Source organism: Choloepus didactylus, chromosome 17, assembly GCF_015220235.1.
Source record: "Choloepus didactylus isolate mChoDid1 chromosome 17, mChoDid1.pri, whole genome shotgun sequence".
NCBI classification, from domain to species: Eukaryota; Metazoa; Chordata; class Mammalia; order Pilosa; family Megalonychidae; genus Choloepus; species Choloepus didactylus.
Genome location: NC_051323.1, coordinates 67,695,502 through 67,817,397, shown reverse-complemented (window position 1 = coordinate 67,817,397; position 121,896 = coordinate 67,695,502). Strand labels below are relative to the sequence as shown.

At 42.3% G+C, this 121,896-nt stretch overlaps 1 protein-coding gene across 16 annotated transcripts; it reads right to left on the bottom strand.

The window, feature by feature from the left end:
- Nucleotides 1-617: 617 nt before the first annotated feature.
- IL1R1 (interleukin 1 receptor type 1) lies at nucleotides 618-65,038 on the bottom strand. 16 transcript variants are annotated; one of them, XM_037807779.1, is made up of 14 exons: nucleotides 35,368-38,232; nucleotides 27,054-27,220; nucleotides 26,797-26,897; nucleotides 25,412-25,488; nucleotides 21,857-21,923; nucleotides 15,630-15,864; nucleotides 15,326-15,515; nucleotides 14,333-14,498; nucleotides 12,180-12,245; nucleotides 8,511-8,628; nucleotides 7,614-7,765; nucleotides 5,177-5,323; nucleotides 4,253-4,420; nucleotides 618-3,779 (listed from the first exon to the last, which is right to left on the bottom strand). In XM_037807779.1, the coding sequence occupies exons 5-14, from the start codon at nucleotides 21,915-21,917 to the stop codon at nucleotides 3,364-3,366; spliced, it is 1,719 nt and encodes a 572-aa protein (XP_037663707.1). In that variant the 5' UTR covers nucleotides 21,918-21,923; nucleotides 25,412-25,488; nucleotides 26,797-26,897; nucleotides 27,054-27,220; nucleotides 35,368-38,232; the 3' UTR covers nucleotides 618-3,363. The 16 variants fall into 16 exon arrangements, 15 of the variants coding, with proteins under 15 accessions (XP_037663707.1, XP_037663712.1, XP_037663703.1 ...); XM_037807784.1 differs by lacking the exons at nucleotides 26,797-26,897; nucleotides 27,054-27,220; nucleotides 35,368-38,232 and adding exons at nucleotides 25,012-25,131; nucleotides 64,438-65,038; XM_037807775.1 differs by lacking the exons at nucleotides 26,797-26,897; nucleotides 27,054-27,220; nucleotides 35,368-38,232 and adding exons at nucleotides 45,700-45,833; nucleotides 64,438-65,037.
- Between the last annotated feature and the right edge of the window lie 56,858 nt (nucleotides 65,039-121,896).

Here is a 121,896-nt window from a genome sequence, read left to right as displayed (position 1 = left end):
TTTTATAGATGAACAAACTGGGGCTCAAAGAGTTTGTCCAAGGTATCACACCTAGTAGAAGGTAGAGGTAGGATTTAGGGTTTCTCCAGATTAAGAGTCCCTCCAATTCTAAACCAAACCCCCATCCATCCCCTTCCCCCCAGTTACTGACTGAGCAGCCAGCCTGTTAGAAGAGAAACAATGCAAGAATAAAGGGGGGCCAACTGGGCTGGCCCTAAGGGCTTTCGGATAATTAGAGTTTATGATCTTTAAAGCATGCATTTTGGACACCTAATTTGCCAATTTTGTTGACTTCCTGGGTCAGAGGACAAAATAAATGGAAGTCTTTCGTAAAATGTGAATGTCCACACAAATGTTGCCCTTAGACGATATTTTGCATAGGTAAGGTTAATAATAAGTGCCACATTTTAATCCATTTTAGAAACAAGCAGACTAAGATGCAGCTCAGTTGAGGCTACGTAAGGCAAGTTACGAGTGATTGGCTAATGATTTCTGCACCCCCCAACAGAAACCCTCCCTGCAGAAGCATGCTCTCGCACCATGTGGCCTGGAAGCCTGCAAGAAAGCTGTGGAGAAAGGAGAGCAAAGCAGCAGATTTTAAATGATAATAGCCAATACCAGGTTTTAACAATTTTATTAGAAAACAAGTGCAGTACACTGATCAGTGAGGCATACTGTACGAGAATCTGGTGTTTCTAGATAGAAAAATATTTGGCATCTGCTGCAGAATTATACAAACTAGTTTTAAAAAATACCTTCATCATTAACCAGTACAAACATAATTTATCAAAAACGGCTCAAAACCTTTCCGTTTTATTGCAAATAAAATTAAATAGAACGGGAAGAAAGGGAAATTACAAATTCTGCTAAACCCGTTTTAACAAGCGGTAATTAAATACTTCGTTGTATTTGCAGACTTTTATTTTAAACACTTAAGCTGACTGAAAAAAAAATCATCAGAAAATGCAGTAAAATCTAATTAATGGGGAAGAGGTGAAAGGAAGAGCTTAAAAGAGGTTTTGGTGAAAACAATAAGTCAAAGGAAGTGCACACGAATTAGAAATGTTGTTTCTTCCTCTGGAATCCTGAGCTGGGGAGTGACATTTCACTTTCCTGTTTGGGACCCTCCTCCATCCACATTTATCAGGGGATTTCTGTCTCTCCCTAAAGTCTAGATGCAATACCACTTGGAATTCTTGGTTGTTTTTCCCCTTCTCAGTTCCTGACCAATTTTGCCTCTAATGATAAGATTCAGAACTGGCTTTCTTGGTATTATACATGCAAATCTACTGTATAGATGATACACTAACAAGCATCTGCAAAATTATACTTTTAAAGCATTTAATAGGCATCTTTTGGGATGTGACACTGCCTCAGTTGGACTTGGGCTGCGGTCTGCGTGTCTTGCCAAATGAAAATAAAGTACTTCCTTTAAATCGGTCTTTCCAAAACACGACTATTACTAAAATCGGAGCAGGGAGAAGCCAGCTAGAGGGAAGAGTCAAAACATTAAACACTGTGTTCTTGTCTAGCTCTGACTACTCCGGGAAAAGAAATAATTGTTCCAAAAGAAAGTTTGTGTTCACCCACCCATAATATTATATATGAAAAATATAAACAGAAGGTCTGTCCTTCATATACTTCAATAATTGGCACATAAACATGGCTTTGGGGTTTCCCAGGGAATCTCAAATAATCCTGAGGACTGTCTTCAAATTTTTAAAAAATACTTATTTCTATACTAGAAACCCCAATTTGGTTTCATTTTTATTTAATAAGAAATATTTACCTTTAGGGAAAGAACTTACAAAAGCAGAAAAGCTTTTCCATAAAAGCTAAACATAAGTTTTGAAAATTAGGAATTTGGTTTCTCAAATAAAAGCATTCCTAGACTTAGCCCCCATCCCACCATTTCTTCCCACAGAAGGGCTGGGGTTGGGGGGTGGGGTGGTTTGGGGGGCGGCTCGTTTATTGCCCTGAATCAAGTTTTCCAACCTGGACTGGGAGCCAGAGACGGAGGTTCACGCCCTAGGTCCAAACAGTGCTAAGAGTGGAATATTTAAAAACCAGGAAACTCATTCTCCTTAAAATAAGCGTAAGTGTGAAAATTAAATACAATGATCTGAGAAAACTTGCTCAACAATAAAGCAGTAAATAAATATGTGCTGCATGTGCAAATTACTTGTGGAAGGCACCAAGGATGAACAGTGAAACACACAAAGCTTCTGGCTGGAGGCAGCACACACAATCCCGTGACGCGATAACCAACAGTAAATGCTGCCAGTAGAGAGGAAGGAGAGAGCGCTGTCAAGTAGTCTCTTGGTGAAAATGGAATTGAAATCAATTTTGAAAGTTCTGGTAGGCCGAGAAAATGGGAGAGGGCCGTCCAGGCAGGGGGCGAGGCTGGCGAGGCAGGGTGGCGGCAGAGGGGCTCGGGGCAGGTGCCAAGGGAGAGCCGACCTGAGAATCTACCTTGCCAGACAGAGGAGGTGGCGGCCGTGAGGACAGGTGCAGCCAGGCTGGGGAGGGGACACGGAGCTGCTAAGGAGGGACCTGAGCTTCAGCTCATGAGCAGGAGAGGAGAAGCCCAGTGGAGGTTCGTTCCCAAGGGCAGGACGCGATAAATGGCGTCCCACGAGGGGCAGTGTGGGTGACAGGTGAAGGGACGAGCGCACTGCAAGCTGTTCTTTCAGAGAAGTGATGAGCCAAGTAAAATACAAAGAAAAGGAAGAACAGAATGGTCATGCCAGGGAGAAAAGAACAAAGAGGAGAAACAATGCCCTATTACTGCTGCTTTGAACACAAAGGCTATTTCAAAACCTTGGAATCCTGAGGAATCCCTTCATGTCTTGAAATAATTGTAAAGGTCTATAAAATAAAGTTGAATTTCTAGAAACTGACTGCTGGCAAATGTGAAGTTCTCCAAGAATCATTTCACCGTCCTCTGTGAAGCATCAGCCTTCCTCTGCCTGCAGGGTCCATGACAGCCTCTCTGGGATAGTGACCCTGCAGGGGTCCCCTGGGGCCCCATCAACCTAAAGCCAACTCTAGATGGCGAACATGGAGTGCACATTCTTTTCTCTCATTTACCATCCCAGTGCCTTTTCTCAGCAGCTCAAACGTTGAGAGGGAGCATCTGTGGCCTTGTTGAAAGGCCTTCCCAAACCCTCTGATTGGATTTGCCCTAGCCTGCTATTGCCACCACATCCTACTCCTTTAACAGTCCAGTGCCAGGGGACCTCAGAGATAAAGGGCTATACACGTGCTTTCTATGACTGCACAAGTCAGCAGGAGGCACAGCCCGGCCTGGAGGGCCATGAGACAGGAGTCACCCAATGGGCTCTTCGCCCAAGCTCTTCTGTGCTACCCAAGGGGTATGTGGATTTCTTGCAGTCTGTCCTTGGAGTCCGGCCCCGGGGCTGGAGACAGCAACTTGTGCTTGGATGAAAGTGGATGCTGCCGAGCTGGCATGTGGTACCTTACGTTTTTCCAGAACCTTGTCTTTGCAGACTGAAATTCCTTAGTAAAGTTCCCTGACCATCGTATGACCCCGTGCTTCTGCTTAATGAATTTAATGGACTCTGGCATTTTCTCGTAGTCTTGGATTTTCTCCAGCTCAAGTAGGACAACTTTAATTCCATCTTGAACGAGGGCATTATATATAGCTATTTGCTCCTCAGATGAACTCCCTAGACTTCTGAATCCCAACATTTCTCTGACTAAAATGATCATCAGTCTTCTGCTTTTCTTTACATTTTCATCAGTGACCAGGACAATGTCTGAAAAACATGAAGCACAAAGTAGTAATTAAATTTCAACTTATAATCATTCTTTCCAGGACCAAAACCCTGATGATCTTTTCTTCTGCCTGCTAAAGGCTTAAGGGGCTTCCCCTTTTATAGACCAGCACAAAAACCCATCCACATAGAGGAGCACTTCATTTGGGATACAGAAAAATATTCAGGAGAAATTTTTTAATGTCCTTGTTAATTTTCTTTCTCTATACAACTGTAATGTGACTATCAGATGTAGCTAGTTGTTGAGTGTTTCAAAATTAAATGTAAAATAAGTAATTATTGCTCCAGCAATCTATGAGAGAAGTGAAAATTTTGCATTTAATAAATGTGAAAGTCAAATCATGAGATACGTGCACCCATGCCACACAGTCTTCTAGAAAGATGAAACCCAACTTTAGTGATTAAATTAGTTTTATAACAATAAACCTTTTACCTCTTTTCCATGGCATACATACCTTCCCCAACATAATCATCCCTTCCAAGAATGAACAGCTTATATCCACACTGTTTTTCCAAGACCTCAGGCAAGACTTCAAACACAAAAATATCTGAGTTGGAGGTGGCCTCCTCCCCAAGGATCTTGGGATACAGTATGTAGGCATCATAGGTCTTTCCATCTGGAACTAAAGGGAAATGCAATGTGTTTGGAATGAAAGGGAAGAATTAAATATTTGGTAAAGTCAATATCACAAACATGCGCTTCAGAATTAAATATGGATTTTGTGGGCCGTGGTATGAATGAAGCAGCAAGACTGAAAGGGGTTTTTTTTAAATTATCTTTTAACTACAAAGCTGTTCTTATATTGTGGTTGATGGCCACCTCACAGAGATTCTTCACCTCTCAGTATGGAACTTCCTTATCTTCCTGCAGTTATCTCTTTCCTCAAATGTCTTGGTCCCAAACTCGATTATTTTGGTGTTACATTTTTGAAAGGTTTAAACAAAAGGGAAAGAGAGCACTTCCCTGATGCATGAAAATCTAGTCATTCTTTCATTTGAAGGTAGATCATGGGGTTATCTATGTCCTGCCCAGAACCTAACAGGCTGCGAAAAACGGCTTCTGAATAACAGAATTTGTGAACAGATGCTCTGAACACTTGTTTATCCCATCAATATGAACACTAAAGCAATAACTTGGAAAACAATGATATTCAGTCTAAGTTTTCAAAATTTTTACCAGAAAACACTCCATGAATCACTATTTGTACAACTTCAAAAACCACAGCTTTATACTAATTATGAAGCTGTGATTATGTACAAAAAAAACTACTGTTCTTGTACATGCAGTGGTTCATTTTAATACTTAAGGAAAGGCCTTTTTAATCATCTTCTATATCTCTTAACTCCCCCCTCTCCAACAAGAAAACATAAAACTCTACCTTTTGGGGGGAGAAAATCATAGAAGAAATCCCTGTACCAAAGCACAATGTCAACCTTGAAGATTTTGTAGATGAAAACAGAGCATGTAATCGCTACCGTAAACATGACGAATACACCAATTACATGCTTCTGGAAATCACGTGCAGCTGAAAAGAGAGAAAAAAAATATTGGAACGAAAAATAACTTAAATTTTGAACACAGAAAATTAAATATTTCATAAGAAACTATATTTGGGATTGGCCTATGTTCAGACACTATTTACCTGTTTGGATACTAATATGCAAAGCAATCAATCACGGATACTATAAAAAACTAAGGTACATTCTATTAAATTTCCACTTCAATAGGATAATACACAATAACAAAGGAAAAACACAGAACACCATAGGATACACCACTTCATAATAAATGGACAAAAGTCAAATACATTCAAAAGTCTACAAAAATTTCCTGAGGTAGGAGAGTCTGGCGGGGAAAGCTAAAGGCTGGGGGAAGGTAAGAAGGGAGTTCTAGCAAAGCCATACGGAATGTTTCACATCTCCACTTTCTTCTGACCTCTCTCAAAATATTCATCTGATGATTATGGAGAAGAAGGGGGAGGGGGTGAAAGGGGTAGAAGAGCAAGAAGAAAAGAAAAAAGAAAATGCCTTCTAAAGGTCAGGAACTATGTATGCATAAAGAAAAGGGCTTTATTATATCAAGCTTCTTTATAATTTAGATCTTTGATCCATCTGGAACTGATTTTGGTATGAAGTAGAAATCCAGATATACCATTTTCTGTATCAATACCCAATTGACCAAATTGATAGTGAACATTTATTTATAGTCTTGGAACTTTATGCAAGATCAGGCTCTCTGGTAGTGCAAATTCCCCAGATTTATTGTTCTAATTCAAGACAACTTTTACATTTCCATGACTTCTAGAATAAACTCATCAATTTACACATGTGCCCACAACACAAACACATACAAACACATACCCACATGTGCACAAATCCTGCTGAGATTTTGACTGGAATTATTTTGAATTTATAGATTCATATAGAGACAACTGACATCTATATAATATTGTGTCTTCCAGTCCACGAAAATTGTAGATACCCTCTATCTTTTTAGGTCTTCTCTAATTTACCTCAATAATAATTTTAGTTTGTATTTTGGAGGTCCTGAACAGCTTTTGTTAGATTTATTCCTAAGTATTTGATGGTTTTTGATGCTATTGTAAATGTTATCCTCAAGATTTACCTTCTATTTGTTACTGGTGTTTAGATATACATATAAACACTTTATACATATATATACACACACATATATATGTATGTATCTATAAATACAATATTGACTCCAGTGATCTCGCTAAATTCATTTACCACTTCTAACAGTTTGAAGATTCGTTTAGATTTTCTTGCATGTGCACATTCATAAACACCCTATTTTTAATTCAACCACAGATTATCTTCAAATGTTTCACAAATACTTTCAATACTGTGTTTGATTATGCCAATATAATTTCTGACACCGTTTAGAAGATTGATACTTAAGCTTCTCTTATGCATAAATCAAATCATTTATGTAGTCATTTACCTAAAAACATTTATTAGGTCCTGTGGTGGCTTAAAGTTTTGTACCCCAGAAAAACGTGTGTGTGAATCCATTCCTGTGGGTATGAACCCACCACACACAGGACCTTCAGATGAGGTTATTTCAGCTAAGGTGTGGCCCAATGAATGGGTCTTAATCCTAACACCGGATCCCTTTATAAGCAGAATGAAATTCAGACATCAAGAGGCAAAAAGCCACGGGAGAAGCCAACGGAACCCAGAGAAGGCAGGAGAGGCCACCATGTGCATTGCCATTTGACAGAAAAGCCAAGGACCAAGAATTGCTGGCAGCCAGTCCCAAAACGTCACAGTCTGCTGGGAGAAAGCATTGCTTTGATGGCAGGTTTATTTTGGACTTCTCCTAGCATCAAAACTGTGAGTCAATATATTCCCATGGTCTAAGCCATCCCAGAGTATGGTATCTGCTTTAGCAGCAGGAACCAAAACAGGCACCTCCAGAGTGTCAGACCTAAGTTACTAATAGGTCTTGAAACAGAATTATTATAAAATAAATGTTCTGCACCATTACAGAATTCACAGTCCTAAAGAAAACTAAGTATGACAGATGCTGGGAGCAGGACATACGGTGCTCTGGAAGTACACAACAGAGCCTCCTCTGCTTGGGCAGTGAGCTGTGTTAAGTGTGGGCATCAGGTCAGAAAAATGTCCTAGAAGAAGAAATAGTTCAGCTGAGAAGTGAAAGAGGAATTGAAGTTACCCAGGTTAAGAGGAAGCAAATCGTGTTCCAGACAGAGGAAAGAGCATTACAAATCTCAAGGTCATGGAATCTTACAGAGTAAAACAAAACTGCAATTCAAATAGTTTGTTGTTTACCTGGATGTATTAATTGGATATATGCTGCATTTTCACCAGCTATATTCATGGCTAAACAGGTAAATGGATATAGATAAAACCTACTTTCTACTTCTGAAATATTAAGCATTAAGATTATTGTTTTCCGTTTTTTGGTTGAAGGAATGTCCATTCTGTACAAAAGAAAGATAATAAAGTTGTTGAATAAAATTGCATCAACCACAAGTAAGACGTGTATACCCGGTTTATCTCTTTATTTGTAATAGAAATTGCAGCAGAAATAATCACCAACCCTAATCACAGGCACAAAAATCAGGCATTGGCAATGCTGATCGGAGATTTCATAGGCCCAAGCCCATTGTTGGCAACAGATTCAGTAGCAGAGATTTCAAATTAAAATGATCAACTTTCAAGAAGAATAATATGGAATATGCATCCTTGTCCCCATGGGACACAGGGAAAAATATATTAAAAAGAGAAGACTGGGCAAATGACAAAGAGCTTGGCAGGTGATGCTAAGGATTCTAGAGTTTATCCTATAAGGAGGTAGTAGGAAGCCACACCCATTTATTGAGTTTTTCTGATCAACTTAAAAAAGGAAAAAGGAATGATGTGAAAAGTAATTCAGGGTAATTGTTTAACTGGATTGTAGCAACATATATAACAGAATTTAAGAGAAACGCTTTCTACTGGTCTGAAATCTGCACCACCATGACATACAATTTTACCTTTGATAAACACAATTTTATAAATTCGGTTTAGCTGAGCAAGATTGGAAATGGCAGCAAAAAGTGAGGACCAATCAATGGCCAACTAACCCTTGCTCTTAGATTAAAACATAACAAGGTTATATAAAGCATGACATGGAATTCAATACCAAAATTTCTCTATAGTATAATTGGCTCTTGGCATACGTACGTTTTAAAGTCTTCCACCAGCAATGGATCATCTTCATCAATATCTGACCCATTCCACTTCCAGTAGACGGCGTCACTCACTAGGCCAGTGACATTGCATATCAATTGTGCCTGGGAACCTGTAAAACAATGTATTTTTAATACTAGCATTAACTGATTTTTATTCTGTTCTACCTATCTAGATTAATAAATGGCTATTGAATAAGAACTTTAAATTACAGTAAAGCACAAAGGAAAAAGGAAATCACTCTTAAATCCATCACCAAGAGATAACCATTACTAGTAACATTATGCATTTCATTCCACATCTCCATGTACATACGTAATCTTTTTTATTGGTGTCTGATTGTATCTACTATTTTGTCAATACTGTGCTTTGGGAATTTTGGCCCACATGACTAGACTTCCAAAATAGGTGGTTTAATGGATGCTTATTATTCAATAATACAGATTTACTACGATCAACTGTTTTCCTATTGCTAAACAAAATCTGCTTCTAACTTTTCATTATTATGATTAATATTCCAACAAACATCCCCATATTGTCTGTGCATATCCTTAAGTATTACTTTGAATAAAAATCTGGAAGTAGAATTGAATTGAACTGAGTAAATTTAGTTAAAGGACATATTTTAAAAGTCAGTCCTCCTCTTCTAAGCTGGGCAGTACCAGCCTACACTCTCACTAGTGGGGCATGCAAATGACATTTTCCCCAAACCAACCAGATAGCAAGTATTTGGAGATAATCATTGCCAACTGAGAGAGGAAAACAATCCCATTTAAATTTTCATCTGCATTCGCTGAATTTTGTGATAAACTGCCATGTTATTCATAAACTTAATATTCACTTGTCTTTCTTTTAAGAACTGCTGTCATGCCTACTGTCCATTGTTTAACTCATCCACATCTTAATCTCACCCATGTGAAGATCTTCCTTCATAGAGAATATTAACCCTTTATCATACATGACAAATATTTCAAAAAAAATCCTTAGAATGTGTTGCTTTCATTTTATTTTGGTTTATGGAGATTCTTTGGTATAGACCTCTTTATTTTCCATTTGATCAAATTTATAAATTTTTTCTTTTCACTATTTTTCTTTTAAAAGCCCTTTCTATCACCAAATCAGAAAAATATCCACCTACATTTTCTTTTAGAGGTACACTGTTTTATCATTTTATCTTTAGTTCTTTAATCTATCTAGACTTAATTGGGTATGTTACAAGGGGGGCTTTCACATCACGTTTTTTTTCCAGCCAGTTAATCATTCCAGAACCACTTATTGAATCGTACTTCTCTTCTTTCCTAAGAATTCTCTTCCTTACTAATTTGTAATGCCACATTTATCATTTTGGACTTTCTCAGTTGATCTGAATGTGTTTACTGATGCCAAGGAGACCACACTCTTGTAATTACTGCTGATTTAGAGTAGATATAAATATGGTTTACAGTTTTTCTTCTCAATATTATTTTAGAATATTTCATCTTTTTATTCTCCCAGGTGAATTTAAGAATCACTTGCCAATTTTTAAGTCCATTCAAAATCATATTGCAATTCCAATAAATCTATAAATTAATTTTGAGAGTCAATATCTCTGTGATTTCCAGTTTTTCAGACACTAAAAGAATGACAATTTTCCTTAAATTGGTGTTTCTCAAGCTTTCTTTCATTGTCACCCCTTCGGAACAATTTTGTTCCTAAGTCTCCCCCCCCATGAAATTTTAATACTACAGATGTACTTTATATCTGTTAACATAGATTTTTTTCCAGCCCCCAAGAACCAATTTTCTCCCCCTTGGAAACAGTATTGTTCATCACCCCACCCCTTCTGAGAATGCATGCTTTCAGTCTCTCAGAAACAAAAGTTTTCTACTTCAGGGTTGTTTTTTTTAAACTTCCTTATAAACTCATACTTTAAAAATGTTATATAATATTTTATAGACATTACTGAGACATTTACTGTTGCAGATGTGATCTATTTTTTCTCATTATGATTTCCAGCTGGTTATTGCCAAATAAGTCTAATATTTTAGAATGTTAACTTTATAGCCGGCCAATTAGTAAATTAAAATTTATTATAATTTAATAAAATTTATCCTAATTTTCTTCAGGAACACTCAAGATTTCTAGGTATATAATTATATGATCTACAAATAAGAAAGTTGTTTGCTCCCTTACAGTGAGTAGACCTAGGTTCTTTTTACTTTCATTACATTAGTGGGCACTTCTAGAGCATGTTCACAAATATGTGGGCATCTTTGTCTTGACCTTGACTTCAACGAGAAGATCTCTAGAGTTTCTTTCACCATTAAGAATGGTGGTGACTGTTTCAGACTGACATTATCTATTAAATTAAGGAAGTATCCCTCCATGCCTATTATTTTATTAGGAAATGGTAATGAATTTTATCAAATGCCTATCTGAAATCATTCAAGATAACCATATAATACAGCGGTGGGTGCTTCTGTGCTACTGTCTAATATTAAAATAATCATTTCCTAATATGGAGCTATTTTTAGACTTTGAAGATCAATGCATTTAGGGCTCAAATTGCATACCTCTAAGGCATGCATTCCCAGTGGGGACCATGGCCAAGGGCGCAAAAAGTGGTTTTTGGAAGAGGGAAAAATAAATCTGTATTTATTACAATGTTGCATCAACAGATATACAGTATATCTGTGCCATTAAAAATCTGTGGAGGAGTAGAGGATTAGGGGAAAAAAAATGTCTAAAAGGCTCCAAAGAGGAGAAGACATGAAAGGAAGAAAAAAAAATGTTAAGAAACTCTGTTCTGGACTCTATTTGCCTATATTTGATTCTGAGTTTTGGCATCTTTCTTTATATGTAAGAATGTCTATTACCCTCCACCATAAATAACACTTGGCCAAATGTAGAATTCTTAGGTCACAAACTTTTACCTCCAAATCTCTATACAACTGTTCACTGTCTTCACACAGTTACTGCTGGAAAAAAGAATTCCAAAGCAAGCCTGATTTTTGATCTTCAGATGCAAGAATTTGTTTTTACGGCTGGACCAGTGGTTTCCAATAGGTCTTTCTGCCATGATGGAAACGTACTGCATCTGTGCTGTCACTGGTCACAGGTGGATGTTAAGTCCTTGACATTTGGCTCGTGTGACTGAGGAAATCATTTTTTAAATTTAATTAAATTAAGCTTATAGGTACATAGCCACACGTGGTTTTTGGCTACTGTATTGGGACAGCACAGCTCTGGATTTTTTAAGATTTTTTTCTTTATTGTTGAACTAAAAATTTGGAAAAACTATTTTTCTAGAATGACTGTCATTTTTTTTGGCCTCTAGCCTTACTGATCTGCCTAAAAGCTCAGCTCTGGGCATAAAAAAATCCATTCTGTGCCTGCCAGATAAATTACATTTCTCATTCCTAGGCCTGCTGAACTTTGCCTTTTAGCTGGTGTTTTCCAGGGTAATAGCCAAGCATAGGTGAGCAGGCAAATCAGACATGGCTGGGTTTTTGCCATAAGAGGTTAAAAATCCCAAGAAACATTTTAAGAAGTAATTTGCACCAATTTACTTCTAACTACAGATCTATTCAGAAAAGAACTTGGTTATGCATATAAAGGTACATTTTATCTCAATCCTGAGTCCAAAATAACGATCCCAACATATCCTGTTGGGAGACCACTTACCCAACTCCACTTCCATTGTCTCATTAACTGGTCTCACAATCACAGGCCTAACGGACTTGTTTTCCTCTGAAAGAAAAAAAACCACAGGAATTTCTCAGCCTCTTACAAATAAACATCACAAATAATGACAACACTTAGCAAAATATACTAAATGGCATCTGGCCAGATATTCTCTCTAGTGCCCAAAGCAGAAATGACAGAAGACAGGAGGAAAGAGGTGAAGGAAAGAAGCCACTGCAGCAGCCACAGCAAACTATAAACACCTGCCACGAAGGTGAATCCATGACAGTTCGTGCTGCAGAAAAATACATTCATCAGGGTTTTGTCTCAACCACAGCCCAGGGCCCCAGATCTCCAGACAAGTGCCTCTTAGAGCAAATCAGGAAAAGCCAATGTCGTGGCTGAACACAGCATTCTTAACCAGAAGGGCCAGCCAGTGACAGGCCTGCTTGTATTTAACAGTTTTAGTGACCATCCAATAGCGAAAGCCACACGCTTCTTGAAAAATGATAAGCAATTTGGCATGGAGGAATTCCAATCTGCTAAAATAGGCAGAAAACTATTAAGAACCCCGGATATTAATCTGACTTTTATTTACAAGAAGACTGAGAGCTGATTTCTGGCCTGAGAAACTATGAAAGCGAATGCCCAGTATCCCACCATAGTTAAAACAAACAAACAAACAAAGCCAGCACTAAATGTAAGCTGCATCAGGGCAGGATTTTGTCTCTTTCGTTCCATAATATATGACTAGAACACTGCCTGGGAAACAGCAGGTGCTCAACAAGTATTTCTGAACCCAGGAATAAACCAAGCACTAGGCATCATTAGGGAGGAGCTTGGAAAGAAAACAAGATATTACCTCACCGCTGATTCAAGTATATTGTTTCTTCATATGGGATCAGAAAAAAAGACAGAAGTGTTTTAAAAACATACTTGGGCTATTTTAAAAGTTTCCCAGTGCTCTGTTCTCTCTGGTTGCTGTAGCTCAAGAAAGACAAACGAGAGCTATACATGACTAGAGAGGCTGCTAAAAACACAAAGACATGGTTATGATACAAAGATTGTTAAAAATGAAGATTTCCTTATGCTTCTGGAATGAAGTCTGGGGATTAAGTTTTATTTGATGAAATTAATCTTTGAAAAAAATTAATTAGTACAGCATTGGGGAAATGTAGCTCCATCTAGAGTAATCATATGTATGATTTTCCTGGGACAGTCCCAATTTATGCCTGTTGTCTAAGCATAATTATAAAGACCCCTTAAGGTTTATTGTAGCCAGGACTTTTTTTTTTAAGTTAAAGCTTACAATATCTAAAGGTTTTAAAGTCCTGACATTTAGAGAAAAGTTAAGCATCCTGCCCATTCCCGTGTAATTTGTAGCAGCCCATGTCTGTTTTATTTTGTCATTTTCCGTTTAGTTCAAAAGTCTTTAGCATGAAAATGGTAAATGGTTTCGGATAACTGAAAGCCTCAGGAAAATTAACAAGAACAACCACCGGACACTGTGTATCAAGCACCTGCTTTACACCCAGCATGCGATCACCAGCCTGAATGCCATCCTGCCTAAGAGCTGCAAGAGAGCCCAGCATCTGCTCACAGATGAGGAAAGGATCAGAGAGGTTATGTCACGTGCCCACGGTCACAGAGCTAACAGAGCCGAACAAAACATCAGCACCCACTCCGTCAGGCCAGTGACGCCTGTTGCTGAAGGCTCAGACTCCCCAAGCAAAGCTTCCAGAGCTGTTTCCATACAGCAGCCAGCAGGAGCCCCAGAGCTTGCCGGAAGAACCAGCCTCCTAGCTCAGGTGGAAAACACAGTTCAAGACGTCTCTGTTTAATAAGCAATGCATCTAAAGCAAGAATGAAGAATATTTACATAGCAACTAATAATATATTGTAATAAAATATGTAACACTACATATTTTATATAGAAGATAAGCAATATATTACATAAATATGTTTTTACAACATTTAATAAAATATAAATAATAAAATATTTACCTAGCAACCAAAGAAAAGCCACATAAGCTTCAGCAGGCTACTGAGCTGCTCTTAGGTTTAGTTCCTCCGCTGACAATAAAGGTACAATTAGAATCATGGTGTCTGGGCCTTCCCAGATCTAAACTCCTGGGGTCGGAGTGATGACTCACCCATGGTAGTAAGTTCTATCACCCGGGTGACGTGATATTGCTTTCCCAAGTGTGTGTAGGATGCATGACAAGTATAGTTCCCTTTAGACTCTTCGGTCACGTTCCTCACGATGAGTTTATTTTCTACTCCAATAAAGTTTATATTGCCAAGTAAAGGTTTGCAATCCTAGACAAAGGGAGCAGGAGGGATCACTGAAAAACAATTAATAACTTTCCCCAGATGACCAATAAAAGGAACTCCATTATTTCACATTAGTAAAATAAAGTGACTAGAAAGGATCCTGGAATGCAATACATGTTTAATAGTTGTATTTCTTTTCTCTTTTATTTTTTTTGATAAAAGTTGATTATATTCCCAGGATATTAAATTTTTATGCCTATGAAACTTGTGCTATGAAGGCAAGTGAATGCAAATTTATTTGGCATGAAAAACATATTTGAGGAAAGAATGTTAATACTATAGTTTCTTAGCAATACAGTACTTCTTTCTTTACCTTTGTTTATTTCTTATTTCTTAACTTCTACCAGATGATGCCCTGTCTAAACTCCAGCAGACCAGGCGGAGCAAAGAGACTAAAACATTACAGTGTGTTCCATGGAGTCCACCCACTATCGAGGTACTTACAGAAACCACTAGATTTTTGGAGAGCTACTCAATACAGTTAATTAGCCACAAAATAAATATTTATCTCCTAAATTTATTAGCCTTAATTTTATTGTCAGCCTTCTCTTTAAATGTCTTTTATTTCTAGTATTACTTTTCTCAATTGTATCTTATACTAAATTAAATTAAACCAAGATAAGATTTTAGTCAAACTTCAAATGAAATGTATGCAATCTTATAATTCTTTTTAAATTTCCTTATAAGTTCACCACTCAAAAGGAAAAAACATGCACAATGAAAAGACATTTTGCAGATTCATCCTATTGTAAATGAGGGAAAACAATTTTATTTGCTGGAAAAATAAAATACCATATTTAAATTAAAATTACCTTATACCAATGTATGTGGGGGAACTCATTATTTTCATCTTTAAAAAAATTCATAAAAGGGCACACAATTCTTCCATCTTCTGAAATAGGTAGCTTCTGTGGAAATGTAGCTTGTGCACTGTAACACAAGTTAGGCTCATTCTCCACAACTTTTGCAGTTATTTTAATTCTGAGGCAGTAAGTTGAATTTCTGAAATAAAACAAAATAGGTGAATTAAGCACTACTAAAAGATATTCATAGTTGTCCTTTACCACTGTGGGCCCCCAGAACGCACGTTTGTAACATGTTCATTCCCTTCCTTACCTTACCACACAATAGTAATGTCCTGAATCCTCCACCTTAGCAGGAACAAACCAAATTTTATCTTTGTGCTGATGAATCCTGCTGTCTTGTTTCATAGAAATAAGTGTCCTGCTGTCGTTTTTATACCAAATTATAGTGACTTTGTCGTTATCCACGTTAGGAAGACACGGACGAACATCAATTTTATTTGCAGAGAAAACTGAAATTACTTGTTCTTCATGTTCCTTGCATTCATCTTTAAAAGGGAGAAAGGGGAAGATATTTCCATAAGAATTTTGTCAATGTTTCTTAATCTAATATCATATATAAATACCTCAGTTATAAATACAACAATTAATATTATATATGAAGGCTTTAAAGCCTCACAATGAAGCACATTCTCTTTGGAGTCTGAAAAATTTATATTCAAGGCCAGTTGCCTCACCTATTACCTATGGGCCCTCAGGCAAGTAATTTAACCTTTCTCACTCTGTCCTTACTCATCTAAAAAATAGTGATAATGTAAGAGGAGAGATTTCCCTTTGGTACAAGTCAGTGTAACAGGGATTTACCCTGCCACCTGAAATAGAAAAAAAAAAAAAAAAAAAGGACAAAGCAGATGAAGCAAGGATGTTTAAGACATTGAACTTCAGGGAACAAAGGTTAGAAATCCTAGCAGGACAGGGAATAAAGGTGTAAGCCCTATAGCTGTCTCAATCTACTGCCCTCAAACTGATGCTAGGCTGTGACACGACAAAGAGGACTCACAGGCAAAGCCCAAGGTTCTCTCTGAGTTGGCAAGATAGAGATGGGAATCTGGGTAGAAAAAGAGCTTGCAGGGCAGACTACCAAATTGGTGAGAAACGCACAGAAGAGAACTCGGGAAATCTAAAGAGAGTCATCCTGGAGTCTTCAGCTGAGTACTGAGCAGTGTAAGCATGGAAGGAAACTTCCCAAGGGCGGGGTGATAACCACCTGACGGGATTAGAGGGAATAGTGCATGGAGCATGTGCAATGCTGCAAAGCTGGGATAGTGGCTGTTCCCAAGAGCCAGAAACAAAAACCTCATACATCACAGCATATCAAGTAGAGGACTCAGAAGGGTTTTGCCTCAGTTGTTGGAAAAATGAGGCCTAGACTAAACTTTGTTCTGATCCTGTTTAATAAAGCTTAAAAACAAAGCCCTGAAAGGATCAAACTCTTTCCAAAATAACAACCATGTGGCAGAACAAAGCTCAAGAACATTTTTAGAAATACAAAAATATCCAGCATACAACATAGTTAAAGCTATTATTTCTAGCATCCAATAAAAATTACCAGGCATACAAAGAAGCAGGAAAATACAAGCAATCAAGGAAAAAAAAAACAATCAATCAAAACTGGCCAGGAAATGGCAAACATTACAGAATTAATAGACAAGCAAACAAAAAGCTATTACTGCTGTGTTCCATTTATTCAAAATGGTAGAGGAAAGGTCAAACATGTTAAATAGAAACATGAAAGAGATTTTTATAAAGACCCAAACCAAACTTCTAGAGATAAAAACTAAAGTATCTGAGTTTAAAAATACATTTTATGGGATTTATGGTAAATTCAGCATTGCAGAAGAAAAGATTAGTGAACTTGAAGACAAGGTATTTGAAACTATCAAAAATTAAACCCAGAGAGAAAAATGGAACGAAATGAACGGGGCATGTTAGCTGTGGGACAACATTAATGCATACCCTATGAATCCCTGAAAAAGAGGATAGGTAGGGGGAAACAGGGAAAATAGTTCAAGAAATATTGACTGAAATTTTTCAAAATTTGGTGAAAATTATATACCCTTAGATCCCAAAATCACAATGAACACCAACCAAAGGAAACATGAAGAAGATTACACCAAACATATTATCAACATACACACACAAAAGGACAAAGTACATGAAGCAAGGATGTTTAAGACATTGAGCATCAGGGAACAAAGGTTAAAGATCCTAGCTGGACAGGAAATATGTAAGCCTTATAGCTGTCTCAACCTACCACTTGGAAAGAGATTCTAAGCCATGACATGACAAAGAGGAAATACAGGCAAAGCCCAAGGTCTTTCTGAATTGGCAAGATATACCACCCTATTATTACCACCTTATAATGGTGTCATACATTTGTTATAATTCATGAAAGAACATTCTTATATTTATACTATTAACCACAGTCCATTGTTCACAATAGGTTTCACTGTGTTACATAAAGTTCCATGTTTTGCCTTCTAACTTTCCTTTTAGTAACATACACAACCCAAAACCTCCCCTTTCATCCACATTCACAACCATACTGCACCGTTGTAATTACCTTCACAATAATGTGCTACCATCACCACTATTCATTTCCAAAACATTTACAATCAACCTAAATCAAAATTCTGGACACAATTGATATTTATAAAACATTTTTCCCAATGATGACAGAAAACACATTCACTTTAAATGCATATAAAATGCTTACTAAAATATACCGTACTCTTGCCCATAACCCAGGATGCAAAAGGACTCAGACAAAGTACGTCCTCTGATGATAATGTAATGAAATTAAAAATCAATAACAGAAAGGTATCTAGGAAATCCCCATATATTTGAAACTAAACAGCACTTTTAAATAACCTATATAGCAAGGAAAATATCAAAAATGAGGGTTTAGAAAGTATCTGACCTGAATGATGAAGAAAACAGAGTATATAAAAACTTGTGGAATGCAACTAAAGAACTATATAAAAAGAAATACAAAATGTCTATATAAGAAAAGGAGATCTCAAATCAATAACTTTAGCTTCCACCTAAAGAAACTAGAAAGAGAAGAATAAATTACATGCAAAGAAGATAGGAAATAATATAAATCAGAGCAGAAATGAATGAAATAGAAAACAGAAAACAATAGATAAGAGCAATAAAATTGACAAATCTCTAGTCAGACTGGTCAGGCAAAAATAAAGGTAGTATCTCTTATTAAAAAGATATTTAAAAGATAGTAATGGAATATTATCAACAATTTTTGCAAATAAACTCAACAACTTAGATGAAATGGGCAAATTTCTTGAAAGACACAAACTATTAAAACTGTCTCAAGAAGAAACAGATAACCTGAATAGCCCTATACCTATTAAAGAAACTGAATTTGCAGTTAAAAACCTTCCCACAAAGAAAATTTCAGGCTAGATTGCTTCACTGGTATATTCCATCAAACAGTCATGGAAGAAACAATGCCAGTTCTACATCTGTGGAAAACAAGAGCCTAGCCAAAAATGTGAGAGGAAGATCTGAGAAGCTAAATGGCCACAAGAGGCTTTGTAAAGCTCTTACATATTCCTGGGGTATCTTGAAGGCTACACATGTGTGCATGACCATGCATGTGCCTAGGAAAGACCTGAGAAGGCACCAGGCTCTCACACCTGGGTGATCTTAAAGCCATTCACATGCAGAAAGTGAAGGCCACGGCAGAGCCGTACACAGCATAGGGCCTAAAGACTTCTTGGTTCAGGTATTTGAGGAAATCTCTAGCCCATCATTAGCTGATCACTATGTTAACTGAGCAGAGACTTTAGTGGCTGCAAACCACAGAAAATACAGATGTTACAGAATTAGCCCAGGTCAGTCATTAAACAAACTAACAACAGCAGCAACAATACAACAACAACAACAACAACCTTGGGGGTGGATATCTGATTTCCAGAGTTGCCGCATTATACTATCTAAAATGGCCCAGTTTTCAACAACAAAAAGTTACTTAACTTACAAAGAAACAGGAAAATATGGCCTATAGACAGGGAACAAAGCAATGGAAACTGTCCCAGAAGAGCCCCTGATCTTAGTCTCATTAGAAAAAGACTTTAAATCAACTATATTAAAAATATGTTCAAAGAGCTAAAGAAAGCTATGTCTGAAGAATTAAAGAAAATATGACACCAGTGTCTCACCAAATAGAGAATATAATACAGAAATAGAAATTAGCAAACACAACCTGATAGAATTTCTGGAAACTACAATTACTGAAATGAAAAATTCACCAGAGGGGTTCAAAAGCAGATTTGAACCAGCAGAAAAAGAGTCCACAGAACTTCAAAATAGTTCAACTGAGATTATTCAGTCTGAGGAACAGAAAGGAAAAAGAATCAAGAAAATTAACACAGCCTCAGAGACCTGTGGGACATCATTAAGATGACCAAAATACACATATAATGGGAGTGCCAAAAGGAGAGGAGGGGGAAATTATCAGAAAAAAATATTTGAAGAAATAATAGCCATAATTTCCCAGGTTTGATGAAAAACATTAATCTACCCATCTAAGAACTCCAAGTAGGATGAGATCCACACCCACACAACACAGAGTATTTAGCTACTAGGTGTAGCAGGAGCAATAACAACAGTAGTGATAAAAATAGTAAACCTTAAGCATGTCCTCTGCTAGACATACTCTCCTATTTATCAGAGTTTTGCCCCACCACTCAACCAACATTGTTCTGGTAAAGGTCACCCATGATTTTTAAATTACTAAATCAAATAGGCAACTCTCAGACATCATCTTCCTTGATTTGCTTTGACACGCGGTATCACTCGCTCATCCTTAACACTTTCTTCACTCGGCTTTCAGGACACTTGTCTGGTTCTCCTCCTACATTTCAGGCCAGTCTTTCACTGCTTCTCTGATCAGTGATGCCTGATCACCAATCCTTGCAGGGTGGCAGAGCTCAGTCCTTGAAGTTCTTTCCTTTTCCAACCATGCTTGCTCCCCTGGAGACCCTGGTCTCATGGCTCTAATACCAGCTACTTGCTGATGGCTTCAATTTTATACCTCCAGATGAGACCTCCCCTTGGGCTCCAGACTGCCTCGTCAATATCACCACCTAAGACATCTAACGGACAACTAAACTTAACATATTCAATCTGAACTCCTGATCTTCCCCCATCCTATCAGGCAAAAACCCTTCAAATCATCCACGAGTATTATCTTTCCCTCACTCCAACATCCAATCCATCTGTAAATACTGTTGCCTCTATCCCCAAAATATATCCAAAATTTGGCTGCTTTTCACTTCTCCCTGCCACCCTCATATAAGCCACTATGATTTCCTGCCTGCAACAAGCCACCATCCTGGTTTGCTTGGGTTATTGCAACAGCCTCTTAACTGGCCTGTTTCTGCCTTTATCTTCCCGTAATCTATTCTCAACAGGAATTTGAATGAGCCTGCTAAAATGTAAGCCAGATAATCATTAGTTTTGAACAAAGAACCCTGCAGTTGTCCCATTTCACACAGCGTAAGCAAGTCAAGAACCTTACAAAGACATATGGGGCTCTACCCAATCAATCCTCCACCACCCTCTACTACCCAAATGACCTCATCTCTCAACACTTGCCCCCTCTTTCACTCTGATCTGAACATGCCTTGTAGTCTCTGGCCCCAGGGACTTTGCATGTGCTGCATGGACTGTTACCCACCCTCAAATGGTACTTGTATAGCTCCCTCCTTCCCCTTTCAGGTTTAACTCAAATGTCAACTAGTGAAGACTTTTCTGGCCACACCATCAAAAATTTAACCTTTGGCCTAACTCAATCCCAAAATGTTATGCCCCCCTTTCCTTTTATTTCTCCCTACTCTTATCACTATATTACATAATCATTTATATTTATTTATCTAATGAATTGTCTCTCTCTCCTACAAGAATATAAACTCCATGCAGGCAGGCAGGTATTTTTGTCTGTATTATACACTGCTGTATCCCCAGCACCTAGTGCCCGGCACATGGTAAAGGCTCAGTAAATTTGTAGGAAGGTAGGGGAAGGGGGAAGCAAGAAAGAAGAAACCAAAAAAGAAAACAAAGAACTGTCTCTCCATGGTTTCTAGCTGTAGGTTCGTAAAGAATACGTTTAACACCTTTTCCAAATAAAAGCCAGAATTTCCCATATCACACTCTTCATTTGGCAAAAGAGCAGAAAGACACTTGGAGAACGAGATTTTAGCTCTTGATCTGTAACTAGCCATTAAAGCTTGAGCTCTTAACCTTACTAAGCCTCAGTTTCCTAATATGTAAAATGAGAGAATGAGAGCTGAAGATGCTGAAAGGAACTTCCCGCAGGGCAGCTCTGACTATGAGACTCTGTGTCCTGGAATTCAATAGCAGCAGGTAATAAAAATGACTGTGTTAGATATGTTACTTCATATCTTCTAAATAATAGATTATTTAGCAGACAAGAATACAAGGAAATGCTTAACTTACCAGCCTTGTGATAAGAAATGAGTAGAGCTATGAAACAAACAATTCTGAGTAGCACTGTCATATTCTCCTGGGGAAATGAATAAATGGAAGAAAGACAAAAGTAAAAAATGTTACTATTCCAGAAAATTTCTAGAACTATAAACACAGACAATCACCTGTCCCCACCCTCACCCCCAATCACACAGATGGCTTCATCCTCCCACATCAGTAATGTCATCATGTACAGCTATGGGTAGAAAATTAGCAGAGGGTTGGGGGGCAGGGTGGGATGATGATTTTTAACAGAAGTGGGAACAAATATTACAACCTAGGGTTTTAAAAATCTCCATAATCTGTCTCAATACATTTCTAGTTTAAATCCCTCTTAAATTTCTCCTAAAATCCATGTGACATTCAAAGTAGCCTATTCATTAGCTCCTAAGCCAGCTTGCCTCTGCTTCCATGAATTTGTTCCCCATATGAAATGTACCCTGCCACCAGGGTCTACTCAAAAAAGTCTACACACTTCTAGGTCTAACTCAGAGGCCACCTGTTCCCTGTATAATGCAAGACACTAAAGTGTTTGTACAATATGATATAGCTCCACAGAAATGTACAGGAAAAAGCTAAAAGAAATTATAACAATATATAAAATTGGGTTTTAATATAATGCAAAGCATGGACTACAGTTAACAGTACAATTACAAAAGGGTTCTTTCATCAATTGTAACAAATGTACCATATCAATGCAACATTTCATAATAGGGAGGTATACAGGAACTCTGTATTTTATGAATAATTTTTCTTGTGGTTGGGTGGTTTCTCTCCCTTCTCTGGAACTTTCTGTACTTTCTAAAATTTCTACAGTGGCATGTATTAATTTTATCACAAAGAAAAAAAACCTCAAACTCCACAGCTACTCCAACACAGCATTACCTACAACAGGTATTGGTCAGCTATAGGGCTACATATTAAAGTGGAGTCTAATAACTTATTCCTCTAATTACATAAAGCTCTGTCCACATATACTTGGGAGGGGGGATCAGATTAGGCACTTGCTCAGTACTGCAAGGAGAACCTATTCATCACCTTATCTACAAAACAAAGTCACCAAAATAATATGAAATTTCAGTGAATGTGAAAAAAAAACTCAATTTTTCCCTACCTTTCTAAACATCCAAAGCCCAAATGAAGTTCATGTTCCATAGAACCTCTTCCCTTTCTAAATGTACCTGTCATCATCTGACCCTGAATGGGGAGCTGTGCAGCTATGTTCAATAAGTCCCAGACTCATACACACAGCCAGCTTTTGTACCAATCCAGTCACTGGCTCACAAGCACCTCAAACTCAACAGGGCCAAGACCAAACTCATTTTCTCTGCCAGCAGACTTGCATCACTCCCTGTTCCCTGCCACAGTGACAGGCACGGCACTGCCATGCATCTACCATGCACTCGCCCAGCAAGAGACCTGGTATCAACTATCCTGTCACCACCACCCCCCAGAGCTACCTCTCACCATCACCTTGAGAGCATCCAGCCAACCCATTTCACTCAAGCCCCACTGGTGGTGTGCCTTTAGCTCAAGCCGTCCCCATATCTTTCCTGGATTAATTATGGCAGCAGGCTCCTTGTGGGTCTCCCTGCCTATAGACTTCTTCCAATCCATGCAACATGAACCTCCAAATTATGAGTCCGTCAAATGATCTGTCAAAACACCTTCCCTGGCTCCCCAGCGCACCCAAATCCTCAGGAAAGCCTACAGGCTCTCTGAGCTTAGTCTCTGGCTTAGCTCTCTAGACTCATCCTCCCCAGCCCACCTCTCCGCACACTCCACATGTCGGCCAGGGCCTGGCCAGTTCTCTGGCCTCTGAGCCTTTGCCTCTGCTATTCCCTCTGCTTTCCCCCAGCCAGCTCCCACATTCATCAAGTCTCAGCCCCAGGTCACCAAACCGCACAAACCCCTGCCCAGGAAGCTCCCTCTCTGGGTCTCCAAGGCAACCCGTGCTGCGCCCCATCCGAGCATTTAGCACACTCTCCTGCAGTCATCCAAAGGCAGGGAGCCTAGAGAGGGCAGGAACAGCATCCGGCACTGTGCCTGGGATTTGTGCAATAAATGATGGAAAATGGACAAAAGAAGAAGCTAGCCCCTCCATCCAGCTTCAGAGCCACGCCCACAGTAGACCACATGACTTCACGGTTTGGGAAAAACGCACATTTTAATTTTTCACAGGTCATTAAATTTGCCTCAGTTCTTATCTATAAAGACAAAATATTTTAATGAAGACATCCCTAATTCAGACTCTACTAGTGACATGCAATCATTTGGATATTAGCTGGGAAATGTTCTGTTTAAGAAGTTGTATTAAAAGGTATAAAATATGTTACAATATGCTTTTTAAATAAATGCCCCAAAAAATGACTTTTTAAGCATGCCAGACACAGCCATTTTTATGCACTTATTCATTTATTCACCTCTGTGCACTCACTGCCAGCATCAGGATGATGATTCTGAAGCCTGGTTCTAGCCTTAAAGCCTGAGAGTAGTAAAATTGCTTTCCTTAAATATCCTGTAATACTGACATTTTATTAATGTAAACTGGCCTTCTCCCAAATTAGGCTAGTTTAATGGAATTAGCATATTTACCTTTCAATGATATTCAGATTATAAAATAAGATAGAAGGTTTTAAGCACTGAACTCTCTCTGTAAATATGTGGGAATGTATTGTGAGTCTTTATAACAAAGAGAAAGGAAAGAAATGTTTCCCAATTACCAGTTCCAGGCCAACTGATTGCTCACATCAGTGTACCAAAAACAAAACAGAGGCAATTATGAAATCAACTGAAAGTCTGCCAGTTGTTATTTCATTCAGCTACGAGACGTGGCTTGTTCGAGTATTAGGTAGGGGAGGAAAAATGGAAAGGAGCCAGACTTAATCAAATGGAAAGTTTGAGATATTAATCCAAGTTAACTGTGGACAAAGCTCAACTCCTTTTTTGCCCAAGGCTGGTGTGGCCTGATACTGCAGGGTAGTGTGATCTTGAACATGACACTTCCTGGGCCTCAGTTTCCTCACCTGTCCAAGGTGAATGATGAACCCAGTCATGTCAGATCCCTTCCCACTCCAACCTCCCATAAAATAGAGATGGCCAAACCCCATGGACCCAGACTTCACCTGCCTCAGAACTGCTCCGAGAAAAAGGAGGGTGGTGGGAGCAACCACTTTCCCTCAGCAGCAGCCTTCGAAGCCTGAACTTGGGGTTAACGGTGACATGATCTATGGGAGCCAGGACACCTGACGAAAAGGAGACAAAACACGTATCCCAGGCTGACCCAAACACACTCCCAGTGAAAATCAACACAAACCCTAGAACAATGCAGAATTCCAAGGTGGCAGGCAAACCTGACCAGCTTTAGGGTGCCAAAGGTGGAATGGCTGATCCACTACGTAGCCCCTCAACACACATCCATGTCGGCACTACTGGATGCCATGCAGTGTGAGTGTGCCGGGGCCACAGACAAAAAAGATGGCCACAGTTCAGGCATTTAGCCTCAGGTGGTCACATATCTGTTACCTCAGAGAACTCCTTTCCTTGCACTAAGTGGCCTCGTTTCTCAGGAGCAAGTCGCCATCTTTAAGGGGCACATCCACCTGGAGAAGGAAGAACACACACGAGCGTAAACCTGAATGAAGAAGCTGACGAGGTACAAACAGGTTGCAATGATCAAGAGTTGATACCCCCCAAAAAAGTTTCAAATGCTTACAAAATTTAGCTAAATGTTTAAAAAGCATATTTTCCACAGTTCTTTGAGGCAGAACACTTTCAGAAAATCAAACCACGGAGTTCAGACATATAAAGAGGTTGATAACCACAAGATATTTTTGGTTAAACAAATGCATCTGGCCCTTGGCTAGACATGTGGATACAGAAACAAATAAAACAACCCGTAAGGATCTCGTGGCTTAATGAACTTAGAAAACAAAAGGATTGCTGAAGAGAAATGTACAAGATGCCAGAAAAAATTAACAGGACCTTTTTAAGAACAGGCATGCTCATTTTCTGAACTCTCACTTTGTATTATATCAATTTTATTAATATACATGCATCCCAAATTGCATAATTTTAAATGACTTCCTAAAAGCTGAGCTGTGATTGCCATGCTATTACATTCTGTAGAAGTTTCACCATTTCACCATTCCTTCACCTGACTTCACAGTTTCCTTTTAGTATTTTGGATTCTAATTTTTGTTCTCAGAATACAAACATTTTCTTAAGTTTTTAGAAAGACCTTTTAATGCCCAATGGAAAAAACAGCCTGATGAATTCAATGCTAAACATTTTTCATAGATTAGACTTACTAACAAATCACTGTTCACTTTAAACTAAGGAGAAAGCACACAACATAACTATGAAAATATCAAAGGCACGGGGCTTCACAATCCGAAAAGCAGCAGAGCACAGAGTCAAAGACTCCCAGATCTTCCTGTTCCCAGTCCTGGGGCAGTGCCCTCCCAGCCCCCATCGGTGCGCAGCTGGTGGGAATTATGGTGACAGTGTCACAGAGAAATTAATAGAAGCGGGGAGGTGGGGAAGGAAGGGCGAGAGAGATGAATTTATTTGGAAGGTCCAGGAAACCTTCTGCAAAGCAATAAACTCCCTGCAACTCTCCTAAACACTTCACTCTCCCTCTTCCTCTTTTCCCAGAAACTTTTTACAAGAATCTTTCTATTCACTGTCTCCACTTCTGAATCCCTCTGCAGTGTGGCTTCTACGCTCACTATTCCTCTGAAATTCAACTGCCCAAGCCACCCCCTACCTCCTGGTTTCTCAAATTATGGACACTTTTCAGTTTGTCTGACTTGCCATCTCCACAGCTCCTGACGCTACCAACACCCCTCCTTCTTGACACCCTTGGATGGGAGGAGCGTCACCCCCCTCACTCACCCTCCTGCTTTTACCTTCCAAGTCGCTGCCTGATTCTTTCACAAGCTCTTCTCCTTACACCATCTGTAAACAATGTGCAATTCTGCCTCTGCGGTGGCTACGGTGATTTCCGGATCTGTAAAGCAACTATATTGGTCTTAGTCCGACGGCTTCTTCTGTGACTTCTGACCTGCCCTGAACTCATTCTATCAGAAGCCTCTCCCCACGGCCTTGCAAACCTTCCCCCATCCCTTTTCCTCAAAGCTGCGAGTGCCAAGTCACCCAGGCTCACCCTGGCTGAACGCCCCTGGCGGCTCAAGCTTCTGGCTCTGGGACCCAGGGCCCTGGTGGCATGGGGTGGCTTCCACGGTTGTTGGCCTTGACGCTACCTGGGTCAGGGGAGAAAGCAGTAGAGAGCAGGCTCTCCCTTCTCCAACACCCCTGAGCCATAGGTGGGTCCTAGAGAGGAGAAGAGAAACCGGTCCTACACACATTCCATGTAGTAAGAGCTCAATAAATACTTGTGGCAGAAAGGAAGGAGGGAGGGAAAAGATATCTATCCACACCCACCCATCCATCTTTGCCTTGGATTCCCTAGGCACTAAAACCTGCTAAAATCAGGAAAAAGGGAGAAGGATGGGACATGGGTACTGAGTGTGGGTCAGAAAACAGAGTGCAAGGGAACTGTTACTAGCGTCTGGAGATGGTTGCGAGTCACTCAGGACAAGTAGAATCACGACCAAAGGAGTTGTCCAGATGGCAGACAAAGTGTTGGGGGTGGGGAATGACTCTGAGTGGGGAGAATAGTTGTAGGGCTAGAGATTGGGACCTGATAACACCAAGGAGAATTCTAGGTAAATAGAACCTTCTTTATTCAGAGGCAACTTATCTATATCAGTGGTGGTTTTACTAAAAAATGATCTGTAGTAATATTCAAAACATTCCTTTAGAATGGAAGCAACCCAGGTGTTCATCAACAGAGGAATGGATAAACAAATGTAGCATATCCATACAACGGAACATTATTCTGTCGTAAAAAGGAAGAAAGTTCTGATAAATGCCATGCTACAACACGGATGAACTTTGAAGACATCATGTCAAGTGAAAGAAGCCAGGCCCAAAAGGACAAGCATTGTGTGATTCCACATCTCTGAAACATATAGAATAAACAAGTCCATAGAGACAGAAAGTAGATTAGAGGTTACCAGAGCTGGGGAGAAAGGAGGCTGGGAGTTACTGCTTGAAGGTTACAGAGTTTCTGTGTGGGGTGATGAAAACCTTTTGGAAATGGATGGTGGTAACAGCTGCACAGCACTGTGAATGCAATTAATGCCACTGAATAGTACACTTAAAAACGGTTAAAATGGCAATTTTTATGTTTCACATGTTACCACAATAAAATTGTTACAGATAGAAAATATGTACAGAAAATGCCAACAATAAAAAGTCACAGATCCCTTCCACTGTGTTATTTTTGGGGGGATTGTATTCTCCTCACAAAACAAAGCTATTAAGAAAAGGGAAAGGATTCAACCACGCAGTAAATTAGCAAGCATAACATACTGCTCCTCCTTTTCTGCCTCAGGCGCACCTTCCCTGTAGCAGCGTTCAGCCCATGACAGAGGCACCAGTGCAGGGCTTGGGGTGCTTGATGCCTCAAAATTGTCCCCCAACCCAGCAGCCCTGTCCTTCCGAATGTCTCAGTGCTCCGTAATGTGACAGCAGATGGGAAGCTCGGCTTTATATAGTAATCACATTAAAAAGCCAGTGATTGTTAAGATGTTCTTGAGGACACCTCCCATTGTTTTTTGGCGACCACATATTTGGAAAGGTCAGTGGATCACAAAAGGACAACAGCACATGGAACACATATACAAAGCTTCTTTCTCATTAAAGATAAAATGAAAACCCACATGTGAGGCTTAAAACGGTTCCTGCTAGATCCGGAATAAGAAAATGCAAAGTGAACCGAACTGCACGAGCACTAAAGTACAAGGAGAAACTATGAGCTTACGGCCCCTCCAGAACGATGCCCACTTTCCAGGAAGGGCTGACTTCGCCCACTGGCTTCCTCTCACTCAGCACCAATGCGGGAAAAGTGACGGCCGGAGGACAGACAGGCTGAAGTGACGGTGGGAGGACAGAGGGAATGACCCAAGGACCCGAGCATGCTCCGCAAGCCTAGGCCCCAGCACATGAGGACGGGACATTCTTCCCACTTTGTGGCCACACTGACTCTATCGAACCCTTCTTACTCTGCAGGAATTCCCCACCACCTTGAGGAAAGTCCTTCTTTTCCTGAGGAATTTCCCACGTTGGGAATCCTGCCTGCCAAGATCGAAGCCAGCACCCGGCGTCCCCACGTGACGTCAGAACGTCGACAGGACGCAAGCACGCACGCATGCTCGCACGCACACGCACAGCCGGTGGGGCCATGCCCGGCGAGGGGGCCCGCAGAGGCCGCAGAGCTTGCGGGCTGCACTAGCGGCGTCGTGCTGTCCGGCAGCCGGCGTCAGCTGCTCCGGTGAGCGGAGCCCGGCTCTACCCCGGGGGAAAGCCTTGCTTCCCCCCGCTCCAGCCTCCATACAGCCCTGGCCACTCCGCAGGCCCCATGGGGGCCGGCCCAGGAAAGAGACCCGCAGAGGCCCTCAGCTGGGAGGGAATTCCAGGGGTCCCCGGTACCCGGAGCACGGTCAGGAAGGGGGTGCTGTGGACACAGGTTCCAAGTGGGCACGTCTTGTTGGCCCTCCGGAACCCTCTCCAGATGGAGGTGTGTGGCTGCAGGAGGGCCAGAGCGGGGCCCCGCGACAGTGCAGGCTGGGGTGGGGCCTCTCTAGCCCGGGTGTAAGGGAACCCTGCAGACTGCCAAACCCCTGCAGAAACCCTAGAAGAGACAGGGGCAGCAGTGGGTGACTTTTCCTTCTTCCAAGTAGCCAAACTCCAAATCTAAAAGGAAATCCTAACTGTACTTTGCATATTTCTGCCTCAAATCAACTCACTCTTCCACCTTTACATTGTGTCTCATAAATACACTCACTACTGCTTTTTAATGTGATCATATGTGTATATTTGACATAACGGAGAAGTAGAGAATTTGACTCCAGTTAATTTGGCTATAACTGCCAAAGTGACTGTGGATGAGTCCCTGGAAAAAGCAAGGCCTAAGAGATTTTTTAGCACCTGAAATGTCACAACCTACCCATTGCATTAAAAAGTCAGTGGAAACATGGAGAATGGGTATTGAAACTGTGTCCATAATTATGATTTTCATCTCTTACCCCTTTGCCATATGGATTCAAACACCTATGAATAAACAGTCTCTAACATTTTTTAAAAGGAAAATGTTAGTTTTAAAGACAAAAAAAAAAAGGAATTTGCTTATAAAGCCATAGAACCACATGTTTGTGGAAAATACTTTAGAATTCTGAACTTATTCAAGCCCTTGTTTCTCAAACTAGAATCCACAGATCCTCCAAGAAGCTGTAGGCAGCCAAGGAACCCAGAGTCTGTCTTCCGGGGGTATTAATTTTATCCAAATATTTTTTAGAGGGGAATTATTTTTATATTAAAGCAAACATGGCTGTATTGAGTGAAAAGAATGTCTAAGATTTAAAAAAAAAAATATGAAGCATCAGAGATATATCCCTTAAGGCAAGTACTTTGGAGAGCTAAGTTGAGCATTTACTTTCTACTTTCCAAGACAGGTCCTTTGGTGGGAATATTTGAGAGGCACTGGCCTAAGTAAATGCCCACAGTCATCACTATTCTGTCCCAATCATGAGAAGTTAAACCCTCAGGAACTCATGAACTCACATCCACCGGGAGAGACAGAGCAACTTAACCTTAGCTAGGGGGTCCCCAGGGACAGTTCCACACCTAAGATGGGAAAGGAGAATTTGGAAACTACCACAGAGGAGAGAGGATACTACCACAGTGAGCTGGAAATGTGGCATAACTGTTTCCATTCTTTAGAGATCAATAACACAGATGCCACCACACACAGAAATCCTAAAAACCCCACTGTGCCTTAAATAGAACTATTACTATTTTCTCCCAGAGAAAAAGCTTTATAAAGTCATGAGCAAACAAAACCACTCCCATGACAGGGCAGCAGAAACTTACTCAGCATCTCAGAAACCCGTTGAAGAAACACAAAAACTGTGGCCATATTCCTATCAGCAGTTTAATCTAAAAGCCTCGCTCAAAGTAGATTTATCTAGATTAGTTGGCCACATAAACGCGGGAGTAGGAAAGTTTTTTGCATCAAGTATGCAAAATGATGTGAAGATAAAAACTACCGCAGAGGTTTCAGGTGTTGCTATTAAATCTAGATTATTTGGCTAATGTAAGAAACAAAGTCACAAGATTGGTGGTTTCAACTAAGGCACATAGGTTTTAAGCCCAAAGGGGAAACTGAGGCCCAGAAAGACGTGATGGCTGTTCAAGTATGGCTATAAACAGGAAGGTGAGCTAGACTCAAGCTTCTTGACAACTAAGTTGGAGTTTGACAACTTCTCCACTTTGTCCCTAGGCTCCTTGACAACAGGAACCTAAATCTATAGACAGGATTGGGTTCTGTCTCCTATTCCTACCCCCAACCCTTTCTAAACACGTCCCATCTCCTTCCCTCATGCCTCCGACACAGCTCTGCTCCAGGGATTTGCCAGGACCTAGGATACAGAGGCCACTACCACAGAGGAGTTATCAAAATGTTGACTGTGAGAGAGAGAGAGAGATTGATTGATTGATTGATTGATTCCCAGAGCACTGCCTTTTTTGGTCAGGTAGGAACATCTCTACTTCTCAAATTGGAATCTACACATGGAATCTCAGAGGACTGAGCATCCTCTACAACAATGTTTACATTGTTTTCACTTCTGTGATTTTTCTATTGAGGGCAAATTTGCATATAATGAAACACACACATCTTAACTGTACAATTCAAGAAATTGTGACAATTGTACATACCCGGAATACGCCATCAGTATACTGACCATCTCCAGCAGATCCCAAAATTCCTCTGTGCACCTTTGCAGTCCACTGCCCACCATAGGTGGCAAACACTGCTCTGATTTCTATCACCAAACCAATGATCCTTCAACAGCTAATGTAAGTGGATTCTGGATGGCTAGCTTATAACCTCTCAATGCCCTGTTATTTCAGAGCCCATGTTTGCATGTGGTTCTCAGTGGGGAGGTATGGCCTCTAACAGAGCATTTCAGAAATGCTGGGGAAAGGGACACTTTCGGTTATTACAACAATGCATTCAGTAGAGAAGACCATGGAAGCTAAACATCTTGCAATGTGCAGGAACGTTCCACCCGGTGAGGACTTGTCGCATGTTTGGCACGACATCCAAGAGACCCACAGACATTCATGCCAATAAAAATCATATTTATAATTTTTGGAACCTAGCACCTACCACCATTCTACATTTATATAAAAAATATATTGTTGGCACAATTTTCAAACATATTGAATTACCCAGAAGACACTGACATCTGTGCCCCTGACAGGTTTCATCCCACTGTCTACAAGAGTGTTAGTGGTTGGCTACACTGCAGAACCGTCCTGGGGAGCTTTAGAAATATCAGTTCCTGCCTGTATTAGTTAATGGCTGTTAAAACAAGTACCATACAACAGGGTGGCTTAACAACAAGAATTTGGTGGTTCACAGGTTCAGAGGCCAGAAGGAAGCAAGTTCTTCCTCGGGCAGTGGTATCTTCTGTCTGATGGCAAATTTGGGGGGTTCCTTGGCTTTTCTGTCACAAGGCAATGCACATGGTGACATCTTCTTTCTGTTCTGGGTTCTGTTCACTCCCAACTTCTCACTTCCCCCATGGCTCCTCCATGTCCAATTCCCTTTCTTTTTAAGGACTTCAGCCATATTGGGTTAAGGCCACCCTCATTCATTTGGGCACAGCTTGACTAATAACATCTTAAAAGGTCCCATTTACACATGGGTTCATACCCAAAGAACCAGGGGTTGGGACCCGAACATGCCTTTGTGGGGGGCAGGATTCAGTCCCTAACATGCCCCACCTCCAGCCCCAACCCCCAGATATGCCAGGCTTGTGTGCGCTGAGGTTCAGTCCTCAAGGTTTACACTTTATACCTTTTTAAGTTCATTTCAGGCTCCATTTTATTTCTACTCTTGTTTTTCTTTCATCTGACTTTCAATTTATGATATCTTATTATCCTTGCTGGAATACATCGGGGATGAAAAAATTGTTTCCATCACTCTGCCATGTGTATACTCACACACATAGATGAAAAGAAGAGATGGTGCCAAATCCAAAGGTGTACAGACTTTGAGGAACCCCTTCCCCTTTCAACACTTGATGAGAATGTTCTGTACAGGGAGGGGCCCTCTACTCACTCCTGGGTTTTAGGTACTGCCCAGAGGCTGCAGTGGCAGTTCCTTGTGCCATGCCAGGCTGCCAGAGGGAGAACAAAACTCCTGAAAGAAAGTGCAAATCCTCTTGTACCACCAGCCTACCTGAAAACCTCAAAGAGAGGAAAATGTCAACCAAGCACCCTGACAGCAGCAGATGGAAAACATTCAGGGGATGGGACCATGGTTGGTGAATCACAGTTGCCCCACGATGACTCCTTGCCTTCTAAATGCAACTGGCAATTTAACAGTGGATCTGTCACTTAGCATAACATGAGAATCTCTTACTTTCCTACCCCTATGTTTTATTAGTTCTACCGCAAAGGTCAAACGTTGCTACTTTGAGATGTTCCCTCCACAATGTCTTGGCTTCCAGGTGGACACCCATCTCCCACTGATGCATCCCAGCCAGAGGTTTTCCATCCGCTGATTCCCCACAAACCCGGAGCTGGCCACAAAGTGCTCCTCGGCACTCTTGCTATTCTTTAGAGGCACACACAGCTGGGTCCATCATTTTCTCGTCCTCTCCACTGGAAAAGCTGAGTCGTGCCCCCTGGGCAGTGCAGCCAGTGTGCCCACACCCTGTCCAGAGGGGCAGATTTCAGCAAACCCCATTATGCTGAGACACTGCCAACATCCTGTGACTTCACGAAGAGGACTCAGGTCTGCTAGCGGGACTGTCATCAATTTTATGCACTGTGCTATCCCCAGCACTCGCAACATTGCCTGGCACGTAGCAGGCATTCAATAAATAGTGGTTAAATAAATGAATCTAATAAGCAATGTTCATCAACAGTGAAGAAATTACTCAAAAGATGCCACATGTTTCAGAACCATAAAGAAAATCTTGAGGTCACATCACGCTACATAAGGCAGTAGTGGGGCCTCTTAGAAATGTGGGATTGGTCCTGTCCTGTCAACGTCATGTGAGAATTCAGTTCCAACATCCGTTATTTCATGGAGACCGCCATAGTGTGCGTGGGTGCAGACAACGGTCCGCACGCAGCAGAATGGCAGCTGGCCAGATGAGACTGAAAACAGATCAGGGCATTTCACACTCATTCCCCCATCGAATCCCATCCTAAAGGATCCACTTTTTTCCTGGCACAAAACTTAATATAGGCTACTAAGACAGAATATTGAATGGCATCTGAAATAAGATATTAAGAAATTTAAAAGGTGTCTGAGGCTACTTATTAACTTGGGTGGGGAAAGGGCTGACAAACTCCCCCAGCACCGCCGCTTGTTTTCCTTAGTTCTTCAGTAGTCACAGAGTTCCGGTTTGTCCCTGCTCCTTCCAGAAGCTCAGCACTAAGCCAGGGTGCCCTGGACATCATGTCCCGGTGATGGATGGACCCCTGCTCACCTTCTCTCCATGCTGTCAGCAGTCCAGAGGCACCCCTGCCCTCAGTTCCTGGGCTGCAGAGTTTAAACCAGGGGAATCAGAGTCCACTCACTCTCCTGGGCAGCCGTCCCCTTTCCGGCAGCGCTCGGGGAGAGAGCCCTGGCAGGGGGGGACGGCTGAGAGCCATCACAAGGCCGGGGAGAAAGGCCTGGGGATCTGGAGTCCCCACGTCTGACTCTCTCTCCAGTTCTCCAACAAGTTAGTCGAGCTGGCCTGGCCTCTGCTTCCTCAGCTGGAAAATGAGGGTGATAAAAGCACCTCCCTGGCAAGATGAGTGTGAGGATAAAAGAGCAGGGAGTGCTGTGCTGCGCTGGACACGCTTGTTGTAAATCCTGAGTGTTTGCTTGGGTGTCTGCCTATTAGCTACAAGTCCCCGGCGTCATCGGTTATCCGGAGAGGAGGACAAGTGACCATCCTCGCAGCGTTTAAGGCTTTCACTCCTGACCTTGTTGACAGACTGGCCCTTCCGAGCCCACACCCCCAAGAGAGGAAGTCCTAAACCAGTTTACCGTGGCCAGATTAAAACGCCTGGACGCAATTTACACGCGAACACACACACACATACAACTAGAAACCTCTGGTTGGATTGGCAAGTTCCCCCAAAAAGGGATTTGAAAACCCTTTACGTCTGCTCCACACAGGAAACGAAAACACGGACTCCACCGCCAGCGCCTGGTACCCACCAGCGCTGCCCCCGTGCGCGGGACAGGACCCCCGCGGGCTCCCAGGGCCGAGGGCGCCGCCGGCTCCTAAAGCCCGCGCTCCCTCCCCTCGCCGGACCCCCGCCCGCTCCCCGCCTCCTCCTACCTGGCCGCGCCGCGGCGGGCGCTCAGGGCTCGGCAGCGCCGGGAGGAGCCGGGTCCAGCGCCGCAGGCCCGACGGGGGAGCCCCGGGAGCGGCGCGCGGGGGCTCCGGGGCGCGCGGGGTCGCCTCTCACATCCCGGCGGCTCCCCGCGCCCCGGTCACCCGAGAGAGCGGCGTCCGCCCGGGCCCTCCCTCCGTTCCCCAGTCCCGCCTGCGGGGCGCGGCTCCCGCTCCTGCCGGGATCTGCCGCCGCGGGGGCGGGCCGCGGGCGGGGACGGGCGGGCCGGGCGCAGGGCGAGCGGGCGGGCGCCGGGGAGGCCGGGGAGGCCGGGCAGCCCCTCTCCGACGCCGCGCCAGCCCCGGGCAGCCCCGCGATCGGGGCGCTGGTCGCGCGGGGCAGCCTCTTCCCGGGGCGGCCGCCCCCGCCGGGTGGGTCGGGTGGGAGCGACCTGGCTCTGCCACTCCTACGGCGGAGCCCAGGGGTGAGTCGGGGAATTGAGGCCGTGACCCGCAGGACTGTGTGACCTTGGACGAGTCATTTATCTCCCTACCTCCGTGTCCTTGTCTGTGAAGAAGGACCAGAGCATCCATCTCATGGAGTTGCTGAGGGGGATGAAATCAGCTGCCACCCATAAACCCGTGCCCAAGGGGAGAGGCTGCTGGCATCATCGCTAACGCCGTTGTGCGCCCTGATGAGAGAACAGCTTTTACCTGCGGTGCAGGTAGCAGCCTCCCGATCTTAATACCACGCTTCCGGCCAGACTGGTACTCTTGTCAACTGAAAAACCCCGTCTCACTTTGCAAAATGAGAATTCAGAGTAAGAGAAAGGCAATAAATAGCCAAGGTCACCAGGTCACCGAGCGGGTGGCTGGCGGGGCAGGCGGAGAACGGCCTGGGCACGCAGCAGCTCCACAGCCCTGAGCCGGAAGCCCGCTCTTCCACTATCGCTGGCCCCCGGGTTTGTTCTGAGCACTTGCTGTACCACTTCTGTCAAGCGTCTGCCTGCACGGAGACGGAGTCGTTGAGTAAATGACTGCTTCCTTCCTTCCAGTACATTCCTGCCCTTCCTGCATCCCTTCAGAGCCGGCAGGCAGTTGTTTCACTAACCCATCTCTTGATATGCCTCTTCAGAAACGCTTAAGGATTGAGGTAACCCACCGTCAGCTGCCCTAGACAATTGAGGGATGGAAGAAAACAGAAAGCCATGAGGGACAGCCACTTAGCCCTAAAAGCTGCCTGGGAGGCTCGCATGATGACAGTTTCTCAGCCGTTTCTCCGTCTTATCTGGTTCCAGAAGCTGGCATGATTCCCTCTTCTCGGAGAGCAAGCGTAGATCTGGAGCCTGTGATGCAGCACCATTGAAGTCCCTTCACCGTCCCCATCTCTTTAGTATTTCTCTGTAGAGCAGCGGCGCACCCAGCCTGGACTACACAATAGGGTCACTGGGCGGATTTGACTTTGCAATGCTTGGAACATAGCCCTGATAGATCCCTCAGAGCATCTGGGGCTAGGGCTGAACCATCGGTGTCTTTAAAGCTCCCAGGTAATTCCAACGGGCACCCAGAGTTGCAAGCAACTATTCTCCCTTTCCCACAATGATGCCATAATTCTGACTCCTCCCCCGAGAACTAACGTAACATGTGCATACAAGCGGCAGTCTACGGAAAGCTGAAACAATGAGCCATTACACATCTTGCCATTTGTGTAAAGAAGTTAATATGTAGTCTACAAAGAGAAAGTGACTTTAATTTGTGCAACAACGTAGAAATAAAAATTACAGCCTCCTTTTATTTTTTTTAAATACTGTCCCTCCCACTCACCCAGACCCTGTTGGCCTTCTAGCCACACAGGCCCCGAGCTCCAGGTGGGCCTCTCAAACACACATCCACTACAGGAATGGGATTGGAAGGCCGCCCCCTTCTCATCCACCTGGGATCTTGAAGGCCTGCCCTGCCTTATTCATCCCATGCTGACCACTTTCCCTGAATCTGTCCACCCTTTGTTCCCTTTCCTTGGATAATTGGCAGGCCTGCCCGGCTCATTTCACCTCCTGGATTGGAGAGTGGACTCTCCCGCGAGGGAGAACCTGTTATTCCTGTACTTCCCTCTGCTCAGGCCTCAGCAGCAGCACGGCACGCTCTGCAGACAAGCCACATGCGTCAGTGCAAAACACGCCTCTTACTGAAGAGGATGCTGTCTAAGGGCTTACTTCTTTGACAAAAACTTGCCAGAAATAGAAATAACACTCATAGCCTCTGGCCACCTTCTGAAGTGTGGCTCCCTCACCATCCTCCAGCCTCTGAAATGCTAATCACTCAGGAAACTTGACTGCCTGCCGCCCTCTGTCCCCAGGCCACCTTTATTAGGAAAAGCGTTATTCCCTGAGGATTTTCAGTCTATACCATACCCGTCAAGCTGCTCAGACACGGGACATGTCTGCCAAAGAATCTCTTTGGGAGAAGTAGCTGATGGTGTGCAGGAAACAAAATCACATTGACACATCTCCAGCCCACTGATTTTCAACAAGGGTGCCCAGTACAGTATATGGGGAAAGAAAGATCTCTTGAGCAAATGGTGTTAGGGAAGCTGGGTGGCCACAAGGAGCCAAAGAATGAATTTGAATGCCCACTTCACACAATATACAAAAATTAACTCAAAATGGAGCAATGATCTAAACATAAGAGCTAACACCATAAAACTCTTGGAAGAAAACATGACCTTGCATTCAGCAGTGATTTCATAAGTATGACACCAAAAGGAAAAGTAAATAAAATGAACTTCATCAAAATTAAAATCTTGTGTACATCAAAGGACACTACTAAGAAAGGGAAAAGACAACCTACAGAATGGGAGAAAATAGTTGCAAATCATATATCTGATAAAGGCTCAACGTCCAGAATATATAAAGAACTGTTACAACTCAATAACAAAAAAGGCAAACAATTCAATTTAAAAATAGGCAAAGAACTTGAATAGACATTTCTCCAATGAAAATATACAAATGTCTCATCATCACAGGTCATCAGGGAAACACAAAGCAAAACTACAAGATAACATTTCACCCCCCCAAGGATGGCTACTATTTAAAAAGATAACAATAATAACAAGTGTTGGCATGCATGCAGAGAGATAGGAACATTTATACATTGTTGGTGGGAATATAAAGGGTGAAGCTGCTGTGAAAAACAATTTAGCAGTTGCTCAGAAAGTTAAACACGGAATACCACATGACCCAGCAGTCCCACTTCTGGGCATGTACCCTAAAGAATGAAAACAGGGATCAAACAGACACTTACTTGTACACTAATGCTCATAGCATCACTGTTCACGATAGCCAAAAGGTGGAAACAACTCATGTGTCCATCAACAGGTGGATGGATGAACAAAATGTGGTGTATACATACAATGGAATATTATTCAGCCATAAAAAGAAATGAAGTTCTGATACATGAAACCACATGGATGAACTTTGAAGACACCATGCTGAGTGAAATAAGTCGGACACAAAAGGAAAAATATTGTTTGATTCCATGTATATGAAATACCTAGAATATGCAAACTCATAGAGACAGAAAGAAAATTGCAGGTTCCCGGGGGAAGGGAATGGAAAGGGATGGGGTGGGGGTTACTGCTTTAGTGGTTGCAGAATTTCTTTACCAGTGATAAGAAAAGTTTTGGTAATGTATGGTGGCATTAGTAGGACAACACTTGAATGTGATTAATACCATTGAATTGTACACTTGAAAGTGGTTAAAATGGGGAATTTTGAGTTGTATATAGGTCACCACCATAAAAAATGTATTAAATGTCACATTGACCAGTTCAACATGATCAGATAACTTGAAGAATAAAACCTTTCCTGTGGCCTGCATGGCAGGACACCATTTCCAAGTACTCTCCGTTTAAACACTCACACTGGGCTTGAAATCTTGAAAGAGGAAGCATTCCCTTGATTTCCAAAGACCAAAATGTTGGAGAACTTAGACCATAAAACTTATATCACAAACCATTAAGTACAAAAAAATACATGTTAGTGTGTGAAGTTATTTTTCTTCCCCATCCAAAAAAGAGCAGAGATGATCAGCTGGCAGGAAGGGGAGACTCAGAGAGGGTGTCCATTAGACCCTGGAAGATCTCTGAGAGGTGGCCAAGCTCCCTGATTCTCCACCACCACCAAACAAGAGAAACCCTGACCCTGCTCTGATAGAGGAGATGGAAGGGGAACCCTGGAAGAGAAGGAGCACCACTTGGCATCCCACAGTGGAGCCCTGGACACTGTCAGTCTCACAGCAAAGCCCCATATCCAACATGGCGCTAATCAAGGATTGGCTCTGGCAGCAGAGCTGCTGGAGGGCAGGGTGCCTCACAAAGCCTGGCGCCTCCCAGAGTGTCTTGCTTTAGCAGACAAGAGTCCCCAAAAGGGCCTTCAAAGGGGCCTGTGAAGGGGCTGGGAATCAAAGATCTGGAAGAGGCCTTGCATTTAAGTAAGGCAAGACAAGCATTATCTCAGCTGAGGCAAGAACAGAAGATGAGGATGGACTGAAACCCCACCCCAGAAGCCAGGACAATCCCTAAGCTCTTCTCTCCCCATCCCCTTCCCCCTCCCCCCCGCAAGAACCCAGATTACCCCCCCCACCCCCACCCCAGAGAAAAGACGAGGTCTGGAGGAGAAAGAACATTGACTAGCTACATTGCTACCCTCAAAGAGGCTTGAACCAGTGGAAACTAAATGACGGAACTGTCAAGATTTCTCACTGTTACCAAATGGAAATAGGGATTCATGAGTACATTGACATCAATTGTCAAGATGTAAAGAAAATTATTTTTGCACATGGCCACTCTGTGATTCTTGCTACATGTATTTTTAGTATTTATGATATTGCCAGTAACCTCTTAATACAACCGCAACCTTCCCTGAAATAGATTTAAAAAACCACTGTCCTAGATGAACTTCCTTTCACAGCCCAGGTTTTTGCCCCTTTCACACATTTTCCATCTCCTGATCTACAAATAATCACTTTTTTTTTTGTCTCTTATTACCTCCCAACATTGAAACATCTCAGTGTAAGAAGGCTTACACTCTCTTTCACTAAGCAGTTGTTTGTGGGCCTCTCTGATCATCTTTCTATTCAAATTCCTCTGATTTAGCAAGACCTTTACAATCAGAAAGCCACATCTGAACTGGAGATGAGAGCTGATAGTGTACCATGTGTCCTAAGACTGCCATGGGTAATAAACCATTTCTTCAACTCCTTCATAAGGAGAAGGAACAAATGATAGGCATGCCTGATAGCCCTTTCAATTTTTTGTTGTAATCACAGCTTTCAATCTTGCTCAGTGAAGCTGAAAGATTGAAGAGGCTCCTTGCACTGCGGTTTTCCCATGTAAACACAGAAAGAGCATGGCAAGATCCAGAGGCTGATTGACCTGATAACTTACGAGTACTGCTTCACCTAACAGAACCAGATTAATGGCTTCTTTCACTTAGGCCAGTCATCTGAGGTTTGATGATTGCTTCAATACGTGAAATTTAGAGCACCAAGAACTGAATCATTCACCACCACCCAATGAGCAGCCCTTGCAGGCTTCCCCCACGTCATCCAAGAGGTACCTATTGAAACTTTTGTGCTGAGTCGCATTAAATTTCTACGCTTCTCTTTCCTTGTAATTCTACAAGAACCCACCATCTATGGTTCTCTGCAAGTTTCTGTAATCAGTCTCTAAATTTTGTCACTCTTCCTTTTCTATAAGCACCTTCCAAAATCTAGATTTTGTTGTTTGGTTCGGGCCCTACTTTGATCCTTTCTGAATGTCACTGCCAATTTATCTTCAAGTGTCTCCCCCCAGCCCCCATAATTTTTTAAATTATTTTTTTATTGTGGTAACTGACATGCAATGCAAATTTTCCCATTTTAACCACTTTCATTTGTACAATTCAGAGATATTTCTTCCATTCACGATATTGTGCTACTATAATCACCACCCGTCGTAAGTGGCTTCCTTTTAATATGACCATTGTAGTAGATGCAAGATATTTGAAAATTCTTTACTGCTGAAGGTACCACACTAATACGAAGTGTTAATAATGAGGAAAACTGTGTGTGTTTGGGGGGGGGGGGGGGCGCGGGGAACTCAGTACTTTCTGCATGATTTTTCTGTATACCTACAACTTCTCTAATAAAAAATAAAAATAAAAATTCTTTGTTGCTACTCCAATTGAGTCTAACTTCCCACCCATTGAATCAGGGCTGGCCATGGTGACTTGCAGTAGACATGACTTCCTGGGTGTCCTAAGACCAGATCATAAAAAAAGCCTGTCAGCTTGTTCACAGTCCTCTAGGAATACTCCCTCTTGGAGCCCAGATTGAAGAAATCCCATGAAACAGCTCTTACTGTGTTGAGACCACCATGCTGTTAGAAAACTAATGCCACATGGAGAGACCACGTATATGTGTTGCAGTCTGCAGCCCCAGAATCAACTGTTGACCACGGCTGTGAGCCATCTTGGATAGTCACCCTGTCAACCCCATCAGCTGCCATTCAACTGCAAGTGATGAGAGGCCCCAATTGATAACCACCTTACTGAGCCTCATCAACCCACAGAACCATAATAGATGGTAATAAATTGTTTTCTTAAGTCACTGAGCTTCAGGGTGGTTCATGACATGGTAACAGGTTAACAAAACAATGGCCATACTCAGGAACGTGTCATGGTTCTCCGTTGTCCATCCTGTACCATATAAAGTCAGCCTAGTGTGCAAGGTCTCTGAGAATTAGAACAACACCCATCCACCTTCTCCAGCATAACCTCTGAACACACCACAGTAACAAAGGACATCCTTATTATTATCATGAGAATCTCACCTTCAAACAAAGGGAAAAAAAGAGTTACGATATGGTCAGATAAGTTTACTTTCAAATATACTATTTTGAGTAAAAGAAGTAGCTATCACCCCAACCTTCTCAACAAATGTTAACTTCAAGAAATGCTTCCATTTCTGGTGTTGTTAGAAATGGTTAGAATGGTTTTCTAAGAAATAGTACAGCCCGTAAGAAGTATCCTCCACTTCTTGTGCAGAAAGTGCACTTAAAAGAGTGAAGTGTAGCTTGTGACATGGTAATGGGTTAATAAAACAGAAGCAGAAGAAAAATCTAGCTAAACTCAGGAGAGCTACATTTGTTAGATCATTTCCCTCATGTTCAAAGATTATGTTAACACCCCAACTATTCTTCTCATCTTCCTTCAGAACAAACAATCTGGTAACAACTCAGCAGCAAGTGAACTGCTGTCCAAGAATAATCACTGTTATCCACTACCAGCCAGAGGGAGGATGGGAGCTGGGGAAGTTCTCTGCCTTGGATCTAAGGCTGGGAGAAGAGGCTAGAGTACCACTGATTCCTTCTTTGTCTCTTGAATCCCCATAAGTAAATTCCTGTCATAAGAGCCTGGCTGGTGAGTGTTAAGCTGTCCCTACCCTAGGACAGTTACACCTGCCGATGAAGCTCAGCTCACAGTCTAGAATGTAAGCTGGTATCCTCCTCTGAGAAGATCAAGGCCACTAAGACTTGCGTCTTCCAGAGAGTGGAAACCTGTGACCTCAATTCCAGAGGGTTGGCACAAAAGACTTAGGATCCAGACTGGACTCATCTGTGGACAGGACACACAGAGGGCCCCTGATGTGACTTACCCATGGGCTCTCAAGAGGAGATTCCAAGAATTCCCTCTCTTATCCCTCTAGACTGCGCTATCCAATACATGTACCCTCTAGAAAGATGTGGCTATTTAAATCAGTTGAAAATTAAATAAAATTTAAAATTCAGTTCCTCAGTTGCACTGGCCACATTTCAAGATCTCAATTGCCAAGCATTGCTAGTGGCTGCCATATTGGAGAGTGTAGATACAGAACATTTCCATCACTGCAAAAAGTTATATTGGGCATTGCTGCTCAAAATTCTAGACAATTCAGGGTCCCTGGAACAGGGGTCCTTCTTGGGCAAGCTAGTCTTCACCCAAAATGGACAGTCTGCTCCTTTTAAATCTATACCTGAGCAAGAATCTTCGTCACAGCTGCCCCTTTCCTTTCAATCAACCTTGTCATCTTTCAGTCCATCTTTCATTGCTCAGCTAAATGTCCCCCACCTCATCAGCCTCTGCTCATGTCCCCTATACATTTTATAGACATAATTTGTATATTATTATAGTTACTTTGCATTCATCCATATGATTTTGCATATGTTGTTTCATGTCTGTATTTTTATTTTTCCTGTTAAAAAATAAACATAAGATCTTCAGGGATAGGAACCATGTCTTTTTTGGAAGAGAGGAGGTTATCTCTCAATGCCCTGTCCCAAAACACTCATCTACAACCAGATCAGTACTCAGAATGTCAGAAGCAGTCAGCAGACCACAGCTGAGGAAGGGGGTGTAGGCGGGTGCTGTTTTCAAGCATCACCCCAAACCGCTCCTCCCGAGCAGTGATTTCTAGCAGAGGCCACACTGTGGCCCCTACTCGCAGGGTTGAAAATGCAGCAGCACAATATTTATTACTTTCAAATAGGGTTTTAAATGGTCAAAGATTGAAAACACAATTACATTCACAAATGGAATTATAAAATATTACCACGCTCTGGATTTTTGTCATTCCTTTTTGTTTGTTCTCTAAGAGAAATAATTTGTGGTGCTTCGCTCTGTTGCATTGATGTATTAACTGTGTGCTTGTCAAGGAACTTGGCTATTCCCCAAATAAATCTGGGCAAGAAGTAATGACACAGAGAAACAGTCTCTAAGAGAATAGATGCCTATGCAGAAGCAGCGTGTGTGTCTCAGGACTTGGGCTTTCCTAAGAGTTCAGGGAGTGAGTCCCAGAGCATACCCTTTTGAATGCAGTAGAGAGCACCCAGTTCGCTAAGATGAGAGTTTTTTCTCAGCTTTCTCAGGAAAAGGAGAGTTTCAGGAAGAAGCACACAAAATGGTGATGGCTAAGAAGGAACTGAGCCCTTTCTCTGCTAAAACCAAGAGTGTGTGGAAGTAGGTACTTGAAGGACCCAGGAAAAGGTGGCTGTTTAGAGAAGAATTCCTGTTCCCACCAGCCAGACTGGAGAGCCTTAGATTCATGGAAATTTGGTTAAAGACTCAGAGAGCCATGCCTCAGCGGTGGGGCAAAGTTGCCCTAGACTAAGGGCCTAAGTGCTGGCTGGTGAGAACAGCGATTATTCCTGTGCAGTGTCAGCAGTTTCCTTTAACCCTGGAGGGGGGTCCATTTCCTCACAAGCACACACTAATCCGTCTTCTGCTGAATTGCTGGGGGGCTGGGTGGCCCTCTGCCAAGCTCCGCTGCTATCTCTTGCAACTCTCTCCCCTCCTGCACTCCTTTCTGTGAACGGTAGCCATCTGTCTTTCCGGGCTCTCAGCCCTGTCTCATCAAATCGGGAAGTCTGCTGAGCCCCACCTGGATGCCCCTTCCCTGCGCCATGGCCTGGTAACGGTCCAGTCAGTCACTGGAAAATCCTAGGGCTCTCCTGGTTTGCTTCCCGTGCTTGGGAATCACTGTGCTTCACTGCCTGCTGTCCAGTGTCTTGAAAACCCTTGTTTCATACATTTTGTCCAGCGTTTTGGTTGTTCCTGGAGAGAAGGTAAATCCAAGCCCTGTGACTCATTTTTGGCTGACAGAAGTCTGCTAATGAAGTTTCTGAAGTTCACAGATGTCACAGTCTACAATGAGCATGCCTGAAAATCCTGATACATCTCAAACATTTTTTTTTTAATTTTGGTTGGAAAAATTTTTGAAATATAAAACACGAAACAGCCGTGCACTCACCACCCAGAATTAACAAATGTTAACCAGGACCAAGACTTTTGAGGAAGGAAGTAAATGTGAATGATGTTTGGTTGAGCACGGCCTGGCAGCTGTGGGGTCCTGGAGACAGAAACACCAGTTTTGAAGCACCAGTTATGGGCAGAAAAGCTACCGATGTTGGGCCACTGAGAGTCAAAAGGTAAGGACAACAAGGAAGGAAGGAAATAGGAAGGGAGGAAGGAAGGAGGGAGAAAAGGAGGAAGGGTGGGAGGGAGGGAGGGAGGGAGAAAGAGGAGGAAGGAGACATCTGAAGTCCAAAGAACCCAATCCACTTTTTCCAGTTTAACAAACCCAAAAATTTTGAAGGAGTGATTAGTAGCAGTTGTGATTGGTTGAACACAGACATCAGAACAGTGATGTTGGAAGCGAATTCAGAGAATGTTCAAGAAAAAACAAATGTTAAAAATATTCAACATCATTGGTTCTTAAAGGTCCCTAAAACCCGTTCAGAGAGAACACCAGGTCAAAACTACTTACATAAAAACACACAGATGTTATGTGCCTTTTTCACTCTCGCTTTCTCATGGTGTACAGCAGTTTCCCAGAGGATACATGATGCATGATGTCTCAAAGAATGAATGGAGAAGCAGGTGTTAGAATTCAACTGTCTTCTATTGAGCCAAATATTAAAGAGATTTTCAGAACAATGTAAACAACATAAAACAATGACACTTTTCTAACTTTTTTGTTTCAAAAATATAATTATTTTTTAAAAGATGTGTTATTCATGTTAATGGGAGGTAATGAGTTTATTGCTAATTTTTAAAATGATTAATAAAAATCTACTTTTCTAAGTTCTCAGTTTTAATTTCTGATATGGTAAATATCAATAGAGTTAACCACATAGACAAAAGCTCTTTAAAGTCCTCAATATTTTGTAAGAGTATAAAGAGGGGTCCTTAGCCTAAAAGTTTGAGAACTTGTATTCTCCATAAAGCTTTTGCAGCCCTTTCTAGACCACCTTGGAGTTCTTGTAAGGGTCTTCCCAGGGGCAATGGCAATGGAGGACCAAGCCCTGGACCCAGACACCTTCTTAGAGCTCAGAAGGGAGTTTGCCCCCAACACCACTAGCTTAACTTATTACCCAGGCCTTGAGTTGACACTTCAGAGAACTGCAGCCCCTGTATCCCTGACTCAAGGAAACTGTGTCCTAAAGAATCCCATCCTGGATTCTCCAAAGGGCACGGAAGGTCGCCAATGCCATTTCCAATTTTCTTCACCATATGGCTCCTAATTGTTCATCGGATCCTCACCCATATCTGATTGTTTATGTTGGAAAGAGATGAATAAGTGTCCAACGATGAGACGGACACTTCACACAGGATATCACATTTAATGCTCAGGATGCTGTGAGTGGTATAACTTCTGCATTTTATAGAAGGAAAACAGGGCTTCCAGAGAGGTCCAGGGCCTTGCCCAGCTTCCCCACTGGGTACAATAACTGGACTAGGATTCATCCCACTCCCCAAAGCTGATGATCTTTCCATTCCCCTGATGCCTTTTGCCTGTCCTCCATTTATCACTGCTGCGATGTGGTTGTTTGTAAAGGAAAAACGTCCTAAAATATGTAGTCTCTAGGAGTTGTGTTTCTAGAACTACAAGGAGCACAGCATCATGATCACAAGCGTAACAGCTGCCCCAGGTTAAATCCCAGCTCTACCATCTGTGAGCTGAGCAGCGCCCACTTACCTGTGCTTCAGTTTCTCTGACTGCAAAATAAGGCTATCAGTGGTCCCAACCTAACGATTACGGTGAGGACTGAAACTGTTAATACATAAAAAGAATTTAAATGTCGTCTGACACCTAGTCAAGGGTAGAGGCTATCATTATTTGCTGTATATTGAGTTATTTTGGGTAACGTAGGCAATACCTGCCCAGTTATACCGAGACTTATTGAGAAAATTACAGATAGTTGCTGCACCGGAACATATTTTTAACTGAATAATATTATGCAAATTAGTGAATATGACTGGAGTTTCATTAGGCATTCACTCCTCAAGTGAAGTCCTTTTGAAATAGGGAGTTTTCTGGCAAAGAAAGAGGCAGTATTTCTGGCTAAAATAGTATGTATCAGCCATCACAGCTGATAAATTCCTCATTCCAAAAGCACTGGCCAAAACCACATTTGAAAAGTGGGGTGTTCCCACACAAACACTCAAATCTAAAGTACCACATACGAAAATGGACAAGTAACTGGATCTCTGTGTGATGAGACAGCGAACTTAGTCAATATTGGTGAAAAACTATGAGGAATTGAAATCTAAATAGCCTTCCAAGGTAATTAAGGACATAGAGGAAATAAAAGGTCAGCTTGCAAAAAGTTGCACAACACTCTTTACGTAAACTCAGAAATTTAATTACTGCTATGCTGAAGTGGTTCTGTCTCTCTCCCTTTTTCATTGTTCAACAGTTATATCCAATCTTGAATCATTTCCTGCCTCTACAACTGCAATTTCTTTATCGTTCTTCCAAATCACTATTGTTGAAGAAATTTCCCTCTCTTGGTGCCAAATAAGTGTTCAGAGCCATTAAACATCCACACGCACACATACACACATGCACACACACACAGTAACTTCTCAAAAATCCCTACTGGGGCGTCTTAGCATATGTAACCATTAACTTACTGTACATTTTACTTCTTGATCTTGTTCATTAACTGTCCCCACTGGAATGTAAACTCCAGGCAGGCAGGGTGTCTGTCTGTTCACTATTGTCTTATCATTGTCTAGAACAACTGGCACATGGTTGTTCATTTTAAGTGTCTACTGAATGAATAGATGAATCACTTAACCCCTGCCCAGTGAAAGTCCTACTTGATTTCAGTGTTCCGCATCGTTTCCATTTAATAATGTTTCGTCTTATCTGCCCCCAACTCTTTTCTGCAACCAGTCATATAGTTCTCTCAGTCGTCTTTGTTTCTTCTGTCCATGCGCTATCCCTGAATAATCAGGTGTTTAGTTTTAGGATCACTTAACTATCCTGGCTCTTTCTGAAAGTAAGTGAGGAGCTGAATCGGCCAATGGACTGCCAAAGTTTGAGACCTGCAGTGTTTCTGAGTCTTGACCAAGTTGGGACACCCAGGCATGGAAGTGAGCAGAGCAGAAAATGAAGAAAGCTGAAGTCCAAATCATCAGCCAACCATCTCCAGGGCTGCCGTACCCAGAAGCAGATATCAAAACCTTAGTATCTTAGAGGAGTTGCTCCAGTTCATGGCTCGCCTTCTGGGCTGCCTGGCGCAGGGTACACAATGCACATCTGCATTTAAAGGGTGGGGGACAGAACTGACACTGTGGATCCTAGTCCCTGAAATGGCTCCTTCAAACCACTGGCCCAGGATATGGAAGGAGGACCCTGCTGACCACATAGGGTGATGGCTGCACACAGGGTCCCCCAGGCATTCTAAAGAGCTACCAATTCCTCCTCATATGAACACTTGGTAACCAAAAAGCCCTGAAGAACTCTAAGGATAACATGACATTGATACATCTGTAGTTAAATGTCTGTGATGGATGAAATTTGGCATCATAGTATGTCATCCTTTGAATCAGCACACATTGGATTGGAATGCAATCTCACCTTAAGAAATAAACAGAATATGCTTGAATATTTAGCTTAAGGCTGCACTGAATTGGTCTCTAGTTCTATAGATGTCTTTGAGTTGGTGCCTACTCAGGAAAAGGAATCATCTATAGTTATGGGCCTAGGAAAACACCCTTGGCCATGATTGATTGTGCCAAGAGTATTTGCTAGACCCACATTTGCTAGACATTCACATTCTCTCCCAGGAATTCTGCATTTAAAACTAAAATATACAGAGAATATATGTAGCAGATGCAGTCTAAAACAAAGAAATTATTGTTCAACTTTTAAGTCCATTTTGGAGATGCAGGATGGCTATGTTTCATTGCAAATGAAGCAGAGATGCAAAAAATAGGCAGTTTTCATTGAAAGAGAAGAGAAAAGAGAAGAGACAAAAAAAAAAAAAAAAAAAATGGAAAGAGACTCCTTACAGAGAACATTCTAGGCCAGTTCCGGCACCTCCTGAAGCCTGGAAGTGTCTCTGCCCTTGGAAAAACTTCTGAATCCTTACTATAATTTCTCTCCTTTTGCTTGAGCAAAGCTAGCCCGTTCCTGTTACTTGGAGTCACCAACTTCTATTACTTGCAATCACTAACTGAGGGCCCCTCTCTCCTATCAAGGGACTTTTATCTTATATTCAGTTGTTATTGCAAGGTTTGACAATTTTGTTTCAAGTCCACCCATTTTTTAGAGAGAGAGAGAGAGAGAGAGAGAGAACTGGGCACAGAAAACTGACCAAAGTATAGACATTTTAAAAGAAAGGCATTGGTTGAGGTCAAATTACTCCTCAAAAGGCTCCCTGGTTAACCCCAAAATATCCTGTAGGACGACACTTTACCAGTGGAGTCACTGGTCCCTAGGGCCTGTCAGCTACACAGCCTCAGAAATTCAGTCTTTTCCATGTCTCACACTCACAATGTTCTCATGAGACAGATGAATGAGCCGGAACATATTTCTAACTAACTGTCAGCTTAAAATGAAAACCTATAACCACCAAAGGGATGAGCTATTCATATTTACTGACCAGCATGTTTTTTTCTTGCAGGCAGGACCCGCAGGGAGACCCAGATAGAATCAGAAGTGTTCTTAGTGATCCACGCATCGGGCCAGGGGCGTGCGTCCAGTGTCTAATGGTGCCAGTGCTGGGGGCTTCCACCCCCCCACCCCTCCCCGGGCACTGAGACATCACAGGGGTCACCACTAGTCCAGGGCATGCTCAGCCCTGGGGAGCGAGGCCACCTCTTGTGTCTGGGAGTCCTTATCTCTTGCTCCTTTCCAGGCCAGACCCTCTGAGATGGACACATTTTTTCTTTGGCTGTATTTCCAGGTATAGAGTGGAAGCCAATCTATTTGCTTATGGTGAGAATGCATTCCAATCCCATTTGTGTCATTGAAAGGGCGATCCTGTGTTCACATATTTTTGAATATGCGAAACAACTGTGTATTCTTTTGTGGTAAATCTTTAATTGCTTATGGTTGCCCTGTGGCTTCACACCTTAGAAGGTGAGGCATTCTTTACCTCCAGGGGAGGGTGGAGGCCAGAACAAAGAAGGAATTGCTCAGCTTTATGTCCATAGCAAGACAATAGCCTAAGCGAAAAATGTCATTAATTATAACGTGTACCACAAAAAATAACCGTGACCTATCGTCTATTTCAAGATGCAACCCATCCTAATTTCAGAGATTTTCAATGTTGTGGTGGCAGGGAGGAATGGGCTAAGCTTTGTTGAGAGAGAAAAGGGATTTTTTTTTTTTTTTTTTGGAACTCCCCAAACAGGGTTTTACATCTCAAAACTCAAGGAAGAAAGGCTGGAACCATAGCATGTTTCCAATAGCCTGTTGTGCAAGTAGGGCTGGAATACGACACTGGAGACATTCCTACCATGCAAGCTGGGAAGACCCTTCCCGAGGCTGACGGGAAGAGCCCTACAGAAAGAGAAGAAGAGAATGCTGGAACTATGCCCTTTAGATCAAATCTGGAACTGGAAGTAGAAAGGTAGGAGGTAGGAGCAAAACCTAGGCCTTCATGCTGATGTCCTCTTCTCAGATGTCACTCTCGCAGGGAAGATATTGCTCCATGAGCCTCTGGCAGGACACATGGGATGGGGGCTCACAACGGCCAAGGGGGCTGCCTCCAGCAGAGCGGGAGAGGCTGCCAAGGTTTCCTGATGATGGGGACATGAAGGAGCCAAGAGGACCAGTGGGCCAGAAGAGCCTGGGGAGGAGGCAGGAGCCCTGTCCATGAGCAATGGCAAAGCTGGTTATCAGCACTGGGGTGGCGGGATGCCAGTGCCCAGGTGAGATGCGTGACAGCACAACAGACGCACAGCAGACAGGAGGCAGCTAGGCCCAAAGCAGGATGAGACATCTCACAGGGGCCAGCTTGGCGAGGGCATCCCCTCACAGTGCCACCATCCAGGCAGTCTCCGCAGGATGCTAGAGCAACCTTGGCGGGGAGGGGGGGTGGAGAGAAGCAAGGGGGAGAAACCCTGAATGTGGTTACCAAGAGCTACTGAGATCTAAAGGAAACTGGGACGTGGCTAATAATACCCTTATTTGGCTAAAATCCCTGATGTGGGCTAAATAATGCTGCAAATCATTCATTCATCCATTCATTCATTGATAGATCTTCTTTGAGCACATACCACACATCAGGCACACATCTAGGCACTGAGGATATATCTGTGAACAAATCAGACAAAATCCCTACACATGGGGAGACCAAAAACAGGCTTCTGTGAGGTTACATTCTTGAACACAAATAATCTCACCATTGAAAACCCATTTCTAATATCCATTAGGCCGGCTAAAAGCCTCTGGTGTGGACAAGAGAGTGGCACCTGCTTCTGGAATCTGGGCCTTGTAATTAAATGCCATCAATCACCCCAGAGTGTGCACTTTGGATTAGGGCTACTGATGTATCTAGGGTGTAGGTTAAAACCACACACACACACACAGACACACACAAAGCACACTCACACAACATACAACACACACACTCACACACACATCAAAGTCTCCATGCTGAAGTATTTTAGCTTTAAAAACCACATGACAAAGATGTAGGATAATTTAGCCAAGAAGCCCACTGAAGTTAGTTATGGGTAGTAAATGAAAGCTTTGCCGCCGCAGTGGGGAGGCTTTCGGACGGGGCCACCTCAGGGTGACACCATGTGTTCACTTGAGCTCCCAAGGGCCCATCCCGGAGTTCTGAGAGGGAATCAGTGACCATGAGAACGATCCCAACCACAACCCATCCAAGCAACCGCGAGTTAGCGATCGTCCTTGTTACGTATTTCCTGTGCAACTTGCCCACATATGTCACTGCCAGGCTGGGAAGGCTAGAGGGGCCATAATTGCATTTGAAGTGTCATTGGAGTGAGTCGCCATTCCAGAAGTTAATCCCATGCGGTTCCGTTTAAAACTCTAAACTTCAGGCCACGCAACATGTATTTTCTCATTTTCGGCTGACCAAATAAAGTGCACTTTAGTTTCCATAGTAAACATCCCAATTTCACATGGGAGTACAAAGTGTTTCAAGAATGGGAAACCCCCTGTAGACACAGGAACATTTTTGAAGTGCAGTAAGGAGCTTATGTTTTAATTAGGTATGTTTGAATTATTGAAAGAAAGTTACCACCCAACTTCAACATGAAGTTAGGCTTTTACCATAACCCTCTGGTAAAGGTTTTCTTTGTTCCTTGCAGGGATGTATGCCTATTTCCCACAATGAAAAAAAAACGTTGTGTTTTTTTTTTGTTTTTTGTTTTTTTTGATACTGTACAAGCACATTCCTTATTACACCAGAGGACCGAATTTGATGGAAAACTCCCAGGAAGTAGCAGCGTTGGTTCTTTTCCAAGGTCTTAATAAGGAGGGAAACTCTTGAAACTCATGCAGTTGGAACGCTGGACAGAGTAAATGCTTTCGGCCCAGCAGGTTGCCCCCCCACCCCCACCCCACACAAATAGGGGACAGGACGGAGGGGCCTCCAGCCTTCCTCCTTCCAGCTGCGCTCAGTCGGCTTCAGCTGCCACTTCTGTTAAGTGAGGATAATTATTAGCCACCTGGGAGGATGGTGCAACTCTAAAGTGCTTATGGTGGTAGTTGGTTGGCACAGAGTGGGTGCTTTGGGGTGTTATTATTTGGTCTCCCCAAAGATAGACGGAGAAGGCCTTATGATTTCAGGCAGAGCATAAGTAGATTAAGGATGTCTTCCCAATCCAAAACTGGACGTGTGGTTCGATGAGAAAAGGTGCAGGTATGGGGAAAACACTGCACAATATTTAAAACCGAGACCTTTTGGTTTTTTATTTCCTTACTTTGTCACGTATATTAGATTCACATATAAATAAGCATTATCTTTCACAAATGACTTGTTTTTCTTCCCCGTTTCTCATTAGATTCTTTCAAACTAGGTCAAACATGATATCACAATGGAATTAAGAATTTTTTATTTTTAATTTTTTTTTTTTGGAATTATGAATTAACATGAGAACAGTAAGAAGCAGAACTGAGACTCCATAGCCATGCAAACTTTGTCTAGAAAAATGTTAGCCTGGTTATAAAGAAAACACTAAGACCAAGTCTGGGATGTTTCTAACATAATCCCACCCCTTGCTTCCAATGAGATGAAAAAGGAATGTGAGAGGGAGTGAGGTTTTAGGACAACAACCTCCCCTCCTATATTTTGGATCCTCTAACAGGTCTAACAGTACAAGGCACTCGATAAGTACTTTCTGACCATTTAAAATCAGACTTGGACAAAGTGATCTCAGCAGGAGAAAAATTCATCTCTCTCTACTCCCTTTTCAGGCTGAGTGATCAGAAACAATTGTGATCTTCCTTGGAACCAAAACTTTCCAAGTACATTGAAAAGCATTAAGACACAATAAGATCAATCTAGAAATATCATTTGCAGAACTGTCTTGGCCCTTTATGCCAAAATCTGGCTGAACCTTCATAATATTTTTGTATTATGAAATGAAAAAAATAATAATAATCAGTTACCTTAGTTACTTAAGGGTCTTTGTGGCCAAAAGTGTTAGGTAGATGCCATGCTAACCATACCACCTCTCGATAGCCACACCTAATCTTTCTATCTTTGGGGCTTCACGGTTATTACTTGTGACACCAAGATTAAATTGAGGGAAAAAAAAAGATCTTAAACTTCTTCCTCAGTATAGGAGGCGATTGGGGGGTGCAAAGAAAGTGTTAGAAGTTAGAGAAAAGGAGAAATACAAATATGGCAGCAATGCCTTAGGAAAAGTCTGAACTCTCCTAATGTTACTGCACAATAAAGATGGGCTTCTTTTCAACCTGGTCAAACCAGACAGCTCAAAAAAAAAAAAAAAAAAAAAGCCACACACTTTCTTTTACACCATCCAGAAGAGCAGGGCAAATAGTACTGGCCAAGCCCCTACTTGTGCTTTACGTCAAGCCTACTCCTGCTGAATAAAGCTGGAACCACTCAACCTAGCTTTCCAGCCCCCTTGATCTCCCCTTAACCTACATTTTAAACATGTTCCCCCCTTGCCCTGATGCCCCATGCTTCACTCAAGTTTCTAGTCTCCCTATGAATTTCCCAAATCCCCTTCCCTGCTCAAGCTCGTTCTCCTCCTCTCAGCTCCTCCCCCTCCTCCTCCTCCTCCTCCTCCTCCATTTCTTCCAGAGGCACACTAGGATTTCCCCATTCTCCCACACCCCGAGCCCTTCCCGTTCATCGATTTCCCCTCTCCGATGGCACTTGGCAAGCCCCGTCTTCATTGCCTTCATCCTTCTCTCCCCACTTTTCAGTAAGATGCTTAAAGCAGGCTCTGTTGCCGACCATAACTTCAACAGAACAGATGTTTCAATATTTGCCAAAGAATGAAAGGGGCACTTGGGCTCACAGTGCCTTAGAATAGTTAAACCACATTTGCACAGTAGAGAGCCTTGGCCAACTTCCAGTGACAAGGTTTTATAGGAAATGGACTTGAATTCCCCCAGCAGGCAGGATTTGTCAATCACTCTGGACAGCCTTGGGGTCCCGAGCTACTGCCAACTGCTAACAGCTACTGCTTGTTTAGTTGGCTCATTAACTGAATTCATGGCTGTCCACTTCCTGGGTCAGCGGCTCTCAACCCTGGCTGCACAGTATACACATTTGAGGAGGTTTTGTAAAAAAATCCCTATGCCCAGGCTGCACCCCAGACCAATCACCTCCGAGCCTCTGGGGCCCGAGCATCAGTAATTTTTAAAGCTCCCAGGTGATTCCAGTGTGCAGCCAGGTCTGACAACCACCACTCTCCAGCATGCTGAGTGACTGCATCAGCAGACGGTGGTTCTGTTTGTACTTAACTGAGTGGATTCACTTTCTACTATGACCCAGCAATTGCAGCCAGGAGAAGGAAGAGAATCCAGCTACAGGGGCTGGTTTCCCTAGAACAAGAATTTCCCATCTCCACGTCAGATCCAGGCTATATGGTTTAGGCTGTTGTGGAGTGTGCACGTGTGTGTGTGAGTGTGGTGTGTGTGTGTTTGTTGGGGGAGGGAATTATGGTAAAGGAAGTTCCTGTTCCCCTCCCCAAGAATTTTCTCACTTTCCTCTGAAGGTAGTTTCTGTACTGTGTCACATTGCATGACCTAGAGTTTTTTAAAGTTCCAACTGGGAAAATAAAAGTTTCAAACTCTGATCTTACAGTTAAATAAATCTCAGAATTTGAGGTTGATGATAAAAATTCACATGTGGTCAGTGATGTAGGGTGTAATTTCCCACATTATTACAATAGCAAAAGTGTAACCTCCCCTTCTCCCCAATGACTCATCTCCGTAACCCAATGTGTTGATCTAGAGAAATGTTTAAACCTTGAAGGAAATTTATTCAAAATAGGCAGTAATGGCAAGTTCACATGAGATTTTTAAAATTAATTCTCAGTGCACATTTTATCACCACTAACTATAATCACATATTTTCCTTCCAGAAAAGAAATTCTGTGAATCTTTGCATATGGTTTTACATAATCTTTAACAGACAGATAATACTTTATGAAACCAAATCTCTCTCACCTACTTCAGGCAGGCCTGTTTAAACATTCCAGAGAAATATCTCCCGAATCCCAATTATACTTGAATTTATATTTTATTATTATATGTATTTCATTTGAATTGATTTTGGCTTAAATGTTTTCCATTGACCATTCTGGGGGCTAAAAAATAACCCTCTCACATAACACCTTTTTTTAAAAACTAGCTTACAGATAGATACCATGTGCCAATGGAGATCCTAAATTCCTATTAAAGACGCTGGGAGGGAATGTTAATAAGGAGATGCTTCAAGTGAACAGACCAAAAAACTTCAGCGCCCCAGAAAGATATGAACCTCTTTGACTACGTGTGAAAAAGATCTATTCCATAAACTTATATTTCTCCCTTGTAAGTCTCCTTATCATGACAGCATATTGAAAATAAAGAGGTTTAAGAGCACAGCAGGCTGATGTTTAAATCCTGACTCTCTTATTTATTTGCTGAAATCTTGAGAAACTTAGCAAACATTTCTGAGTCTCCATTTCCTTCGGGATGAACTGAAAATAATGGAATGTGCTTGGCAAGGTCGCCGTAAGGAATGGAGTTCATGTCTGAAGAGCAGCCAGCACTCCCGGGGAGGAGACGGCCAATGGCTAGTCTGGGTTCCGTCGGAAGGGCCAGGCGAGGTGGGCGCATCGGCAGGAGCCGAGCCCGGTGGTCACCTGCAGGAACTGGGCAGCTGCCGATCAGCGCCGAGCACGAGAAAGCAAGGGGCCAGCCAGAGAAGTGTCAGGCAATAAAAGGTCTAAGAAGAGCTGCCACGAGGGTTCCAGTAAGCTCTACCCTGTCACTAACTCCGGGAATCGAGTTAGGGACGCCACATCAAATGTTGGTCAGGGACAGATACTCATGGCTTTGGAATGTGCTGGTTTTGTGGCCACGTTAGAATATGTTATTGTCATAAATGACCAGGCGGCTACAGTCATCAAAGCAACACTGCTCACCTCAGCTAAAAAGGGATTCGTCAAGAGGTTCGGCATTTTTAGGAAAAAATAAACAGCAGAAGATAACTTATACATGTGTTCACTTCCTCAAATAAAAAAAAAAAAAAAGTTCACAAAAGACAAACAAGGACAGTTGCCTGATTCTATAGCAGCAACATCTTACATTTGTTCATTCATTCAGGGAATGTCCGATGTATTAAGCTAGCGAAAATCCTTACTGAAATTTTAGTCTTTAAAACTGATCATCATATTGTCACAAACTAACTAAACACAAATAGAGGTAAATCAAAAGCCTAATAAAGATCTATCGATGCTAAAATCATGTAGTTCAGTTACAGTCAGCACAGACACATTGCAAGTTTTCTAAATATGTTTCTGGACTTTCGTAATTATTACTTTTGCTGGCTCTTTCACTGGGCGTTAGCATGTAACACTCCTCACCCCCACCCCACATTGTGTTTAGCTGAGCACCTGGAATTCACTGGTGGAGTTTCTTTCTCAGAAACAAATTCTGCCCTCTTTTTCCTGAACCAGGAGATGGAGCTCAGCTCACTGAAGCGTGAACAGACGCTGCTGTCTTCCACTTCCTGCAGGGACAATTAACAGTAGTTGCCCACTAAAGCTGGTGGAAACCTGTATCCGTTTTCTTGAGGCCTTCATCCCAGACACCCACACACACACACGGACACACATTGACCTCCCTCTCTGCTCTGGCCTCAAATTACCACTGAGGCCAGTTTTGCTGTAGAGACAGGGCTGGCTGCTCCATCAACGTACTTCCTCTCTGTCCCCTGCGTGTCTTCACAGGATGGAAGTCCCTCCAGACTTAGGGCATCACCCGCTGGGGACCTGAGGTTGTGGTCCAGTCTGTACCCACACACCTTCTGCACGGCCCTGCAATGCCACCGGCTCATAAGCCGAGCAGCCCAGCAAGAAGGAACCGGAGGGGCCGGAGCAAAAGAGGACGCCTGGTGGAAAGAGAGCCTCTTCTACACCTTCCCCGAGGAACGAGGCTTAGGAACATCACCTAATCTGGAGCACAGAGAGCTGTGGCCTCCAAGTGCAAGGAGGGACAGCTCTGTCTCCAGCATCTCTCCAGTGAGTGCAATAACCAACCTGCATCTGCAGGAGAAGCTCCACTCGCGCCTCTGTCCTGGGCCAACGGCCCTAGGACTCCCCAGCACCTACCGTGCCTGGAGGAGGTGGGAATTCACACCACAATTCCCATCTGAAACCGGAAGTGGCTGGGCCCCTCCTTCCTGCCCCCTCCTTCCTGCACTCCTTTTTACTGTTGATATTTGACTCCGCCTCACCCACTAGACTGTAAGCTGCTCCACATTTTATTCATCTTTGTTTTTCCCCTCCTACCACATCACCTTCTCAGCATCCAGCACCAAAAACAGGGCTCAGGACAACCTAGATCTCAAAAGTTGGTCAAAATGGTCAGTTCATCTGGCGATGCATGAGAGAGTGAATGTGAAAGCTCTTCGTAAACTGAGTTTTATTTCTGAGAGAGATAGAATGTGTTTGGGGGAAATGTCTCATCACTCATATCTAGGCAAAGTATTTGTCACTTGTCACCACTGAGGGATGTGGGGCTAGGCAAGTGCCAGGCACCAGCCTGTATCGAACGTTGCCCCCGCCATGATCACTTGTGGCAAATGCAACAAAGCCTGCCAGGTGCTTTTGCACAAAAACTGCACCTCCATAGTGTCGTCCCGGTGAGAATTTCCAGTCTACCAGAAATTCACAGACTTTCCATGGACTCTGGCACTGTCTCCCCAGCCTGTGACTGAATCTATCTGACACACAGAGTAAAATCCACATTCCTCCCTGGGGCCCCAGATGCCCTCCGCGTCTGGCCCCACCTGTGACTCAAGCTCACCTGGGACCACTCCCCACTGGCCACGCATAGACCTTTCTGCTTCTCAAACAGAGCCCCTGCTCTGCTGCTCCCTCCACCCTCTTGGCCCTGGCTCCTTCTCATCCTTCGGACGTCATCTTAAATACCCCTCCTGCTCGAGGACCCCATCACGAGGCGGAGGTAGATCTCGGCCTTGGTCACTCTCCCAGCAGCCTGTCTGTGCCCACTCATATTTTGTACAACCCTGCAGACAGCAGCCTGGTCCCCCTCACTCTCACGGCAGCCTCGGGACTCCGTGCCAAGCTGGCACACAGCAAGGGCTCAAACAAATGTTGAGTGAATATAAGCTATGACCATGCAAGCCTTTCGACACACTCATGATACGAGATCAGAAAATGTTTAAAATACACTGAGTTATCTTTCACTCATCAGCCTACCAAAATTTAATAGAAATAAGTTTACTAACATATTGTCAAGGCAAGCATAGAGGAAGTATTCTCTGGAACATTCCTGGTGAGGGTATTAATTGGTATAACCTGCCCAGGGGGTTGGAAATTTTGAAGTATACATCAAAATCGCAAATGCACACACCCTTTAACCTAGTAATTCCACTGCTAGGAATTTAGCTGACAAATATGCTTGCTTGCACTTCTGCAAAATGACACAGGCAAGGCTGTTTTTCATTGCAACACTGGTTGTAACAGCAAAAATTTGCAAACTTTAATGTCTGTCAAGAGGTAAAGAAAAAAAAAGCAGCTCATTATACACATACAGAACAAGGTTCAAAACAGTCTGCAGCATGAGTGTAAAAGAGGGGAAAGGAAACACAACAAACAATTAACAGCAGTTACCTATTGGTGATGAAGAGGGAACCAGGGAGCTGGGGAAGGGAAGAGACGGAGGTGTCACTCAATAGCCACTTACATTTTGTGTTATCTACTCTGAAACAAAGAATCTGTAATCTAGTTTAAGAACGCAAAGTTCTGAAATCTACTGAAAAGTTTAACAGAAAAGTAAGTAAAATGCCATTTTAAAGTACATTCTGATCCCCACCCCACCCCATTCCACCCCCTTTTTATAACAGGAACAACTAAGCAAAGAGAAGAAAGATAAGTTGTCCAGGAGAAAATGGAGATGGGCTTCCACTCCCAAGCCAGTGCCCACCCTACTCCATCCCCGCCTCCTTGGAGACATTCTTGGGGCCTCCTTGGTGCAGAATTGGGGGCTCAATGGATAGGAATTACGAGGAACGTCTCCCCACGTAACGTAAATTTCCATCCTTTCTCGGGTGACGTGAGTAACTGGATGTCTGTGCCATGGATGATCCGGCCTGAAAATCAACTCCAGGCGACACTTCACGGTTTAGTGACTGTGGATGCCCCACGTGGTGTCAGGGGGTCCCAAGGCTGGGCTGCCCCCACCCCCACTCAAATGAAGGGTTGACCCCGCTTGACTTGCCAGGCTCAGAAGCGCCAACCGCAGGAGACCTGGACCTCTGGATGTGGAGGTAGCAAGCACTCAGGTGCCCAGGCCAGGGGAGCAGGGGGCTTGAAGGCTGAGTAGGTGTGGGGTAGACAGACACATCTGTCACCAGCAGCCCGCACCTTTGGGCTCCTGACTGAGCTTCCCAGAGTTTCTGTCTATTTAGCCACAGACACCAACCTTGCAGGGAGGTGAAAAAGATTGGAGAGGATGGAGGTAAAGAACCCAGCAAAGAATGTGTTCCTTAGTAGGGATTCGATGAATGGTGACTGTATATGAAGACATGAATGGCATAAAGCGCAACCGGTAGTCCCTTGTTTCTACTGCTCAGTCAGACCTACACACCACGACCCGGGACCCTGGAGTCAGCGGGCCGCGTTACAAATCCCCACTCTGCACCAGCTACCGCTGCTACTTTAGGAGGGTTAGTTCTCTGTGCCTCAGTTTCCTAATCTGAAAAATAAGATAACAATAACTAACTCATATTTAAGTACTTAGAGCCAGGCCTCACACATAGTAAGCACTCAAATGACATATTAGCTATTATTATCATTGCCACAGTTGTTATTTATTCAGTATCAAATTCAAACCATCGCTAAACCTCAGTTTGGCCCTGTTTCTACAGCCCAACACAGAGCCAGGGAGTCGACGTGACAAATCTGTACCACCTGTCTGTACACTCCAAGTAAAGGGGAATTACACTCACCAGGACTGTGCTCTCCATTTTCCTCATTCTACCCTTGGCTTGCATTCATTTGTTTAATAACCATTAAGAGATTTACTCAATAGAAACGGAAGCCAACCAAACTAAACTAAACAAATAAAATAATCAATCTGCCTTAGAAAACCTGCAACCTGGCTGATTTTAAAATCTGCTGTGAGTCCTTTAGGGGATATTCCTTTCTCTACATGATCAGGTTGCAGTGTTTCTATTTCCCTACCATTGACTGAGTCGAGAAACATTTATTGAGCTCCCACTGTATGCCTGATCTCAAACCAGGCCCCGGAGAAAGAAACACACCTGAAGCCAGCCCTGCCTTTGAGGAGCTCCCAGTCCGAGGAGGTCCAGATCAAAGCACATGGATGATGGAAACACAACATGAGAAGAACGGAGAGCTGGGCTGTACTCAGTGAAATAAACATGCAACAAAATAGAAACCGCTTTTTCGTCAAAAGTGTGTCCTTGTGCTGCTGGAACACACCACACGCTGCTGATGAATCTAAGAACCAAGAAATATGTTGTCACACACACACACACACACACACACACTTTTTCCAAATTTAGAATTAGAAGACTGGCAAAATTTCTGCTTGCTACTCTCCAGAAACTATAAACTCTATAGGTGACAATATAAAGAAACCTGCTAGTAATAACAATAATAATAATGACATTTTGCATTTTTACATTTTTTTTTTCTGTTTATGAAACTCCCTCTGTCTTGTCTCATTATGTCCCAGTACAACTTTGTGGGGTTGCTATGTCAGGCCCTGTCTCTAAATTTGATCAATGCAAAGGGGACAAAGGTGAAGACTACAGTTTGACCCAGATTGTGCTCTGAGTAAAAAGTCAGAACAAAAGCATCTGACTCCCCAAACTTTTAAGCCGAATGGCTGAGAGATTTCAAACAAGGCCAAAAGATGCAGAAATTAGGTTGGCATAAGTTACCTAAGAGGTGATTGCTTTGGCAATGAGTAACTGTTAGGTTCAGAGCCATTCAAGAATCCACACAAACGCAGCGAGTCATGGTTTAAGTAGAGTTTAAGGTTTATTAGAGGAAGAAAGCAGAAGAAAGCAGGTGGGAGCCATCAGAAAAGAAAGAAAGGAAAAATGGCTCCGGCCCTCTTTCTGAGAGCAGCATTTTTTAAAGGAAAAACCCACGTTGGGTGTTGGGGGGGAAGGGTCTTGCTGAGTGTGTTCTGGGCCTCGACTGGGTGGGTGTCTGTCAACTTCTAGGCTGATAGGTTGTTAGGATTCTAGCCCATTATTCTTCTCAGAAAAGCAGCTGCGTTATCTATCTAGGGAGAGCAGACCGTTTCAGTTGTTCATCTTTTTGGATATATCTGATCTTGCTTTTACCCACCTTTTGGGGTTGGGGCGCCACTGTGGCGGGGACAGCCTTAAACAGCCTTCATCCTTTAGTTTAGGGGGCGCCTGTTTTCTGTGAGATAACCTGTGGGGGCCTCTAGGTTAGAAACTCCTACATGTTAGTCCCTTTCTTTCTGGGATCTAACAGGAACCAAACAAGACAAGAAGCTGAACCCAATGGGCAGACGTTTTTACAGTGGGTTTCACAAAACCAGAAGTTTTTACAAAGATTTCCTTAAATTAAAATGATAAAATAAAACCCATTGTTAGTGAAAGTGTTGGGAAATGGGCATGCAATCAGTGTTGGCAGGAGTATAAATTAATAGCACTTTCCTAGGATTAATGTAGCAACAGGCATCAAAAACTTTAAAATGCCCCTGTCCTTTGACCCAACAATTCCATCTCTGGGAATTTATCTGAAGGGAATAATCATGAATAGATGCATAGGTTTAGTTCCATATTCTTTAATTATAGTATTGTTAATAATAGAAAAGAAAATGGTAAAATATCTATGGACAGATTTCCTAAATTGTGCAATGCAATTAAAAAGCTGCTATAAAAGGAAATTCATTAACATGGAAGATGCCCCCACTACATTCTTGGGAGATTAAGAGCTGATGATAAAATACCATATAGAGTATGGGTTGTTTTTAAAAGCTGAAATGTATTCCAAGAAAAAGATACCCAGCAAAATGTTTACAGTTATTAATTCATAGTGATGGGTTTGGGGATGATTTTTATTTTCTTCTTTTTTACATATATAGATATTTCTTTTTGATTGCTTTTTCCAATAAGCATGTACCACTTGTTTGAATTCCTAAAGGTTATTTTTCAGATGTGAATCTTAGCCATTCCTTGACCATGTCTGTACAGGTTTTCTCCTAAGTAAGCTAACGGGCTTGTGCTCAGTAAGGCTTGTGGGTAAAAAGATTCACTGTATGTGGAATTGAGAAAGCCCATAAGGGTCTTTCTAAACTCACTCGGAAGAGCTCATTCCACCTCTTGCAGGAGTGTTTCCCGCTCTTTCTGGGTGAGAATGTTGTCTTCCTTTTCCCAACTGATCAAGACATTGGAGTGAACACAAATCCTAGAAAACTGTCACACATCATTGTTCTCCAGTCGCCTCTTGGGTTGTTCACCCAAAAAGTGATTCACCAAACCAGCAGGTCACTAGCTGCATCCAGTTCTCCCCCACTCATAACTACAGTGCCCAACAACTAGCATTTTGCATGAAGGCAATAAGGACTTTTGAATTGAATTGAATTGAATTGAATTGAATTGAATTGAATTGAATTGAATTGAATTGCAAAATCTTATCTTGCTCTCCTTCTTGTTTTCTTATTTCTTCCTCTAACATTTCAGATTCTGTTCCATTTTCTTATTCTTTCCCACAACAACACTACTGATTGGAATCACAGAGGTCAAGAATGTCCAAAAGACCCAAAACATCAATAAGAAATAAAGGGGAATATTTACAATCCCCTCTGAGAATGGGAGTCTTCTCTAGAGCTATAGGTGTAGCATTTGCAAAGTCTCTGGAAAAAAAAAGCATGCTCATGGTTTTAAAATTACATTTAAGCCCATACTGAAGAAAACATGCACAAGGCTTGTTAATATAATACATTATGACTTCAGATGCGATCAATGAATGTTTGTTAATAATAATGCAATGCTTTCAGTCAAACATTAGGCCAGACTATTTCCCTCTTAAAACTGTAGAAGCTTAATGGAAAGTGATAAAATAAGTATTAATTCTAACATCAACGATAGCATTGTAAATGACTTTATTTCCAATACCCTTCATTTAACAAACCTAAAAAATCATACTTAAACTTGCATGACAACTTACGGCTTATAAGTAGTATAGAGTTATAAAATACATGCCCCATACATTTCACAGATTATCTTCCACAGGGAAAAAACATATGTGATAACAAGCGGCCATAGTTGAGGATTCTTCTCTTCATAGGAAACATGCACATATCTCAAGGTTATTTATGCCCACAAGCAAGGTAACTCCAAAACATCCTTAAAATCTTGTTTCAGTAAACAACACAACATCAGCAGTTTTATCAAATACCGTTTGTCACTGCTAAATAACACATCAACATACACATAAACAAATTAAAAAAAAAAAAAAAAAGGACAAAATATACGGAAACAAAAATCCAAAATGCAATGGATCATCTCACCGGCTCTGCTGCTCATCGGTGTGGAATCTGCAAATGGCTGGCCTCGTAGGACACTACTGGTAACTCTCAAAGAAAACCCACAGGATTTCTTCCCCAAGATGCCGAGTGGAAGCTGGTTATTAAAAGCAAAAGTGCATTTTGAAGGGTCAGAAAAAAACAAGATCGCACAGTCCTGGATAGAGTTGCCAATTTCTTTTTCTTCTTCCAGAAGAGCTGGGGGTCCGGGTGGGCGCCGCGCGCGTGACAGCTGCGTGGAAGGAGAAAGTGGGCTTTCGGCGCTGCCCGCCTCCGAGCCTGTCACGGCTTTAAAACCTCAGCAATGACACATTTCGGGAACTATGAGCAGGAAACTCAAGAGCTGGGCAGCCAGCCAGAATCATTCAGAAAACGTGCCAAACCCTTACGAAACACCCCTACCCTTCTGTGCACGTTAACCTCTAGCATTTCACAAGGCTGTTTCTCTCGTCACACCATCCTAATGCTGCACCCGGCCGGGGCTGGTAGACTGACAGCCCGTCTGTGGCCATGCTCGGTGTCAGAGCAGAGCTCCTGATGAGTCAGAGCCAGGACCGGCCTCTCGTGTTTTCTCCCAGAGCCTCAGACCCTTTTTCTCTTCTGCCCACAAATGCAGGGGTCAGCCCAGGACAGCGGTGCAGGACCCTGACGTCGGCTCTTTGTGTGTTTCGGACCCAGGGCCTCTTCTGGGGGGCCCTCCCTGCCATGTGTCTCAGCAGCCTGGAGATGGTCACTGCTGGGCCCCTGCTGCCTCTGGGCTCAGGGGGACGATCAGGTGGCAGCACCCAGGAAAGGGAGAGAGTAGCCACACAGCCCTCCCGACCCATCCAGAGAGAAAGTGCTGTCAGATTAATTATTTTATTGCTCTCTTATAATCCACCCTGTGTGCTGCATCTGATTAATGTTCTAAAAATAATAAAGTCCAGCCGATCACTGTGCTGCTCAAAAGTCCCCAGCCCTGGGGACGAGCGACCCTCCTTCTCTGGCATGCAAGGCCCTCCATCGGCTGATCTCAGCACACCTTCTCACCATCTTCCCCACTGCCCTTGGCAAGACTCCTTTGCACCAGTCAGGCTAGGCCACCCACAGGCTCTAGGGCATGGCTCAAACCTTCGCGTGTACACTTGGCAGCCACATTCTGCCCCTTTTCTCTCCTTCCCTGTTGAATGACACACACATACACACACACACACACACACACACACACACACACACACACACACAACATCCCTGCCTCCTCTTGGCAGCCCTGCCCAGCCTTTCAGCCGTCACCCCCATTCACTCACGCATGCCTCCGACTCCATCCTGGGGTGACTGTCCGTGCTGCGAGCTGTGCTCTCTCCCTGTGATAGTGACACACACAGTAGGGGTGGGCACAGACCTGTGCCAGGCACTCTTCCAGGAAATTCGTGTTGTTGGAGATCATTTAGCCTAATGGACCCTCTGCGGCACACAGCTATGACAAAGTGAGGAAACTGAGACATAGAAAGATTAAGTTCTGTCCCAGAGATGCCTCGGCCAGACCTGGGTGGAGTCCAGTTTCGGCCCTGTCTGGTTTGTTCATCAAGCCTTATCTGGGCCACGGTGCTATTTATTTGGTAACAGGACTTGTCTACCCAGGGACTGTGCAATTTCCTAGCAGCCACTGCTCCATGCGTCTTGATATCCTTTCCACAGAGCATCCCAGAGTGCCTTCCTGTTCCAGGTAATTACCAAGTAGCTGTGATAATTTGGCAGATGAATGAGCTTTAATTGAGACCAAATGTTCCAATTTAGCCAAGGACAAGCATTTTAGCAATATCAAGAATAAGCAGAGTGGTCTTAAGGTTTAAGGCAACATTCTGGTGGCGGTTTTGCTGCCATGTTTATTTAATACTTACCTATATCGGGGGAGTGGACAGGTCCAGGCCCTCCGGGACGTCACGAGACTGCTAAAGATAGACCCTCACTGCCGCAGCTGAGGAGACCCTCAAAACCTGAGGGAACTTTCCCCCCTCCCTCCAATGCGGAGCAGCCCAGAGGTTTGGGTGGGTCCAGCTCCACCCCAGCTCCAGGGGCAGGCCCCACAAGCCGAGCCAAGCAGGGTAATCCCATCCTTCTTCCCAAAGTGATCAAGGGGTGGGCAAAGCCCCTCAACATGGGGACTCCCCCTAACCACAGTGAGGGGCTCAAATGTGATCCATGTTCAGGCAGAGCAGGGCTCGGACTTCTGCTTGAAGCTGTGGGACCCACCCCTTAAGGGGTGCTGTTGACCGTCTGCTTAAGCTAAGGAGAGAAACAAGCTCCAGGCCGAAGCCTGCCCATAGCGGGGCAGCTTCCAGAGAACCACAGGAAAAGTGCAGGAAACTGACCCAATTCACGGCATCTCTGGGCTGTTCAGTGACAGGAGCCAATACAGCCTTTTCACTCGTTAAGCCGGGTCATCCGTGACCCCACCAGAAGCATCCTGGCCAACACGGCCACCACCTTGATCCCTGGCAGCTGGCAGGCAGCAGGGGTGGGGGCTTTGGCCTGCTTGTCCCCCCACAAGCATCTTGCCTGATTTCCGTCTCCCTGCTCCTCCCTCGTCGTCTTCTTCTCCCCTCCCTTTCCTCTCCTCCCTCTCCTCTTCCTTCTTTTCTTTGGCCCTCTTTTGATTTTCCTCCCATGAAGAAAGAGAGAAAACTGACAAGAGATTCCGTGTGGACAAGGAGAGACCAGAAGGGGAGAGGGAAGTGCAGGTGGTGGTGGTTTGTGGCTTTCAGACACAGTCTGCACTGGGAGCTCCCAGACACGGTGGAAATATTCGTGAGATATGCACAAGTATCTTCCAAAGCTGCTGGTCAGAAACAAAGGATGCAGAAGGGTGAATGACATTGCAATCCAAGAGATGTTATGGCTTCCCACTGGGTAGGCTCTTTGGAAGAAAAACTAGAAGATGGGAAGATCCCTGTCCTTGATCACTACCCAGTAGGAAGGAAGCTGGGGACTAGAAAACAACAGTCAATGAGCTTAACCCCATCGCAGGTATTTGCCTCTCAAAATGGGAGTTTGTTACCCCAGTTTTCTTGAGTCAGTTTAGCTTGTTCTCTTTAAAGAACCCTAGTGGAGAGGAGAGATTTCATTTCAAGGACTTTTCTGGCACTGTTTTCCACTCCAGATCATTTTTTTTTTTTTCTCCCTTCTACCTTCCTGCTAATCAACAAGGAGGAAAATGTCGGGAACCTGCACTGTTTAGTTAGCACGCGTGAACACACAAACACACACAAATTTGCTCCCTCCTGGGCTTTGGCAGTAGCTTCGTTCCCCTGCAGAGTTCAGGGAAAACAAACAGTCACAGCTGGCAACAGAAAAATTCAATACCACAAGTGAATGGAAAATCTCCAGGACTGAAGGGTCCTCTCTGAACACTGCAGTCCGGAATTCACTGAGTCAAGCCCATGGCTCTTAATATTAAAACTCTTGGATGACCTAAATATAACCTGATTTTATCTATAACACAGCCCTGCAGAACTCCAGAAAGGTTGCGTTTGTGCTGAAGAGGTCAAAAATAACTCCTGCGTTGTCTCAGAATATTTTTTACAGAAAACTTGACACATTTAGAATTATTTGCATTAAGAATATGATTAATATGTTCATAATCCTTGTGTTTCCTACACATAACGATTGATGGGAAAGGAACATATGAAGTTGTGCGTGCAGTGTGTGTACACGTGCGTGCACGGGTGTGTGTGATGTGTTGAGCCTGTGCCTAGCTGGAATCTAACATGGCTCTCCACATGCTCCGTGTCCTTAAGAAAGAAGAGGAAGCTTCTGTTTTATTAGGTCCAACGTTTTGTAATTAAAAAGATACTGGACTGAGCACCAAGAAATCCAAGTTAAATAGCCAGCGATAACTATGTTTATGTTGCTTTAGGAAAATCACTTCACCACTCTGGGTCCCAGTTTCCACATCTCAAAAAAGAACAGTGTAATGTAAACCCCTGCTGCAGGTGGCAAGGTCCAAGTCCAGAACCACGGGTGGGAGTACATTAGGAAAGCAGAGCTCAGCCCCCACCTGGGACCTACTGAATCAGACTCTGCATCTAATCAGTTGATTCATGTGCATATTAAAACTTGAAAAGCACTGGTCTAAATAGCCTATAAAGAGCCATCCAGTGACACATTCTGTTAATTTAACTTCTGTCCTGTTAAACTGGAAATTTTAATATGCCATGCCCAATGGCCACCATGTAGCCTATTAGATCTGGGGAGAATCTGGTTTGATGTCTGCCTGCTGATGTCATTCCTTTTTCCAGGCAGTGACACATAAACAATTCATATAATCTCCATGACTCTCCCAGACCACTAAACCACATTGTGTCTTCCAGTTCTTACCAAATCTTTGTCATGGAGCCCTCTTAGGAGAATACCATCCCTTAACACTGCATACTTCCAGAGAGCTTTCATATCCATTACTGGATTTGAAGGATTTTGCAAGCACAGATTAGTTAGCAGGAAAGATGTTAGATGAATTACTGAAGGGATAGATTTTTAGTGCTTAACAAAGCCAGGATCACTAAAAGGAAACATGAACTGGTAAGAACAAGCCAAATCTGGAGATTCAACCTTTTGTTTGATGGGGTTTTTAGATGGGTAGATCAGGCAGAACACGTAGACTTAGTGAATCGGGACTTCACGAAATCATTCGCAAACAGTCTTTCTTGTGAGCAAGATGAAGGATGGGGTTCAGGGAGTCGAATATGTTCATAAATGTCCCAACTCTGAAATAAACGAGTCGATCTGAGGAATGGTCTTTAGTGGTAAGTCTTGGGCTTGGTATTTGGCCTTGTCCCAGCTCATATGTGCATAGCTGATTGCTCCTCCCAGGCCTGGGTGTGGATGTGAGCACCATCACCCATTAGTTGTGTAGAGTCAAGAGAGTGGGATATGGGAAAGGAGGGAATCAGGGAGGGGTAAATTAGAAAGAATAAATTTTCCAAAAAAGTGAATTCAAGTAGAAAGCTTGGAGTCTGAAACTTAACAAATTATCAACTGAGGTTTGCAAAAGTAACCAGAGGGTTTGGAGACAAAGCCTGTAATTGGGAAAGGAAGCTATGAGCTAGCTGAACTGGTTCCTGTAGCATGAGGGCAAAGCTGGCAGGCTTATTACCTTGTGGGCAATTTGGAGTTGAAATGGACTGTGAATTCACTGAATGATCAAATCAGGATCCCAAAAGATTCCGTTAAGATGGAATCTTAACCATAGGCCCAACCTAACAAAATGATATTTAACACAAACAGAATCCTATATTGACTTCCCAAACCTAACTCTGTAAGTACAGGATAGGGTACACAAAAAAGCAAAGCACTGGTAGAAAACAAAAGTAAAAATTGCCAGGGTCTTGATTAACTAAGGTGTCCAGTGCAATGCATAACTGTGGTAAGAACCGCGAGCTTAGCTGTCCGGGTAGAAGTGTAACTTCCAGTATAAGCCCATCCTCCCAGAGCAGTGCTTTACAAACTCTCTCCCATCATGGCACTCAGAGAAAATAACAAAGGCTGCTTGTGCCACAGAAGCCCAGACAGGCACTCCAGCCAGCCCAAAGACAGAAGGGATTGATGTCCCAGGGCCTGGAAGCCACACTAGGGGCCTCCAGTGCCCCACCCAGAGGATGGAACTAGGGCAACTGGGTGGAAAGCTCAGCAGGCAGGTTTAAGGAAGACCATCGAAATGACAAAGCTGCTCAGCAAAGAAATGGGCCAAATCAAAAGATGGCGCATCTGCAGCCATCCCTGAAGTATTCAAATAAAGTCCACTGGAGATAGACTTGACTAGCTAATGAAAATTGCTTGTCAATTCTAGTTCCTCTGATTTTAGGGTTTGGTTTTGTGGGGCTTGGGTTTGGTTTTTGGCTCTCATGACAAATCAACACGCTAGTCAGGGGTTTTTCCACATTTTGGAAAAGGAAACTGAGGCTAGCACAGACAAATTCAAAGCTAGAATTTAGATCTGCAAACTTAACTCCTTTTCTCTTTTGCTATATCCCAGTCCCTAGCTATATATTTATATGAACTTTGGATTCAGTTTTCAGTCCTTTCAATGAATAAGGAAGCTATTGTTTTTAATAAGGTAAGACGATATTTACTTGTATTCAGTGTGTCAAGTTCTAAATATGAGTCACCGCCCAATAAATATGTCTGGCTTACTGTGTTATTAGAAGTTGGGTGAAACTGTATTGTTTGCAACTTTCCTTTAACATGAGTTACCTAATATCGCTAAATCTGTAGGAAGGTTCAAAAGGTTTTGATCAGTACAGATTTTTAAGATATTTTTGTTATAGAAAACATAAGTACAATATGGAAGATATGGAAAATAAAGAAAAGATTTGAAAGCCATTTAGGATCTCGCCACCTAATCCCCATCACTGTTAGCATTTCGAAATATTTCCCTCTACTCTTTTTTTCTCTGCACGTAGGTCTTTAACAACTCTTTTAACCTGACATTAACACACGTAGTTTTTTGTGCCATTACATGATTTTCATAACCATCATTTTTGGTGCCATGTGCTGTGCCATTAAATAGAGATCAATAAAATACATGCATTACTCCAGAAGTCTTTACTGTTGAATTTGTCTAGCTTCTTGGCAGTGTCAGCCAGGCAGGTACCAAACTCTTAACTGTCACTTAGCAGGTGTCTTGCCTGCCACAAGCTACCTATTACTTCTACTCCGAACATTTCCCCTTCTTTGAAGTCTTAATTCCATTTATGACTTTTATTTTACATTAACAAAAAGATTTTATGCACACATTACATTTTAAAAATCTGGAATGATAGACATCTTTACAGTTTTCAAATGGTTATTGGTGAAGGAAGGAATTGTCACTATTACAGGATTGTTTTCTTCTTGATTCTTTTCAGTATGTTATAGATTTTTTACAAAAATTATGCATTATTTATAACAAAAAATTTCACCATCTATAGAAAATGAAATTAAAAGGTCAGTCACCACAAACTGAACACTCATTTGCTTCTGAGCCCTCTCTAGTTGGTATGTGATGAGACTATCACACAAGGAAATCAACGGCTCATGCATTGGCTTGATTTCCTTCATTTAAGGGCCATTAATATCTACTGCCTTGGAAGGTGAGACAGAGAGAGAGAGAGAGAGAGAGAGAGAGAGAGTGTGTGTGTGTGTGTGTGTGTGTCTGAAGTCATAAAGTAGCTTTTGTGTCTCTATTATCCCTATTTCTTGATCTATCTGCATAGATGATTTCATGAGCAAGTGATACATTTGTTTTCCAGCTTCCTGCAAACATAGTTTCAGTTATATAAATCACAATTGTAAAAAGCTCTTTAAATGAACCTAGTGGTTACCCAAAGGCTTGTGTTGAGACCGTAAGTTTGCTTTAGTCATTTATTTACTCAACTTCAAACCCTGCGGTTCTTCTTTTGTAACAAATAGTTCCCCTTATAAATTACTTCCATTTCATTGCTTCATCTTCTACTGGAGGAATCCTAATTGAATCATATTTTCTAAGCTTATTCTAAATAATTCTTGCCTTAAAATTGTTCTGTTGGAGTCCCCTCAAACTGCCTCTCTAGGAGATGGCTGAGTCCTGTTACCCGTCTCGATGGCCCCATGGATTGGGATTGAACCCTCTCCCCTGCCGGGAGGGGAAAGGCCCATGCCTGGGATGGGAAGCCTGAGTCTGAACTGTGGTCCTGTCACCAAAGCCCTGGGTCCCTTACTGGTCTCCTCTCACCGCACCCCCCCATGCTCCTCCAATGAGCAAGGCGCTGATGAAAAGATCCCCCAGCAGTTCCAACCTGAGAGAGAGTGGCAAAATCCAGAGAAATGATTGACTGACTTCTCAGGGCTGTCACTAGGATCTGAGCTCATCGACTCTGAGGTCAGTCTCTAGAGGCAAACAGGCAGCGTGACCTCTTACCAGCTGCCTGGCCCTGGGCAGGTTCCCTGGATGGAGGCTGATGAAGAAGTCTCCCCTGGTTGGTGTGGCTCTTGCCTCCACATGGGTTTGAAACCTGCTTTTCCACAAGTTTATATGGTCTGAAAATCTGCAAGCCAACTTAAAGTAAAATGAAGGCACCTGGCAAAAGGAACTTGACTCCCTGGTGAAGTGCACTGTCAAACTGGGCCTCCCAGAATCGCCACAGAGAGATCTCAAACAAACGTGAACTCACAATCCAAGATCAAAACATACACAAGGATATAAGCTGTTAAGTATTCACAGGAAACAAAAACTAAGAGAACCAGACTGATGAAAGCAAAAGCATAGAATACTGAATAATCAATTATAGAACAGAAAATAGATGTTTATGTTTAAATTGTTTAAAAGGGAACTAAAACATAATAAGGAGCCAAAGAACATTTTTTAAATATTCAGGCAGATTTGGAAAAGAACCACATGTACTGTTTACTAAAATTGATGATGTTTTGGGCCATAATACAAGCTTTGAAGAAAATGGAAATAATTGGTGTCAGATACAGTTCCTATTTGCTGACTATGATGCAATTAAATTAGAAAGAATTCAATAAAGAAGACATGCACACACATATTTGGAAATGTAAACATACATTCCTACCCAACTCATGTGTTATAATGGAAATTAGAGAATATTTAAAATTAAATAATAATTTATTAAAAAACTACTTATCAAAACTAAGAAGATATAAGGGGGTCATGTTTAGCCTTAAATGTATATATTAGAAAAGAGGCTAAAAATTAATGAATTCAGCACACCACTTAAGAAGTTAGAAAAAGAACCCAGAATAGTTCAATGTAAGTAAAGGAAGAAAATAATAAACATGAGAACAGAAACTATATGTCATGAAAAACAAAAATAAAATAGAACAGCTCAACAAAGCCCTTAAAAAAAGACTAAAATTCATAATCCTCTAGCAATGTTGATGAAAGAAAAAAGAGAAAAAGAACATTATAAAATATTAGGAATAAACAAAACCACCTGACTGTAGATACAGTAAAAACAAAAGATAAGAAAATACTAAGAGCTCTTTCAAACTATTTCTAAGATTTAGATCAAAGAAACAAGTTCCAGAAAAAAAAAACATAATTTATCAAGACTGGCTAAAGAAAACTAGAAAATCAGAATAGTCCCATACCATATTAAATATTTCATCCAAACTTTAAAATATCTCCACAAAGGAAACTCTTTGCCAAAATGATATTTTGGGTGAGTTCTACCAAATATTCAAGCAATGGATACCAATCTTATACAAATTCTGTCAGAGATTAAATTTTTAAAACACTTTCTACTTTATTCAATAAAGATGAAAGAATATTAATGCCAAAATCAGAAAAAGACAGTATAAGAAAATAAGTCTATTTCAATCAAGAGGTACATATCCTGAGATAAAATAAAATTATCAATATAAAACCAATAGGGAATTAAAAAAGAAAAGAATTCATGACCAACTTTATCTTGGGAATGTAAGGACAAGTTAATATCAGAAAAGTCTGTTAATAATATTTTCCATATTGATAGATGGAAAAAAGTTGAACTTAAAAGATGCAAAAATAGCTTTTGATAATATCTGCCATCCACTCTTGATATAAGTCTTGGCAAACATGGAAGAGAAGAAGCCATTCTTAATCCGATAAGTGATAGCTACCAAAAACCTACTACCAAACATTGTACCCTATGAAACTTTAGTTTCTTTAAATCAAGAACAAGACAAGGATTACCATTGTTAACTCTTCTATGTTTTACTGAAGGGCTAATCAATGCAGTAAGTTAATAAACAGAAGTTAAAACAACTGTAACAAAATATAAAAAGCTGATGTTATTTGAGGATAAGACAATTTATCTACATGGTAAGCTCAAAAGAATCTATTGACCAAATGTTATAATTAATTGACCCTGTAGGAGTTTTATGTAAATGTCTGGGCTGATTTTTTTTTAAATGGAAGAGCTAGGGACAAAGGCAGCTTTTAAAAAAATATTGTAAAAGAAAATCAGATTGGGATTTGTACTACCAGATACCAAAATGTATTATAAATCTATTTATTAAACTACTGGTGCAAGGAAATACACATAGACCAGGTGCTGAATAGAGAGCACAGAAAGAGGCCCACATGTAGATGATGCTAGGAAATCTCAATAAATTTAAAAACTTCAAAATCATACAAAGTAACTTCTCCAAAACCATGGAATGAAGCTAGAAATCAATAACAGAAAGAAAACTGGAAAATTTACAATATGTGGAAATAGAGTACCACCCTCTTAAACAAACAATGGGTTAAAGAAATCTTAAGGGAAATTAGAAAATACTTAGAGATGAATGAAAACAAAAACAACATACCAAAATTTATGGAGTGCAGTGAAGGCAGTGTTCAGAGGGAAATTTATAGTTATGAATGCCTATATTTAAAAAGAAAGATCTCAGATCAATAACCTAACTTTGCATCTTGAGGAACTAGGAAAAAAGAGCAAAATAACCCAAAATTAGCATAATAAACAAAATAATATTACAGTGGGATAAATGAAATAGAGACTAGAAAAACAGTTGAGAGAATCAACAAAACTAAAAGTTGGCTCTTTAAAAAAAATCAATAAAATTAACAAACTTTTACCTAGACTGACAAAGAAAAAAAAATAATATGCAAATAACTACAATCTGAAATGAAAATAGTGACATCACTACTGACCTTACAGAAATAAAATGTTATTATAAGTGAATACTATGTACACCAACAAATTAAATAATCCAGACGTAACAGAAAAAATCTTTAGAAACACACAAATTACCTAAATTGACTCAAGAAGAAATAGGAAACTTCAACAAACCTATAAAAGTACAGTGATCAAATGAATAATCATAAGTGTTCCATCAAATAAAAGCCCAGAATTGATGACTTCCCTGGTGAATTCTACCAAAAATTTAAAGAATTAACACCAATCTTTATCAAACTCATCCAAAGAATTCAAGAGGAAGGAACACTTCTAAATTCATTCTATGAGGCCGGCATTATCCTGATACCAAAGCCTGAAACAGACATGAAAAGGCAATTATAGACCAACTTCAATTATGAATATAGATGCAAAAATTCATAACAAAATGCTATCAACCCAATTCCAACAGCATATTAAAAAGATTATACACCATGACCAAGTGGGATTTATCCTAAGAATGCAAGGATGGTTCAACATACGAAAATCAATGCAATGCACAACATAAATAGAACAGAAGGAGAAAATACATGATTGTCTCAACAGATGCAGAAAATTGACAAAAATCCAGCACCCAGCACCCTTTCTTGATTAAAAAACACACTCAGAAAATTAGGAATAGAAAGGAGTTTTCTCAACATGATAAAGGTCATTTAAAAAAACCCCACAGTTAACATCGTGCTCAAAGGTGAAAGACTGAAAACTTTCCCCCTAAATCCAGGTACAAGGCAAGGAGGTCTGCTTTTAACACTGCTATTCAATGTTGTACTAGAAGTTCTAGCCAGAGAATTAGGCAAGAAAAACAAATAAATAAGCAGTATTCAAATTGGAAAGCAGGATGTAAAACCATCTCTATTTGCAGATAACATGATCTTATATGTAGAAAACACAAAGGAATCCACAAGAACTGTACTGGAGCTAATAAATTCATCAAAGTGGCAGAGTACAAGAACAATCCACAAAAATCAGTTGTGTTTCTATGCACTAGCAACGAACAATTGAAAAAGGAAATTAAGAAAGCAATTTCATTTACAATAGCATCTTAAAAAATTAAATATCTAGGAATAAGTTTAACCAAGCATATAAACGACTTATACCCTAAAAACTACAAAACATCAATGAAAGAAATTAAAGAAGACTTACATAAAAGGAAAGACATCCCATATCCATGGATTGGAAGACTGAATATTTTTAGGGCATCAATACTACTCAAAGCAATTTACAGATTCAGTGTAACCCTTACCAAATTTCCAGGAGCCCTTTTGGCAGAAATGGAAAAGTAATCCTCAAATTCATTTGGAACTGCAAGCATCCTCAAATACCTCAAACAATTTTTAAAAGAACAAAATTGGAGAATTCACTTCCCAATTTCAAAATGTACCACAAAGCTACAGTAATCAAAACAGTGTGGGACTGGCATAAAGTTAGACAAATGGACCAATGGAATAGAGTTCAAAGTCCAGAAATAGACCCATACACATCGATGGCCAATCTATTTTCAAAAAGGGTGCCAAGTGTATTCAACAGGGAAAGAATGGTCTCTTCAACAAATGGTGTTAGGAAAACTGGATATTCAAATGTAAAAAAACAAATTTGAACTTCTCCATCACACCATATACAAAAATTAACTCAAAATGGATCAAGGACTTAAATGTAAGAGCCAAATCCATAAAAATTTTAGAATATGACATAGGGGCAAATCTTCATGACTTGAGATTTAGCAAGGGATTCATAGATAGTACATCAAAAGTGCAAGCAACAAAATAAACAATAGATAAATTTGACTTAATCAAAATTAAAATCTTTTGTGTATAAAAGGGCCTTATCTATAATGTGAAAAGATAACCTAAAGAATGGGAGAAAATAGTTGTGAACCATATATAGAATAAGGACTTAATATCCAGAATATATAAGAAATATTAAATGCAACAACAAAAAGACAAGCAACCTAATTAAAATAGGGGCAAAGGACTTGAACAGTTATTTTTCCAAAGGTGTACAAATGGCCAAAAAGCATAAGAAAAGATGCTCACATCATTAAGTATTAGAGAAATACAAATCGGAACCACAATGAGATACCACTTCACATCCACAGGATGGTTATTATTTTTTTAAAAAAAAAGTGGAAAATAAGTTTTGAAGAGGATGCAGAGAAATTAGAATTCTAGTGCATTTTCGTGGGAATATAAAATGGTGCAGCCACTGTGGAAAACAAATGCCAGTTCCTCCAAAAGTTAAATATAGAATTAGCATATGACCTGGCAATACCTGACTCCTATGTTTATAGAACAAAGAAAGAGAAAGCAGGATCTCAGACTGATTCTTGTGCACCAGTGTTCAGAGCAGCATTATTTACTTTAGCCAATAGGTGGGAAAAACACTCGGGATTTTTGCCCATCTTAAACATACTTTCTTTATGGCTTCATTGGTTAAGTGTCCATTAACAGATGAATGGATAAACAAAATATGGTTCTATACACAATGGAATGTTATCTGACCTTACAAAGGAATGAAGTTTTGAGACATGCTGCAATGAGGAAGAACCTTGAAAACATTATGCTGAGTGAAATAAGCAAGGTGCGTAAGAGCAAATATTATATGATGTCACTTATAAAAGGTATCTATAAGTAGCAAACTTATAGAGACAGAAAATAGATTAGTGGTTACCAGGGATGGGAAAGGGGAAGGACTTTTTTTTTTTTTTTTTTTTTTTTTGGCTTGCTGAGTATAGAGTTTGCAAATAAAAAATTAAGTTAAAAAATCTTAAATATGAAAAGCAAACCTGTAACTCTTTAGAATAAAACATAATAAATTATGTTTATCTAAAATAAGAGAACAGGATAATTTTTAAATATTAAGACTCAAAGGTCTTAAAAAGAAATGAAAAGATGATAAATTTGTCTACATGATAATTAAGAACTTCTACTCACCAGTGAAGCCATAAAGAAAATAAAAGATAAGCCAAAAGCAGGAGATATTTGTAACATAAATCACTTACAGAAAATTAGTTTCCAAAACATGCAAAGAGCTCCTAGAATCAAGAAAGAATTTTAAGATGGGCAAAAAGACAAAAGAGGCATTTCACAGGAGAGGAACTTGAGGAGCCAATAAACAATATGAAAAGATGCTTAACTGTGAAAACCAGGGAAATTAGAACTACAATGAGATACTATTTTATATTTATTAAATTGGAAAGAAAAAAATTTAAATCCAACAAACATAATGTTAGCAATAAATAGGAATTCTATTTGAGGTGATACAAATCATTACAACCACTTTGGAAAACCAATTTGAACTCATGCCTACCCCAGAATTCAGCTTATACTCTGTCTAGAAAACATTGGCACACACACCCTATGAGACAAGAATAAAAATGTTCATAAGAACATTTTCGTAATAGCAAAATCCAGAAAAATCACCAAAATCTATTGATAGGAAACTGAACAAATTAAAGTATAGTATATTCACACAACTGAATACTATCCCATCCATCACTGAAAATTAAATTCAGTTACTTGGGGTATCAACATGGATATAGCTTGAAAACAAAATGTTAAATGAAAAAAGCAAGTCACACAAGAATAATGCAGTATTTTTATAAAAAAAAAAATTAAATAATATATTGCTTAAGTACGCAGGCATAAATGCTTAAACTATAAAGATACTAATAACCAAGATAGTGGGTATCTCTGCAGGGAAACCAGGGTGGTGGGATGGAAGGCATGCAGAAAACTCAAAGATGTTGTTAATGTTCTATTTTTCAAACTATTTGGTGAGTTTACGGGTGCACAGTTTCTTTTTTAACTTAAAGACTTATATGTTACATTTATTCCTTTGTATGCTTCAAGTACTTCTTTATTTAAATAATCAGAAACAGTCAATGCCCCCTTTTCTTTCACATCCTTTTGTTTTTAAAGAAAAAGAAAACATTTTATGGTGAAACTTCATCAGATTAAACAGACTTTGTAAACAAATGGTTAAACAGACTTTGTAAACAAATGGAACCTCTTTTTCTAATAGACAGGTTGGTTTCCTTCCAGCCTTCTTTATCATCATTGCATCCTCTTTTTACATCAAAAGAGAAGTCTTTTTTTTTTTTCCATCATTACCACACTCAAAAAAGTGGTATAGTCATTACTTGCAGGAATTTTATGTATATGACTTTATGGGGAAAAAAACTTATGGCCCATGATGTGGCAATAAGAAAGGACTTTGGTAGGGAAGGGTGTTATATTTCAAAGGCTAAGTTCTTGGGAAACAGCTGTAAAATACACAATTTGTTAAGTTTTGACATAGTGTGCACGCATGAAACCAACACCACAATCCAGATAGTAAATATATCCCCTGAAATTTCCTCAAGCCTTTCTCAATTCATCCCTCCCAACCATCCCCAGGCCACCCCAAACTTGTTTTCTGTCACTATGTATTACTTTTTATTACCTAAATTTTATGTAAATGGAATCATTCAGTGTGTACTCTTTTTGTCTATCATTTTTCACTCAACATAATTATTTGAGATTTATCTATATTGTAGCATGTATCAATAGTTTGTCCTTTTCGTGGCTGAGTAGTATTCCACCATATACACCATGTGTCCATCCATTCACCTGTTGATGGACATTTGGATCATTTCCAGTCTGGGGCTATTATAAGTAAAGCTTTTATGAACACTTGTGTATTAGCCTTCACGTGCTTTCATTTCTCTTAGGTAAACTGGAGTGGAATGTCTGGATCATCTAGTAGATATATTTTTAACTCTTTAGGAAACTGTCAAACTGTTTTACCAAAGTAGTTGTATTATTTAACATTAGTCGTACTGGTTTGTATTCCTGCCAGCAGTGTTTGAGAGTTCCATTTCCTCTGCATCCTCACCAACACTTTTATAGTTTGTTTAATTTTAGCCATTCAGATAGGTATGTAGTGGTTTCTTATTGGTTTTAATATGCAATTCCCTAGGGACCAATGATGTTGAGCATCTTTTCATATGCTTATTGACCACCCATATATCTACTCTGGTGAAATTTTGGTTTAAACCTTTTGCCCCTGCTTAAATTGGGTTGTTTGTTTTCTTATTATTGCATTTTGAGATATGTATGTGTGTGTGTGCGTGTGTGTGTGTGTGTATACAAATATATAGGATACAAGTCCTTCAGCAGATATAAGTTAAACCATGGACTATAGTTAATAGTACAATTATAAAAATGTGCTATCATCAATTGCAACAAATGTGCCTCACCAATTATGGTGGTTTGAAGTTTTATGAACCCCAGAAAAACAAGTTCTTAAATTTAATCTATTCCTGTTGGTGTAAACCCGTTGTAAGTAGGATCTTTTGATGAGGTTACTTCAGCTAAGGTGTGGTCCACCACAATCAAGATGGGCTGTAATCCTATTGCTGGAGTCCTTATAAGAGAATGAAATTAGATAGAGAGCTAGAAAGCTGCAGGAAGCAAGAAGCTTCAAAAACGGAACCCAGAAGAGAAGGGAGAGACCCGGAGACACTGCCATGTGCCTTGCCATGTGACAGAGGAGCCAAGGATCACCAGCAGCCAGCCCCACAACACCAGTCTTCGGGGAGAAAGTATTGCCTTGATGAAATAAAAATTTCAGTGAGGACTGAAATATTAGGATTTGACCTGATTATGGTAACCCATTTTTTAACTCAGAGGGAATTTCTGGCTGCAGACTACAGTTTGGGTTTGGCTGAGGCAGAGGACCTCTGCTGGGGAAATAGAAACCAGCAAAGCTTTTCGTGATCGGGGCTACTTTGACAAATTGGAAGCTTAAGGGACATCAAACACAGGGCTATTTTTCAAAATGGAACAATTGCTGAGCTCATGGGTACTGCAGGTCACTGCAGGGAGGCTGAAGGCTTCTAAAATGCAGAGTGAAAGCTCTTGCATTCATGTAATCAGGAATCAGAAACCTGCTAGAAGGAGAGGGCCTGGCTCAAGCATATAACCCGTTTCTCCCTAAGGACATTTGAAAAATTTTGAATCTATATAGGGCTGAACATTGGAGAGCTGGGCTGTGAATTCCAAAGGGCAGATCTTTTCAGGTCTCAGGAAACAGAGACTCACAAGGCTCCCTACCAAAAGTCCAGAAAACTTCAACCAGAAGGTAGAACAGAGGTCTAGTGATCCTCTGTAAAACTGCAACTGCTGATTAGATTGACTTTTCCAACATCTCATTCCGTCTGCCTAATAGAGAAAGAGGGAACACTCTCTGATTAGAAAAAAAAAAAAAATATTTGAAAACTCTATGGTCCTCTTATACATTGTCTGGAAAAATTAAAAACTTATTAAAAAGACAAGAAACAATTATCAATAACCAAGAGAGAAGATGCAGACAATAGAAGCAACTCACAAATGATCAAGAAATTATAGCTAGCAGACTAGGACTATAAAATAACTAAGACTAATACATTCTAGAGTATGGAGAAAAACATGAACTAAATAGATGAAAGAATAAAGAATTTCAACAGAGAATTGGAATCCATAAAGAGGAACTCACTAGACATTCTAGAACTGAAAAATATAATATCTGAAATAAAAATTCAATTGATGGGAGTAACAGCTGATTAAACTGCAGAGTGCAGGGTTAGTGAATTGGGAGACACTTTAATAGAAAAATGTCTAACCTAAAGCACACAGAGAAATAATAATAAAAGAGGATAAGCACAGAAAAGACATGTGGAACATACTCAAAAGGTCTAACAAACATATAACTACTCTCAGAATGAGAAGAGAGAAAGAATGAGTCAGAAGCAATGTGGCATGAGATCATTTTTGGAAAGCCGAAGTTTTCCAAAACTGATGAGCCACATATTCATGGAGCTTAAAAAACCCCAATCAAGATAAACCCAAAGCCATTAACACCAAGGTCCATCATAATAAAACTATTAAGAATCAAAGAGAATGAAAAAAAAAAATCCTTAAAAGCAGCCAGAGGAAATAAAAGGACATGAACTTTAAAGGAAGACTTACAGCTGTATTCTCAATAAGAACAGTGAAAACTAAAAGGCCACAGAATAATAGATTTAAAGTGCTAAAGGAAAACAATTTTTAAAATATTTTTCAAAAATATAGATTACACTGAGTGGGCTCAGATACTGAATATAACAAGGACTTCAAAACAGCTATTATAAATATTGTCAAAGAAGAAAAGGAAAATATGTGCAGAAACTTAAAGGAAAATAAGATATCAATGAATGAACAGTTATGGAATCTCATCAGCTGAAAGGAATAAGAACTGAAATTTTAAAATTTAGCTGGTGAGCCCTATAGTAGATTAGAGATGTCAGAAGAATTAATGAATTTGAAGATGGATTAATAGAAATTATACAATTAGAAGAACAGAGAGAAAAAAAATTATAGAGAAATGAACAGAGCCCCCAGAGACCAGTGGGATAATATCAAGCTGTCCAACTTATGCGCAACTGAAATCCCAGAAGGAAAGGAGAGAAAAAAAGTGGCAGAAAAATAATTGGAGAAATAATGGTTGGTAATTTCTCAAACTTAGTGGAAAAATTAATTTACAGGTTCAACAAGCTTAACCACCTCACACAGAATAAACACAAAAAAAACCACACCTAGGAGCATCCTAGTCCAACCACTGAAAGCCAGTGATGAAGAGGAGTTCTGGAAAGCAGCCAGAGAAAACGGATACATTTCATACCAGGAAATAATGAAACGATCAGTGGCTGACTCCCCATCAGAAAGTATGTAGTCCTGGGGACACTGGAACAATATAGTCTACGTGCCAAAAGTGGTGGGGGGCATGTCATCTAGGAATTCTGTGTTCAGTGAAACTACCCTTCAAAAACAAACATAAAATAAAGATATTTTCCACAAACAAAATTTGAAAGAAGTTGTTACCAGCAAAACTGCATTACAAGAAACGCAACAGGAAATTCTTAAGGCTGAAGGGAAATGATAGTAGCTAGCAAATTGTAAACATTCAACCGCACATTCACGATTTTTAAAAAATAATTCACAGTAAGCTTGGAATAAAAGGGAATTTCCTTAACTCAGAAACCTAGAGATAATAGCATACTTAACAGTAAAGAAAAAAAAAGAGACCAAATGCTTTCCTCTAAGATCAGGAAAAAGGCAAGGATATTCACTGCCACTATTTTTATTCAACATCATACTTAAAACCCTAACCAGTGATAATTAATTAAATTAATGGCATACACACTGGAAAAGAAAAAGTAAAACTGATCATTAGTAACATTATCATTTATGTAGAAATCCTAAGATAACTATTTAAAAGCTAATAGAATTAATAAGAGAATTTACAAAAGTTATAAAACACAATATTTCTTTATATTAGCAATAAACTATTTACAAATGAAATTAAAAATACAATTCCATTGATGACAGTATGTATCCAAAAACCATGAAATACTTAGGGATACATTTAACTAAATATGTGCAAGATCTATATATTAAAAAATGCAAAATATTGCTGAAATAAATGAGAAATTAAATAAATCTACAAATAAATGGAGATATGTACACATATTATATAGATTGGAAGAATATTGTTAAGATGTCAATTATTCCCAGATTGACCTACATATATTCAAAGCAACCACAAGTGAAAACTCCAGCAGACATTTTTGTACAAGCTGGCATGCCAATTCTAACATTTATATGGATCTGCAAATAATCTAAAAAATCAAAAGTAACTTTTGAAACAATGATATTGGATCATTTATGCTGATTTATTTAAATCATTAAAAATAGCAATTACCTAAGAAGAAACCTCATGAAAAACTATGCATATTTTCTACACTGACAATCACAAAGCACTGCCAAGAATAATTTTAAAAGACATATATAAATGAAGAGATATCCCATGTTCAATAATTAAAAGACTCCTATTGCAAAGATGTCAACTTTCCCAAAATTGATCAGTAAATTAAATTCATTCCCAATCAAAGTCACTGTAAAGATTGACAGGTGAGTCTAAACTTCATATGGAATAATAAAGTGCAACGGCTAGCCATAGCAATCTTGAAGAAGAAAAATAAATCTGGAGAATTTACACTACTAGATACAAACTCTTATTTTAAGGTTCTAGTAATTAGACTACTGTAGTATCAGTGCAAGGATAGACATACCAATGGAACAGAATAGATAGTCTGGAAAACAACTCACATAATTATGGCTACCTGAATTATTGCAAACATGACACTGAAGTAAAGTGGGAAAGGAACGTCCTTTCTATAAATGGTGCTGAATCATGTGAATAGCCAAATGGAAAAATAAAAATTGAACCTTGAGCTACCACCTAAAATCATGCACAAAAAACAACTGCAGATCTAAATGTAAAAGATAAAACAATATAGACTTTAAAGGAAGACATAGGGTAAAATCCTCATGACTTTGGAGTAGGCAAAGATTTGTTAAACAGAATACAAAATGTTCGAACCATAAAAGAAAAAATACTGATAAATTAAGATCTTCTGTTCTTCCAAAGACATCATTAAGAGAGTGAAAGTGCAACCCGCAGAGCACAAGAAGATTCTGCAATAGATATATATGACAAAGTATTTTTACCCAGAATATATTAAAACCTCCTGGAAGTCAATAAGAAACAAAACAGATAACCCAACAGAAATATAAACCAATGATTGAACGGCCACTCAACAAAAGAGAATATGTAAAGGACCAATGAGTATTTGAAAGGTGTTCAACTCTATTAGTCATTAGGGAAATGCAATTAAAGCCAGAATGAAACACCAGAACGCTCATCAGAATGATGAAAATGAAATAGAGAGGAAATACCAAATGTTTGTATAGACCAACTGGAACTCTCAAGCATTGCTTCTGGAAGTATATATTAGTGAAACTAACTTGAGAAACTGGCAGTAACTAGTACTCACTACAGTGGAACATATGCATATCCTACAACCCAACAATTCCACTCCCAGGTTTATGACCAACAGAAAAGGGTAGAAATGTTCACCAAAAGACATGCACAAAACTCTTCATAGCAGCACTATGCATAGTAGCCCCAAACTGGAAACTACTCAATGTCCATTAGCAATAAAATGGATAAATAAATCATAGTATGTTCACAAAATTTAGTTTTGTGAAAATTCATTTAGCTGTCCATGACAAGTCCACTTTTTTGTATTAAAAAGCTAAAAAAATGATTCCATGTTGTATATAAGACTGGTTAACTTTGTACAGAGCAATAAAACCATATTATCTTTGAGGTTTTTCTCTACCAGGATTTATACTATTGTCAGTTTCATCAGATTAACCCCTAATCTTACAGGGCTGTAAACTGTCTATACTTTTTTTTTTCTTTTTTAGGTTATTGATTGTGTCAACCAGAACTTTGGGCAAGCTTATTAGAAAATGTGCCAACATGGTACTAAAAGAATCAGACAATTATCATTTTGATAGTTTTCTATGTTTAAAACATATGTCTCTTTCTCCAGGATTCCCAGGAAGTAAGGATGAAATGCACAAAACACTGCAATGGGCTGTGTCTGATTTAAGGCTTCATTTAAATAGGCTTTCCACATCAGGGTTTTCACACGGCTTTTTTCATTTGAGCATCATCTCCAATTGCTCTTTCTTAGTTTTGCTGACAAGGAAAGACAGATTCACAGAATGCCCTCGAGGCCTTCCTTGGCCAAATCCATAGAGTTCAGTGGCAGAGCCAAAACAAAAATTAGTATTTGGCTAAAGTACATATGGATCTTACCATTTTTACAAAGCATTAGCATACATCGCAATTGCTTTAAATAACTAAAAACTACAGTTTTAGGTACTTTCAGAAAACACTTCAATGCATCATCAGCAGCACTCGGATCTATTTAACTGTCCCCCTACCTTCCATCAGACATCAGGCCACAGTAGCCTGAAGATGGAAGAGGTCATAACTCCCTGTGTCAAGGCTAACTGTGGGGTTAGTTACTCTTGACCTCTCAGATCTTTCAGCTCTGTTACAAGAAGGGAAATAAACAGGATTACACACAAGAAGATGATACCGTTCCATCCAGGTAGACCCCAATGCTTGTGGGAACAAACCACCCATCCAGGGAGAAGGTGACTACCCAAAAGAAAAATTAAATCTCATCTTGGCACCGTCCGTACAAGTCAGAAGCTGATGTGGTAGGAAAGTTCCACCTATCCTGCATTTTCTTTCCAAACACCCACTGAAAGAAATGGCTCTAGAATGTGGAAATGAGTCAATGACTGTGCTTTCTTTCCTGACGCAGCAGCAGACCTTCTTGGAGTCCAGAGCAGGACTAGATGTCCTCAGGAAACCAGCCAGTGTTTGCCACTGTGCACACGATGTCCCTTTCTGGGGAGCTTCAAGAGTGCTAAGTCATGTGCTCGCCCCCGGAAGCTTGACAGGCCCAGGGGAGTGACCTCTTCTAATTCTGATGCACTGGCATCATTCCTGTTCTCTCACAAAACTGGCTTTGGTCCAAACCCCAGCGTGAGTACAGTCACCGAGAGGAAGTCACTCTTCATATGCAAAGCTCAGGTTTCACGATTCATGACATGATTAGTTATCAGAAAGTACTGGAAAGCCGTAACAATCTCTGGAAGTACCCAAACCAGGCAATCTTATAGACAAGGCCATCAGCTCTCACTTACGCTGGCAAAGAACGACCTCCAACACCTGCCCGCATGGAATATTTCTGTAAATACATCTTCACTGCTGTCATGCTCATTTGAAGCATTTAAAAAATGATAGGCAGGGCTGTCTCCAGGGCTCCTCCTGGCAGGGCAGACTATATAGGAAAAAGCATGAAAACCAACACTTCTGTCATCGTCTGCCTCAGCCTGATCACTTAAAATAACTATGGAACAATTCCTAAGAAACTACCATAACTTTACTCCAATCCAGAAGTTCTAATATCAAGTTAATTAATGGTGCTCTAAAACTAAGTAATACAAAAGCCCCGCTTCAGTCCAAAACTTTCCAAGATGCACTACACATCCTTGGCTTTAGGACAAACAAGACACACTCATTTTTTTAAGAAGATATCACTAATATTTTTTCTATTATGTTATATTAGTAAAATAGATCATGTGAAAGGAAATTTCTCAGAAATAACATTCAAATGAAAGGATTAGATTTAAATGTACTGAAGGTGATGAACAGGAAGGGAAAGCAAAAACAAAGCCACACACACACACACACACACACACACACACACACACACACACAACAGAAGAACATTTCAGAAGAAAACAGGGAAGAGGAAAGGGAGACTTTCTGAGTGTGGGAAAGTCTGCAGTGGCCACACAAACGTCCTGATGCAGAATCTCCAGGGGTGGGCTCACCCGTCACCGTGTTAACACACGCTCCAGATGATTCTGGGACAGGGTAAAGCTTCGGAAACTGAACGAGAACATTCTGTGACCCACATTTCAACCTCTTTAAAGGTGAGGCTGAATTTTTTCTCTTTTATACCCTCCCAGTGTCCCAGGCAGATGAGTGCACGACTGCCATTCATATTCAAGAGAAGTCTCTGGAACCTCCCCAACGCTAGTGAGTCCACACTTGATGTCATTCCAGTTTCCAGTAGAAGCCAATGCTCTTCTGCAGAAGTTTTCTGTTCCACAAACTGATATTCATATGAGACTCGCATCACAATTCATTGTGCCAAGGTTAGCCCTGGGCTTCCAAACAGGGGTGGCAGGTCCCCTAAGTTGCTTCTTCCTTGGCTGGAAGTTGGATTACTCATTGAGGGCCGAGGGGCTTCCCAAGCCACCGGCCGGCAGATGGGGAAGGACCTGTTTTTTCCTGTCTTCTAGTACAGTTAGTCTAACTCAATCCTCGTTCTTATTCTATTATGAAAATTTGATCATTTGCAGGGCAATGTCTAAAACCGTTAGGAAGCCAGACTAGTAAATGCTCTGGAATGTTGCCGCTTGGAAGGTTTCATCCTCAAGTCTTGGTTGAGTGCCAGATGTGGGCCATTGGGAAGAATTGGTTGACACTCTCCCAGCTCAGTCTCCCTCCCCTTATTTCTATAGAATTATGCTAAATGTCTCCATTTGGAAATAGGTATGCTCATCTATTCTGTACTTCTTTCAGTAAATATATTCCTAATTATTTTTATTTTTTGATCCTATTGTAAATGGAATTGTTCTTAATTTCATTCTCAGATGGTTCATTGCTAATGTATTAAAATACAACTGATTTTTTTATTTTTATATTGATCTTGTATCTTTCAAACTTGCTGAACTCTAATAGCTTTATTAATTCTAGTAGCTTTTTGGTGGATTTTTAATGATTTTTTTCTATCTAAAACCATGTCACCTGTGAATAGAGGTAGTTTCATTTCTTCCTTTCCTAACCTTGCTTTATTTCTTTTTCTGGCCTAATTGCCCTACCTAGAACCTTTAGTATAATGTTGAATAGCAATGGCAAAAGCAGACATCCTTGTCTTTTTCCTGATCTTAGTGGGGAAGCTGTCCATTAAGCTGTGGGTTTTTCATGGGTGCCTGTTATTGGATTAAGGAACTTCCTTTCTTTTCCTTGTTTGTTGATTGTTTCTTGATCACAAAAGGGTGTTGGATTTTGCCAAATGCTTTTTCTGCCTCTATTGAAATGATCACGTGGTTTGTCTTTTATTCTATGAAGATGGTGTGTTTCGTTGATTGATTTTTGGGATGCTGAAACAACCTTGCATTCTTAGGTTGAATCCCACTTTGGTCATCGTTACAATTTGTTGGTTGTTTCTATAGGTTGTAGCCAGAGCAAAAGAGAGACCTGAGGCGTTCCACAACCTGAACAGAAATCCAGCTGGACAAGGAAATTGAGGCTGAAACTGTGGAAACGAATGTGAAATTAAGACATTGGATATGGTGATGTTTGGGAATGATACCACATCCAAAGAACCCCCTGCACTCTCCATCACACTGGCAGACATTTGATGGCTCCAAGGCTTTGGAAATACTTTGGGTTGGGATTGGAGGCAGAGTAGGAAAGCAAAGTGCTCAAATTTACACTGAGCCTACCCTCCCTGTAGAAGTGAGTGGTACCAGAACTTCAAGCAAGGAGAAATAAGTGGATGAAAACTGGGAAGAGGGAAATGATAATCAAGTAAAGAAAAAACAACAAACTGACTTTGCCTCTTTCAATTCTTTCCCTGAAAAGGTTGCTAAGATGGAAAGAGTTACAAGTTAAACCATAAAATTGAGTAATTTTTAATAAATGTATGTACTATATCTTTCCTTTAACAGGCAGTTCTGACCTTAGAGCTCTGGGATTTCTGAAAACCAGTTGCATGTATATGTGTGTGTCTGTGTGTGTGAACATGTGTGTTATCACTGTACTCTGAGATCAAAGGTTCAGAAAATATATATATTTTTGGACAAAGAGCTCTACAAGTGGAAATCTAACCTCCTTGGAAAGAGTCACTGTTCCTTTCAAACAGCTGCTGCTCACCTCCACATTCCTGCAACTTTTGGATTTGTATTTCCCTTTGTAGCTGTGCTTCTTAGCATTTGTTATAATTTGTCACTGCATCTCCCCTACCAGCTCACAACCTCCTAAGGGTAAGATAACATACCAACACCTTTTTTCAGTGCCTACCATGTCTAGCTCATAGCCAATGTCACAACATGCTCATCATACATATTTGGTGACTGAATATATTTTTTCTTGTGCAAATTAACAGAAAAGATTTAGTAGGGATGTTTCATATCTGGGTTGGATGAAACCAAAGAGGTCATCATATGTCAGCTTGGAGGGTCTTGAGAAGACATGTAATCCATCTCCTGGTCACATGACAAGCTTAAGAACACATGAATGGCACAAGGTAACCCAGATGTGACCAACCAACTTCACCAAGGTCAAGTCAGAAAACAAGTGAAAGATGTATGAGGGTTATATTTTATATTCTTAATGAAAATGGCTATAAAAAATGATAGGCATTAACCAAAAAAATTCATGAAATGCAGCAACATTTAATAAACAAGAAAGAAAAAAACCACCAAAAATTCTGCAATCTGGAGTAGACAAAAGCCCTTCCTTTATTAATTAAAGTTATTGGATGCCATTGTGAAAAAATCCCTACTTTTTTTTTGAAAAATGTCAATGAGAAAATGGGCAATGCTTTTTTGGACATTGCAGCAGATTGAAGGAAGCTGTAAATTCTTTGTCACGCTCCCCTTTGCCAGATGGGGTGTGTTGTCCTTCCCCTTGAATCTGGAAGGGCAGTTTTCCCCACAGGAGGCAGTGGAAGTGATGGTGTGGCCCTTCCAGAAAGGCCAGCAGCTTCCACTTTCACACTTTTGGGAGCCCTGAATTCATGTCTAAGAAATTGGATGCCCTGCTGAAGAGAACACGTGGCGAGGCCGTGTGGAGAGGTGATGAGACTATACAGGGCCAGTCCTTACTCATTACAGCCATCCAGGCTCAGCCTTCCAGCTGTCCTCACCCCACGTCAGCCACGTGAGTGAGCCCTATTAACTCCCCAGTGACTGAAGCCCCCAGATGACATCACATGGAGCAGAAGAACAGCCTGGCTGATCCCAACCAACTCACAGTAGCATGCAAAAAAAATAAATGGTTGTTGTTTTAAGCCGCCAAGTTTTGGATTTGTTATTGTGCTTTTGTGCAGCTATAGAGATCTGAAATGGCTACCAAAAAATCTTAATATGTGAGCATTTCGGAGAAGTACAATACCCAAAACTAAATCTCAAGTCATATTGTGAAGCTGCAGACCATGTACTGGTCATTACTGATGAAATGAAGAGAACATGGGTGTGCAGGTTTGGAAATATTATATCCCCCAAACAGAGCCATGATCTTTTAACCCAATCTTGTTGGGTGGAAACTTTCAACTGAGTGTTTCCATGGAGATGTGACTCACCCAACTGTAGGTAATACCTTTGATTAGATTATTTCCATGGAGGTGTTACCCCACCCAGTCAATGTGGGTCTTAATTAAAATACTGGAGTCCTATAAGAGCTCACAGACAGAAGGAGCTTGGTGCTGCAGCTGAGAGAGAATTTTGGAGAGATGCCTGGGAGCTGACTGCTTTAAAGATGCTAGCCCAGAGTTTGCTCCAGAGAAGCTAAGAGAGACAAGCCCAGAGACATTTTGGACAAAGCCATTTTGAAACCAGAACCCTGGAGCAGACACTAGTCACGTGCCTTCCCAGCAAATAGAGGTTTTCTGGGCTCTATTGGCCATTCTTCAGTGAAGGTATACTCATGTTGATGCCTTAATTTGGACATTTTCATGGTCCTCAGATTGTAAATTTGTAACCAAATAAACCCTCTTTATAAAAGCCAATCCATTTCTGGTATTTTGCATAACAGCGGCATTAGCAAACCAGAACAATAGGTTTTGAAGTAATAAAATCAGAGTTGAGGACTGACTGACCTACTTTGGAATTCTTTAACCTTAAAGAAGTAACTCTACCTGGTTGCTCCTCCATCTCCTCATTGTCAAATAGAGGCATGGTTGACACTGAATTTAAAGGTTTCTGAGAAAGTTCATACTAAACCATTTAAGAGACGATGCTTTTTTACTAGGCAAGGTAGTGTTGCTTTTTATGCCTTTCTTCTCTTTACTTTGAGCTTAGATTAGTTGACTATATACCATGGCTTTTCAAAAGAGAATACTGTTGTCTTCTACCTTGGAAAGTCTACAGAACTAGGTTATTTAAGAGGCAATGTTTTGCCCATTTGCCATCCGAGAAGGAGTCCCAAGGGTTGATCTTAGGGATGCAAAGCTTTAAGCAATTTCACTGAGTCTATAAAAATTTGGAGCAGTGGGTAGCAAGGGCAGTTGACAAATCACAATAGGAACTTCTGAAAAAGCCACTAACACTTTCCCTTTTAGTCATCATCCATCTCCTCCAAACTGGCTCAATGCCTGGGGGCGGAAGATGAAAGTGAGGGAAGAAAATAAGAGCAGAGAATTTTCTGGGGCAAGTGATCTATTCCTCATTTCTGCTCCCTTTTGCGGGTAGCTATGGCTCCTTCCTCTACCACAACATTTATCAGAGTCATCACCTTGCCTAGCAGATTCTTTTGGTGCCTGGGTGAGATTTTTTGTTTATTATACATCTTCTCCACTAGAATGTAAGCTACATGAGAACCCTGTCTATTATGATCAACATATTGCATATATGGCCCCTAGAACAGTGCCCTGAACACTCAGGAAATATCTGTGGAATGAATAAATGCAGAGTTTCTCACACTTTGGCCACAGACTTACTGCATCAGGAATGGGGCCTTGAGAATCTGCCTCTTACTGAGCAAGTGGTTGATCCTTACACACTCTTATGATTGAGAACCACCCAACTTAGTGCCTGGATCAAACAAGGACATTTAGAAAAATCAGGGATAGGGAAATGGCATCATGGTATTCCAAACCCAGGATAAAGGAAGTTTTTATACCCACAGCCCCGGGAGCCATTTCCAAAGGGACCTACCAGCCCATAGGTCGTGGCTCCAGCCCAGGGCTGGCCGGGGAAGGGTGATCTTTCGGTCATTGCATGGTGAACTCATCCTCCCGGCAACTCCTCTACATTGCTCGTAGGCACATCACGGGCTGGATGACAAGCCCTGGTTTCAACCACATGGAAGCCCTGTGTGTGTCTGGCTCTGGGATTTTTCCTGTGGAACAAAAAGGCCTGAAGAGAAGGAGCCTCAAGAGCTGCTTGTCCGAGACAGGTGGGACAGAGAGAAAGCATGGCTCAGGAGTCAGGCAAAGATTCAAACCCATCTTCTAATCGCATTCCTTACATCAAACAAATTTTAGACAGATCAGAGATTGACATGAGAAAATATAAGAGGAGATTTTTATGATCCTCAAGAGAAAAAGGACTTTTCAGATGTTATGTCATCTCAGAGGCTGCAAGGAAAATAACTTATAATTTCAACTATGTAAAGGTGAAAAACTTTTGCACAGAAACGACATCTGGGAAAAAAAATTGACAAACAAATGATAACCTAGGGAAAACAGTTACCAATATGTTACCAACACAGGGTTACTGCTCATAATAGGTTAACAATTCCTATAAATACATGAGAAAATTTGGCAAAAATATGAGTAAACAGTCCAAGGAAGAAAAATGCCCAATAAATACAAAAAAATATGTTCAAGATTATTAATAACCAAAGAAACATAAATTAATATAATAGAGAAATACCATTTTGGGCAGATAGTAAAAGATTACTAATGTCCAAGTAAATGAAGCATAAGGAACCAAGTGCAGCCATCATACGTGTAAATCGTTAAAATCTTTTTTGGAGGATGAAATGTCAATATTGAGTAATATTTAAAACTTGCATTCTGTTTGACCCAGCAATTTTGTTTCTAGGAGTATAACCTAAACAAATAATTACACAAGTAAACCCCTGCTATATATACAATACACAGCTGTTTTTTACAGTACTGGGGATTTTTTAAAATTTGGAATAATTCTAAAGGCTCCTTGTGGTGGTTGTGTGGCCCGTGTGCTTCCGGGGAAGATGACCCTTGGCTTCAGTTATTGGTTTAGGAGAGGACACATGAGCCAAGAGGTCCAATCGGGGTAAATCTCTAGACACTTGCATGGAATATTAAGGTGGCAACATTTCTCTCTCTTCCTCTGAAAACCCCGATGTCAGGTTTGAAAGCAGGGTACTGCTCCAGCAACCATTTTGCCACCATGAGGGAAAACAACCTTCAAACAGAACCAACACACAGTGGAAGGCACATCAGACAGAAATGCAAAACATAATAAGGATAATAACAAATGGAGCTAGAACCCCCAGATTAAGCCCATCCTGAAAGCCACTTTTCTATGAACTGCAGTAGTGTGGACAAATGAATTTCCTTATAGTTTAAGCCAGTTTGAGTCACTTGCTGAAACTTACAGCCAAAAGTTGCATGCTGTAGTCATCAATAGGGAATTGGTTAAATTGTGAAGCCCCTTAATCAGCTATCGTACAGCTGATAAAAAGTATAGGTAGCTCTATATGCAGTGCCATGCACAGGTTTCCATTAGGTATTTTTCATGAGGAAACATGTTAGGGAATCATATGTTTGGAATCACCCTGTTGTAGGTCAATTGTCCCCCTGAATGATATGTTCAAGCCTTACCCCTGGGCTCACGAATGTGATCTTATTTGGAAATAGGGTATTTGAAGATGTGATTATTTAAAATGAAGGCAAATTAAGGTGTCATTAGAAGAAGGGGAAAAAGACACTGACAGACACAGGGAAGATGGCCACGTGACCAGCAGGCAGAGCCTGAAGTGCTGCAGCTGAAGGTCAAAGAACACCAAGGCTGGCCAGCCAACGCCAGAGCTGGGAGAGGCCAGGAGGGTTTCCCCCTACAGGTGTCAGAGGAGCAGGGCCCTGCCCTCACCTGGACTTGGATTTCCAGCCTCCAGAGCTGTGGGACAATCCATTTCTGTCCCTTTAAACCACCAAGTGTGCAATATTGTGTTAGAGCAGTCCTAGAAAACTAAGACACAACCCGTTTAGTTTAAAAAAAAAAAAAAGTAAATTGAGCTATAGATGAAGACATATAAATTAGAATCATGGGGAAAAGAGGAGTTTTATTTCTTCTTATAAACACTTCAGATTTTTTGAGGGTTTAGCAATGTGTGTGTTACTTTTAATACATATATATATATATATATATATATGCATACATAAATTTCAATTTTGTAATTTTGAAGTGCTCTTGGTAATACCATAAGAAGCCATGATATAACAGATATTAGTGACATAGTCTTCAAATATCCTGGTTTTATTACATTAGATCAATTTGCGTCATCATCTGCTTATTCAGTTTTAATGCCTTTCTTCAGTTCCTTGTGTGTCTTGAAATAAAATGTGTGTCTTAATCTTTAAAAGTAATAAAATAAATAAATGCTAACTCTTAGCCATATACCTCTCACAAGCCTGAGATTCTCACCTATGAAGTAGGATCATGATTTGCCTTTACAGGCGTTGCAAGGAAGAAATGCAACACATTCCGGCACAGAATGGATTATCAGTGGTAGGTAGTTCTTCTTGTTTTTCAATTTTCTTAAGGTAAAATGAGACCTTCCCAAAGTCTGTTTTTGCTTGGAGGCCCAGTGAGCCTCCCTCTGACATCACATCTCTTCAGACACCCTGGAAGTGGCAGCAAGGCCCAGAGTCCGCGATGGAGCAGTCTGGGCTTCTGACCAGGCAGGGCCTCTAAGAAAACCTTAGCCTCACTGACCCAACAAGCTGAAAAGGAACTTGGAAACCATCTGGTCGACCTACTCCCTTTTCAGTTGATTCATTAGTCAAGATAAATCCCTTGGAATTTTCCTTAAACTGGATTTTTTTTAACATGAAAAAATTTCTTTAAAAAGTGAAGAGCTGCCAAAGGGTGGAGTTTGGGGCCAGGTTCCCGGATGTCCTGGGTCAGTTCTCCAGAGGGAGGTGGAGGGAGAGGCAGGGACCAGCCAGGGCTATGGCCGCCCTGGCAGTCAGCGGCTCAGGGCCGAGCCCAGCTTCTGGGCCTCCTTCATCACAGCTCACAGCTCTGCTTCACTTTGCTAAAGGATAGAGAAAGCTTTACATTTGTGGGTCTGTGATTCTGAATGTCCCCCAAACGACCCTCCCACTCCTTCCTTGGCACTGAGTCCTTCCTCGGAACACAGCAAGCGTCTCCACTTGCGAAGGCAGCCGTGCTGGCTCCCCTGGGCTCCTTCCCTCGCGTGCTGCCAGAGGGCCTCTGCCTGCCCACGGCATTCCCTGCCAGGTGCCCAGTGGGGAGGAGACGCAGGGCAGACGCAGGGGCCGGGCGATCGAGGGGTGAGCAGTGGAAAAGCCCAGAGACCCAAAAGTGTTGAGGGGACTTGACTGAGAACAATTTCAGGGCATCTGGGGAGGCAGGAAGGAAAACAGGAGAAAGTTCTCTGATACACCGTGTGAGGTACTAAACTAGAGATAAAGAAAAAAGGATTTTTTCACTTCTGCTTTAATGAATGTCCTACACATGCACACACACACAAATTGGTCCTTTTTAAAGAGATTTCAATAAAGGTTTAAATCACTGTCAACTATTGCTGGTTATCAGACTAGCTATTCTTCTAAATGAAAAGTTGAGCAAGTCTGGGCCTTACAGCTACCCAGCTTCATAAAGAATATATATATACATTTGTCTGTTAATGTAATTTGAGAAATATTGCTCTACATATTGTAAGTGTGACACAGGGAACTTAGGAAAGATATGTAACTTTTTATAGAGTTTTACCTAAGGAAGTAATGTTCTATCATGTTATTTGAAAATCTTATTAACTACAAAAGAAACAAAAGTTCGTGGTGTACCTGCTGGACATGTGAGCACTGAGCAAATATTTGTGGCATGACTGAAGGACTTTCTTTGCTTTGTGACCTGAAGCAAATAATCAGTTTCCTCTCTACGAATGGAGATAATCACACCTACTCCCTGAGATGGTGACAAGGGTGAATAGGTGAAATGCTTTGTAAAGGCAAGGCATGCCATAAATGTAAGATAGTGGGAATGGTGGAGGTGACAACCTTGGCACCCAGCTGTGCCAAACAGAAACTGCCCACCTGGGTGATCTGAGGTGAACTTTTCCAGGACCTCCATAATCCACAATCCACTCACCCTCCACTCTTATTTCTCTTCAAGAATGCACATCCCCGCTTGCAGCCGGGTGCCTTCTCAGTGTTCCCACACATCAGGCTCAGTCTGTTTTGCACTTTGGTTCGCGCCAGGCCCCATCTCTGGGAGGCCTCTCCAGCCCCTGCTACCCCTAGCAAGAGTTTATCCTCCTCTGAAGTCCAACCTCCAATCTCACCTCTCCAAGGGGCCTTCAAACCACCCTCCAAACTCACCCCTCTCCTCTGTCTTTATGTGTGCTCACCAGCCTTCTCCCTTCCAAGGCAGCAGTGCAACCTTCCCTAGCACGGCCCTACACAGAAGGGCAGGTGCACACTTGAATGAGAAAGTCAATTTAGGCTCCAAGATGATTGGATCAAAGCTCTCCTCTTAAAAACCTTGGCTTTTAAGTCTGGCCCTTGAGAAAGAAAAGAGTTTGGTTGTTTTGTTTGTTTGTTTGTTCTGTTTTTTAAGTCTGAAACCAAGAACCAGAAGCGCAGAAGCATGGAGGCATAGAGTTTAAGACATAAGCCAGAAAATTCCTGCTCAGAGGAAATACAAGTCTGACCGGCACGTAATAAGAGAAGTACTGGGGAGACTAGGGCTTGTGGGCTGGCATAGAAGTGAGAAGGAACTGAGACGTGGAGGGATTTTTACCTCAATTTCCAGGCTGATGCTCAAGAGACTGCAGACGTCTATTGAAGCCCCTCCTCTGACATGGGGCCAGTGGAGGGCAGCCAGGGCAGAGGGGAAGGGATGGAGGCTGGGAAGACGGGCCCAGGGGAAGCCTCAGGGTTCAGGGCAGCCCAGCGAGCTACAGGAGGGCTCTGGGAAGTTCTGGGCTGTCCCCAGAAAGCTTGTGTCTGCTTAGACCAGGGACATGGCAGGAAACGTGAACATCAGCAGCACAATGTCCCATAGCCAGATGGATAACCATGGTAGGGCAGGTGCCAGTGTGGGCAGCACTAGAAGGGGAGAGGGGGCAGGACGGGAATCTTGAACTAACCTGAAATCCTCAGTAGCCATATTTGAGATCAGAAGGGTCTAGGTTACATTTAACTGGAAAGACTAAATTTCTTCCACAACATCAGCGAAGTTGAGACTCATGAGCTAAGTTAGTTTCAGTTATACAGAAGTAAAGTTGTGTTATTATGTAATAGTGATTAAATGTGTTGTACCTGCTATTGTAAGGGTAAGGAAAAATCAAAACAGAAAAAAATACATATATAAATATATCTATTAATTTTCCCTAGTGCAAAAAGGGAAAGAAACTGCCCCCCACCCTCTTCCCTCTTCTTAGAGCACTCTTTGGAAAACTTGTAACTCTAAATCCTGCCCCTTGGAGATGGATGTAAATCTTTTTCAAAGCTAAATCAGCCTTTTGCCAGCTTTGCAACCCAGGAATGTCTTTCTCAGGGACCTGGGAGTCTCTCAGAAATGTAAATGCCAATGAAGTCACCCTCTTAGCTTCCTGTTTTCATGGAAGTTTAACTTGGGCATCTGGCTCTGAGTTGTAATTACCTACCCCTCCTAAGGAAATGAAAAGTTTTATTATTCCTTTGGATAGGGGCAATTAGCAAACACAAAGGCCACCCCAATTATTAGGTAAATTTAAGATGAACCCTGTGTGACAAAGGGTGCTTTCAAGACCTCTTACTTGGGGACTAGTTATTGTTTATCTTGAGAACATGTTCATAATGGGTTGCATCTGCTTGAATCTTTTATAAAGGGTGAGATTTTTTTTCTTAAAGATTGCTTTAGTGGATTGTCTGTGAGGCATTGCATTCTGGTTTAATGTTGATTCAACAAAAATACTGTTCTTCTTTCTCTTCTACCTCTGTGGAGAGGGTTTCTGGGTTGGGAAGGGATTTTGTTTTTAATGCTATTTCCCCATCACTATATCTCAAAGTGGCCCTCTCATCCCCTGGGTGACCCTTCCAGTTTGCCGAGGACTGTCCTGGCTTTAGCACCGAAAGTCCCACAGCCGAGAAATTGGTTATTCCTGGGCAAACCAGGACAACTGGTCAACCTAGTTGGCACTAGTGTAGCATCTTCTCAGGATATCCTTGTTTGATTTTAAGTGGAATGAAGGCAGGGATTGTGTGTGATATTCAGACCATTCAGCCAGCAAAAGAGAATGCAGCTATCCCTGCTCTGAAGACTGATGGGGGAGAATGACTCTTAAACAAATAATTAAAATACAGTGTGATAACAGGAAATGTAAATTAACAAAATGAGATCTCACCACACACCTATCTGAATGGCTAAAATTAAACAGAATGACAATAACAAACATTGACAAAGATGTGGAGCCACTGGAACCCTCATACACTGCCGGTGGGAATGTGAAATAGTACAACCACTTTGGGAAAAATTCTGGCACGTTCTTATAAAATGAAAAATACACCTACCCTTTGACCCAGCAAACCCAACCCTAGATATTTACACAAGAGAAATGAAAACCTATGTCCACAAAAAGACTTGCATTGCATAGCAGCCTTAGTCCTAATAGCCAAAAACTGGAGAAAGCACAGATGCAGGAAAACTGGTTCACAAACCATGCCATGGTGTAGTTGTACAATGGAATGGTTTTCCTCAAAAAAAAAAAAAAAAAAAAGGAATGAGCTACTGATACCAACACCAAGGATGAATTCCCCAAATACGCTGAGTGAAAGAAGACACAAAAGAACACATACCCATATGATTCCATTTATATGAAACTCTGTGAAAGACAAATCTAATTTTTAATGATAGAAATCAGGTTAGTGTTTTTGGCTGAGGTGAGGGGCCCTGACTAAGAAGGGGCACGAGGGAATCTTCCGGGCTGTGGAAATTTCTCTATCTTACCTGTGGTGGTGGTTGTCAAAATGCATCAAACTGTACACTTAAAATGGGTGCATTTCAATTTTGCAAGTTATATCTAAATAAAGTTGATTTTTAGAAATCAGAACAAGGAAATAAAATACAACATTCATACAATATAACAAACGTGCCTAGGCAGTGAAGGAAAACATCACCACTGGGCTGGTTCTGAAAGACTGGAAGGAACTGCCCCAGCTGGAGGAGAGGGTGGGAGTGCATCCCAGGCAGAAGCTCGGCGTGGGCAAGGTGGGCACGGGAGAAAGCAGGCAGCGGGATTCGGGAATGGAAGCAGAAGAGGGGGAGGGTGGAGGCTACTGAAAAAAATGAGATGGAAAGGTAGGGCTCAGTGAGTTTACGAAAGGCCTGCAAAGGACCTTGGACTCTACCTGTCTTGGCCCTTGCTGAACCAGTGTCCTGATAACATCAAGAGAGCAGTTGGGAAGTGTGGTGCGAGTCATGTGTTACTAACTGGGACATGGTCAAGGTTATCCCTGTAATGACTCTGTCCCTCCCTGGCAATATTGTATTTTCTTAAGCAGAGAAGGGGAGGCCAGGTTGGGGCGAGGGGACCCCCTCTGAGTGGGATCTGCAATAATGACCTTTTGCCTGGGAGGGAGTCTATCGGGAAGAGAGCCGTGCTCCAGAAAGGTGCCCTGGCTACAAAGTCGAGGGAAAACTGGAACGGTATGAAACTAGAAGCCGGGAGACCAGGTAGTCAGCTGGGTCAATGGTCTATGCAAGGCCTAATGGGCTCTGGGTTATGGCAGTGGAGATGCAGGGGAGAATGCAAATTTAGCATATATTTTAGGAAGCAGATTCGACAGGACTTGGTAAGCTCAAGAGCCATGGGGGAGCTGGGATCAACTATCAAGTTTAGACTTGATGACTTGGTGACTTGTACAAGCAACTTGTAGGGTCTCTCACAACAAGATGCAGAGGAGGGAGGGTGCCTGGGGGAGTGATTGGACTTGTGTTCAGGCTACTGACAGTGCCCCATGTTCACTGTCTTCTCCACTATTTACCTAAATCTCAATATAGCTTCCCTGTGGGCTTCTACATTGCGCACTGATGTTGTATTAGCTTCCTGGAAACACAGCCTGGTACATGACCGTGTATACCCCTTCCCCATGCACACTCCCTGTTACATTTTCTACTCCCCAGACCAGGAAACGAGAGCTGAGAGAGGTACAAATGGGGCAAGAGAGCCTCTCATGGTCCTACAACATCTCATTTACTTTCTGCACATACACAATTTGGCCCTGAACTACTCCATTCAATCTGTACTGCATAGACCTGGCCTAGTGGCTCTTAAGAAATTTAAAAAAAAAAAAAAAAAAAAGAAAGTCACCTTCAGCAACCAGCAAGCAACTGGAAACTGTAGGAAACTGTAGGAAACTGTAGGAAACTGGGCCATATGGGTTTGGTGCTTGCTGAGTATAAATAAAACCTTGCACACTGGGCAGTTATGTAATCACAGTCTCCCAGAGCTGATTTTCCTGGAAGCTAGTTCAAAGTGCAGAAAGTTCTCATGTTGTTTCCACATCATTATTAGCCAGCTCGTCCCGTGGAGATGTTCAGAACTGATGCAAAATTCTGAGACATCGACCATGTAAGACTTTAGTGGACTGTTTCCAATAAAATAAAGGTTCTTTACCTGAGAGCAAAGGACAGAGCTAGATAGCAACAGAAAAACAAACAGTTCAGAGTCAGTCCAGAGATATCTAAGACGAGCACCGTGTTCTCAGCGCCTCACTGCAGAACGCTTTTATTCTGGGAAAGGATGAGCAGCCGAGGCGCCCGGTGAATTCCCTAAGAGGAGAGGAGTTGGGGAGTAAGCTGAAGGGAGGGCTTGTTCTCCTCGGCTGGGCTGGCGGTACTGGTGTCCCAGACAGGGCCCGGGAGTGGGCCGTGACTCAGCGTTTATCCTGGCTTCTCAGAAAGCAGCCCCACTTCCCTGCCTTGACTCAGCATTCCCTTCGGGCCAGCCCTTAGCCGGCAGCCACCAGGGACAGCAGGCCCCGGAGGAAGCTGTCTCAGCGTGGGCCTCTAACCCTGCTGTCCTCGGACGACCTCCTGGGCCAGAGCTCAGAGCCTGCTCAGCTGGGGGGGTCCTGGGCCCCACAGGGGAGGCTCACTCACTCCACGGGGTGACGGAGCACTCAGCCCACTGTGGAGTGACCTAGCCAGACGCCCCGCATGTCCCCGCACTCCCTGGAGCCTAACTCTCCTTTCCTGTGACCCTTCCCTGTGACTAAACAAGAAGCTGCCAGAGGCAACCGGTGAAGGCACAGTGGTGGGGCCCGACGGGAAGGGGTAGGGAACTGGGTTGAGAATTCACTTTGGGAGCTAACAGCTTTATCTGTTGGAAAATAACAACTGGGCTTATAGCGTCAGGCATGGGAGGGGAGATCGCATTCCATAGATATTCCAGGGCTACTTATTTATCACGCAATTCTTTAAAGATGTGATCATGGTTCCCTGGCCTGAGCAGCTCCCGAGGAGCCTGTTCCTCCAGGCAGGCGAAGTGATGGGGTCGGGATGCGTCTGCAAGCGGCAAGACCTCACAGCCTTGGCAGAGCTGCCACTTCTGGTGGGGCCTTGGGAAGATTAGTTAACCCTTCTGAGCCTCAGTTTCCTCATCTGTAAAAGGAACGGTGAGGAATGATGAGCCCCAGGGCACGGGGTTCTTGTGAGGCCTGTTCGTTCAGGCTCCCATTCATGAGCACCCACTGGTGGTGGGCACGTCAGGGAACAAGGTTCGGGCCCTACTGGAGAAAGAAGGGAAAACGTAGAGTGGGTGAGGGTGGGTGGGCAGGGCCGGGATGAGGTGAGGCCAGTAATGCCCCTAGGACACAGCACGTCTGGTGGCCTTCACACTTCAGTAATTGGCGCAGCCCAGAACTTTGCATCCTTGGCACCTGGGACTGAGGTGACTGTGCAGGTGGAAGGGTGATAACTTTAAATATGGTTGATCGAGGCAGGTAAAGCGTCTGGCACAGTGCCTGGGGTATAGGCCTTAACTTAATAAATGGTAACTGCTCCAAAGAGCAATAACAGGATGCAAAAAAAAAAAAAAAAAAAAAATACTTCTAAATTGAACATAAAAATCCTCAGAAGCCTCAGCAGTGTGGGGCCATTTAGTGTTATGGCAAACAGGTGGGCACAGCTCTGGTCTCAACTCCAGCTGTATTTGAGAGTCTCCCAGGGCACGGCAGGGTGTAGGGTGGAGTCGAACAAAGTGAAACAAAATCACGGATGCTGGAGCAGCAGTGACCCTGGAGATAAGGATTCAACAGATCTTGGTATTTTAAAAGATCCCCCAGGAGATTCTAGTGAACAGCGAGGGGCTATTGTAATCACGATGAGCAATCTTCTAGGCCTTGGGTACTAGGAAGCAATCACTGAGCCAAGCGCTTTGCCTGAATTATCTCATTTCACTGTCACCACAATTCAAGGTCAGTGCTACTATTATCCCCATTTCACAGATGGGAAACCGAAACATCAGGATTTCATGTAAGTCACTCAAGGTCACTCAGCTCGCCACTGACTTTTGCTGCCTTTCTGCTGTAGCACAGACAGCTACTAACATTTGTCACGGGTTTACTAGGTTATCAGGAAGAGATTACATGTGCACAATGAACTCCGCTAAGAAAAGCAGCACTGGATATAATTTATTTTATACAAATTAACATGCAAAATAGTTAAAAGTTTCCAAAGTTGGATGTACAGAGATGAGCTTATTTCTGATTCCTGGAAAATCCACTTAGTACATTTCTAAATGATGCCCAGTGAATGAGTTGTGCCTGCTCAGACATGGTGAGTCAGGAGCAAGCAAGAAGCAGGAGATTTATCAACTCTGACACACCAGAAATTAAACTCAGCAGTCCTTAAAATGGGGGTCTCTTCCCCAAACCCCAAGGTAAAGCCTAAGAAGAAATCTCAGGTTTCCGGAGGAGAATTAGCTAGTTCTCAAAGAAGTCACTGGATCTGTGAGGACAGAAAGAAAGAAAATGCCAGAAAGAGAGAAGCTTCCGGCACTGTTTCCTGAAGCAAGGCCACAGTGATTCTGGAGTAAGGGAAGCTTCTGGAAAAGCAGAAGGCTGGGGACCACTTGCCATCTAGCATAGCCAAGAATCAAGTCTATCATTTATTCTCTCCTTCCAAGCTATCACTGCAAAATCCCACTTACTTAGGCAAGTTACTTAACCTTTCAGAGCCTCAACAAATGGAAGCTAATATTACTGTGAATTTTTATGAAAACTGGCTGCAACTTTATAGGATTATGTAACGCATGGCCAAGCATATAGCACAGGGGTCAGCAAACTTTCTCCATAAAGAGCCAGATAGTAAATATTTAAGGCCTGGTGGGCCAAGAAGCAAAGTAAAGGACACTATGTGGGCACTTAGATAACAGGAGAGAAAACTCCGGAGCGCCTGGCCCTACCGGCCTGGGGTGGTCCCTCCCTGGTGGCCGGCACACTCTGCACCCTTGTGTTGGCTGAAACAGACCCTGGGAGAACCACCTGCTGGAAGGAGACGGGCCTGAGGCGGCCAGGAGGCGGCAGGGGGTGGAGGGCTGGGGGATGGAGAGAGGCTCGGCCACCAAGGTTTCCCTCTTTGCCCCAGTGACAACCGGATCCCAGGGGCCCTTCTCTCCTCCCAGAAAGCAGGGCCGTCTCGAGTGGGGCAGCTGGTCAGAGGCGAGGCCAGTCGCTGCGTGGTGCCCCCCAGACGGGATGACCAGTGGGCACACTTCCACCTGCACCCTCCGAGCATAACCTGTTCATCAGCATGAAAACCCTTCAGTGGGTGATTGTCAACATCCTTAAAAGTGAAAAAGAAAGGACTGCAATATATACAGGTTTTCCATCACCTTCATTGGTATTCGGATGTATATTCTAGCTGCCATGTCAATTGCATTTCAGACTGAGGATTGTGCTTCAGCACACTTTTTGGCTTCCGGGTGCCTTAAAAGACGTTTCCTGGGGATAAGCTCCTTGAGGAAAGGGGTCAAGTCACAGCCTTCTGTTTAGTCCCACACCTACCCACTCAGCTCCATGGTGGGAAGTGAGGGGAGAGGACCGGCTGGCATCTGGGGCAGAGGTATCCCCCCGGGAGGACGCTGAGGGGCAGGGCCTTTACCAGCGTCCCCTGCCAGGGCTCAAACTCTGAAATCCGACTAGGACTTCGGGGGAGCCAGGCCAGCAGCTTTCGGGTGTCCCACCTCTTTTCGAGGTGCCTCGGGAGCCACAAGGGGCCGAGGACACCAGAGCTCTGGAGAGGCGCGTGCCCCCTCCCTGACTTCAACCGCAGTGGCTTTGCGTTTTCTTTTTTATATTTTGAGGTGGGGTGTAAATTTCTGACCAAAGGGCTCTGATCCTAGAATATTAAATCACACACACACACACACACACACACACACACACACACACAAGGGCTGGAAGCCATCTATTTTGTCCAACTCATCTGATACCTGGAACAAACTGAAGCTCCCGAGACAAGGCGGCTGCGTGGGAGGGGACAGCAGGACCCCTGGCTGCACCCCACCCCCAGGGCAAGGGCCTTTCCAGCCCCGGAAGCCCCGACCTGCTCCGGGACAGGTCACGGTCCAACCCCAGTCACATCAATGAGCTCAGAATAAAGGGAAACCAGAGGAGAAGGCGCATCTTGTCCAACTTCCACTCAAAGGCGGGGGTGCCTGTCCCCCGGAGGCTCCGCACAGACCGGCTCTGGGACCTTGGCTTCTTAGGTCCTCGCGGCTCCCCGCCTCTCCGTCCCCGGGAGCGGCCCCACAGCCCTGGCTCAGCCCCGGGGGCTCCGGAAACAACGCGCGGGGTCGGGCATGTTCCTTTATTCCTTTAGTCGCCCTGGGGGTAACGCAGCCTTGCTGGTTGCCTCTTACAGCCCAGGAAACGGGGTCTGGAGAGGACACGTGACGCGGGGCGGGGGGCGGAAAAAGGGGGAGGGGGAGAGAGAGAGAGGAAAAAGGAAACAATAAAGGAAGAGACAGAGAGAGCAAGAGTGAGAGTGAGGGAGTGAGAACGAGAATAAGGGAGAGAAAGAGAGTGAAAGAGGGAGCAAAAGAGTAAAAGAGAGAATAAGAGGGAGAGCGAGAGTCAGAGAGTGACAGAGGAGAGAGAAGAGGGCAGAGAGAGGGAGAGAGGAAGAGGGAGAAGGTGAGAGAGAAAAAGGGAGACAGCAAAAGTTGGAGTGGGAAGTGGTGAGATGTGTTATCATTCCTTGATCTTCCGTGACCACAGTTATCCATACATTATCTCCTTTAAATCTCAAGATAACTGTACATTGCGGATCAAAGAAGCCCGTTTTACAAAAGAGGAAAGTGGGACTCAGGTTAAGGAAAGGACCCGGTCACACACGCAGCCCTCAGATGACAGCTCTGGTCTTCAAACTCAGTTTTTCTGATTCCCAGATCTTTGCTGTGCCTCAGGGCAGAGGCTTAGACACATGCCGAGAATATTCCGCATTTAATGTTGTACAAGGACAAAGCAAAGGGGAAAGCGGCCACCTCCAATGCTTGCAGTAGAACAATGAACTGGCAAGATGCAAATGTTATCTCAGATAGAAAGGTGCTGCCTAGAGCACGAAAGCAATCATCTGGGCATCTGTAACCCCCTTCCCAGCAGGCTGTCATCAGATACACGCACAGTTTGAAGAATCAGGCCTCCCCTTGAGGAAACGATGGAGAGAAGGCGATTACTGAAACCTCTCTCCAGTGCCTAGGTCTTTGCCTCAGTTAGCTTAAAGATACAAATAGTCCTACGTGTTCTCACAAACTCCTTTCACCGCTGTGAATTGCTTTCCGCAGAAAGGTTCTTGAGAAGTGGAAAGGACAGATTCGGAAATGAGAAGACTTGCCCAAGTCACTTCTCAACCTTGGATTCTTTGCTGGCAAAATAGGATGGTTGTGAGATCGAAAGAAATAGCATTTCTGGATCTTCAAATCCCTGTGCAGAAGTGCTTTGGTTGAAAGCCCACAGGAAGTCTCAGTTATCTCATCGGCCTCTGGGGCTTTCCAGGCTTGCCTCATGACAAGGCTGGCGGCAGCTCCTCTCCTTCTCTGGATAAAAAATGTTATCCCATTTTATAGATGAGGACTGGGAAGTTTAGTGAAGTCAGTTAGATGTGGGGCAGGCAGAACGTGCCCAGTTAGGAAAAGCTCCAAATCCTTGAAATCACAGATGGAAGGGCCCTGGATGAAGGGGGTACATCTGGTGTCACCCTCGGCGGGCCCTGCAGCGGGTTCCTGGTACCCCACTTGGGCTAATGACGCGTACTCAGCGTCCGACCCCTTCTTACTGGCGCACCGGCCCAGCCCCAAGCTCACACCCAACTCCAGGGAGACAGAAAACCACTGAGAGGGAAGGGAGCCAGGAAAGGAGAAGCCGGGCTTGTTGTGGAAAAAATATCTCAGACTTGAAATTTTGAAACGTGGCTTAGCTTTTCCCTGAGGATCCGCCTGCAGGAAGAAATGAGGCAGCTGCCACCAGCTGGGAGCCGGGGACCCCGTGGTGCTCTTCTTATCTCATCAGTGTTCAGGTACCCCCCTGTCCGTGGGTGGGTAAAGCCAAGAACCACCTCCAGCCAACTTTCCAGGAACTGCTCCATCGCCCACTGGGGCGGCAAGGCCTGGTACTAACCAGCAAACACACTTCAAAGTTCTATTTGAAAGGGAAAACTGATAATATGCTTTTGAAAAGAGGTCAAAGTACATCTGAAAACAGGGGGAGTGATTGTTTGTTCAGGAGATGGTTACAGGGACCAAAGTTTGTCCAAGGGAGTAAAACAGTCAGGGCATTTTTGTTAGATGAGTTTTTAAATTTTAGGGTGTGTGACACGAAGTTCTGTGGATTATAGAGGGCCCAGCTTCCTCCTTAGGGTGTGAAAATAAATTCCCCCAAGTTCACAAGCCCTGGTGCTCAGAGAAACAGGACTCTGGTTGGGCCCCAGCCAGCTGGGGGATAACGGTCCAGCTGCTTAGTGGCGCCTCGGCCTCCTTACCTGCAAACGGGAACGCAATCCTGTCCCTCACAGATGAAGCGAGGCGACATGAGTGGGATCATTTTAATATTCAAGGCTTCAAATTATCCCCCAAACGTCTTTTCTTTGTCTTTAAGAAAATCTCACAGAAGGGGAATTTCAGTTAACACTAAATCATCGTGTTTGCAGTCAGCACAGTCCCGAGAAAGCCATGAGTCATTTCGGTTCCCCAGGGGCTTTCCTAGCGAGGTGGCGTCCCTGAGGGTTCTGCCTCCTCATTTCTGAAAAGGAAAAAGAATCACTTACCACCACAAACCCCCATATCGGACAACTTGTCAGAAATAACACGATGTTCTGCATAAGTCAAATAATGCAAATGGCCAGCATGTTTCATTTGGATGCTGTAGCCTTTGATTTGGGCTGATGGGAGGTACCGCCAAGCTTTGGTATTTTTTCGAGAAAAAGCTCCAAATTTATCATTTCAGCCTCGTTTTCTACTTTTGGCTCTGGGTGCAATACTAGGGATTTAAAATCTCAAGAAGGGAGAAGATTCTCAGTAAGTCCAAAGAGGAAAAGGTGACCCCTTCTCCGGTCACCCCTTGGGGAGAGTCTCCTTCCTATTTATGACCAGCCAGCATCCTCTGTACACTGCATGTGGGAGTTCACGTCTTTGATTGTAATGCAAAGCTGCCCTCCCACAAAATCAAGCAGGATAGAAAACAATCACCCAACAAATAATTTACCTACACAACAATTTTAGGAAATAAATCAGCAGACTATTCTTCTCACTATTTGTAGAGATGAGGAAATGGTGACACGTAGACAGAGGCACATGATTTGAGCTGTGGGACCCATGAGAATGTGTCCCCCAGGCCTGAACCATCAGGCAGGTCCATCCTCATGGTCACACCGATTGGTCCTGAGAAGCACAAGCTAGACAAGTCAGGCCCTCCCTAGTTTCTTTCAACCAGAGATAACGGCTAGATGACCTTTTCCCATCCATTTGCTGTTCCGTCCTGGGCTACAAATGGCTAATACACTTGCCATATGGAGAAAGCCAGTCCTAGGGACACTAAGGTAACACACCTCGATGATCGCTAGATCCAGCCATACCTGAAGCTGTTCTGTCTCTGGCCCGTACTTTCCTCTTTCATGAGCCAATAGATTCTCTCTCTCTCTCTCTCACTTTTTCTTATCCTACTTTGAGATGGGTCATCACCTGTAAATAAAAAAACATTCACTAATACAAATGCTTACTTCCAAGGAATGGGGTTATATATAAAGTTTCATTTTTTTTTAATCCATCTGCCTATCTTGACCTGGTTTTTTTTTAAAAGAAACTGAAAGACATATAAATTTAGAATCTTGAAACACCACTTCTATAAATATTTTGATAGGAGAAGTTGCCTGCTCATTGGATCTGAATTTGATGTGATTTCCTTGGTCAAACAGAGTCAAAATTGGGCTTTCCAAACAGGGATCTATAATAGGATTTGGCTCTTTTGAATGCTCTCCAAAAGAAGCCCTTCTGAAGGAAAGAATGCTCAGTGGACACACCTAGCCCTTCAATTCAAGAAGAGAAAAAATGTTTATTGCTGTCATATCAATGAGCTTGTAAAAATGCTTCCAGGAAACCAAAGTCAAATGCTTTCTGGAAAATCTATTTGCTGCTCTGCACTCACTAAGATGTTGTATTAACAATGACCTCGTTAAAACCATGGCTCTAACTTCTGGTCTGCTGTGCTGGGGGACCAGGATTCTCACACCATCCTCAGTCCACTCTGGAGTATGTTAGCCATAATCAGAATCCCAGGCCACTGGTTATTAAACAAGACTATGAGCCAGACACTGTCAGTGGCACGGACCTTACTACAATCTTGCAAGGCAGATATTCTGATACAGAACCCCCAAAAGGATGAATTCAGTAGCTCTGTGCCCAAGATCACAGTGCTGTTAAATAAAGAGCTGGAATTAGAGACCCTAGTTGTGTGTTGCCAGCTCAATTTATTTCTGTCTCATTTGCAAATGGTGAAGAAACACAGGTGGTGAGTTAATTTGCTCCAAATCATTGCTATTCTCACCTCTGCACTATCATAATAGAGTCTGATCACAAGTCTACATGATCAATATATGCATGATTAATACATATATGTACATATACATACACGCATATAATATATGTATTGAAAGGAAGGGAAAAGCAAAATAGATCACGTCCAAAAAAACAGCAGTTAAACCCTGTCCCTCTCTCCATCTCCAGCCCCAACCCCTCCACTCTAGCCAGTCATTTAAGCATCATTCTCATCCTCCTCAATATACTGCCCTCAAAGCAGCTGGAGAAGCAGGTAGTGCTGTTAGCTCCCAGCAGCCTTGTCCAAACCTGTGAAATTGATAGAATTCCTTCCAGGTTTTCTGCCAATTCGATGAGCCTTTTCAGGCTACTACCAGCTTTTAATAAGTTGGGGGAGGTGGTTAACACAGAGAAACCAGGGACCCCATAAAGGCTTTTGGTGCAAAATTAAATAGAGATAGGGTTGGAAGACATAACTTGGAAAAAGGAATCAATCACCGTAGGAATAGAAGAGACATGTCATGCAAAATGGCTCTCCTTGTCGAACACCCAGGAGAAAGGACAGCTAGACCTTTGAGCTCAAGGAGGTTATGAGGACTTGTTTCTAGTCTGGTGAAGTAGGATGCAACGGGAAAAGAACAATCCTGGAATTTGGGGCCATGTGTGAGATTCATGCACACATGGTTCAAGAGTCCTTCCTCGAGTCATAAGCCCCATCTACCCTCAACTGGCTCTCCAAAGTAGAGTAGAAGGTCCTCACTGACCCCTAAATCAAGACGGTTGCTTGGCTATTCAGATAAGGGTATTGGCACCTACTGGGCAGGGGGGTTTGGAGGCTTCACTACAGCGAAAAGTGTGTGCATGGGTGCCCGGGGCAGAGGAGGCAGCCAAAAAATGCTGTTTCCTTCTCCCCATCATGAAGTGTCAGGTCACCAACTGACTTTAGGTTCATACCAGCTTCTGGGATTTGAAAGCCTGGTGTGTTCCACCTGAAACCCTAGAATGAGAGGTCATAGGGAGTGTTGAGCAGGTGTCAAAGACCCTCTGATGAGCAGTGAAACCCCACTGCTTCTCCTGAGATGCTTATTATCTCCACCATTCCCCACCTCCCCCGTGAACCTACAGCAAATATGGAATTAAATCTGTTAATCAATTACTTTGTTTTTACCTTGAAAGAGCTCTCTTTGAAGGGAAAAAACAAGTAAGTGGAATATTTTTAAAAACTGTTCTGGTGCTTTGCATAAAGATGGCCCCAGGAGCTGGATGGGGAAAGCCTAGGAAAACGCGCTCTCTCCATCCGTAAGGGAAGGAGCACAAGCAAGGGCTCAGATGTTCTCGCCTTTTCCTAACATAGCAAGGCACAGCTTCTACTCTCATTGTTTAAACTAGGGAGGAAGCAAGAGACGCTGGCACACCCCAGAGGGTCACCCTTTCGGAGCACTGACTTCTGCCTTGTGTAGTTGTTCTCTCTCCTCGGCCTCTTTCAGGGGACACGTCACGTTGCTGTCGTTCTACCTGCAGCCATGTCCTCTTTTAAAAGAGCTGAGTTCAATTCTCTCTGTATTGGGAAGCCAGACACACAGTGTCAGAGAACTGTGTGTAGAAGCAAGGGTAAATGTCTTGGTTGATGACTCAAGGACTCTCCTTTTAGAAGAAACAAACAAACAAAAAAGAGCAAATCTCAGAAAGGCCAAGAGCCTCTGTAGCAGCTGCAGCTGGGGAGACACTGGATTACAGGAAACGACAGAGGGGAGAAGTTCTCAACAAGAAAGATTTGCCAGGGACCATTTATACTTGCTGCCTGGAAAGCATTGTTTCTCCCCTACACCAAGAGACACCTCCCAAATCTCTTTCTCCTGTTCTGCCAGCAGCTTTCACTGGCACTTTGTAGGAAGATGTTTTGCAGAAAGCATGCGGAAAGCCCACTGTGCTGGAGGTGGGTCCGGCTCCAGCCCTGCCGTGTTTGACACACAGTGCAATGGCCACAGGATAGCAAAGGTCACCACACCCAGCACCAGTGTACAGCACGGTCATGGCAGAATGAATGAATGCGTGACTGAGTGACTGAGTGAATTAATGGAAACACAAATATCCAGAACATTAGAAATTCAATTAGTGGGTCTTATGGGACTCTGCAGATAAGACTCGGCCCTTTAAAGATGATCTTTGACCAAAACAGAGAGAGGCAGAATATTTATAACTAGTGTCTGCTGAATTAAAAGGGAAAGACTACTCCAGTGTTAAATGGGATGGATCGGTGTGGGGCGAAAAAGCACATCAAAGGTCAACCCAAGAAGAAGCCCAGGAGCAGGGCAACCACACTGCTGCAGCTGCCCAGGGCAGCAAGTGTCACCAATTCTCAGATAAGGAAGTATGTCAGTGGTTAAAGTCAACAGGCTACTTGGCAATATTTGTGCATTGTTGCAAGTTGGATATGCACATATTCACTTGGATTTGTAGCACCTGACTTTGGTTCTCAAGTAATCTTTGTGTGGTCTTTATAAAGTCCTGAGTCCAAGGACTTCCTTAGGTATGAGTTAGGGGGTATACTTGAACCAGGTGATGGCAGCTCCTGTAGGCCCAGGGCATGGGAAGGGCAGCCCAAGGAAGGAGCACCCCAAGAAATGGGGCCTGAACAGGGCAGATTCAGGCCCATGGGCCCCACATCTCCTACGTGGATGTGACATCGTCTCCCACAGCCAGCTTCCAACATGCCCCACCCCACCCCAGTCATCCCTACCTCCTAGAGTTCTCGCCTTTGTGATTAAATATTCAATGAGGACCGACCTGTAGAAATGACAGGAGGTGGCTTCCAAGACTAGACCAGGAAAGGCATGGCAGCCTCCCCTGTGGCCTTTGCGATCTCATGCTCTGGGGAAAGCCAGCTGCCCCAAGGAGCGTTTGCTTGGTGAGGATGGAGGACCCGGCAGCAGCCAGCCCCAGTCTGCCAGCCACATGAATAAGTGATGGCAGAAGCCGTGTTGGGGCCCAGCCCTGCCAGAAGGGGCCCCATGTTATCTGTTTGCTTCAAGTAGACGTTAACAATAAGCTCCAGCTGTGTCAAGTTCTCTACCGAGCAAAGAAACAACCGTCTATTTATTCAAGCTTCTTTATTTTGGTAAAACATGAATACTTTCACTCCTTGGTAAAACATGAATATTTCCAACCTGCAGGGGTTTGCTGAGGGATGCCCACCAGCCGGCCATCAACAGGGGCTTTCAGAGCACTGGCCAAGAAGTGGGGAGCTCTGAAAACAAGCCCATCTGATGGGAGGTTCCGGAAGGCTTCCAACATCCTAATCAAGTGGGCTGCTGGCTTCCTCCGGCTGCTGGCCTGATTCCCAGTTTTTGGCTTGATTTAAAAGGATTTTAATATTCTCACTCACTCCCACAAACAGAGGAGAATCTATTGTCTCTCTTGGAAGTGAGGTGCTCTCTCCTCTCTTTCCACACTTAAGAGACGGCAAGGCTCATGTAATTGACCTTTGACATCTCCATTGTCCGAGCTGGGGTGGAACCGGATCAGCAGGGTGCAAAGCCCTCTCCAGGTGTCGTGCCAACTTAAACATCTTAAATGGAAAATTGTTTTTAGGTACAGCTGCGGCTCTGGAGTACTTCAGATGCAGCGAGAAAAGGTGTCAAAAGTTTTCTAACTCAAAACCTTCATTTTTCAGGTAAGAAACATGAAATTCAGTGATGTGAAGTGATAGTGCCTAAGATCAAGCAGGTAACCATTTCAGTAACTGAAGAAACCCGGTCTGCTTATCTAAAGGAGACAGGAATGTGTGCATTTGGTAAATCAATGCAGTGGAAGGGCACGTCACTCCCTTCCCATCACCCTGGTCCCCTCCAGAGACACCCACACTTTGCCTCTTTTATTCCTCCTTTTGGAAATAGTCCAGACAGATGCAGTTTCAGGATATATGTCTATAATGTTCTCTTTTCCATCAACCACCTAGTTGACCAGGTTGGTCACCTGGTTCCAACCCCAAATATCTCCATTTTGTTGAAGTTGACACAAACACAATCAGCCCTATTTTTACTGGTCCAACTCTACCAGTGTCCACATTCACTTCACTTATTCACTTAGACACTCTCCGCATTTACGGTTGGCAGAAGACGGTTCGCAGCTGGCAGTCCCCACTCTGTCCATGTGAACTTGGGCGAACTCTGGTCATCTTGAAGGGTGTTCAGTAGTCTTAAGAGTAAGGGTGTGTTGTGGTACATTATATTTTACCAAATGGGGAAAAATCTATTTTTTGGTTGAACGATATTCAGAAAATCATTTCTCCTGCCAAGAGGAGTTGAAAATAGCCCTCGCTTGACCGCAGCGGGCACACAGAAACAAGACCTTGTCCTGGATTAGGCAGAGAGCACAGAGCCTGCAGCCACCACCAGGCAACCTCCTCGGTGCATCCACAGAGCAGCCGTCAGATTGGGCAGAGCTGGACAACACCCTCCTCAGCTGCAGCACTGGGGAGCACCGTGCCACCGGCCTCCAGCTCACAAGTTTATTGGCTTCTGAACGATGATCCTAAGTTGAGCCATCTGAAGTCAAACCCTTTTTCTCCTGGCCCCCATATTAGTGGGAGTTCTATTATTAACTCACTCCTTGCAATTAAAAAATACCAAAACTGATAAAATAAATAAATAAATAAAAATGCAAATCTATGCTTTTAACTACTATTTAAATCACACCCGTTTTAAAAGTCCCGTAATAGATGATTCTTTGGGAAGGCTTTGCTGCACCAGTTTCCGCACTGAGGTTTCTTTTCAAGTTCAGTGAAACTGGAACTGAAGCCACCGTCCTCGTCTTTCCTGCAATCTCACCCTTTTGTAAACATTTCCATTTTCATTACTTCAAGGATCTTGGGATCATATTGAAAATTTAGGTTCACTATCTCAAAGATTTTCAGGGCTACTCAACTTTATTAAAAAAAAAAAAAAACACCTAATAATAAATGGTGGAAGAGCAACCATTTCCATGGCAACACCCATTCCTACTTGACAAAACTCTTACTCTACCATTGCAGTTAGCTAAGTTGCCTCCAGATGAGTAAGCAGTCATGTGACCTGGAGGCCCAGGAAAATTTCCTCTAGCTCTCTCTCCAGACCCTGCTATGTTGTCTAAATTCCTAACACAAGTGAATCTCTTCATTGAAGAAATATGTTTAAAGGTAAATCCTCTCTACAAAGAAATCTAAGTCTCTCAGCCAGTAAAAGCTCAGCATGCCTCAACACGGGACTCATGGTCAAATGAAAAGAAACTGGGCCAGAGTCAAAGACCCTGCTTGTAGGATCTTAAAGTGACCTCAGCTATTTAAACCTCGATAAAAGGGGTGCAGTAATAGGTGCCCTGCCTTTCCCATGAGTTATTACAAGGATTAACTGAGTTTACCATAAACGGTACCAAAGTCTGAGAGTTCCTTATTTTCTTGACTTTTAGCCAGACTGTAGGAAAGAAGAGAAGGAAAGACCAAGGATTAGAACCTTGCGAGCTGGACAGGGTTCCAAGAGGAAGAGGACACTCAGGGACGAGGTGAAATAGGGCTCAGTGGGCATCATGTCACTGTTTTGACTGGGGTGGTTATTTTCCCAAGGGCAACCTCAGAAGTTCAGGATGTTCCCAACCATTTCTGAGCATGTCTCGCTATTAAGCTCTCTCCTTGGCAAACCCTCTTTTCAGTTTGTGCCACCTCTCGGGACAACATGTTCCATGAGCTGCCTCCCTGCTTTGCACCATCACATGTCCTTTTCCAATCTCCCATGCAGAAGGGGCGTGCCTGCGTCTCCTACACTAGAAACAGGTGGGAAAAGTCCATTTGCACCCTAAAACTACGTGTTCTATAATTTTGCAGTTGTTGATTCTATCTTCTCTCTTCAGGCTGTGGAGTCTTAACCACTGAGCCTACCCTGATTATAACCTCCCTATCTGTTCTCCTCATCAAAACCACGATTGGTTTGCAACCAATAACTGCAGTTATTGCAACCCAGGCTTGGGTCTGGGTAACACGATCGGTGTGTGCTGGAAAGAACTCCTAGAAGAGAAGTGAGATGTGAGCAACTCTGTCTGGGAGGTAAGGGGAATGGCAACACCCCAGACATCTAAGAAATCAACCAATAAACAGAAAAATCAGTGTAATCTGAAAACTCCCAGATCCTAGACTCATAGAGCCCTGCAGCTAGAACCCATCACTGATGTTACCTAATAATGGCTACACTTAATGAAGCCTTTTATTCAGTGGCTCTTTTTATTAGTCGTGTATCATCTCACTAATTTAATTCCCAAAGTAACCTTGTGAGAGAGGCATTGCTCCCTGATTTTGTAGAGTGTGATGGAACCTGTCCATTGTCATGCAGCGAGCAAGTGCCCGAGCTGGGATTTGAACCCAGGTCAGCCTGGCGGTGGAGCCTCCTGTCCTTAATTGACTTAATTGACCATCTTACTACATCATCTCCCTGGTCTGATGCATTCTGGAGAGGGGCAGGAAGGAGGTGGGATGACTGGAGGTGAAGAATGATTTTGAAGCTGAAATTGTCTTACATTTTTTTAATATAAAATTTCATGAGGTAGGTGAAGGAGTCTATAGGAACCAAGAAGACAGATCTCAGAGCAAAGGGTGCTGTGGAGAAGTGACTAAATTCTTCGTTCTTGGCCTCCTCACACACCTTCTCACTGACTCGGGACAACCGTTCCTGGCAAATTTTGCCATAGAGATTCCTACTGAGAATATTTTTTTAACTAACATTTCAATCAAAATCAATAATGGGTACTTAGGTTCTTCCAGTGCTTGTGGGAGGCCTCCAATCAGGTCAGAGTTTCTCATTTTCCTCTGCTTTTTTATTGCTAAAAACCTGAGGGCTCGACAGACCAGGAATGACCTGTCAGCCCCAAATTCCAACTGTCCGGAGCCAGGCAAGTTTCAGCAGACCCCTGGGGCAGCTCCCCTCAGAGCCATCTCTCAAAGCTCTGTGGCCTCAGAAACCGGAACCCAATTCTAAAGTCGTAGGCTGAGGCCTCCCCAAGGCGTGGCAGCCCCAAAAGGCACCGTAACTGCAGCTGCCAAATAGCTGTTTCCAATCATCTCACAGATTCCAGGTTTAGCCATCCACGTGGTTGACCTGAGAAAGCAAACACCAGAAATTTGGGGAAAATAAGGAATATTCTCCACCTCTCTACCTAGCATATGCTTTCTATAAAGCACTTACTGAGTGAACTCCATTTCCTGGGCTTATTGACTCATTGGCCTTGAATTTCTCTAGAATAAAAATGTCTTCCTAGTGATGTTGAGTGTGCGGAAACCGGACATCTGCTTTACTGCTGATGGATATGTAAATTGCTACAACTTTTCTGTGGGCGTTTCACTTAGAGCCCTTAAAATGCACATTTCTTGGGCTCAGCACATTCATTTCTGAGAATTTTCCACAAGGAAATAAGTAGACAAGTGTTGCAAGAGGCAAGGAGGTTTATTGTGACATTGTTTAAAAATAGTTAAAAATTAGAAACTACTGAATAAACTGGCTAAATAATTTATAGTCTACTGACACAAATGAACATCACTCAGCTCCTAAAAAATGATCTTGATTTCACTGCTAGGTATATACCCAAAAGAATTGAAAGCAGGGACTCAAACAGATATTTGTACAACAACGTTCATAGCAGCATTATTCTCAATAGCCAAAAGGCCGAAGGAACCCAAGTGTCCCTCCACAGATGAATGGATAAACAGAATGTGGTATAGCCATCAACGGAATATTATTTGGCTGTAAAAATGGAACGAAGTTCTGATGCATGTGACAGCTTGGATGAAACTTGTAGACATTATGTTGAATGAAATGAGCCAGACACAAAAGAACAAATATTGTATGGTTGTGCTTACATGAAATCTCTAGAATAAACAAATCCACAGACATGGAAAGTAGATTGGAGGCTACCAGAGGCTATGAGGAGGGGGATTGGGGAGTTATTGCTTGTGGGTGCAGAGTTTCTGATTGCAGTGATGAAAAAGCTCAGGTAATGGGTGATGGGGATGGTAGCACAGCACTGTAATTGTTATTAATGTCATTGAATTGTATATGTAAAAATGATTACAATGGCAAAATTTGTTATATATGTATATATATATATATAGCCACAATAAAAATGATCTTGTAGGTTTTTATTTATTGATGTGGAGAGATGTTCATTGTACATTAAATGAAGAAAAGCATATTACAAACTAGCATGAACCATATTTCCCATTTTTGTAAAATATACATGTATAAATGCATAGAAAAGTCTAGGTCATTACTCATGATAAACTCTGCTTTCTGGGTTAATTACAGGTTTTAACTTCCTTTTGCATATTTTTCAACATTTTCTGAGTTTTTTTAATATTGAGTATCCTTTATAAATGAAAGCTAATTCCATTTTTTTAAGAGAAAGAAAATATCCATTATCATTTCCTTAGTCTCAAATAAATGGCAATTTCAAAAAATAACTGAAAATCAGAAAATTGTGAAATTAAAACCTGGCCAGGGTGCAAGAAGGAATGAAGTTTTGAGGTATGTAACTAGGTGGGTGGACCATGAGGATGGTATGTTGAGTGAAATAAGCCAGAAATGAAGAGACAAACATTATAATGCCTCACTAATATGGACTAACTATAATGTGCAAACTCTGAGAATTGAATCTGAGAGCACAGGTTATCAGGGGAAGGCTTATTATAAAAGTTCCTAGATTGTAAGCTCTTATAGCAGTCACATCTATTCCTGGGGTGTTATGGTTATTTCTCAATTCTGAGATGCTGAGCTCTTTGTGTATAACTTGGTCAGTCCCTGGAACTCCAGGTATCTGTGTGACACCTGAGACTCAGAGCGAGTTCGGCAGCTATGAATGTCAGTATTACCCCATATAGCAAATGTTATAGAAACTGAAAAAGAGATCAGATTTCAATTTGAGACAGGAACATGGACTTGGTTAGGGCTAAGGAAAATCAGACAAAAGGGTAATGGATGATATTGATTGTGTTTTAAAACTTCAACTTCTATGTGAGACCAAAGGAAGAGATGTATGTTTGATGCAAAAATCTATATTTTCAGTAGCACACTATATAATTTAACTTGTACAGTTTAATCAAATACCATAATTACAGGGAACCTTGAATAGGGAGTGAGATCTGGTTGGTTTGTACAGACATGTGAAGTCCTGATACATCCCAGAGTAATTTGTGCAGAGAATAAAAAAGTATTAGCAAAGCCCCCTTGAGGGACTGGTGGAAAATGTGGAAATATTAAACTTACCCACCCGGGGAATTCCTGATATTCTCACAAGCATTGTAGAATTTAGAAGGCCAAGCCCTTGATCTTGGGGCTTGCCCTTATGAAAGCTCATTACTGCAAAGGAGAGGCTAAGTTTACTTATAATTGTGCCTAAGAGTCACCTACAGAGAGCCTCTTTTGTTGCTCAGACGTGGCCTCTCTCTCTCTCTAGCTAAGTCAACTCAGCAGGTGAACTCACTGCCCTCTCCTCTATGTGGGACCTGACTCCCAGGGGTGTAACTCTTCCTGGCAACGCAGGATATGACTTCTGGGGATGAGTCTGGACCCAGCATTATGGGATTGAGAAAGCCTTCTGGACCAAAAGGGGGAAGATAAATGAAACAAAATAAAGTTTCAGTGACTGAGAGATTTCAAATGGAGTCAAGAGGTCATTCTAGAGGTTATTATTATGCACTATATAGCTATCCCTTTTTAGTTTTTAGTTTTAGTGTATTAGAATAGCTAGAAGGAAATACTTGAAATTGTTGAACTGCATTCCAGTAGACTTGATTCTTGAAGACGATATATAGCTTATACAGTGCAACTATGTGATTATGAAAACCTTGCAGCTCACACTCCCTTTATCCAGTGTATGGACAGATGAGTAGAAAAAACGGGGACAAAAAACTAAATGAATAATGGGGAGGGATGTGTGGTATGGTATGTTTTGGGTGTTCTTTTATTTTTATTCTTATTTTTATTGTTTTTTGAAGTAATGAAAATGTTCAAAAATTGATCATAGTGATGAATGCACAACTATATGATGATACTGTGAACAAATGATTGTACACTTTGGATGATTGTATGGGATGTGAAAATTGTTAGAAATTTTGAGGCGCAGTCATAGAGAGCACGGAGACTAATCAGCTTTTAGTCAGGAAAGTTTTATTCAAACAGCAGCAGGGTGGGGGTCAGAAAGAAAAGCACCATCAGCAGACAGGGGTCTGAAGTAAAGCTTCAGCCCTCTTGAGACAAAGGGAGAGCTGTATTTACGTTTTGCTTTTGGGAGTGGTCAGTGGTCAAGATGAATGGGGTTGTAGCTGATGGTTTAAGTGATGATTGGGCCCGGGTGTCTGTCAGGGTGGGAAATGACAAGGAATGGTGTTGAGCCAATGGGAAAATGAGTAGTGGGTTTTAGTGTCCTTTTAAGGATTGGAATGTATATAGCTGAGGAAGGGGGCTTTGGGGCAAGATGCAGTGGCTGAATACCAGGAAGTTTAGCACAGAAGTCTTGTCTAATGTGCCGTTTGTGAAAGCTTGCATTTGGAGTGGAATTTTCTAACAAATACATCTCAATAAAATTGCTTTAAAAGAAACCCCCCCCCAAAAAAAAAAAATCCTGGTCAAGAAGTTAGCACTGAGCTACCCTGTCCAAGATGGTAGGTAGCCACTCACCACATGTGGCTATTGAGCACTCAAAACGTGATTAGTTGTTGCTGACAGGGCGGTGCAGGAATGAGACACAGACACAAAGTTAAGAATTAAGGGAGCAGGGGGCCCACTGCGTCTCGTGCTAAGTGGACAATAATGCACCTTTGTTCCAGTTATTTATTTCAGAAGATCAGGGAGTATATGCTAAATGTCCTCAGGCTCGGGAGAGCCCACCAGATACCTATGTTTACATCCTGTTGCATATCAGAAGGAACAATCTACGTTTAGGACAATGGTAAACGTTGTCGTCATAGTCACAAGACACATATCTTTACAGGGCGGGCCCGCACGGCGTTCCATGCAGGCCTGAGGCTTGGCGTTCTAAGCCACCACCCTAGATATGCCTCAGGCAACATGGAAGACTCAGTTTCCCACAGTTAGTCCGAATTGAGATGTGCCGTAAGTCTAAAATTCATTGGATTTCAGACTTAGTACCAAAAAATTAAAAAAAAAAAAAAATGCAAAATATCTCACTAATCATTTTTATATTGATCACATTTGGAAATATTATATTGAGTATATTGAGTTAAATAAAACGTTAATTAAAATTAATTTCATCTGTTTCTTTTTCCTCTTTCTTTTTTTTTAGTATAGCTACTAGAAAATTTTAAATTTCATCTGGGGGTCCCGTTATATTTCTATTGGGCAGCACCGCAAAAAGGGTAAGAGGCCAGAGGAGAGACATGCAGGGGCCAGGACCCCTACTGGTCTTCCCTGAGTTGCCAGAGGCCTGTCTAGCCTGCAGGTCCAGCCGGTGGTCCTGGGTCTGGTCCCGTGGAGCGTCTCTCCTGCTCCGAGCTCCTCCACCAGCAACGCCACACACTCAGCCAACACGAGCAACACGTTCAGCGAGAATGGGCTTGTGCCCCACGATGCTGAATGCCCAGCGTCCACTCACTGCGGCCACCCCAGCCTACCCCCAACACCCTTCCCCTTGCTGTCCTCCTAGACAACTCCTACTCATCCTGCAGATGTCAGTACACCCATCCTGTCCCCCGGGAAGCCTTCCCTGATCTCAGCCGCTGGCTCAGTGCCCATTAGTTTGACCTCTGCAGTGATTTGTGTGGCGATTTAATTAATGTCTTTGAGATGATTTTGTAAATGTCTGTCTCCTGGATTAGACCATAAAATCCAAACCAGCAGGTCACTGACGGACCCCAGCATCCAGTACAGAGGTAGTACTTGATGCAAACTCAGGAAATACTTTTTTAATGAAAGAAACATTCCTAATTCCCTTTCATGACTCCTTACCTATGAATCAGGCATTCATCAGCTCAGACCCCACATAGATTTTTGATATTTTAGTATGTGCTGCTTCTTCATGAATGAGTTCTGTATGTACCCTTGATACTAGTTAAATACCACTCGCTTTTCTTCATCTCTGTTAAACATCAAATAGCACCCACCCTGTTCTAGCGTGCGGAGTAAATCTGATTCAGACTACCTCGTGATTGCACATTCTCATGCCCTTTCTTGACTTGCCTGAGTGAAGAGCCCAGATTCTGATAAAC

What these genes read in the sequence shown, in the direction of transcription:
- IL1R1 (XM_037807784.1), bottom strand. Translation starts at nt 21,917, where the DNA reads ATGACAGTGCTACTCAGAATTGTTTGTTTCATAGCTCTACTCATTTCT. An exon ending in CATTTCTTATCACAAGGCTG is followed by an intron (nt 15,865 to 21,856) that starts GTAAGTTAAGCA and finishes TCCCTTTTAAAG; the next exon opens with ATGAATGCAAGGAACATGAA. An exon ending in TGATTTTCTCCCCCCAAAAG is followed by an intron (nt 4,421 to 5,176) that starts GTAGAGTTTTAT and finishes ATTTCCCTTTAG; the next exon opens with TTCCAGATGGAAAGACCTAT.